Source organism: Macaca nemestrina, chromosome 1, assembly GCF_043159975.1.
Source record: "Macaca nemestrina isolate mMacNem1 chromosome 1, mMacNem.hap1, whole genome shotgun sequence".
NCBI classification, from domain to species: domain Eukaryota; kingdom Metazoa; phylum Chordata; class Mammalia; order Primates; family Cercopithecidae; genus Macaca; species Macaca nemestrina.
Window position 1 is genome coordinate 106254793 of NC_092125.1, and position 123278 is coordinate 106378070.

General features: G+C 48.3%; 6 protein-coding genes across 10 annotated transcripts in view; all 6 read left to right on the forward strand.

The window, feature by feature from the left end:
- LOC105497936 (S100 calcium binding protein A2) overlaps positions 1–4859 on the forward strand; it is a 6037-nt gene extending 1178 nt beyond the window's left edge. The window contains exons 1-3 of one of the 2 annotated variants that reach the window (XM_011769478.3): positions 1–161; positions 1481–1634; positions 4383–4859. The exon at positions 1–161 is cut by the window's left edge and continues 179 nt beyond it. In XM_011769478.3, the coding sequence (XP_011767780.1) occupies positions 1491–1634; positions 4383–4535 (297 nt within the window). In that variant the 5' untranslated portion in view covers positions 1–161; positions 1481–1490 and the 3' untranslated portion in view covers positions 4536–4859. The remainder of the gene's footprint in view (positions 162–1480; positions 1635–4382) is intronic. The other variant, XM_011769477.3, reaches the window with a different exon arrangement.
- Positions 4860–17060: 12201 nt separating this feature from the next.
- LOC105497934 (S100 calcium binding protein A3) lies at positions 17061–18396 on the forward strand. Of its 2 annotated transcripts, none has more exons than XM_011769475.3 (2): positions 17061–17380; positions 17879–18396. In XM_011769475.3, the coding sequence occupies exons 1-2, from the start codon at positions 17240–17242 to the stop codon at positions 18041–18043; spliced, it is 306 nt and encodes a 101-aa protein (XP_011767777.1). In that variant the 5' UTR covers positions 17061–17239; the 3' UTR covers positions 18044–18396. The 2 variants fall into 2 exon arrangements, 1 of the variants encoding a protein (XP_011767777.1); XR_011608929.1 differs by lacking the exon at positions 17061–17380 and adding an exon at positions 17596–17665 and having other exon boundaries at positions 17879–17969.
- A 1453-nt stretch (positions 18397–19849) lies between these two features.
- Positions 19850–22125, forward strand: LOC105497933 (S100 calcium binding protein A4). The gene is made up of 3 exons (XM_011769474.2): positions 19850–19952; positions 20939–21094; positions 21827–22125. The coding sequence occupies exons 2-3, from the start codon at positions 20954–20956 to the stop codon at positions 21989–21991; spliced, it is 306 nt and encodes a 101-aa protein (XP_011767776.1). The 5' UTR covers positions 19850–19952; positions 20939–20953; the 3' UTR covers positions 21992–22125.
- Positions 22126–23937: 1812 nt separating this feature from the next.
- LOC105497932 (S100 calcium binding protein A5) lies at positions 23938–28901 on the forward strand. 2 transcript variants are annotated; one of them, XM_011769473.2, is made up of 3 exons: positions 23938–24360; positions 25541–25692; positions 28612–28901. In XM_011769473.2, the coding sequence occupies exons 2-3, from the start codon at positions 25555–25557 to the stop codon at positions 28750–28752; spliced, it is 279 nt and encodes a 92-aa protein (XP_011767775.2). In that variant the 5' UTR covers positions 23938–24360; positions 25541–25554; the 3' UTR covers positions 28753–28901. The 2 variants fall into 2 exon arrangements, with proteins under 2 accessions (XP_011767775.2, XP_070927357.1); XM_071071256.1 differs by lacking the exon at positions 23938–24360 and adding an exon at positions 24804–25116.
- Positions 28902–29945: 1044 nt separating this feature from the next.
- On the forward strand, positions 29946–31420 carry LOC105497931 (S100 calcium binding protein A6). The gene is made up of 3 exons (XM_011769472.2): positions 29946–30058; positions 30647–30805; positions 31188–31420. Exons 2-3 carry the CDS (start codon positions 30668–30670, stop codon positions 31320–31322), a joined length of 273 nt encoding a protein of 90 aa, XP_011767774.1. The 5' UTR covers positions 29946–30058; positions 30647–30667; the 3' UTR covers positions 31323–31420.
- A 68-nt stretch (positions 31421–31488) lies between these two features.
- LOC105497929 (protein S100-A7) lies at positions 31489–101194 on the forward strand. Of its 2 annotated transcripts, none has more exons than XM_071085181.1 (5): positions 31489–32938; positions 92893–92994; positions 94679–94842; positions 99897–100054; positions 100968–101194. In XM_071085181.1, the coding sequence occupies exons 3-5, from the start codon at positions 94764–94766 to the stop codon at positions 101130–101132; spliced, it is 402 nt and encodes a 133-aa protein (XP_070941282.1). In that variant the 5' UTR covers positions 31489–32938; positions 92893–92994; positions 94679–94763; the 3' UTR covers positions 101133–101194. The 2 variants fall into 2 exon arrangements, with proteins under 2 accessions (XP_070941282.1, XP_070941280.1); XM_071085179.1 differs by having other exon boundaries at positions 94679–94808.
- The last annotated feature ends 22084 nt before the right edge of the window (positions 101195–123278 follow it).

Here is a 123278-nt window from a genome sequence, read left to right on the forward strand (position 1 = left end):
GGGAATGGCAAGAGGCCAGGGTTTGGTGGGATCAGGTTGAGGCAGGTTTGGTTTCCTTAAAAAGCCAAGTTGGGGGCCAGTGGGGCCCGCGTATAAATCCTCACCCTGGGAGCCTGGCTGCCTTGCTCTCCTTCCTGGGTCTCTCTCTGCCACCTGGTCTGGTGAGTACCTCTGTCCTGCTGAGGGCAGGGTGGGGAGGACCCCCGTGGGTCTCTGTCTCCACAGTTCTCTCATTCCAGCTTCCCTGGTGGGATCAACCTGGGCCTCTCTGGGCCTTCCCCCTTGGAAGAACCCTTTGTGAAGTGTTGACTGAAGGGTTTTTCTCCAGGTTCCTCTGTGAGGTCTCAGTGCAGCGGTTGCTCTGAGGCCCTCCTCTGGATATCCCAGTCTAGGGGCCCTTCTTTGGGGGTCTAGGCCTAGGAGCAGGAGGTGTACATGTGGGTGGTGCTACAGTAAGAATCCTGAGGTTTGTTTGTTTGTTTTTTTTTTTTTTTCCACAAAGTCCCGGCTTCTAGCAAGACTAAGGAGCAAAAGGCAGGGGTCTCAAGTGCAAGACTCTGCCTGGGTCATGGTCCCGAGCAGCAAAGCTCTGCCCCCTGCCTGGGTGAAGGCAGGGCCGGCAGGATGGGCCCAGGGCTTGCCCTGCCTCTGGCATAGCTCCTCTGGCCTCACCCTGAAACCTGCCTAACCTTTCCAGGCTGGTCTGAGTATTCTCAGAGGCCTTGCTGCTGAGTTCTGTTCCATCCTGATCCCAAGGCAATGAACATTTCATATCTTTAATTCTAATTCCAACAGGATCCTTCCTGGTGGAGAGGATGTTAAGTTGCCCCCACCCTACTCATGCCCCTCTCTGCGTAAAGGCTCAGGGGCCTTCAGGGTGAGGGGAGACACATTCCCCAGCCTCTGGGAGCTCCTAGTCTGAGAGAGGAAACGCCCCTGCCCAGGGGAGCTTCCAGTTAGATGGCAGAGAGAGACGCCTCTGGCTTCAGGAGCCCCGAGTCTGAGGAGGGAAATGACTCCTTCAGGGAGCTTCCTGCTCCTAGGTGTAGCTATGGCTCCTGCCAGACCGCACAGGAGCCCCCATCTGCCAGCTGGTGCATGTGGCCCTGCTCCCCAGCGCCTGGGCAGATGCCGTCAAAATGGGGCTCTGGTCACCCTGTCATTTCCCTTCTGGCAGACACTCAAGCGGGGAGCCCTGCCCTCAGGGGGATGGCCCAAGTGCCATCAGAGGAGGCTTCGGGCCCTGCCATTGGTGACTCCCAGACACAAGGGAAGCTTTAGCGTCTGCCCTCAGGGGACGGCGGAAGTATGGCCCCCGGCCTCAGGGAACCACAGTCTGAGGGGGACATGCTCCCTGCCTTCCCATTCAGAGAGGGGTTTTGTGAGGTGGCTTGGGGGCACAGGGCAGAAGTGGATCCTGCAGGCCGAGCTAAGGCCCCAAGAACCTCAGCAGTGTACCCATCACTTGGCACCTCTGCAGCCACAGATCCATGATGTGCAGTTCCCTGGAGCAGGCGCTGGCTGTACTGGTCACTACCTTCCACAAGTACTCCTGCCAAGAGGGCGACAAGTTCAAGCTGAGTAAGGGGGAGATGAAGGAACTTCTGCAAAAGGAGCTGCCCAGCTTTGTGGGGGTGAGTGGCACAGGCCTCTGGGGGAGGTCCTGGTGTGAGTGTGGGGGTGCAGGTTAAATCTCTCCCCCAGTTCCGGGTGCCTATCGATGCAGGTACCAGGGTGGGGCCCAGCCCTCTCTCCACTTTTGCTTCATTGCTCCACTGGAGTGGAAATGAGGCCAAGTGGGAGTGCTTTATCAATGGCTGTTTCCTGCAGCATTCCAGAGAACTGTGTGCTGTGAGGGCCTTCAGGGTGCATCTGTCTAATCCTGTTATTGGAAACTTCAGAAACCAGAGCCCAGAAGGGAAAAGTGATTGTCCCAAGATCACACAGTACTGGCACGTTCTCTCTCCCTTTTTCCTTTTTTTTTTTTTTTTGAGACGGAGTTTCACTCTTGTTGCCCAGGCTGGAGTGCAATGGCACGATCTCGGCTCACTACAACCTGTGCCTCCAGGGGTCAAGCGATTCTCCTGTCTCAGCCTCTTGAGTAACTGGGACTACAGGCGCATGCCACCACGCCCAGCTATTTTTTTTTTTTTTTTTTGAGACAGAGTCTGGCTTTGTCGCCCAGGCTGGAGTGCAGTGGCACGATCTCAGCTCACTGCAAGCTCCGCCTCCCAGATTCACGCCATTCTCCTGCCTCAGCCTCCCAAGTAGCTGGGACTACAGGTGCCCGCTACCATACCTGGCTAATTTTTTGTATTTTCAGTAGAGACGGGTTTTCATCCTGTTAGCCAGGATGGTCTCGATCTCCTGACCTTGTGATCTGCCTGCCTTGGCCTCCCAAAGTGCTGAGATTACAGGTGTGAGCCACCCTGCCTGGCCAAGTTTTGTATTTTTAGTACAGACAGAGTTTCACCATATTGGCCAGGCTGGTCTCAATCTCCTGACCTCGTGATCTACCTGCCTTGGCCTCCCAAAGTGGTTTTTGTATTTTTAGTAGAGATGGGGTTTCATCATATTGGTCAGGCTGGCCTCGAACTCCTGACCGCAGGTGATCTGCCCTCCTCGGCCTCCTAAAGTGCTGGGCTTACAGGCCTGAGCCACTGTGCCCAGACTCCTTTTTTTTTTTTTAAATGGTGGGGGGGACAAGAGCTCACTCTGTCACCCAGGCTGGATCATAGCTCACTGTAACCTCAAACTCTTGTGCTGAAGCAATCCTCCCAAGTAGTTGGGACTACAGGAGTATGCCCCCATGTCTGGCCAATTTTTATTTTTGTAGAGATGGAGTCTTGCTATGTTGTCCAGGCTGGGCTTGAACTCCTAGGTTCAAGCAATCCTCCCACCTCGGCCTCCCAAAGTATTGGAATTACAGATGTGAGCCACTGTACCTGACCTCTTTCCATTTTTATATGTCAAACTAAGAAATTATGTAGGGAGAGAAAAGCCCAGCTAAGATATACAGTCTGGAACATTTTGTGGAGAAATGCATCAACCTTCAATTTGTCCCTCACCCTCCCTATACTGACTCATTGGTGATTTCCAAAGTTAGGTGTCAGGCTTTCAACACATGAGGCAGGTCCTTCTTTCCTTTTTTTTTTGTTTTGTTTTTGTGGTTGGTTAAACTTTTCTAATTATTTTGTCTAGTATTAAAAAAGTGTTTTTCAGCCGGGCGTGGTGGCTCACACCTGTAATCCCAGCACTTTGGGAGGCCAAGGTGAGCGGATCACAAGGTCAGGAGATTGAGACCATCCTGGCTAACACGGTGAAACCCTGTCTCTACTAAAAATAAAAAAATTAGCCGGGCGTGGTGGTGGGCGCCTGTAGTCCCAGCTACTTGGGAGGCTGAGGCAGGAGAATGGTGTAAGTAAACCCACGAGGTGGAGCTTGCAGTGAGCCGAGATTGCACCACTGTACTTCAACCTGGGCAACAGAGTGAGACTCTGTCTCAAAAAAAAAAAAAAAAAAAAAAAAGTGTTTTTCAGCTGGGTGCCATGGCCCAAGCCTGTAATCCCCATACTCTGGGAGGCTAAGGCAGGAGGATCTTTTAAGCCTAGGAGTTCCACCAGTCTGGGCAACATAGCAAGACTCCATCTCTACAAAAATAAAAATTGGCCAGGCTTGGTGGCATACGCTTGTAGTCCCAGCTACTTGGGAGGATTGCGTGAGCCCAGGAGTTCGAGGTTACAGTGAGCTATAATACAGCCTGGGTGACAGAGTGAGATCACTCTGGTTGCCAAGACCAGCCTAGGCAACATAGTGAGACCTTGTCTCTACTAAAAATAAACAATTAGCTGGGCGTGGTGGCATGAGCCTGTGGTTCCAGCTACTTGGGAGGCTGACGTGGGAGGATCACTTGGGCCCAGGAGGTTGAGGCTGTAGCGAGTTGTGATTGTGCCACTGCACTCCAGCCTGGGCAACAGAGGAAGACCTTGTCTTAAAAAGTAAAGTGTTCTTCTTTTCTGAATCCATCTGGCTGGTGTTGGGGAGCAGCAACCGTCGGTTTCTGCATCAGCAGAAAGGGGTGATGATACCTACCTCGCTGGGCTCCTGTGGGATTCGAGCTGATGCACGCTCAGAGGAGCACCCAGTGTCCTCCCTGTGTCCAGGAGGAGGGCACACTGGAGATGCTCACCAATGAGTATCCGTCTCTCTCCTTACTCACTGGGCCCTCTTAGTAGCTCCCAGGGCCTCCTGCACACCATATACCCAGTTGCCCAGTGGGGAGGGAGAGCTGGGAACCAATTTGAGTGTGTGGGGGTCTGGGTGTTTGGTGGAGCTGGGGTTGGGGCTGGCTTGGTGATGAGTGTATTTCCTGTCACTTTCAGGAGAAAGTGGATGAGGAGGGGCTGAAGAAACTGATGGGCAACCTGGATGAGAACAGTGACCAGCAGGTGGACTTCCAGGAGTATGCTGTTTTCCTGGCCCTCATCACTGTCATGTGCAATGACTTCTTCCAGGGTTGCCCGGACCGACCCTGAAGCAGAACTCCTGACTCCTTGCTATGGACCTCTATGGACTCTTGATGCCTTTGAGTTTTGTATTCAATAAACTTTTTTTGTCTGTTGATAATATTTTAATTGCTCAGTGATGTTCTATAACCTGGCTGGCTCAGCTGGAGTGCTGGGAAATGAGGGCCTCCTGGATCCTGCTGCCTTCTGGGCTCTGACTCTCCTGGAAATCTCTCCAAGGCCAGAGCTGTACTTTAGGTCTCAATTTTGGGATTTCAAATACCAGCAAAAATTTGGAAATCGAGATAGGTTGCTGACTTTTATTTTGTCAAATAAAGACATTAAAAAAGGCAATTACCATCTACCATCACTATCATTTCATAAAAAGATAAAATTTCAATTCCAATAAAGGAGAAAAGGTATAAGTTCAGAATAAAGACAGACCTTAACATTTAATACTGCAAGTAATGAGTTGTACCAGGATCTGCTCAAGAGATATGAATTAGTCTAATCAACCTCACAAAGCTTTATTTAAAGGATTCCTTGTCAGACCGAGCGCGGTGGCTCACGCCTATAATCCCAGCACTTTGGGAGGCCAAGGCAGGCAGATCCCTTGAGGCCAGGAGTTTGAGACCAGTCTGGTCAACATGGTGAAACCCCGTCTCTACCAAAAAATACAAAAAATATAGCTGGGTGTGGTGGTGCATGCCTGTAGTCCCAGCTACTCTGGAGGCTGACGCAGGAGAATCGCTTGAACCTGGGAGATGGAGGTTGCAGTGAGCTGAGATCCCGCCACTGGACTCTAGCCTGGGCAACAGAGCAAGATGCTGTCCAAAAAAAAAAAAAAAAAAAAAGGATTCATTGTCAGAATACAGGCCATAGGCAGTGCTATGGTTTGAATGTGTTCCCCAAGATTCATGTGTTGGAAACTTTATCTCCAAAGCAACAGTAATTAGCAAGTGATTAGGCCATGAGGGCTCTGCTGTAATGAATGGATTCATGCTGTTATCACAGGAGCGGGTTCCTTATAGAAGGATGAGTTTGTCCCCCCACCTTTTCTTTCTCTCCCTCTCTTTGCCTTTCCACCAGGAGATGATGCAGCAAGAAGGCCTTCTCCAGGTGTTACCCCCTGCAGCTTAGACTTCCTGGCCTCCAGAATTGTGAGCCAATAAATATCTGTTTTGTTTTGAATACCAGTCTGTGGTATTCTGTTGTAGCAATACAAAACGAACCAAGACAGGCAGTATACCTGTTTTCAGAAAACAAGTGTATTGTATTCTATACAATACATTCTATATTGTATTGTATATTCTTTTTTTTTTTTTTTTTTTTTGAGATGGAGTCTCATTCTGTCGCCCAGGCTTGAGTGAAGTGGCATGATCTCTGCTCACTGCCATCTCTGCCTCCTGTGTTCAAGTGATTCTCCTGCCTCAGCCTCCTGAGTAGCTGGGATTACAGGCACATGCCACTACGCCCAGGTAATTTTATATTTTTAGTAGAGATGGGGTTTCTCTATGTTGATCAGGTGATCCGCCCGCCTCAGCCTTTCAAAGTGCTGGGATTACAGATGTGAGCCACCGCGCCCGGCCAAGAGCACAAATTTATTATCTCTCATGGTTCTGCGGGTAGACTGGGCTTAGTTGGTGGTTCTCACGTGGGGTCTTCCATGCAGTTGTGGATGGAAATCAGAGTTAGAGTAATCCGAATGTTTGAACAAACTCAACATCTACGGTAGCTTGCTTAACATGCATGACAATTGACATCAGATGTGAGCTGGGAGCTCAGCTAGAACTGTCAGCCGGAGTGCTTACCGTGCATGGCCTCTCTATGTGGCTTGGGCTTCTTAGAGCATGGCAGCAGGGTCCTGAGAGGACCAATCTCAAAGTGAGCATTGCATGAGGCCCACATGGAAGCTGGTAGGCTTAAGATTTATTTATTTTAATTTTAATTAAATTAATTAATTTATTTTTGAGACAGGGTTTCATTCTGTCACCCAGGCCCAGGTGCAGTGGCATAATAATGGCTCACTGCAGCCTCCACCTCCCAGGGTCAAGCAATCCTCCTGCCTCAGCCTCCCAAGTGGCTGGGACTACAGGTACACGCCACCATACCTGGTTAATTTTTGCATTTTTTGTAGAGACGGGTTCACCATGTTGCCAAGGCTGTTCTCGAACTCCTGGACTCAAGCGTCCCACCTGCCTTGGTCTCCCAAAGTGCTTGGAATATAGGCATAAGACACCATGCCTGGCACTTCTTAAGATTTATTTCAGAAATCCCAGGACATCATTTCTGCTGTATTCTAAGGATCAAAAAAAAAAAAAAATCATTATGTCTGGCTCAGATTAAGGGGAGGAGGAGAATTAGACATCTCTCTCTCTCTCTCTTTTTTTTTTTTTTGAGATGGAGTCTCGCTTTGTCACTCAGGTTGGAGTGCAGAGGTGTGATCTTGACTCACTGCAACCTCCACCTCCTGGGTTCAAGTGATTCTCCTGCCTCAGCCTCCTGAGTAGCTGGGATTACAGGGGTGTGTCACAAGCCTGGGTAATTTTTGTATTTTCAATAGAGACAGGGTTTCACCATGTTGGTCAGGCTGGTTTTGAACTCTTGACCTCGTGATCTGCCTACCTTGGCCTCCCAAAGTGCTGGGATTACAGGCGTGAGCCACCGCGCCCAGCTAGACATCTTTTAATGTAAAGAGCAGCATGCATAAAATTGACGGTGACCATCTTTGGAGACTAAATACCATAGTCTGTCTTCTAGCAACAGCAATTTACATCCCTCCCATATGCAAAATACACTCATCTCCTTCCCAAGACCCACAAAGTCTCATCTCATTAAGGCATCAATTTGATGTCTCTGATCTTATTATCTGAGACAGGTCCAGAGATATGAATAAGGCTTCTCATGTGCATTTCCTCCAGGACGGCTCCTCAAAAGTGGCTCCTCTTGGCCTGAAGTCCTGTGAAGAACACAGTCGATGTTCACAGGTGAGATAAAGATAGATAACTGCCATCCAGGCTTATTGGCTCACGCCTGTAATCCCAGCACTTTGGGAGCCTGAGGTGGGTAGATCACTTGAGCTCAGGATTTAGAGGCCAGCCTGGCCAAAGTGGCAAAACCCCATCTCTACTAAAAATACAAAAATTAGCTTGGCGTGGTGGCGTGCACCTGTAATCCCAGCTACTCGGGAGGCTGAGGCAGGAAAATCGCTTGAACCTGGGAGGTGGAGATTGCACTGAGCTGAGATTATACCACCACACTGTCCAGACTGGGTGACAGGGCGAGACTCTGCTTTTTTTTTTAACACTCCTATTCTTAAGGGTGTGTTGGTGTATTGGAGGCACAAATTGGTGCATTGGTCCATAGCAATTCTGAAATTGAGTCAGACACATGTCACCAGATTCTTGTCTAGGGCTCAGTTCTGCTTGGCTCTTGGTTCTTCTTGGCTCTTGGCTTCCAGGTTCTTGACTTCATTTTCTGAGTTAACTCTCTATTTTCCACAAGAAGTATCTGTGTTTATAGCTAAGTAGCTTTCTCAGCCTAGTTCTTGCCCATTTGAAGTTGAAGACTCAAAAACTTCTTTTGGTTTTAAGCCATCTTTGTCCGTTTTAGTCCAAAATGATATAATTCGTGTAAAAATATGGCCTCACTGTGCATCAACTTATAATTCACTTAATAGACAAAGCCATACCTACAAATCTTTTTAAGATTGGTCTCTCTCCAGCTTGGACTGAGAGTCAGGGTGCTGGGAGTAAATGCCCTTGAGATTCCTAAAAGCCTTCTAGTCTGAAAGAGCCTAAGAGGCACAATTCTAGAATTATTAGACGTTGTATTATTTATCTGAGAAGATCTGGGAAACTTGCCCTTAAATATTTTTGAGGTCTCATTACAAGGTCTTACCTTTGACTTACTTCATCTTTATCCTGAGATCCTTTCTATTGTCAGGGATCTGGATTTGATGTTTGCCCCAAGGGCATTTATTAGTTTGAGAGTCATTTGCTGGCTGGAAAGACTGTACTGGGCCCTCTATATTTCCTTCTAATTCTTTAAGAAGTTGAGTAGTTCCTTCGTTTTTTTTTTTTTTTTAGATGGAGTCTTACTCTGTCGCCCAGGCTGGAAGTGCAGTGGTGCAATCTTGGCCCACTGCAACCTTTGCCTCCTGGGTGAGTAGTTCCTTCTTTAGTTCAACATTTTTTTTTTTTTTTTTTTGAGACAGAGTCTCGCTCTGTTGCCAGGCTGGAGTGCAGTGGCACGACTTGGCTCACTGCAACCTCTGCCTCTCGGGTTCAAGCAGTTCTCCTGCCTCAGTTTCCCTAGTAGCTGGGACTACAGGCATGCACCACAATGCTCAGCTAATTTTTTGTATTTTTGGTAGAGATGGAGTTTCACCATGTTGGCCAGGATGGTCTTGATCTCCTGACCTTGTGGTCCGCCCACCTTGGCCTCCCAAAGTGCTGGGATTACAGGCATGAGCCACCATATCTGGCTTAGTTCAACTTTCTAGTCTCATATTTTATCATAGGCAGCCAGAAGAAGCCAACTGGTACTTTCATATTCTGCATAAAAATCTCCTTACTCATATCCATAAACTGATTAGGTACCTTTCTGTTTTCCATGTAACCACAGATAACAGTGTTGCCAGACATTCTGCTATTACCTAATAGGATCTCTTTTTTCTAGATTCCAGTAACAATTTCCTCACTGTCCTTCAAATCATTACTAATAATCTTCTAGAGACCCTTCCGGCTTTCACCCATTGCCTGTTCCCAAAGCCAGTGACACCTGTTTCAGTTTTTTTGCAATAGCAGCATCCTACTCTTGTAGGTCGTTGATGAAAGATGCAAGGAACCAGCTCATGCTAACTTTCTAAACTTTTTTCTACCACTTCCTCTATCATTACACCTAGGTTTCTATTTGGTCCATATTGCAAGATATGCCATGGTCTGACCAAATATATTGTCATTTCACAACAAAGGTCCTGACTTTCCAGCCTGACATATTGGGTCATCATATCTCACTACCTTCCTCCCTCTACTTAGCCAAGTTCACATTTTAGATTTTAGAGGTGGAGTTTCACCATATTGGTCAGGCTGGTGTCGAACTCCTGACCTCGTGATTGTCCACCTCGGCCTCCCAAAGTGCTGGGATGACAGGTGTAGCCACTGCGCCCGGCCCCTACATTTTAGATTCTTTTACTTGAGGATTCCACTTTAAAATATCAAATTCTCTACTAGTTAGGGGTTTTTTCAACTATAAGTTACAAAAAACCTAACTAATGCTAGCGGCTTCAATTGTCTTATACAAGAAGTCTGGAGTAGGATGTTCAGGTTTGATTCAGGATTCCGGAGATTCCATCTTCTGAGACCCAGTGCCTTTTCATTTTTCAGCCCTTTATTATATATAGGACATCTACTGTTTTCCTCATAGCTTGTTGTTTCATGATCACACTATGGCTGCTATACCTCCAGGCCTCACAGTCCATGTTCCAGGCTGGAAAACAGAATAAGGGTGAGGTGCAAAATGCCTTTTCCACAGGAGCCTTTGCCTTTTTATTATGATAGAAGTGTCCTCCGCTAGAGACTTCCACTTATATCTTTGGCCTTAACTGTGTCATTTGGCTAGTCTTAGCTGTAACCAAGTGTTTTTAGCTGACCATGTTGACATCTTAAAAGAAAAAAATGGGTCTTAATAATGAAGAAGGAGGGGATGGATAGTGGATGAGTAATGCACAGTGTTTTCCTGATTTTTTTTTTTTTTTGAGACAGAGTCTCATTCTGTCGCCCAGGTTGGAGTGCAGTGGTGCGATTTTGGCTCACTGTAAGCTCCGCCTCCCGGGTTCATGTGATTCTCCTGTCTCAGTCTCTAGAGTAGCTGGGACTATAGGCGAACGCCACTACATCTGGCTAATCTTTTGTATTCTCAGTAGAGATGGGGTTTCACCGTGTTAGCCAGGATGGTGTCGATCTCTTGACCTTGTGATCCACCCGCCTTGGCCTCCCAAAGTGCTGGGATTACAGACGCGAGCCCCCGCACCTGGCCTGAATTGTTTTCTTACTTCCTCGGGAAACTGATCTTTGAGAACCACTTCCAGAGTAGCTCAGATAGGGTCCCCAGAGACAGAAAAGGCCAAGTGAGAAGGCACTGGGACAACTGCTTGTTCTCACTTACGATTCTGCCTTAACTGCACATCTGGGGCTGGTGAGGCAAGGTGGGGCAGGCCCTCAGTGACAAATGGTCTCTTTTCATAGCAATAAAAAGAGAGAAGCCCACCTTCCTAATATGCTGTAGGAAAGGCAGCCAGTAACTATAGGTCAGGGAATCATGATGATGGTAATTAACATTTCTATAGCAGTTCTCAAAGTTCCTTTCATGCACACTGTCATTTCAGCCTCATGGTAACCCTGAGAGGAGCTATCATTAGGCCGTTTTTACAGATGAGGAAACTGAGAGGAAGCAGCATCTGTCATTCGTGGAGCACTCCCTCCAGCTAGGCACTCTGCTAGGCCTATTCAAGTGTCATCTCATTTAATCCTCCGGGCAATTGGGCGAGAGCTATGCTATTAGTTTCTGCATGTCACAGACTGGGAAACAGGTGGGGAGAGGTTAAATAAGGAGTAGCGTCAGGACTTGACCCATGTCTTAAGAAAGGTCCTCATCCCTGTGGACACCAGGATGGCAGTCCGGGCCTTCCTTCCCTTTCCCACAGCCATCTCCAAAGCCTGGGGCTTTGTGTAAGGTGAAGGGGACCCGGATGAGCAGCATTCAGACTCTCAGTGTCCCTATCCTGAGTCACTGGGGGAAGCAGGCCCCCTTGCTCCTGGTGGATTAGTGCAGTCTGGTTTCTTTTGGACCTTAGGCTCACAACAATTCCTGGCTTCTCTTGGGCTCAGGTGCCGGGGCTGTTTTGGCTGGTGGAGACTAGCCTCAGCTGGCTGCCCCTGGAGCTGGGCAGGTTCTGAAGGAGGCTGATTTCCTTTCCTTCTGGGCGTTTGACAAACTAACAAACACCACTTTCCCAGATGGTTCCAGCAATCTTCCCTTATCCCCTTTCCTCTCCCCAAATCTCTGTGCAGAGGCACAGAGGAGGACAGTCTAGAAATAGCTCTGTTCAAAGGTTTGTTGGGCCAGTTCTCTCCCACTTCCTCCTAGAACTGCTGCCGGAGGAGAGCCTCCGGAACACATACCTCACCCTGCATCCTGCCCTACTGTCACTTTGGCGTTTGCTTTTTTGAATTAATCCCTGGCAGCCTATTAATCCTCCAAGAAAAGAGAGAATGAAGGCAAAGGTGGGCTCTGAGACAAGGGACCGGCTGAAATAGGGCTCCCATGCCCTTGTCTTTAGGTCACTTGATGTCTCCACTGACTCACTGCTCTCATCTATGAATTGGTCACAATCAGTCACTGACTTGGCAGTCAAAAGAAGTAGTAGGTCTAAGTAGTAGGTCCACAGGCCTCTTTGATCTCAGTTCAGATCCTCTTCCTATCTCCCCAGGCTCAGTCCCCACTTCTGTAGCAAAGGACTTCCTGGCTCCACACCAGTTCCAGTCATCAAATGCCCCTTCCTACGCCTTCCCTGTATTTGGCTCAGATGATGAGAAAGGAAGCTGATCATTTTGACAAAGTTCATTGGTCCCATGGGGCTATGGAATTGGGGTGGGTTCACCCTGTCTCCCGGGGCCCAGGCCCTTTTGGCACAAGCATGTGGAATATCCAGAAGCTCAGGACACTTTATCTTGTTCCTCCATGCGGTGCAGAACCAGACACTGACCTTCAGGGAGGCGGTGCAGTTTCCAAGGGCATATGGTGATAGTGGTGATATTGGGGAGACAGAGCCAGGGAGAATAGGTGCAGGGGAGAGAGAGTCAGTGCTGTAATAAGTCCTGCCAGATCGGATAGCATCTGCTTTCACCCTTCATGTACCCACACATGCTGTCCCTACGGGAAGAGAGCTCCTTGCCCTCCAAACATGGTGCACTTCTCAGTGGTCAGCTCCACACCTGCAGCGGGGGAGCTCTGGTTGAGCGGCAAGGTCCTGGGCTCAGCCTGAGTGTGAAGAATTGAGTGTGTGGACACTGGAGGGGGTGTGGGAGGAGGATGGTCCCTCTCCAGGCCTCGGAGGGGTGGTTCATGTGGGATGGATTCGGAACCACTGCAGAAAGGGAGATTTCGGGGAGATGCTGGGGAAGAACTTCCAAACTTCCAGCAGGGCAGAGAGTCCAATCACCCCAAGAAGAGTCTGTGAAAGGAAGGGAAGTTACAGCTCTCCCCTCCACCTGCATGGAGGAGGCAGGACCAAGTGACCTGTTAGGGGAGAGGCTGGTTCTCTCCCTCCCCTCCCTGCAGCCCCCCTTGGGGTGATTCAGTGCCTGTTTGTTGAACTGGACTCAGAGGCCTCTGCCCTGACATTGTCCACAGTAACAGCAAGTAATAGAAAGCACTTTCATGTCGGATTCTCAGGGTAGGAATCTTCCAAACCCATTTTGGAGGTAAGGAAATTAAGGCTCTAACAAGGTAAAGAATGTAACATGTTTGAGGGCAGGTGGCAAGAGGAAGGTAGAACCTAGAGGTTCTTTCCATGACAGTCCGCCAGCCCCAAAGTCCTGTACCTTGACCACTCTGTCCTCCCACCCGACCCCTCAGGCCTCACCTCCCAGAGTGAGCTCCCGCCCTCCCCACAGTCTCAGTCTGAGTCTCTCCCGGGTCTCTCCCAGTGGACAAACCAAGGTGCTGCATCCCAGAGAGGTCTGCCAAGCTGAGAAACGCCAGGGGCTGGTGGATGAGGACATGGGCAAGGAGCCGGGCTGCTGGGCTCTTCCCTGACCACCCACATATTAATAAAGTGCATCGCTACCCACCATCATCTTCTTTCTCCCAGCTCTGCTTTATTTTTCTTCATAGCATTTATATCAGCAATCTATTAAGCATCTATTTTGTTATTGTCTCTTTTCCCCAAGAGACTGTCATCTCCATGAAGCAGGGACTTTTGTTTTGTTTATGGCTGTACCCCCAGTGCCTCTAAATATTTACACGGAAAATGAATGCCTGCTAGGCCTGCCACTCACTAGTTATGTGACCCTGGGCAAGTTACCCATCTCTCTCTCTCTCTCTCCGTCTTTGTTTTTTTTTTTTTTTTTTTTTTTTTTGACACAGCGTCTTGCTCTGTTGCCCAGGCTGGAGTGCAGTGGCACGATCTCAGCTCACTGCAACCTCTGTCTCCCGGGTTCAAGCAATTCTCCTGCCTCAGCATCCTGAGTAGCTGGGATTACAGGCGCCTGCCAACATGCGCAGCTAATTTTTGTATTTTTAGTAGAGATGGGGTTTCACCATGTTGGCCAGGCTAGTCTCGAACTTCTGACCTCAGGTGATCTGCTCGCCTTGGCCTCCCAAAGTGCTGTTATTATAGGCGTGAGCCACCGCACCCAGCCTCACCCATCTCTTGATTAACATTTATCAAGCCCTTGCCATGTGCTGGGCACTATTTATTCTATGAACTTTACATGTATTAGCTTATTTAAGCCCCACACAAACCTATGAGGTAGTTACTATTATCACCCTCCATCACCAACATATGAGTAAAATGAAGCCCTGAGAGCAGAGGTGGCTGCTTAAGGGAGGTGGCTGGGGGCAGAGCTGGGATATCACAGGCAGGAATAAGTGCTTGACCTAGAGCTGAATTAATTGCTGGTGCACTCTGGACCCCACTTCTGCTGAGTGACTGTCTCTTGGTCTCTGCACCCTACTCCCATATTTCCTGGCCTATAAAACAGGGCTATTCACAGCTCCACCTTTCCTTCCCTCCTTTATTGCTCACTCTTCTCCCCAACAGGGCTCAGTCTCCCAGGAGAGGATGGAACAGGCAAGACTTGGGTGCTGGGGCCGAGGGCGAGGTCAGAGGTGTCACTGGTGCTCTGGCTGCCTGCACAGGCAGGAAGGCTTCTTTGCCAGCCTGGGAGTCAGTCTCCTTCCTCTTTTCTCTCTCACGCTCTTCTAGGTTTTGGGTTCTCTTCCTATGAAACAGGGAGGAGTTTCTCAAGATCCAGTGTGAAGGAAAGAATAGAGAAGTTACGTGAAAGGTGTCTGTTTCCGGTAATGTGGTGGTCTGGGCCCACTCCAGCTAAAAGCAACAAAAAACGCTGCATAGAATTAAATCTTTTCAAAGCATTGAAGAGCCCACAAGGCAGTAAGAAATGAGTAGGCCAAAATCTAAGTCAAAGCAGAATCTGTACTGGGGTCCCCGGTGCCCTGAGGTCATTGGCCAAGCCAAGCCGAACCTGAGCTTTGATCTTGATGGTTTGGGGAGTGAGGAAGACAGAAGTGGAAGCCCAGGGCTCACCCCAGGAGGGGACACAAATGGATGACCCTTCCATGATGCTGAGACCCCAAAAGGCTACACACTCAAGCTAAAAGCCAGAGGAAATCCCATCCTGCCTCGCACAAGACCTCAAGGAAGGTTATTTTGGTGCTGAGCAGAACAGGGGAAGAAGGAAAACAGCCCTTAAGGAGCTCCAGCCTCGGGCCAGCCTTCATGTGACTCTAGCCCAAATTCATTCCCATCACCTGGGAAAGGCCAGAAAACTCAAGCTTAGATTGCTGGAAGTGCCCCTGTGCTTCAAAGACATCCCACCCGATGATTTCCCCCAGGGAAGCGAGCAGTTCACAGCCAACAGCTGTGCTCTGGTCAGGCAAGTTCAGACTTCTCATCTGTAAAGGGGAGGCTCAGCCACATGCTCTCCAAGGTCTCCCTGGAATAGAGATTTGTAGGGGTGCAACCTGAGCGAGGCAGAAATGTGTCCCCACTTGGTATTCTCGGGCCTCTGCAGAGTGAAGAGATGGGGCTGTGATGTGCTGGATAGGCCAGCCTGTCTTTTCCAACTGAACTGGAAGGACTCGGCAGGAAGCTGTCCCCAGTTCCCAACTCTGGGGGAGGGCAGAGGGGGAATGAAAGGGGAGTGGTGTCTGAGCCCAGACTGGCCTTTGATGTGTGCGTGGATAGGTGGGCAGCTGGGGCCTGTAATGGGGCTGCTGAGGGATCCCTGAGGGCATCCTCAGTGTTGACCTACTTGAGTCTCCCATAATTGCTTCCTTCCTTTCTTGGGAGGCTACAAATAGTGAGGCCCTGTCTCTAAGCTCCTACAGCTGAAACACCAGCACCAGCGGTGAGTGCCAGCTGCTTGGGTCCTGCCCTGGGTTGAGTGTCAGGGCAGTTTGGGGGACCCCCAATAGCCAACCTGACTCCTGACCCAGGGTCTGGCATTGGAAGCAGAGAGATGACCACAGGTGGGCCTGACAGGGGGAGGGAAGTCAGATATAGTGGACGCAGAGGTTTCCTTGCACAGTGAGGGGCTGTCGGGGAAGTTTGGACTGGGGGGTGTGTAGAGCTAAGGTCTGCCTTGGGGTGGGAGCACTGGGCTCAAGGTTCTGGTGTTCCCCTTGGTCAGGCCCCTCACTTGCTCCTTGCCTCCTTGCTTTACCTCTGAGGCTGCTCATTTCTCAGGATCATGGCCCTTTCCTCTCCTGGGAACCTGGACACCTTGCTCCAATCCTGGGGTGTTTACAATGAATCCAATCCTGGCAGTGCTTGACACCCCCCACTCTCCTTCCCCTATTTTCCTGCCAGCCTCGACCATGCCAGCCATTTGCTCCCAGCAGGGGCCCAGCAATGGGTAAATCTTCAGGGAGAGTGTTGGCCCTGGCTGTCCTGTGCTGCAGGACTCTCGTCCCGTGGGGGAACCGGGAGTGAGTCACTGGGCTAGCATGGAAAAAACTCTTGCCTTCCTGGCCGCCTTCGGGTTTTCCCAGGCTGGAGGCATCATCCCAGAAGGGCGGTGGAAGGGGAGAGTTGAAGTGAGGGGAGGTGAGCAATTCCAGGAAGGGCTTCCCCTCCAATAGAACAGGGTACCCCTATATAGAGCCTTCCTGTTCAAAACCCCCAGGGGTCAGGAGGGTAACCTCAGGCCAGGCGAGTCTCAGATTGGTAAACACCCGAACTGGTCAACTCTCAAGAGATCATCTGGTTCAGGCTCCTGACTAGGCCTGTGAGGTGGGATGACCCCACCTTATAGATTAGGCCTCGCCCCTGAGACCCAGAGAGACAAATGACTCACCAGGGTTGCACCGCTGGCGAGAGGGAGAGAGGATCCCATGAGTTTTTCTTTTGGATGCAGCTTCCTTGAGTTCAGGGCAGGAGGCAGGATGAGGGGAGTGGTGGTGAGGTGGTGGGGGTGCCTCTCAGACCTGCCCCTCCCTGCTAAGGCCTGGCTTCTCCAAGGGCCTGAGGGCAGAGAAACACAGGGCCAGGCTCTCCTTGTGCAAGTTCCCGCGGGAGGGAGGCTTCTAGGGCATCTCATGGGCTGGGGCAGACTGGGACCGAGCCAGCCCTGGGTGTTGGGGATAAGAAGAGGTGGCAGAGAATCTGGGAGTGCTTAAGGAGCCCCGCAGTGGGGAGTGTGGGTGGTGGGGTGGGATGCTGTCTCTTTGAGGAGTTTGCGGTGATGTTGGGGCAATGAGACCTCCACACGGGGAAGTAATAACAGGACAGCAGGGGGATAAATTAGGAGGGGCTGGTGTGGTCCGGGAGGGCTGCTCAGAGGAGGGGGAGACTGCGGGGCCTGAAGCCTGATGGAGGTTAGGATGGGTCTGGGAACAGTCTCTGAGAAACACAGAGGGCAGAGGTGAGCCGGGGGGTTGGCCTGGAACTCTGCTGTGAGTCACACCCTTGTTCTGTGACAGTAAGGATGGCCAGGCCTCTGGAGCAGGCGGTAGCTGCCATCGTGTGCACCTTCCAGGAATATGCAGGGCGCTGTGGGGACAAATACAAGCTCTGCCAGGCGGAGCTCAAGGAGCTGCTGCAAAAGGAGTTGGCCACCTGGACCCCGGTGAGCAGCTGGAGTGTCTGTCCCCTCCTCGCCCAGTGGGAGGCACTGCCTAGACTCTGCCAAGAGAGACCTGGGGACAAGCATGAGCACAGGACAGCAAGGGGAGGGGGCTGGTTTGTGAGGAGGAAGTGGGAGGGGAGAACTGACATAGCAGAAACCTCAGCTTCCTCATCTATAAAATGGGATGACAATCATCACACCTGCTGCCTTGCAGGGTTGTTGAGAGGACTGAGCGAGAGCACCATGAAGAATGCCTAACACATAGTAGGCACTCAGTAGCAAATAGTAGGTGCTCGATTAATAATCTGAGAGGGCAGTTTTGGGAGGGGATTGCAACGGGTGCATTATCAGAGCAGGGAGGTTGAAATTGGCCCTCGGAAGGGTGTAGTTTGGGGTAGGGTGGGTCCACTTGGGAGAGGAGGGAGGGAGGTGGCGTGTGAGGCTGTTCTGCCCTCCTCATCCTACTCCCCCACTCCTCCCCACCCTTCCCTTGCACAGACTGAGTTTCGGGAGTGTGACTACAACAAATTCATGAGTGTTCTGGACACCAACAAGGACTGCGAGGTGGACTTTGTGGAGTATGTGCGCTCACTTGCCTGCCTCTGTCTCTACTGCCACGAGTACTTCAAGGACTGTCCCTCAGATCCCCCCTGCTCCCAGTAGCCTCTGCTCCAGGGGGTGCGCCAGCTGTTGGGGGCTGGGCATGTCTCCCACACTCCCTCCTACCCTCTCTCCTGTACCCCTTTCAATCTGGACTTGCCCAGGTCTTCCGTGATCAGTTAACCCATTTTACCTAGGAGGCCCAGAGATGTGAGGGCTCCTTTCCCAGGATGCCCAGCAAGTGAGGGGTAGAGCCACTCTGGGCCCCAGCCTGCCTGCTGCACCCCTGCGGCCTCCCTTGTGGATGGGAGGAGGCGGGATCTGCTGTGAGGCCCTCGAGGCTCAGCAGAGCGTGCACCAATGAGGCCACGATGGGAAAGGGCCTATTTAACTCCTAATAAAAAACTGGCATCAGCTTGGTTTTGTTTGATTCTTCTCTGAGGACGCGTCTGCTGAGTTCTTTGCTCCTTTCTGGCCTTTTCTACTGCAGGAAGGCAGCTGAGGGCAGGGGCAGGGGCAGGGGCAGGGGGCTCCCCCAGGGAAGTTGCAGACCCTGCAGAAATGCAGTGGCCTCCAAGGTCCAGCAGGAGGGCGTGGGGCCAACACAGGGACCCCTGTCCTCCCTTCCTCTCTCTCTCTCTCTGGGGTCTTTGAGAGAGGACCGCCTGAGTTTCCCCTGGGACTCAGTGCTCACGGTTGGATGACCTGAGGAGGGTGGGGCCGTGGGCACAGTGGGGGTGTTTGTTCCCTGCCCCGGGCTGTGGGAGCCCAGAAAGCAGCACTAATGGGATTAGGGTGTCTGAGGTGTTTACTCCCAGCCAGGAAGTTGTGCCCTGTGTGGAGGGGGAAGGGGATAACTTGAGGCAGCCCCTATCCCTGAAGCCGCAGTCCCCTGAGGGCCTTAACCCCCTACTTCTAACCCTCACTGAGTTTGTAGCCCACCCTGAGAGGTTGGCTCGAATTCTAACTCCCCTATTTCGTGCCATTTCACCTCTAACTCTCCACCCCAACCTGGATTCTTCATTCCTGACACTCATCCCAACTTGAAATGGCCCCTCTTGATACCCTCTCCGAACCTGAGATCTATCCGTGAGCCCCCACGTGTCACTGCCACTCCATACTCCATCACCACCTCACCCAGGACCTTTCCCACTGACATTCCTGAAGGGGTCCCAGAGCCTCATTTGGGTGTGAACCTGTTCCCCTCCAGATCCCCCAGCCCCGGCCCTGAGCCTTACTTGGCATGGCAGACAGTACTGGGCATGGAGATCCCTGCCCCATTTTTGTTTTTGAGTCTTTATTTTTTTAAGAGACAAGGTCTGCTGTGTTGCCCAGGCTGGAGAGCAGTGGCTTGAGCATAGCCAACTGCAGTCTCGAACTCCTGGGCTCAAACGATCCTCCTGTTTCAGCTTCCTGACTAGCTGGGACTACAGGCTACAGCCACGCTGCCCGTCTAATTAAAAACAAATTTTGTTTTTCCTGCCTAGGCTGGTCTTGAACTCCTGGCCTCAGGCGATCCTCCCATCCCCCTCCCTAGCTTTTGTGTCACCACATTTCCAGGGCAATCTCCCATCTGTCACCCACCACCCCCTGCATCTTCTTTCCTAGCTCCCTGATGGAACTACTCCCTCCCTGTCCCCCATGCTCCAGGCACAGACTACCCCTTCCTCCACCTCTCTAAAACTCAGGCTGAGCTATGTACACTGGGTGGTGCCTATTGCATCCAGGTCCCTGCTGGTAACTGCTGGGGCTTACCCGTTACCCAAACAAGAGGCTTGGTTGCAAGGCTGGGCTGGTGGAGGGTGCTGTGGCACTTAACACATCAGCCCACAGCAGGAAGGCAGTATCCACTCTCCCCTGTCCCCTGCTATGGGCAGGGCCTGGCTGGGGTATAAATAGGTCAGACCGCTGGGCCGTCCCCATTCTTCCCCTCTCTACAACCCTCTCTCCTCAGCGCTTCTCTCTTGGTTTGGTGAGTTGTGTTGGCCTGACTGGCATGTAAGGGGTGTCAGAGGCCAGGGCTGGGGCAGGAGAAGGGGAAGCTGGTGGGGGCCAGATGTGCTAAAGAGATCCAGATGTGAGACTCTGATGTGGAACTCTGGGTAGAGTGTGTGCATGGGTGTGCATGTGTGTGGGTGTGCATGTGTGTGGGTGTGCATGTGTGTGGGTGTGCATGTGCACACACACATGTGCACGTAAGAGGGAGGAAAAAACCAACAGAAAAGCGAGCAAGTGGCTAGATTTGAGCTCTCCAGGTGCTTCCGAGATGTGGGCTTGCACATGCTGTTGCTATAGTATGTGTTGGTATGTATGTGCCCATGGGTATCTGCACTGGCTCATGTTTGCTGGGTTGCGCACTCGGGAGCAGGAAGCAAAGGAAAGGCAGAAGGCAACTGTGGGCGTTCGTCTGGTGGTGTGCCCCATGAGCCTCTGCCCTGCACGCAGCAGCCCAGCTCAAGAAGGAGCGTGGCCTCTGCACCTTCTCTTCCAACCCTTGCCTCTGCCATCTCACTTTGCCCCTCCCTACGCTGAGCACTAAGCAGCTGGTTTTTTCCGCTGCAGGCCCCTGGGCAGGCCTCCAGCAGCCGCACCCAGTGCTGGGAGGGAGAAGAATGGCCAGGGCGGGGCCTTTGTGGCTGAGCCGTGGGAGTGGATAGACTGAGCGAGGGATGGAAAAAATGCTGTTGTTGAGGCGAGGCCTGGGAGGCCCTGGGAGCTTGCTGCCTGAATCTCCAGAGCCTGCGCAGTGGGTTCTGCAAATGTTCACTGCCCAGAGCATGTGTTCCCCACTGTGCACACCCTCCCCGCCAGGTGCTGGGCCCACTGCTCTGGGCTCCCCCAGGGAGGGAGCAGAGTCTCGCCAAGTGATCCTGGAGGGATGGGAGGGGAGCCTGGCATTCTGAACACATCTCTGAGGGGTGGGGTAAATAAGAGGGTCTCTGTGCCTCCTGCTCCCAGATCCTGACTGCTGTCATGGCGTGCCCTCTGGAGAAGGCCCTGGATGTGATGGTGTCCACCTTCCACAAGTACTCGGGCAAAGAGGGTGACAAGTTCAAGCTCAACAAATCAGAGCTAAAGGAGTTGCTGACCCGGGAGCTGCCCAGCTTCTTGGGGGTGAGTGGGTAGTGCTTGAGTGTGTCCCCACGTGGGGCATTTCCCACAGAGGAGGGCAGCAGTCTTGATCTAGAGCATTAGCTACAGAGGGCATCTATCAGTGGGGTGACTGCCTGGGGTGGAAACACATTGAACACCACCGCTCACTTACTGGCCCCATATGCTGAAAGAGGGCTGAGAATGAATGTGTCAGACACTGCCAGATGCTTTGCACAACTTAACTGAAGGGAAGACTAAGCTCAGAGTGCTAAGTAACTTCCCAAGGTGGTCAGCGTACACAACTGCCATCTGGACCAGGACTGTCTGACTCTTGCCATCACGCCAACAGTGGACACTGTTTGAGTTTCTGTTTGGCTTGTAGATGTGAAGACACAGATGTGGAGATGATCACAGGCCTGCAGACATTCCCCTCAAACACTAACAATGTATATTTGTATCAAACATAATACAGTTTACATATTGCTTTCATGACTATTACTACCTCATGGGATTATTAGAGCAACCTTGGGTGAAAATGTAGTGGTTCCGTCATTTTTCCATTGCACCAGGTACTCAGACTTCCTTATCCAAGGAGTACCTTCTCCATCCTAGCTTAGCCTTGAGGGTTGGAGTTCCAAACTGGACCTCCCAAAGGAGCCTCCCTGAACTCTGGTCTGGGAGTAGAAACTGGGTCTGGTCCTGGCTCTCCCTACTGGGCTTCTGTTTTCTATCTGTAGCCTCTTCTCCCTCCAGAAAAGGACAGATGAAGCTGCATTCCAGAAGCTGATGAGCAACTTGGACAGCAACAGGGACAACGAGGTGGACTTCCAAGAGTACTGTGTCTTCCTGTCCTGCATCGCCATGATGTGTAATGAATTCTTTGAAGGCTTCCCAGATAAGCAGCCCAGGAAGAAATGAAAGCTTCTCTGATGTGGTTGGGGGTTCTGCCAGCTGGGGCCTTCCCTGTCGCCAGTGGGCACAGTGCCCCACCCTGGCTCCTTCAGACACGTGCTTGATGCTGAGCAAGTTCAATAAAGATTCTTGGAAGTTTTGAGGCTGATGGTTTGAGAGACTCTGGGGGCATGGGTTGGGGGCTGAGAGAGATGTTGTGGGGTGGTGGTGGGGAGAGCTGAAGTTTTATGGAGAGCAAACCAGTGAAGTCAGGGGAGGGATGCAGGATGACTATGAGTGTATGCACAGGCAATAAAGTTCACTCAGTGAGGTCAAAGCTGAGAAGGGGACCCCATAACCACCCCCTTGCCAAGGTTTGGAAAGCTCCAGCTGTGGGATCTCAGCCAGCCCACTTACCCCTCCCACCTCTCTCCAACCTTGCCTCTGACAGGATCTTGAACCGAGGCTGGAATTGAAGGTCACATCTGTTCCTGGCTGGGGTCTGGAATGGAGTTTGGGTGTCCTGGGAGGAAGTCAGAGGGAAAAGAATAAGACTGAGCTGCAGGGAGGAAGTACTTAGGTGACAGTGGGATGGGGAGGAGGGCTGGCACTTAGTGCTGACATTTACAGTCCAGGCTCTGTCATGCCACCCCCTTCCAGATCCCTGGCTTCAAACCACAGGGATGGATTAATCCTTTCCTGTCTGTGGTAGGATCAGGGAAGGCAATGTGGAGGGAGACCCGGCTGTTTGCAGCAGCATGAGAATACAGGCATTCTTGAATCCACCGTCTCTGCCACAAAGGTCCCTGGATGAGATCTGTTATCAGTCAGGAATCAAGCTCCTTCAGGGAAGGACAGGGGACCTCAGAAGAGATGAGTGGGGGTCAGTGGCTGGGGTGGGAGTGAGGCAAAGGGTGAGAAGGTGACCATAGTTTGGAGACAAAATTCCACATATGTGGAATTTTGATCTGATAAATGAAATTGAGATTATTTCCCCCCCACCCCAGAAAATATGAGGCATGATATTGCTTCCCCTTAAGTAGGTTCAAGGCCAGTGGTTCAAGGGTGCAGTGGTGGGCAGAGGTTAGACTTCAAGGCCCTGCCTGGCTGACACGGGGATCTTTAAGGAAGAAGTGCGTGGAGATCAGGCGCAGAGGCTGGAGGGCTTGGTCCCACTGACCTCCTCTTACGGGTCCTCTTTCCTCTCGTCACATGGGGCTTTTCTCTCAGGTTTCAGAGGAGTGGGGCAGGTGACTCAGATGTTCCCTCAGGGTTTGACTGCAGAGACTTGGGAGGAATTTCAGTTCAGGAGAAAGTCTGCTGCCTTCCCCTGTCCTCTCCATCCACCCTCCCTGGGAGCACCCTCCCTGCGGCCTCCACCTGCATCACGCTGTCCTTCAGAGATGCCTGCTGCATAGCAACCAATCCCTGCTGCCTCTGTAACCTTGCCAGTTGGGGGTGGGGTGGAGTGGGGAGCAGTGGGAAGGCCTCCCAGGCTGGGGTGGGACTGTAGCAGTGACAGGCACTACACCCTGAGCCCAGGTCTGTTCTTGGACTGGTGGTAGAAGTACGTTGTTATACTGTGGTAGAACAATGTCTGAGTGTCTCCTGGGATACAGGGAACTTCCCTGGCCCCTACTCCCTCCTTGACTGCAACCTGAGCCCGAACCCCCCTCCCCAATCCACAACCTCTACCCCAGTGCTGGGCCTTAGCCCTTCGCTGGGTGCCTTCCCTATTCCTGATTCTCAGTCCTCCATGCCAAGAGCCTCCGACAAGCCTTTCCTGCGAAGAGCAGTGAGGCCTAGAAGAAATCATTCATTTAAAAGCCCTTTAAAAACCTCTGGGTCCATATTAGCTCACGACCTTGACCATATCCTTCGCAGAAAATATCTTCCTCCACTGATCCCCATCTCAAGGGCTGTCCTCTCTGCTTCTGGAGTGGGTGGCAAGATGGGTGGGAGGGTCCTGATGCGGAGAGCTTCCTAGGACACGGGGAGATGGTGCCCTCTGTTTGGCCCATACCTCCGAAGTTTTCTTTCCAGGACAACCTGGTTTCCCTTCTTCGGCTTATTGTTCCATCAGATTTCAGATTGTGAGTTCTGATTTTTGGTCAGAAGAATAAAGTTTCTGGGATTGGGGACGTGTGTGCTATGGGAACTCAGTGTGTCCCCAGCCCTTGTTTGTAAACAAGGAAGGTGAGATTGACAGAAGGGGTTTCTCCCCAGCTCCATCCTGAGAGGCTCTGACGTGAGCATCCCCAAGTCCCCAGCCCCTTCCCATGGGCCCTTTCTCTCTCCTGGTTTCCTGGGGACAGAGAGCAGGGGAATAAAGGCAGAAGGCAGTGAGAGGGAGGCTGTGTCTGCTGCCTGGATTCTCTGGGCTCACTCCCACAGTGGTAAGTCCTTCCTTCTTATGTCCCTGTTTGTCTGCTATCTGGTGGATCACACTGGATGGTGAGGGTGACGAGCGGTGGTGACCTCCACCAAGGAGGCCTGGCCCCACAAGCGGGCATGCACTTGGGGAGGAAACGGCAGAGCCTTTGGAACTTCTTGAGAAATGGCTCTGGGGTGGAGGTGGGGGTCTGGACTAGCCAGGATGCTCCTGCAGGTGCACAGAGGACCTTGCCTTCAACTGCGGCCCCAGTTGAGTCTCCTTGAGGTGGGAGAGGCTGAGGTTTTGGGTGGTGGGAGAGGAACGATGGGTCTGGTTTAAGAATGGTAGGGAGGGCTTTGGGCTGGAGGTGAGGACAGGATTAACCTGCAGTCCTCAAGTTCTGTGGGTGTTGCCTCCTTCCTCCCTGAGGGGGAAGTGGTTTTTAGTCTGAGTCACTTGAGCTCCATCCGTCTCTTCCCTTGGTTGGGGGTGGCTGTGCCATTGGAATCCAGGCCTTTATTCAAGCGTAGCCTCTGGATCCAGGTTTTGGAATGATCCTGGAGATTTCAAGAGGCCCCCTGCTCTCCCTGCCTGCTGGCCTGTCTGTGTGTGCACTGCTCTGGGCCAGAGTCTGGAGACCAGTTGGGCCAGCTCAGCCACCTCCCTGCTGCTCCTTGTTGAGCCCTCATCTCCTAGTTCCAGCCCAGCCCCCTCTCAGCTCTGGACTCTCTCTTTGCCCTGTCCCCCACTTTAATAATGGGACACTCCTCGATATCAGGTGATTCAGGCACTGGGGGAAAGGCTGGTGACTAAGGTGGGAACTGTCTGTGGAAAACCAGTTCCTAGGCTGGAAGGGGCAGAGAGAAAATCGTGACCCTTGATCTGCTCCAGCATCTGCCACCAGGCTTTTTGAGGAGGTCGTCTTGTCATCTTTCTGCCCCAGGCCTCCTTTTCAACAACTCCCAAGCAGGAGAGTCTGCGGTCTGCTTTGGGGGCTGGCCGTTCTCCTTGTACCAGCTGCTCCAGGGTTTGCTGTGGGTCTCACTGTAACCTGTGCTGATACAGATGGGTGCTCTTGTTAGTGGATTTCGGTCTCATCTTGGGTTCCAGTCTCTTGTCTTTGAGGGAGGGGCCTCAGAGGTAGGCTAGTGCTGCTGGTGGTGACTTCCTGAGGAATGGGATCTTCCCTGCTCCCTCTGCAGAGCTGCACACTGTGATGGAGACCCCTCTGGAGAAGGCCCTGACCACTATGGTGACCACGTTTCACAAATATTCGGGGAGAGAGGGTAGCAAACTGACCCTGAGTAGGAAGGAACTCAAGGAGCTGATCAAGAAAGAGCTGTGTCTTGGGGAGGTAGGTGATTGTTCCCTCATCCTCCACCCCAAAGTCTGAGTGCTCCCTCTGGGGGACACATACCTACTCCCAGGATCCTCCAGCCTAAGCCAGGGGCAGGGTGGCCAAGGGCTACAGACAGAGACAAAGGAAGACGGTGGGGATTTGGGGCCAGCAAAACTCTAGCCCTCTGTGAAGGAGGATGCGTCAGGGTCTCACTGAGAAGGAGGAAGGGCTGAGTCTGGAGGGTTTAGAGAAGGAGATTGAGCCTTCGATGGTGCGGCTAGGCTTTCGCAGCAGTGGCAGAACCTGTGCTAGGGGTCGTGGGTGGTGAAGGGATGCAGGGTGTCCAGGTCCAGCTGTGTACAACCCAAGGGTAGGGACCCCGCCTGATTCTTCTCTGTGTGCACAGCATGGCCAGGGCTCTCCAATGGTGCTGGCTCTCCAACTGAAACTATGTTTACAAGTTACCCTATGTTGGCCGGGCGCGGTGGCTCAAGCCTGTAATCCCAGCACTTTGGGAGGCCGAGATGGGCGGATCACGAGGTCAGGAGATCGAGAGACGATCCCGGCTAACACGGTGAAACCCCGTCTCTACTAAAAAATACAAAAAAATAGCCGGGCGAGGTGGCGGGCGCCTGTAGTCCCAGCTACTCGGGAGGCTGAGGCAGGAGAATGGCGTAAACCCGGGAGGCAGAGCTTGCAGGGAGCTGAGATCCGGCCACTGCACTCCAGCCTGGGTGACAGAGCAAGACTCTGTCTCAAAAAAAAAAAAAAAAAAAAAAAAAAAAGTTACCCTATGTTAACTCGTAAACATAGGATAGCCAGGAGACAGAACTGGTTCTCACCAGATGGAGGTGGCGTGAGGGAGGTGACTGACAGAGGTGAAGGCCCAGGAGGTTATTATAATACAATATCCCTGAGGATAAATATATATATATATATAAAAATATAAATATATATACATATACATATATATATTTATTTATTTTTTTGAGACGGAGTCTTGCTCTGTCGCCCAGGCTGGAGTGCAGTGGCATGATCCTGGCTCACTGCAACCTCTGCCTCCTAGGTTCAAGTGATTCTCCTGCCTCAGCCTATTGAGTAACTGGGATTACAGGCACGCACCATCACGCCTGGCTAATTTTTGTATTTTTAGTAGAGATGGGGTTTCTCCATATTGGTCAGGCTGGTCTTGAACATCTGACCTAGTGATCCATCCGCCTCGGCCTCCCAAAGTGTTGGGATTACAGGCGTGAGCCACTGTGCCTGGCCAAGGATAAATAAGACTCTGTCACCCAGGTTAGAGTGCAGTGGTGTGCTCATGGCTCATTGTAGCCTTGAACTTTCAGGCTCAAGTGATTCTCTCACCTCAGCCTCCTGAGAAGCTAGGACTACAAGCGAGTACCACCACGATTAGATAATTTTAAAAATTTTTTGTAGAGATGGGGTCTCACTATTTTACCCAGGCTGTTCTTGAACTCCTGGTCTCTAATAATCCTATCGCCTCGTCCTCCCAAAGTGCTGAAATTACAAGTATGAGCCACTGTGCCTAGTCTTATTATTTTTACAGTTAAAAAAATCAATGCTCAAATGCATCAAATAACTTGCCTAAGGGGGCTGAACTGGAGTTCTGGGCCAGGCTGGTGAATTATCCTCCCTGTTTCCTTTAAAATTTGGCCTGGGTGCCTCTCCATCTATTACACCTTGAGCCCTGGTAGGCCCTCCCAGAAAGAAGGTCCACAGTGTGCCACATGGGCAGGGGACCAAAGCAGGTGTGGGCGTCCCCAGGCCTGATCTCTGGCTTCCGCCATGTTCCCTGCATCCTGGAGTTAATGAGGGCAAAGGGAGAGGCCACGGGTACAGTAGGGGTTAATTACAGAAGGAGAAACGCCCATGGGAGGGCCTGGCAATAACAGGAGCCCAGGCTGGGGACTAGGATCATATCACAGACAAGCAGTTTCCGCCTCCATAAGTCCCAATGTCTCCTGTGAAAACCTGTAGCTGATGGCAATGATGAGGAGACATCAGGATCTGCTTGTCTATATTTTCTTCCTGTTCCACCCAAAGGACCCTGACTCCATCGTCGTAGTGGAGCCAGGCTGGGACATCAGAGGACCAGACAAGAGTGCACAACTGGGCTCCAGGCAGGCCTCTTGCACAGCTCTCCTAGCAGCAGAGGGATGCAGTGGCTTCACAGCCCCGGTGCACTGCTCTCATTGAGAGACATTTTGTCTGGGCTTATTCTCACCTAGTCCTTAGAACGGGGAGAGAGTCACTCAGAGACTTGGATAACGCTCAGTGCCACATAATCAGCAAGGTTTTTTTTTGAGAAGGAGTTTCTTTCTTGTTGTCCAGGCTGGAGTGCAATGCGCATGATCTTGCTCAATGCAACCTCTGTCTCTCAAGTTCAAGCGATTCTCCTGCCTCAGCCTTCCAAGTAGCTGGGATTACAGGGATGCACAATCATGCCCTGCTAATTCTGTATTTTCAGTAGAGATGGGGTTTCACCGTGTTGGTCAGGCTGGTCTTGAACTCCTGATGTCAGGTGATCTACCCGCCTCGGCCTCCCAAAGTGCTAGGATTACAGGTGTGAGCCACCGCGCCTGACCCAGCAAGCTGTTTTTATCAGGTGTTAGTATAAAACCCAGATGATTGTTTATTTGGCTGGGGGACGGTGTTGCAGGGAAGGCAGGATAGGCTAGCATTCCTGCTGTCATTTATTTCCATTCAGGAGTCAGGTCCCTGACCCCCTACTTCATGCCAGGCCCTTGCCTAGGTGTGGGCAGCAGGCAGACTCTGGGGGTCGAGATGCTGACAGTGTCACTGACTCAGCTGGGGCTCACACTGAGGTTTCAGGGTGGGTATGACACCATGCAGTGGTGCGAGGGCAGGGCTGGGAGTGGGGTCTGAGTTGTCCCTCCACCTGGGTCTGTGAAGATGAAGGACAACAGCATCGATGACTTGATGAAGAGCCTGGACAAGAATAGTGACCAGGAGATCGACTTCAAGGAGTACTCGGTGTTCCTGACCACGCTGTGCATGGCCTACAACGACTTCGTCCTAGAGGACAAGAAGTGACTCGGGCTGCCCTCCGCCCTTACCCTCCACCCCTTGCTGCTGACCTTGGCTGCTCCTCTCATGGACCCTCTTTGGCCCCCTGCCCTCCTCTCCCTCCCAGATGGACCCTTCCATGGGAGGAAATAAAGTTTCCATTGCAGGTGCTGGGAGTCTGGTTTTGAAGCTGTCTTGTCTACCTTGGCCTGGGGAGAGGGGAGCACAGGAGGGGTCTCTCCTTGAGTGGGTTGAGACAGCCTCTGCCTCTGGGGTTTAGGGTCCTGGGGTTTCACTGCATTCTTCTCCTTCTTTGGTGTGGATGTCTCATTGGTCTTGTCGTGGCTTAGTTTTGCCTGCCTGGAAAACGGGGAAGTCAGGCCAGGCGGGAACTCTGCAAGGATGCAGAGGAAGCTAAGAGGGAAAGTTGCTTTGAGAGGAGGACACTGGGAGGGGTTGGGAGTGGCAGGCAGGCCTGACTTGTCCATAGCTCACCGGAGGCCACCTTGGCAGCACCTTTAGGAAGGGCAAGTCTGGCCTCCACACCAGCCCCCTCCCTCTTCTCCATTTCCCCTTCAACAGCACCCCTTTCATCTTCTCTGGGGGCCAATGCTTTCTTCTTTCCCTACCTCCTCCATCGAAATCTTTTCACAGGGGAGGGTCTGAAATAACGAATGGTGCTTACAGGGCTGGGTTCCCGCCTGCATGCACACTAACACGAAAGGTGCTGTAGTGAATGGAATTTGGGGCAGTGAGGGGAAGGCGTGGAGATGTGGTAGGAACTTGTTGCTGGTGGGGGATGGGTGCCATAGATATCCTTTAGACTACAGGTTACTTCCCCTATCTCCTTTGGGGTGACCCTGAGTATTCTCTGAGGGACACCGGAATCCTGTGAGGCGCCCTCCTTGCCCACATTGACGCTGCGCTGGCTCGAGGGTCACATTCATGGTCTGGCAGAGGGAGCAGGGGTGACCGCCGCCGTCCGCCTCCTGCTCCCTTTGCCGAGTCACGTGTCACGAAGAGCAAACTGAGCAAAGTGAGCTGCGCAGATGAGGGGAGACTCGTCGTCACCGGGCTTGCAGTGGCATCTGCTGGGCTCCCCCATCCCGTCCTAACCCGGAACAGCCCCGGGCAGGAGGCGTGGAAAGTCGAGGGGAGAAACTGCGAATGTGTGTTGTGTAAGCCAAGGCGCAGGGTGGGGCGCGGGCGGGACTTGGGCGGGTGGGGTGGGCTTGGCCGAGCCTCCGGGGCATCGACCGCTATAAGGCCAGCCGGACTGCGACACAGCCCATCCCCTCGACCGCTCCCGTCGCACTTGGCCGCCTCCCTACCGGTGAGTTCTCGCCAGGAGCCCTGGGTACTTCCCAGGGCCAGCCGTCCTCACGCTGGGGCTCCAGCCATCCCCTGCCCCGTCCAGCTGCTGGATCCAGACTGGGGCGGTCTGTGGCGCTCCCCCGCTGGAGGGATAGTCAGAAGCAGCAGTGCTGTGCCAGGCAGGCCTTGGGCTAAGGGATCCCAATGGGGTGTGCTCTTTTGGGGTGCGGAAGGGAGTGCCCTGGGTGTGTCATTGCCACCACGTGTGGCCCTGTGAGGCTGTGCTTAAGCTGCCTGTGCAGCCTCTATCCCCTTCCCCTGCCCAGCCATACTCCCTAACTTCTGGATCCCCTGAAGGACAGTTCTCAGCTGTGCCCAAAGCTACTGTTCCTATAGGCTTCTTAGAATCCTTAAGCTACCTCTCCTGCCTTGACCCAAGTCTTCTCTCTCCTTCCCCTTCAAGTCCTGGGCTGTCTCCTGATGCCATTGTGTGTGGCCTGAGACTGAGTGGTTCCAGAGGGGTCGGGGCTAGTGCAGGCAGCATTATTGGGTGGTGTGGGTGAGAAGTCCTTGCTCCCATGGCACTGACAAGGCCCTCTGCTGCCAGCTCCAAGTCCAGCCCTCAGCCATGGCATGCCCCCTGGATCAGGCCATCGGCCTCCTTGTGGCCATCTTCCACAAGTACTCCGGCAGGGAGGGTGACAAGCACACCCTGAGCAAGAAGGAGCTGAAGGAGCTGATCCAGAAGGAGCTCACCATTGGCTCGGTGAGTGGCCTCCTCTGCAGGACCCCTTTTCCCACCCTTGTCCTTTGGAAGCAGGATTAGGGGAGGGAGAGGTGCCAGGTGCATCTGACTCACATTTACCCACATTCTGAGGCCCTGGTCCACATGTCTTACTGAGCTGTAGACCCACTCTCCCAGAGGGTAGGGGATGCTCCCAGCCTGATATCCATCGCTCCAAATGAGGGCCAGTAACTGAGGAGTAGCTGAGGAGAAATAATGCCAAAGTGAAACTCAAGGTGGACATAGGTCCTTGGTGATGAGGGAGCACAGATCCGCTTGCAGAGAGGCTGCCTGGGAGGGGGAAGCGGAAGAATCCAAGATTGTCATCACCACTGAGTCTGGATTTCACATTCTAACACGTTAGAAGCTGCAGGATGCTGAAATTGCAAGGCTGATGGAAGACTTGGACCGGAACAAGGACCAGGAGGTGAACTTCCAGGAGTATGTCACCTTCCTGGGGGCCTTGGCTTTGATCTACAATGAAGCCCTCAAGGGCTGAAAATAAATAGGGAAGATGGAGTCACCCTCTGGGGGTCCTCTCTGAGTCAAATCGAGTGGTGGGTAATTGTACAATAAATTTTTTTTTGGTCAAATTTACCCTTGTGTCCTGGTTTCCGAATTATTTCTGTTCCTCCTTGACTTAGTAGGGCACCAACCATCGGAAGATTTGCTCATAGTCAACCTCTGAAAATGACTCATTGACTCGCCAGGCCAGGGGACCCACCCTGACAAGGCTCCCTCTAGCACATAAGGTGCCTTTATGTGAATGAGGAGAGATGCCCCTCTTGGCAATGCCATCCTAAGGAAAGCCTCAAGTGGTTTCCAGTAGAGAGTGTCCTGGGATGAGCTTGGAGATGGAAATGGTCCCTGGGCTGGGATGTGATGGGGTTTGGGGGCCTGGAAGTGGGGCAGAGATAGTCCCAGAGGCTCCCAGATGAGTTTTGCTCTGGGTGTGGCAAGAAGGGCCCTGGGGTGGGGCAAGTCCCCTTTCTCACCACAGTGCAGGGGGCAGATAGGACACATCTGAGATGCCTGAGGCTTGGCTGGGGGAGTTTCCTAGACCAGTGAGGACGCTGTGTGACTGAGTCTACTGCGGCTGCGCAGGTCCCAGGTGGAGTTGGGGAGGCACACTCTAGGAGTGTGTCCCTGCATTCAGGGATGAGGGCCTTTTTGTTGGAATGGTGGTCTGAGGAGCTGGCAGCTGCACCAACACGTGAACCAGGGGGTGCTCAGTAATGGGGCGGGGTGTCTCTGCAGCCTCAGCATAATGACTCATTCGGCACTTCCACGGGATCCCAGCCTGGATCTCAGCCCCATCAGAGAAGATGACTAATTGAATTATTGTCCATCGTCTGCATTAGTGTTTTCAGGCAGGAGGGAAGAGGGTAAGGAGGGTAAATGCTGTTTCCGGATGATGCCACATCATTCAGCCTCTCTAGGCCTAGTCCGAGCTGGGCAAGTCCACCTCTAGCTCCTGGGGAAGAGATCTTGACTTTAGATGGAGACCACATCCTTCCGTCCCTCTCACCTCCCCCTCTTCCCTTGGGGGTCCAACTTTGTGGAATTAAGTTGTCTTCTGAATCCACTGGGTGGGGATTGGTAAACAGCTGGGAGCCGCACCTTCTTGGAGCCCCTCCTTCTCTATTGCCTCCCCTGTCCTGCAGGGAGAAGTCGAGCTGTTGGCTGCAAGAGACCGGGGACCGAATTCCCTCTCTGCACAGCCGTGCCCAAGCCTTGGCTCTATTCAGCTCCCTCTGGAAAAGTACGCACTCCCCAACCCCTCCCGCGCCCCGCTAGGTTCCCGCCCTACGCCCCTTTCCTCCCCCTTTCTTCCAGTTCCTCGCCGCCTATCTTCCAGTGGCGGACAACTTGGGGCTCGGAGCGAGCGCCCTCCTGTGAGCAGAGAGCAGCAGGCAGCGGGGACAGTCGGGTTGGTTTTCTTGAGCCTCTGGCAGGGGCCTGCCGTGGGTCTGTGGCCTGGCAGTCACCGAGTCCTTAGGAAGAGGAAGACAGAATAGGGCGCCCCGGGAACGTCAGGGTAGGTGATCCTTTGGCTCCCGGCAATCAGCCCTAGAATTAAGCAACTTAGCTTCACAATCGACACACCTACCACAAGTAAGTCCATGAGGGAAAGGCAGTCCCTTTGTAAAGACAAATGGAATCTGAACCTGAACCCTGCGCCTCCCCTCCCCCACCTGCAACTCTTCTGCAAGGCTGGAAGACCTTCGTACAAATAAATGCTGCCTGCGGAGAGGGAAGAGGAAGCCCGCTGCTGCGGGGAGGGGATGCTCAGGCAAGGCAGTCCGCCGGGCGTTCCTGGGGAGCTCTGGTGGGTGGGTAGGCCACCGGTGCAGGGGAATCAACACAGGTGCACGGTCCACCTGCTAAGTAAACAGGCGTGTCCTTTCGTTTCTGCTTCTCCACAGTGGTGGAGGGGAACGGGAACATGGATTTCAAGAATAAGACAAAAAACAAAACAAACAGCAAATCTTTAGGGGTATAATTTTTAAGTTTTTTTTTTTTTTGGCAGGGGAGGGGAGGGAAGCAGTATTTACAATGGAATATGGTAGGTGCAGCAGTCAAATGGTGGAATTGGGTGTGGAGAGGTGCACAGACTGGACATTTTATTGCTCCAACCAACTTAAAGTTGGAATTGAATCCTTTTAGCTCACTGTTGAGTATGGTGTGGGCTTATAGGATGGGGAAAAGTTAGGATGTGAGCTGAGGGCTTCATGAGAGGTCACTTTGCTTTTCTGAAGGTTGAGCAGTGGGAGTGGCTCTACATCTCTCCACTTCCTTCAGCTGAGGTCAGCCCATTACTGACATTAATCCTACAATCTAACCACCCTAACTCCGGTGAAGCTGCAGCAGCAGCACCACAGACCATCTCTGTAAGCTGGGGCGGGCCCCAGGTAAGGGGGTTTAGGACTGAGTTACAGGAAGTGGCTCTCTGTTTTTTGCCAAGCAAATAGGAAATTGTCAAGAATAATGCCACCATCTTTGTATAAGACCACACTTGTATAGCAACTTTGTTTTCATGAGGTGCCTATCACAGCCATTGCCTCTGGTCATCTTCAGAAGATTTATGTATAGTATGTATTATTTTATTTTAATAGAGACTGTTTCTCTCTGTTGCCCAGGATAGAGTGCAGTGACACTATCATAGCTCACTGCAGCCTCCAATTCCTGGGCTCCAGTGTTCCTCTCACCTCAGCCTCCCGAGTAGCTAGGACTACAGGTGTGCACCAACATGTCTGGCTAATTTATTTTTTGTGGAGATGAGGTCCTGCTGTTTTGCTCAAGCTGGGCTTGAATTCCTGACCTCAAGTGATCCTCCCCGCTTGGCCTAAGTGCTGGGATTAAGGTGTGAGCCATGTGAGCCGCTGTGCTCAGCTTGTATAGTATATATTATTAACCCCACTGGACAAGTGAAAGAGTGAGCTACAGGGAAGCCATTGCCTCTACCCAGGTCAGACTGTAAGTTAAGAGGGAACTGTGAGCAGAGCTGAGTTCTCCTGATTCCAGGCCAGCTCGTTAGTGCCTGTCTCATGATATTCTTTAACCATTTCTTCCTTATCTTTTTCTCTTAAATGTTTTAATTAGATATTGGGAATATATAAAACTGTTTATAGACTACATCTAAGATATAAGAACAATGACACAAAACCCACCCAGTTTAACAAGTGAAAATTACCATTACCTTCTAATTCCCTAACTTGTCTTCCCTATCCCATTTTCTTCCCTCTCAGTGGAACCGCTATCTGGTAATACTATTTGTCATTTCCTTTCTTAATAATTTTTACCACACGTATTTTCATCTCTAAAAAATATATGGGTTTACATTATTGTGAGTTTTATGTAAATGGAATAATATCATGTGCATTGTTCTGTTATTGGCTGTTTTTCACTCAACATTATGTTTGAGATTTATCCAAGTTGCTCCAGTTTGCTAGATTTCACTGCTATGCAAGAGTTCATCATATGACTACAACATTATTTATCCTGGCCGTTGCTGATTATCATTTTGGGTTATTTCTATTTTTCCCATTACAAACAGTGCTTCTGTGACCATTTCTGTAGATATCTCCCAGGATTCGTGCCAGAGGTTTGTACCTATGTGTGGAATTGCTGGAGGTTTGTACCTATGTGTGGAATTGCTGGAGGTTTGTACTTATGTGTGGAATTGCTGGAGGTTTGTACTTATGTGTGGAATTGCTGGAGGTTTGTACCTATGTGTGGAATTGCTGGAGGTTTGTACCTATGTGTGGAGTTGCTGGTGTGTAGAGTACTCACGCTTTCAGTTCTACTAGAAAATGCCACCTTGTTTTTCAAAGTTATTGTATTAATTTGCACTCATACCAGCTTTGCATGTTCCATTTACTCCACATCCTTATTTTTTGTTGGGCTAATTTTTTTTGGTGCCTAGTATGAAATGTTAACCGATTTTTAAAATTTGTATTTCCCGGATTACTGACGATTCTGAGCATTTTTTTTTTTTTTAAAGTAGAGACAGGGTTTCACCATGTTAGCCAGGATAGTCTCAATCTCCTGACCTCATGATTCGCCTGCCTCGGCCTCCCAAAGTGCTGGGATTATAGGCGTGAGTCACTGCGCCCGGCCAAGCATCTTTTAATATATTTATTGGCCATAAGTTTCTGGTCAAGATTTTTTCTCTTGTCCTTATATATGTTGCAATTGTCATCTAGTTTGTGGCTTGTTTTTTTACTCTCTTTAAGGACTGAAAAATAGGAAGGTATTAATTTACTTTTTTCTTTTTTTTTGAGACAGGGTCTTGCTCTGTTGCCCATGCTGGAGTACAGTGGTGCAATCTTGGCTCACTGCAACTTCCACCTCCCAGGGTCAAGCAATCCTCCCACCTCAGCCTCCTGAGTTGCTGGGACTATAGGTGTGTATCACCATGCCTGCCTAATTTTTTTGTAGCGATGAGGTCTCACTATGTTGCCCAGGCTGGTCTCAAAATCCTGGGCTCAAGTGATGCTCACACCTCAACCTCCCAAAGTGTTGGGCTTGCAGGTGTGAGCCACCCTGCCCCACCTAGATTTTTTAAATATCTTTGAATAACATGTTATCATTTTCAGCATGCATGTACTTAATTGTACAATTTATTGACATTGTTGCAAATGCCATTTTTTTTTGTTTATGGAAAGGCCAACCTCTGTAACTTTTTTTTTATATTTTATTTTTAATTATTATTATTTTTAAAAAGAGATGAGATCTCACTGTGCTGTCCAGGCTAGTCTTGAACTCTTGGGCTCAAGCAATCCTTTCACCTCAGCCTCCCAAAGTGCTGGGATTACAGGCATGAGCCACCATGCCTGGCTTATAAAATATTTAAAGAGATTTATTCTGAGCCACATGTGAAGACCATGACCCATGACACAGGTTTAGGAGGTCCTGAGACCATGTGACCAAGGTGGTTGGGTTATAGCTTGATTTTATACATTTTAGGGTGACAGAAGTTACAGGCAGACATCAACACATTAAGGTATACACTGATTTGGTCTGGAAAGATAGGACATCTCAAAGTGAAGACTTACAGGTCATACGTGAATTCAAAGAATTTCTGATTGGCAATTGATTGAAAAAGTTAAATTATTACCTGAAGACCTGGAATCAATAGAAAGGAGGGTCTGGGTTAAGATAAAGGATTGTGGAGACCAAAGTTCTTATTATGTAGATGAAGTTTCATAGGTGGCCACCCTTAGAGACACTAGATGGCAAATATTTCCTATTCAGATGTTTAAAAGATGCTAGACTCTCAGCTAATCTCTTCTATGTTTTTCATGTGCAACATGATTTTTTATTGATGCCTAATAGTTGTACATATTTATGGGGTACATGTGGTATTTTGAAACAAGTACACAATAATATGTAATGATCAAATCAGAGTAATTAGGTATCCATCACCTCAAGCATTTACCATTTCTTTGTGTTGGGAACATTCCATATCTTTTTTTCTAGCTGTTTTGAAATTTGTTATAAATTCTTGTTAACTAAAGTTCCCTTGCTGTGTTATGGAACACTGGAACTGACTCCTTCTGTTTAACTGTATTTTTGTACCTATTAACCAACTTCTCTTCATCCTCCCCTCTCCTCTACCCTTCCCAGCGAGTGGGAATCACCATCCTACTCTCTGCCTTTATGAGATTTACTTTTTTAGCTCGCAGATATGAGGGAGAACATTTGATGTTTGTATTTCTGTATCATGCTGCAAGTGAGATGACTTCATTCTTTTTTTGTGAATGACTAGTATCCCATCGTGTATATATACTGCATTTCCTTTATTCATTCATCCATTAATGGACACTTAGGCTGATTCCATATCTTGACTATTGTAAATAGTGCTGTAATAAACATGAGGATGTAGATATCCCTTTGATATACTGATTTTCTTTCCTTTTGATATGTTACCAGCAGTGGGATTGCTGAGTCGTATGACAGATCTATTTTCACTTTATTGAGGAACCTCCATACTGTTCTCCATTGTGGCTGTACTAATTTACATTCCCACCAAGAATAGATTCGTGTTCTCCCTTCTGCACATCCTTGCCAGCATCTGTTATTTTCCGTCTTTTTGATAATAGACATTTTGTTGATACCCCATTTTAACTGAGATGAGATATCTCATTATTGTTTAGATTTGCATTTTTCTGATGATTAGTGATGCTGAACATTTTTTCATATACTTCTTGGCCATTTGTATGTCTTTAAAAATTTTTAAACAATTTTATTGAGGTATATATATATTATATATATGTTATATATATATTATATATATGTTATATATATATTATATATATATGTTATATATATATATAATATATGAAATTTTTTTTTTTAGATGGATTCTCACTTTGTCACCCAGGCTGCAGTGCAGTGGCCTGATCGCAGCTCATTGCAACCTCCAACCTGCTGGGTTCAGGTGATTTTCCTGCCTCAGCTTCCCAGGTAGCTGGGATTACAGGTGCCCGTCACCATCCCTGGCTAATTTTTGTATTTTTAGTAGAGACAGGGTTTCGCCATGTTGGCCAGGCTGGTCTTAAATTCCTGACTTCAAGTGATCTGCCTGCCTCGGCCTCCCAAAGTGTTGGGATTACAGGTGTGAGCCTTTTAGCCACTGCATGGTGTGGTGGCAGCACCCTACCACCCTTGTTTATTTCCCATTAGGGGGAGCCTTAGCACCCCAGGCCTACATGGTTTGGGACAAATTTTCCCCCCTTCACAACTCACCAGTTAAGGTGAGATCTTTTCAGCTGGAGAAGAGAGCCCCTTTAGCTCACGGCCATCAGGGGTTAAGATTCCTTCCCAGGGGCCCTTTGGCTTCCAGGGCAGTCCTGTTTCCACTGGCTGAGCTTGTGGCAGAGGGGCCGAGCCATACAGGGCTTTTTCCCATTTATTTTATTGGGGCACTTGGTCTTTTATCGACCTGGCCTTCCGCACTGATGACAATTACTTGGAAGAGTGCTTTTAGGGTGAAACATGGAGGGGGCCGAGGGCTTGTGAAGCAGCCAGCAGTTGAGTCTGCCTCTTGTCTCTGCATTTTTCTTTCTCTTTTTAGTCCTGTTGTCCTTATTCTGCTCTCAATTATAAAAGACTGAAGAGGTTAATTTGAGGATTTCCTGCATAGCGGCCATGCTGTATTACACAAGAAAACCCAGATGTTTCTTTTTCGAGAGTTTGGGGCTTGAATTTGCCCCAATACTTTAGGATGCAGCCTAGAGGTGAGTCTGAAGGAACAGACGGGGTTTGTCCCATGGTGGGCCTGGGAAACATGTGCTTGGGGGCGGGACTCTTTGGGGGGCATACACGTTCTCTCAGGGTGTCCCGCCGAGATGAAAAAGGGTTCCACTGTGTCTGCTGAGGGACTTGGGGGCGCACTTTCTAAAGGGGCGTCCCACCTATTAGAAAAGGCTGCTTGGCTGCTTCCTTGTACCTGCATTGGCCATCCCATATAAGGCCAATCCAGGTACAAGGAAAACAGGTGAAGGGAGAGCTCTGCCTGTGCTAGCCCAGCAGAGGGGGCAGGTAGGGGAACACTCATTGTTCCAAGGCTGTCTGAGATCACCTGATTTAGCAACATCTGGGACAGGATGCCTGGCTGACTCCACAGGAGAATTTAGAGTAAGAAAGAGAGGGTCTGAGTCACCCAAAGCGTGTGTGAATTTGCTCTGAACGAGCTTCCATGGCCAGTTGCATCACACATAGGTATTAGGAACTTCCAACCAGAAAATACAGGAGAGAGCCTTCTTCCCTTCTGGGCAAGGTGGCCAGCCCCATTCACCCTCTGGCCTTCAGGCAACACTGGAGAGTGGCCCCGGCTAGTTGCCATCAATTGCCAGAGGGATACTAGAAGCCAGCTGTTGGAGAGACCAAAAAGATAACATAAACTTAGGCCTCTCACCGTAAGACACTTCCACATGGACACCATTTAGTTCCACCAAAGTGTGGCTCCAGCCGGAGACCTATAGTTGTTTTCATGCTTAGATGCTGTCCACCAAAGGTCCCCAGTTGGGAAAGAGAAAGAGGGAAGAGCATTCCCCATAAAGAGAAAGAGTCCCCGGGCCGGGCGCGGTGGCTCACGCCTGTAATCCCAGCACTTTGGGAGGCCGAGGCGGGCGGATCACAAGGTCAGGAGATCGAGACCACGGTGAAACCCCGTCTCTACTAAAAATACAAAAAATTAGCCGGGCGCGGTTGTGGGTGCCTGTAGTCCCAGCTACTCGGGAGGCTGAGGCAGGAGAATGGCGTGAACCCGGGAGGCGGAGCTTGCAGTGAGCCGAGATCGCGCCACTGCACTCCAGCCTGGGCGACAGAGCGAGACTCCGTCTCAAACAAACAAACAAACAAAAAAAAAAAAAAAAAAAAAAAAAAAAAGAGAAAGAGTCCCCCTACGGGCAATTAAAATGTCACAGATTAGCAACAACTCTCTGGGGCTGGTATTGTGTAGACGGCAAAATAATTTACCAAGATGGTTGTATGAAAAGAAAGGCAGATTTGTTACAGAAGTATGAATATGTTGCAAAAGAACCACCGGCAGAGTCAGCGAGAGAGGAGCTGACTGCAAGGAAACAAAGGCTTGCTGGGGATTTTATAGGATAGCTCTTTGCTCTGTACTGATGTTTACATCGGCACAGCGGTACTGACAATGCCAAGGTTGCAGTGAGCTAACTTCCAATTTCTATCAGCTGAGGGTCTGGTGATAGTTGTGATAGAGGCAGGAGACAGCCAAATGTCTAGGCAGATAGGGAAGGGTCCTTGGAGAACTTCCAACCTGCCCAGGTTATTGTGCACAGGGGCTTGCCTAAACATGTGCATGACGAAAAATTCCATCCCTTAACACATGCACAGTAAGGGAAATAAATCAGTGTGGAGTGGCTCAGACTAAGGGCCCGCATGCACACTGAAAGGTGGGGGTGGAGCCACCGGGAATTCATACCTTATGCAAGGGAAGGAGGCTGACTCTTCAGCGCATATGTGGGAGCCCTGGTATTCAATTGTGAGGTGGAAACCTGTTTGCAGGACCCCTCTATTTGCTGAGAGCTTTCCTTTTGCTCAATAAATTTCACCCTCCTCATCCTTCAATGTGTCCGTATGGCTAATGTTTCTTGGTTGTAACACAAGAACCTGGATTTAGCTGAATTAAGGAGCAAAATCCTGTATCAGTTGGGCACAGGAAGATGGTGAGTTATTTGTACATGAGGGCTATGAGTCCTGGATCATGAAGAAAGGCCCACTTAGAGCTTGTCTGTTTTCTCTTTTTGCTTTCCCCTGGTCCCACCAGCCTGACTCCTTTTTCCTATTTGGACTCCACACCTCTGACAGCGCCATCCTTCAATCCCTTGTGCACAATGACCTGGGCAGGTTGAAGGAGATTTGGAACTGCTGCCTGCTGGAAAACAATGGCAGAGGTAGCTGCAGACCAACTTATTAACCTCCTGCCCAGCAAGGAGTAATAGGATCAGGGACCTGCTTAAAAAAGCAATCTGGCTACATTTTTGTAGAGCAGCTGTGGTATGCTGCAGGTCCGCTCCAGCCCCCAGTTGCCTCAGACTCCTCAAAGCCCAAAGGCAAGAGTGGCTAAAGCAGCCAAACAGCAAAGATGGTGGCTTATCCCTTCCTCTGTGAGGTCCATCCAGGGAGGTTTGAAACCTCTTTTGGCTGGAAAACACTGCTCAGGGTTACTGGAGGTCCACATGAATAAGCAGTCTGGTCGCCTCTCTGTAGAACTGCTGTGCTGTGCTGGGGGAAAAAAAATCTCAGAAAACCAAGAATAGGGAGAACTAACTTCCTTCCTTCCTTCCTTCCTTCCTTCCTTCCTTCCTTCCTTCCTTCCTTCCTTCCTTCCTTCCTTCCTTCCCTTCTCTCCTTCTTTCCTCCTCCTCCTCCTCCTCCTCCTCCTCCTCCTCCTCCTCCTCCTCCTTCTTCTTCTTCTTCTTCTTCCTCCAATAGAGACAAGATTTTGCCATGTTGCCCAGGCTGATCTCTCTCTCTCTCTCTCTCTTTTTGAGATGGAGCCTTACTCTGTCCCCAGACTGGAGTGCAGTGGCACGATCTCTGCTCACTGCAGCCTCCACCTCCCAGGTTTGAGCTTCTCCTACTTCAGCCTCCTGAGTAGCTGAGATTACAGGCATGCGCCACCACACCTGGCTAATTTATCTATTTTTGGTAGAGATGGGGTTTTGCCATGTTGGCCACACTGGTCTAGAACTCCTGACCTCAGGTGATCCTCCCGCCTCAGCCTCCCAAAGTGCTGGAATTACAGGTGTGAGTCACCACGCCTGGCCCGATTCATTTATTTTTAGACTTTTGTCTTTTCTAATATATAACTTTAAGACTATACACTTCATCTAAGTACTATTTTAGTTACCCAATAAGTTTTATATTGTCTTATAAATGTACATAATATGCAACCAGCTAGAGTTACTAAACTATATATATATATATATATATATATATATATATATATATATATATATATATATATTTCTTCTTCTTCTTTTTTTGAGACAGAGTCTCGCTTTGTCACCCAGGCTAGAGTGCAGTGTCATGATCTTGGCTCACTGCAACTGCCTTCTCCTGGGTTCAAGCTATTCTCTAGTCTCAGCCTCCCGAGTAGCTGGGACTACAGGCATGCACCACTACGCCCAGCTAATTTTTGTATTTTTAGTAGAGACGGGGTTTTGCCATGTTGGTCAGGCTGGTCTTGAACTCCTGACTTTAGGTGATCCACCTGCCTTGGCCTCCCAAAGTGCTGGGATTACAGGTGTGAGCCACCAGGCCCAGCCTAAACAATATATATATATATAGGTTAGTTCTACACGTGCTATATTAACCAGATTTTATTTGGTTATATTTACATGATATATATTTTTTCATTCTTCTCCTTTCAATCTTTTGTATTCTTTTGCTTTAGATTTGTTTTTACGTAAATAGCACATACGGATTTAAAAAACCTGACCAGATGATTTCTTTTTTTTAAACTGGAATAATTAATTCATTCATATGTATTTATGTTACTGATATGTTTGTTCTTATTCCTACCATCTATTTTGTGTTCTTGGTTTCTTTTTCTTTCTTTTTTTTTTGAGACAGGGTCTTGCTCTGTTGCCCAGACCGGAGTGCAGTGGTGCGATCTTGGCTCACTGCAACCTCCACCTCCCGGGTTCGAGTGATTCTCCCACCTCAGCCTCCCGAGTAGCTGGGATTACAGGCATCTGCCACCATACCCTGCTAATTTTTGTACTTTTAGTAGAGACGGGGTTTCACTATGTTGGCCAGCTGGTCTTGAATTCCTGACCTCAAGGGATCTGCCCGCCTCGGCCTCCCGAAGTGCTGGGATTACAGGTGTGAACCACCTTACCTGACTGAGTTTTCCGCATTTTTAAGGTTTCCTTTTCTTATCTTTATTGATTGATCAAAGTGTAGTTTTTCAAATTTTCATTATGATTTCTTATCTTCCCATGAATATTTCTTAGAAGTGTATTTTTAAACTTTCACACATGTGCCTTTTTCCTAGTTATCCTTTTGTTACTGAGTTTTAATTACATTGTGTTTTGATAGCAGGGGATTTATTGTATAATTTTAAGAAATATGTTCAGACTTCTCTGTTTTGCTCTAGCATGTAGTCAATTTTCATAAAAGTTGTATGGGTGCTTCAGAAGAATGCATATTCTGTAGTCATGTTTTCTTTTTTTCTTTTTTTTTTTCTTTCTTTTTTTTTTTTTTTTTTTGAGACGGAGTCTCGCTCTGTCGCCCAGGCTGGAGTGCAGTGGCGCAATCTCGGCTCACTGCAAGCTCCGCCTCCCGGGTTCACGCCATTCTCCTGCCTCAGCCTCCCGAGTAGCTGGGACTACAGGCGCCCGCCCCTGCGCCCGGCTAATTTTTTCTATTTTTAGTAGAGACGGGGTTTCACCATGGTCTCGATCTCCTGACCTTGTGATCCGCCCACCTCGGCCTCCCAAAGTGCTGCGATTACAGGCGTGAGCCACCACGCCCGGCCTCTTTTTTTTTTTTTTTTTTTTGAGACGGAGTCTCGCTCTGTCACCCAGGCTGGAGTGCAGTGGCCGGATCTCAGCTCACTGCAAGCTCCGCCTCCCGGGTTCACGCCATTCTCCTGCCTCAGCCTCCTGAGTAGCTGGGACTACAGGCGCACGCCACCTCACCCGGCTAGTTTTTTGTATTTTTTAGTAGAGACAGGGTTTCACCGTGTTAGCCAGGATGGTCTCGATCTCCTGACCTCGTGATCCGCCCGTCTCGGCCTCCCAAAGTGCTGGGATTACAGGCTTGAGCCACCGCGCCCGGCCCGGCCTCTTTTTTTCTTATTGAGGTTCTTTTTTTTCTGCTTGATCTCTCAATTACTGAAAGAAACATGTTGAAATATCCCACTAAGACTGTGATTTTATAAATTTCTTTTAATAATTCTATCATTTAAAAATATTTTTTGAGGCTATAATAATAGATACAAACAAGTTTGGAATCGTTATGTGTTCTGAAATGTTTGTAGTAATAGGTAGTGATTATTTTTCTCTAATAATGCTCTGTATATGTTATATATATATATATATATATATATATATATATATATATATATATATTTTTTTTTTTTTTTTTTGGAGACAGAGTTTCACTCTGTTGCCCAAGCTGGAGTGCAGTGGTATGATCTCAGCTCACTGCAACCTCTACCTCCCGGATTCAAGCGATTCTCCTGCCTCAGCCTCCCCAGTACCTAGGAGTACAGGCTCCCACCACCGTCCCTGGCTAATTTTTGTATTTTCAGTAGAGATGGGGTTTCTTCATGTTGGCCAGGCTGATCTTGAACTCCAGACCTTAGCTGATCCACCTGCCTTGGCCTCCCAAAGTGCTGGGATTACAGACTGTGAGCCACTGCACCCAGCCTAGGTGAGGCTTTTTAAAATCTCAGCTTTATGCAGGGGTGAAGGGATAACAATAAACTTCCTGCCTAGAGATCTTGGGCTTTGTCTTCTGTTTTATCACCCTGGGAGGCTATGACAATAAAAACTCAATTTACCAAGATTGGCAAATGCTTTCAAGGCAAAACCCAATTTCAAAGCTATTCTAATTTTCCTGGATTTCTGTTATTATTAGATTTGGCCTCTGAATATTTCTTACTAAATTGTTTCGCTGATGCACTTTTAAAAGGTTTTCGTATTTTATGTGGCATTTTGAGATGTTTCTAGTTGGCCAAGGTACCTATCCTGTCATTATTTATTGTCTTATTCAATACATGTGTACTCAGAGAGTGCCTTCTGTGTGGCAGGAGCTATCCTTATTGCTGGGGCTGCCGTGGTGGTTGAGATCCATGCTCTGCCCTAAGGGAACTGCCTGCCCACAGCAATTCAGGAGTCATTTCAGTTTACTTAAGATACTTGGTTTTAATGGATTTAGTAGCTGCGATAAGGTATCTCACAAAAATACATAGCCCGACTGCTTTGTTCAGGAGTGAAGCTGTGGAATTGAAGAAGTCTGATATACCAGAGCTGGGTGGGATGTTAGAGATGGTCTAGTCCATAGGGTTAAGGCTGTGCTCCCTGGAGTTACCCTAGGCAGAGCTGCTGAGAACAGCCCTCCAATCTGTGTCCTGCACAAAAAGCTCCTGCTAGGGGAATCGGTGGGGGCTGAAATTCAGCCTGTGCTGAGCTTTCTAAGCCACCACCTTGGTACCTGGCTACCTCTGCCTGGAGGATGAGACACCTTTTTCTCATTTGTACAAAGGCAGAACGTAGATTAACAGGCCCAGGGATGTTATTTAGCTAAGAGAGTAAGGGGGATGCCTGTGACCAGGGCTCTGGGATCTCTTCCTAGACTCTTTTGGCTTGGACACTCACTTTTACCTATTATATGTGTGGTTTCTTCAGTGAGAGGAATATATCTTGGACCCCAAAATCACTAAACTAAAAGGAAAAATTAAGCTAGGAACTGTTCAGGGCAAACCTGCCTCCCATTCTGCTCAAAGTCACCCCTCTGCTCACTGAGATAAATGCGTATCTGATTGCCTCCTTTGGAGAGGCTAATCAGAAACTCAAAAGAATGCAACCTTTGTCTCTTATCTACCTGTGACCTGGAAGCCCCCTTCTCGCTTCAAGCTGTCCCACCTTTCCAGACCTAACCAATGTTCATTTTAAATATATTGACTGATGTCTCATGTCTCCCTAAAATGTGTAAAACCAAGCTGTGCCCTGACCACCTTGGGCACATGTCATCAGGGCCTGTCATGAGGCTGTGTCCTCAATCTTGGCAAAATAAACTTTCTCTCTCTTTCTTCTTTCTTTCTTTCTTTCTTTCTTTCTTTCTTTCTTTCTTTCTTTCTTTCTTTCTTTCTTTCTTTCTTTCTTTCTTTCTTTCTTTCTTTCTCTCTTTCTTTCTCTCTTTCTTAGTTTCTTTCTTTCTCTCTCTCTTTCTTAGTTTCTTTCCTTCTCTTTTTTCTCAGGCTGGAGTGCAGTGGCGCGATCTCTGCTTACTGCAACCTCCGCCTCCCAGGTTTAAGCAATTCTCCTGTCTCAGCTTCCTGAGTAGCTGGGATTACAGGTGTGCGCCACCATGCCTGGCTAAGTTTTGTATTTTTAGTAGAGACGGGGTTTCATCATGTTGGTCAGGCTGGCCTCAAACTGCTGACCTCGTGTTCTGCCCCCCTTAGCCTCCCAAAGTGCTGGGATTACAGGCGTGAGCCACTGCGCCTGGCACTGGCAAAATAAACTTTCTAAATTAACTGAGACCTGTCTCAAATTTTGGAGGTTCACACTTCCAAAAACTTATTTTAAAAACTAATACAAGGTTTTTGATGCTTTTAAAAAGATCAATAATAATATGGCTTCTCCTTCATCCATCTAGCATCAGTGCTGGAATCCCAAAGAGGGAAAGTAATTTGGTGGCTTAATTCAGTGAGGATCACAGATAGTCGAAGGAATCTAGCTATGGGTTGCGGGGATGATGAGGAGAGTAGTCCAGCCTGGCAGGGAGATGGGGAGGCGTCGGTATTCTGGCTGGAGATGCAGCTCAGGGTAAAGTGGAGGAGGAGGTGAAAGGGGTCTCCAGACATCATCCTGTAGGCCAGTGGCTTCCTTCCAACTTGTCTATTGATGGTTTATTTTTTTTTCTTTGAGATGTGGTCTTGCTCTGTTGCCCAGACTGGAGTGCAGTGATGCTATCATGTGTCACTGCAACCTCAAGTTCCTGGGTCAAAGGATCCTCCTGCCTCAGCTTCCCGAGTAGCTGGGACTACAAGTGCGTGCTGCCACACTTGGTTAATTTTTAAAATTTTTTGTTAAAACAAAGTTTCACTATGTTGTCTGGGCTACAGAGTTTCACTAGGTTGCCTGGGCTGGTCTCAAACTCATCGCCTCAAACAATCAGCCTGCTTCTGCCTCCCAAAGTGCTGGGATTGCAGGTGTGAGCCACCGTTTCTGGCCCGATGCTTATTTTTGTCTATTTATTTTTCTCAACGAAAATACTTCCCCCTCTTATTATATCAATAAACTTAATGATGGTAAAGAATTCGAAAAATATTTTAAAATGTAAAGAAAAAGAAGTCACCTGAAGTCCTATCTCTGTGAAATAACGATTGGTTTGATTATATCCTTGTATGCATCTATTTTTAGATATATGATTTTTCATATATGGGATCATATAATACATGGTGATTTATGGGTGATATTTAAATTTATTTTTATTTTTTATTGTAGTAAAAGACTTATCATATAAAATGTACCATCTTAACCATCTCTAAGTGTACAGTTCAGCGGTGTTAAGTACATTCACAGTGTTGTGCAACACAGCCTCCAGAACTCTTTTCATCTTAAGGAACTGAAACTCTACCCCCATGAAACAATAGCACCTCATTTCCCCCTCTCTCCAGCCCCCGGCCACCACCATTCCACTTCCTGTCTCTATGAACTTAGCTGCATTAGATACCTCATATAAGTGGAATCATACAGTATTTGTCTTTTTCTCCTCAAGGCTCATCCATATTGTAGCATGTGACAGGGTTTCAGGGTTTCCTTCCTTTTGAAGGCAGAGATATTTTTAGAGGGCACTGTTTCTTTTTATCTTTTCTTTTCTTTCTTTCTGTGTGTTTTTTTTTTTTTTTTGAGACGGAGTCTTGCTCTGTCGCCCAGGCTGCAATGCAGTGGCATGATCTTGGCTCACTGCAACCTCTGCCTCCTGGGTTCAAGTGATTCTCCTGCCCCAGCCTTCCGAATAACTGAGATTATGGGCGCCCACCACCAGGCCCAGCTAATTTTTGTATTTTTGGTAGAGACGGAGTTTTACCATGTTAGCCAGGCTGGTCTCAAACTCCTGGCCTCAGACAATCAGCCCGCCTCAGCCTCCCAAAATGCTGGGATTACAGGCGTGAGTCATCCACCTGGCCCTTTTTTTTTTTTTAAATTTATTTATTATTATTATACTTTAAGTTGTAGGGTACATGTGCATAACGTGCAGGTTTGTTACATATGTATACTTGTGCCATGTTGGTGTGCTGCACACCTGGCCCTTTTGAAGTGTAAATCTCTAGGGAGATAGTACTCTATCTAGTCTTCAGGCACTGGTTTAACCTGGGGATTTACAGGTGGTGAGCATTTAATCTCTCTTCTGAAGATAAGAGAAGTTTTACCATCCTTTTGGATCATGCAGTTAACTACACAAAGGGCTATAAATCTTAATTCTCAAGGTATGTGAAGAATTTTGGGAGGTCAGGTAGGGCTTTTACTGGAACATTGAGAATTCACTGAAATGGACTGTTTTATTTCCCTACACTCAAATAATCAACGTTAATAGATTATAACACATTCTTTCATAGCTTTCTTTATGATCATGTCACTATACATAAATTTAGTTTCACATATAAGAGTTTTTTTCTTTGTTTTGTTTTTTTGTTTTTTGTTTTTGAGACAAGGTTTCTCTCTGTTGCCCAGGCTGGAGTGCAGTGGCGTGATCTCAGTTCACTGCAACCTCCACCTCCCAGGTTCAAGCAATTCTCCTGCCTCAGCCCCCGAGTAGCTGGGATTACAGGCACCCACCACCACACCCAGCTAATTTTTGTGTTTTTTGTAGAGACAGGGTTTCACCATGTTGGCCAGGCTGGTCTTGAACTCCTGATCTCAGGTGATCCGCCCACCTTGGCCTCCCAAAGTGCTGGGATTACATATGTGAGCCACCGCACCCGGCCTAAGAGATATTTTTATATAATGTAATTGCATTATAAAAATGGGATAATGATGTATGCTTTCTGCATTTTATTTCTTCTTTGTTTATCATGAACATTTCTTCAAGTCAACTGATAGAGATAGATCTAAATCATTCTATTTATTTATTTATTTATTTATTTATTTATTTTATTATTATTATTTTTTTTAGACAGAGTCTCGCTCTGTCACCCAGGCTGGAGTGCAGTGGTGCAATCTCGGCTCACTGCAAACTCCGTCCCCCAGGTTCACACCATTCTCCTGCCTCAGCCTCCCATGTAGCTGGAACTACAGGCGCCCACCACCACGCCCGGCTAATTTTTTTTGTACTTTTTTTGGTAGAGATGGGGTTTTACGGTGTTAGCCAGGATGGTCTCCATCTCCTGACCTCATGATCCGCCCGTCTCGGCCTCCCAAAGTGCTGGGATTACAGGAGTGAGCCACAGCGCCTGGCCTGATGCTTTTATTTCTATGGCAGATTCCCAGGAGTGAAACTGCTGGGTTGCAGGGCATATGTATATTTAATTTAAATAGCTATTGCTACATTGTTTTCCAAAACAGCAATAGCAATTCACACTTCACATTAGTAGTAAATGAGAGCAGCCTTTCCCGGCATCCCTAACGGCCTTAGGCACTATCACTTTAGTTTTGGCCCCACTAATAATAGGATACTAGTAGGAACTTTGAGAGCTCTAGTGGATCTTCAGAGGCAACTTAAGGGCTTCCTCATGAGGGAGTGGTGGCTCACGTGGGTGAGACTCCTGGTCCCTTACCCCATTTCTGCCAGAGCTCTGTATTTTTCATATATCAGGCTTTCTCATAAGGTTTTTTTTTTTTTTTTTTTTTTTTTTTTTTTTTTTTTTTTTTTTTTTGAGACGGAGTCTCGCTCTGTAGCCCGGGCTGGAGTGCAGTGGCCGGATCTCAGCTCACTGCAAGCTCCGCCTCCCAGGTTTACGCCATTCTCCTGCCTCAGCCTCCCGAGTAGCTGGGACTACAGGCGCCCGCCACCTCGCCCGGCTAGATTTTTGTATTTTTTAGTAGAGACGGGGTTTCATGGTGTTCGCCAGGATGGTCTCGATCTCCTGACCTCGTGATCCACCCGTCTCGGCCTCCCAAAGTGCTGGGATTACAGGCTTGAGCCACCGCGCCCGGCCATAAGGTTTTATTTTAAAGAAGGGTTCTAGGAATAAAGGGATGTTTGAAAGCCTCATCTCTAAGCAGTGAAGTGGTGAAGGTTGAACAGAGTGGTGATACGATGAAAACCTGGACTTTAAGGAGACCTGAAGCCTGGAGAAGGGGTCCTGGAGTGGAGACAGAGCACCCCGCCGGGAGGCTGGTGCCCTGGGTGAAAGAATGAGGATGTGACCTGGGGTGGAGTGGGGTAGCAGGAAGAGGGCAGACGTGTGCCCAAGGATGAACATGCAGGGTTTGTTGGCTATAGGGTAACGGTGGGAAGGAGGTAGGACAGAGCTTAGAGAGGGGGTCTGGGATGCCTAGGTATGGCTCCTGGGTTGTCAGGATGCCAGTGATGACACGCCTGGAGACAGCTCCAGCTATCCTGACACCTAGGGACCTAGTCCAGGTGGTGAGCAGGGACAGACCAAGTGGAGCCTGAAGAGGAAGCTAGGAGGCGGGAGCTGTTTTGCCCCACCCCATTATAGGCAGTGCCTAGGGGGAGGGAGTCAGGGAGGGGCTCACTGCTGGAGCTCCTCTTGCTTCATACCAGGAAGGGTGTGGCAGGAGAGCAGGGAGCAGACAAGGAGAAACCTGGTGAGCCAATGGCCATTGCTCAGTGGGCTGTCCAAGGAGATCCTTTCTCTGTCCTCTGAGCACACAGCTTCCCTGCCTGTGTCCTCCCTGAGTCCGGGGGACAGCAGCCCAGCCCTCTGTCCAGAAGAATGAGGGAGGCTGGGGAGGGCCCCAGGGGACCCCTTTCCAGTCCTCCTCCACAGGAAGGAAGAGCCACAGCATCAGAAAGCCCTTCTCCTCCCTCCAGGCTCAGTTTAGGGTTTTCAGCTAGGAAGAATCCTACACAGATGCCCCCCTCAATGAACGCCTCTTCCCTGGCCTCGTCTTATGGCCTGTGGTGCCTGCTCCTCCTCTGGGAGCTCTGCGCCTCGCATAGGAAGCTGCAACCTTTAGTACCCTGGCACTGAATAGTGCGGATGCAGCTTTCCTGAGCCAGGCTGCGTGGCTCTGAAGGCTTCAGGTGGCGGTGCAGTCCTACACCCAGGAGAGGGGAGGGATGGGCCCTCCAGTTCTGATCATTCTCTGCAGTGTGCGAAGCCTGAGACTGAGTTCCTCATGGGTTACCTAGGGCCTTATGACTACCACAGGCCTCAGCACTTTTGCTTCTGTGGGCGCTTTCCTTCATAGAAAACTGTTAAAAATAACATTTCATGACTGCATTGGTATAAAGACAAATACAAGCCAAGATGAATTCACTATGACAGATTCATTATTATTATGTTCAAATTCCTCTGCTTGTAAAAGAAACGAAAATTAATCATTTTGTTGGGCCTCAGGGCTATACCTCCAGTGCCTAATGGGCGCCCATCCTGCCTGGGGGCCAGCACACCTCACAGGGCAGGTGGGTGCAGAGGAAAGGAGGTGGAGGTGTTTCTTTTTTTTAGACGGAGTCTCGCTCTGTCACCAGGCTGGACTGCAGCGGTGTGATCTCGGCTCACTGCAACCTCCGCCTCCCGGGTTCAAGCGATTTTCCTGCCTCAGCCTCCCAAGTAGCTGGGACTACAAGCGCGCGCTACCACGCCTGGCTAATTTTTGTATTTTTAGTAGAGATGGGGTTTCACCATATTGGCCAGGATGGTCTCGATCTCTTGACCTTGTGATCTGCCCGCCTCGGCCTCCCAAAGTGCTGGGATTACAGGTGTGAGCCACTGCACCCGGCCTGAGGTGTTTCTTCTTAAGGAAAAATAGCCTACACTTTCTTCCTTTTTAAAAAATATTTTATTGAGATATAATTCACATACTGTAAAACTGACCCTTTAGAAGTGTACAGTTTAGTGTTTTTAAATGTATCCAGAATTGTATAACCATCATCGCTGTCTACTGTCAGCATATTCTTATCACCCCCAAAGAAATCTATTACCCCTTATCACCCACTTCTCTTTTTTTTTTTTTTTTGAGACGGAGTCTCGCTCTGCCGCCCAGGCTGGAGTGCAGTGGCCGGATCTCAGCTCACTGCAAGCTCCGCCTCCCGGGTTTACGCCATTCTCCGGCCTCAGCCTCCCGAGTAGCTGGGACTACAGGCACCCGCCACCACGCCCGGCTAGTTTTTTGTTTTTTTTTTTTGTATTTTTAGTAGAGACGGGGTTTCACTGTGTTAGCCAGGATGGTCTCGATCTCCTGACCTCGTGATCCGCCCGTCTCGGCCTCCCAAAGTGCTGGGATTACAGGCTTGAGCCACCGCGCCTGGCCGATCACCCACTTCTCATTCCTCCCTCCTCCTGGGAGGGAGGTGACAGAGAGAGACCCTATCTCAGTGCCGGCAATCCTGGCATTATTGTGGCTCTCAACTCCCTCTGAGCTTCTTTACTTTACAAGGGTCTCTCCATTAGCTCTGTGCAGTTCTGTCTGAAGCACTGAATTATTTGGCTCAAGCTCCAAATAGCTTCTTTCCAATTCCCACATTTCTCTCTCCCTGAGCAAAGGAGGGTACAGGAGATCTCACTTATCTCTTGCCGTCCTGGAAAATCCAGCTGTCCAATCAACTGGGCCGGGATCTAGAACATAGCTCACTATGCATGTGGCATGTTGTCATACCTCTACAACAGCACCTGATCATAACCACCTGTTTACTTGTCTTTCTGCACCTGAACCTGTGTGTCTGTGTGGGAACCTCCCCTGGCACAGTGATCCACGCAGGCTCAGTAGTAGGGGTGCAGTCGAGCATAATGGTTAGAGCTCAGATTTTGGAATAAGGTGGAATCAGGTTCAAATCCTCCCTGTGCCATTGCTAGCGATGTGACCATGGGCAAGCTACTTAACCACTCTGATCCTTAATTTTGTCATCTTTAAGTGAAGATACACTGGCTGGGCTTGGTGGCTCAAACCTGTAAATCTCAGCACTTTGGGAGGCTGAGCTGGGAGGATTGCTTGAGCCCAGGAGGTCAAGATCAGCCTAGGGAACATAGTAAGATCCCGTCTTTACAAAAAATTAAAAAAAAAAAATAGCTGGGTGTGGTGGCACGCAACTGTGGTCCCAGCTACTCCAGAGGCTGAGGTGGGAAGATTGCTCGGCCTACAAGTTAGGGACTGCAGTGAGCTGTGATTGCACCACTGCACTCCAGTCGGGGTGACAGAGACACCCTGTCTCAAAAAAAAAAAAAAAAAAAAAAAAACCAAAAACCAAAAAAACCCGACAACACAACAAAGATTCCATCTAGACTGTAGACTTTGCAAGGGCAGAGCCCCGTCAGTCTTGTCACTCATATCCTAAAACCTGACCTCAACAATGAAAAAAAAAAATTTTTGCCACAGGGACTGTGGGTAGGGAGGGGTGGAACAAGAGAATGTAAAATTCAGTTTGTCACCATGTGAGGTTATTATTTTGAAGAAAACAGTAAGAAAAACAATAAGAGTCAAGTCAGCTGAGCCAAGCACAGTGGAGAAATGAACCCATTGCTCCTGGGACCATCTGTTCATCTTGAACACCTGGGGATGAGGGAACAGTCAGGGAGGAGGGAGGCTGTCTGGGACACTTCTAGGAGGATCTGGGCAAAGGGAGAAGTGATGGAGCTGGGGTGGAGCTCATCCGCCCCAGCTGGGTGGGAGGGCCGTAATGGAGCGAAAGGCGCCGGTGAAGCCTGCCGCCTGGTGGAAGACGTGAGTATTCCTGGACAAGAGGCTGGTGGTTGGGGTGCGAGCAGATGTGCCCACTGTGGTGGGCAGTTGGCTTGGCCTTCCCTGAGAGAAGGGAAGTCTATTGCATGGGGCAATAAACTTAGAAAATTTGAAAAGACGCCATGACAGGTACAAAAATAACACAAAAAATTCAAAATTCTACCATCCTAACAGCGATTTCCAGTCGGGTTTTCATGTTATCTTCCCGTGCCTCTGGCTTGTGCATTGTTATACTCATGGAGAGTGTACCATTTGTCATTCTACTGCTTTTGTTTGACCCAGCGACATGAATCTGCCCCTCCCACCATATGCATTAGAGGCAGCTCCTCTCTGCCACCCCACTAGGCGTCCCAGGTTCCCTTTCATTGTATAGTTATCCTAGGGATGCAATGGAAAACTATTCTCCTAGTGTGCATGTGTTGTCTGTATTAGGGTGTCGACTGCCACTGGACGGCACTGCTCACTGGGCTGGCAGCTGGTGGGTGCTTGGAGCAGAGAAAGAAGTTTCTACTCACAGGAAGGCTTGAGCAGGGACTAGCTGGGACCTCAGGTGCTGACAGTGAGAAGGCTGAGGGGTCAGCCATGAGGGCTAGTTCTACCCTGTCTCCTGGGAACCTACCAAGGCCCTTTGCCTGGTTCCTTCTCTTGCTCTTGCCCTGTGGCCAGCACCCCTGACAACAAATGCCATGCTCTGGCAATTCTCCAAGTCTGGCTCGTCCCCTGTCCTCCACTGCAGACTCCCCTTCCTTCTGTACTTTTCTGGCTCCTCCAGAATACACCCCCCGCCGACCCCGCTGGCTTCATCCCTCCATTCCAGAAACCCTGTCCTAACTCCAGCTTTGATTAGTAGCAACACTGGTGTATGTGTCTGCTTTTGCACAAGCACCATGCTGTTTTGGTTAAAGTTGGTTAACCAAGCTTTAGCGGTTGCTCACTACCTGGGTGATGGGACAATTAGCATACCCCAAACATCAGCATCACACAATATACCCTCGTAACAAACCTGCACATGTACCCTCTGAATCTCAAATAAAAGTGGAAAGTAAACATGCCACCTCATAGCAACAGAAAAACTGGTTGAGATTGGGAGGGCTCATTCCTAGCCGTTGTTTTATGGGAGAAAAATGTCAATACCTGTATCTTGGTATTTGCTTCACACATTAAATACTGGGGTGAATACCTGTTTTATATGTAACAGTTTTCAAAATGTATTGCATTAAGAAGCACTGGAACTATGTATTTAATGTATTTTGAAAAAAATTAGAAAAACACTACAAAATATCAAATACAACACAAAAATTTCAAATCTCCAGCCAAGCAAAAGGCCCCAAGTGCCTGCTCTCAGTCTCTTAGGTGAGGGAAGAGACTTACTAATAGTCTGCCCTGAGGAAACCACTCCCCGGAATGGGTCCAAACACCTCCCTTTCCCCCCAAAATAGGCATTTCTATTTTCCTACCAATTTTCCTAGGAAGGCATAATTACCATTGTGATGACAACACACAGACCCTTCCTGCTGATGTTCAGCGTGTGCTGATGTCCCTTACTTCTGGACATTCTGGGTGTCCTTTCCTCCCCCTAGTTACAGATTGCTTGTGCAAATACGTTAATAAATTCCGCTTGTAGCTGTGAAATTATTAAGAGTGTGAGTTGTTACAGATCGTTCTGTGGCTGGAGCTCAGCGCTGGACTCTGTTTCATGTTTTGAACAGTGCCCTTTGTGTGCAGCTCAGAGCCACAGTGTTAGTTTAGGAACATACAACTCTACCATGCAATGCGTGATCAGGAAACGGTTGAATTTGGTGAGTAACAACTCTGTCAGAGGCCAGGCCCTGTGGCTCACGCCTGGAATCCTAGCACTTTGGGAGGCTGAGGCGGGAGGATAACTTGGGCCCAGGAGTCTGAGACCGGCTTGGGCGATATAGTGAGACTTTGTCTCTACAAATAATTAAAAAATTAGCCTGGTGAGGGATTTTGCTCCAGTGGTCCCAGCAACTCAGGAGGTTGAGGTGAGAGGATCTCTTGAGTCCCAGAGGTCGAGGTTGCTGTGATCATGAGACTGCACTCCAGCCTGGGTGACAGAGTGATACCCTGTTTCTAAAAAACAAAACAAAACAAGACAAAACAAACAAAACAAACAAGAAACAACTTTAAAATGTTTAGAAGAAAATATAGAAAAAGATCGTTATGACCTTGGGGGTGGTGAAGGTTTCCTTAAGCAAGAAGAAAGAACATAGCCCAGAAAACGCTTTACTGCATTTAAATTTAAAATTTACGTTGATCAAAAAGCACCATTAAAAATACAGAGCTAGACCCTGCCTCAAACAACAACAAATAGGCAAACAAAAAACTTTCCAAGAAACTGAGAAGAATCTTAAAAAAAAAAAAAAAAAAAAAAAATCTGTGGGTGTGGGTGTGTGTCAATCTCCCCAGCCTCCTGCCTCAAATTTAGGAATAACAATCAGACTTCCCCGCACCTTTTTTCTTGATTCTCCCATTTGAGGTCAGGGCCTGGGCCTGGGAATGAGGGAGCCCACAGGGTCAGGCTGACCCGGACCCTGGACGCTGGCATCTACCCTTCATGTGGCAGGAGACCGGGCCAGCCCGGGGCTGCCACTACCGGTCCTTTGGCTCCCCCTGCCGACCATCCAGTCTCCACTCGGCGTGGTCTTGCCTGCGGAGAGGCCTGAGGGGGTCAAGCAGAGTGCTGGAATTGCCAAGGGAGAAACCGATGGCCAGACGTTTGACTGGAAGAGAAGCCAGACCCCTCTGCTCTTCTTTAGGGTCAAATCTCCAGTCACATTGCCCCAGTGATGGGCAGCCCTGCCCTGTAAGGAAAAGGCTGAGCTGGACTTCTCAGTCCCAGTTTGTCTTCCATACTGCTGTTACATTTGCCTTTTTGGGCTGGGTATGGTGGTTCACACCTGTAATCCCAGCACTTTGGGAGTCTGAAGAGGGTGGATCACTTGAGGTTAAGAGTTCGAGACCAGCCTGGGCAACATGGCAAAATCCTGTCTTTACTAAAAATACAAAAATTAGCCGGGTGTGATGATGTATGCCTGTAATCCCAGCTACTTGGGAGGCTGAGGCAGGAGAATTGCTTGAACCTGGGAGGTAGAGGTTGCAGTGAGCCAAGATCATGCCACTGCACTCCAGCCTGGGGGACAGAGTGAGACTCACTCTCAAAAAACACCAATCAACCACACAACAACAACAACAAAAAGAAAACATTTGCCTTTTTGGCTAACAAAACTGGTCTGTAGCTTAAAATCCTATATTGGCTTCCTATAATGCCCATAGAACAAGTTCTGATTCCTTAGGCTTGCACCCAAGGCCCTTCTCAATTTTTCCTCAGTCTTTTCTTCTGTTCATTTTTTCAGCAATTTGCCCCCTTCCCTAAGCCTGGGTCTGTGCCTTGGACAGAGATATTTTTAGAGACAAAAGAAACCTTTGCTCCAGTTAGGTGTAGAGAAGCCTGGAGTTATGACAACATGTGAGTGCGAGGTGTTATTTGGCCTGATGGCTCAGGCAGAGGAATAACAGATTATGATCTGTTTGAAAGTTTAAACTGGAAACAAAATGCACCATAGCATAATAAAGCCAGTATTAATATTTTACAAAGAGGATGTTGAAGTTGTATTAATAGGGGGATGTGCTTCCTTTGTGTAGAAATACTGATTATTGTGGTGAGTGGTGTTTGCCAAGCACCAAAGTGAGGATAAAACATCCACTAGCCCCATTTCTATGGTGCCAAATGCAGCGGCCTGCCTGCAGTTTTGCTAAGGACACCCCCTGCTGGCAGAAAGAGGGAGCGTGGCACACATGCCAGACACTCGCCCTGGTCTCCTGATCTTGCCATGCCCTTCTGCACCTCCATGATCTGTTCATGCAATTTCTTCTGTCTCTTGGTATCCTCCTCCACCCCCAGGCTTCCATACCTAGCTCAAATGGGACCTTCTTGGTGACAACTCAGGTTCCTGTGCTTCTCTCCTATTGTACCCAATATTCTCCTCTACAGTTGTCCTTAATACACCCTAGTGAAAGGATCAGTGTACAAGCCTGGCCCCCTCCACTTCCCCTTTCTTCTACTTCCCACCTCCTGTTATCCAGACCGAAGGCTACTCGGAGTGAGGGACAATGTCATCCTCATCTTCATTTAGCACAAACAGTTGCCACATGGTGGGTACTCAGTAAATCTTTGCTGGCGGATGAACACACTTCCACATGGTGGAGGGTTGTGGAATAAGGGCAGAGGAGAGTTCCTGTGAAAGGTGTTTTTATGTTGTATTCTGACCCACACAAACCTTGGAAGATGAGTTCAGCTCTGAGGCAAAGAGGTGAATTGAATATTTGAGATCAGGCCCAACAGACAGGTTTCAGACTGCAGGTGCTAGGCAGAGGGTGTCCGCCAGTCATGATCGCAGGAAGGCAGTGAGGGCTCAGTCCTGCTGAGGAAGCCAGGGTGCTGGTTCACTGCTGTGTCCCTCACACCCAGCTCCATGCGTGGAGCACAGCATGTGCTTGCTAATCACTACCAACTTGTTGAGTGCTCAGGACATGGTGGCGTGCAATTGGAAACAAAACTCAATTCTCTTCAAATGCGCTCCAGTGAACCCACATTCTTATTCTTTTTTTTTCCTGGATGCAAACTTGGCAGGTCCCATAGCTTTTCTAGTCAATCTTAGGCCTCAATTTTCTTTTCTTTTGTTTTTTTGTTGAGACGGAGTCTCACTCTGTCACCCAGGCTGGAGTGCAGTGGCGTGATCTCGGCCCACTGCAACCTCCACCTCCTGGGTTCAAGCGATTCTCCTGCCTTAGCCTCCTGAGTAGCTGGGACTATAGGTGCGTGCCATCATGCCTGGCTCATTTTCTTTTCTTTTTTTTGTATTTTTAGTAGAGACAGGGTTTCACCATGTTAGCCAGGATGGTCTCGATCTCCTGACCTCGTGATCCACCCCCCTCTGCCTCCCAAAGTGCTGGGATTACAGGCCTGAGCCACCACACCAGGCCAGGCCTCAATTATCAGGCTGTGAAAAGTCTGGCCTGAAGTTCAATCTCTTGTTCTCAAAGGCCCTCTCTTGTCTGGACTGGCGCTTGCCCTGCAGCGGGGAAGGGCAAGTGAGTAGATTCTTCACTGTCTCCCCTCTGTCCTTTCAGCTCTCCTTCCCCACACCGTGTGTCCTCTGGCTCTTCTAAGTGGGGGAAGTGGGAGGAGAGGCAGTGGTCACAAAGGTCTTCTCACTGGCATGTTTACAATCTGGCTTTCGTGGCCTCCTTGGGTGGTGGATATTTGAATGCTGACCCCTGGGGCGGCCTTCCCAACTCATGATCTCCTGATGTAGATGCTGCCTTCTTCAGGCAGCCTCCCGGCCCCTGCCCCTGGCTTCCAGGAGAAGTCTCCACACAGACTCCTAGAGGGGTGGCCCTGTCCTATAGGCAGGCTCCCTTTGTGGGGATCCCTATGTGGTCACAGGACCCCAGCATTGCTCCAACATCAGTTGGCTTCAGCCTCACTCCTTCAGCCTCACGCCTCTTACAGACGCCCTCCTCATCTGCTTTGGGGCAGGCAGCCTCTTGCCTTTGGACTTTCATAGGTGTGAGTCCGGAAGCATTTCCGGTATCCTCCAATTCTACAGGACACAGCCCATGCCCTTTGAGGGGATCTCTTACAGCTCTTCTCACTTGGTTGAAGGGGGAAGGAGGCAGCTTGCCCTTCTCCATGGAGGTGGGGGTGGGCAGCACGTGGCGCCCTCCCCCTCCCTGAGCAGCCCCAGCCTTTCCTTTCCTTGAGGTGAGGGGTAGATAAGTCACTGAACTGTGTTTTTGATTCACCTCCTACCTAGAAATTTCTCCATAGGTGGTCAAAAGCCTCTCTTAAGAATATATAGAAACTCAACGCCCTTTGTCCTCAGCTTTGAGACCACCATAAAAAAGGAGCGGGTGACAAAGTTCTATTTTAGCATTCCGTTACATAAGGGTTTGTAGAATGAATTGTGAACAACCGGACTTAGAACAACGGGGCCTGGGGGTGAGGTCTGCTTCCAGGAGGGCTTCTGGGTGGGAAATGGGGCTGTGGGAGTGGAAGGGAGGGGTGGCAGGGGGCAGCAGGGGAGCCGGCTCCAAACCCCCAGGCAGACGTCTGCTTGAATCTTGGCTTTCTTTTTTCTTGGTTATGTGTTCTTGGGAAAGTCACTTGTTCTCTCACATTTGCCTCATCTCTAAAATCGGGACTATTACAGTCAGGATTAAAGAGATAATGTCTGCAGGACACGCTTCACTCTGGTAGTGTCATTTTTGTTATTCCTATTCCTTGGGTGTGTGTGGGGGGGTCTGTGCCAGCAGGAAGGGAGTAGGTGGGGTGCAGGCTTCTTGGCTCTGCTGGAAGCACAAGGAGGAGGATGGGTAGGAGGAGGGAGACATGGGGGGAGGGATTCAGTGCAGAGGTGAAGCCAGTTTCTGGCCCCTGGGTGGAGTGGCTGCTGTGGGAGAAAGCCGTCCCCACTGAGTGTGTCCTCACCCTGTGCCTCACCGACAGCCTTCTCATTCCGTGACTGTGTGGGAGACCCAACTCAGCCTCGGGCCTGGCCTCTGCAGAGTGGCCGTCGTGGGCAGGGTCCTGTGCCCTCTGAGCCTTCTGGGTTTCTTTCTTCCCCCTTCCCCTCTTCAGGGCCAGCTGCTGCTCTCTGGCTGACCTGTCACAGGGATCTGGGCCTTGACCCAGGCAGCTGACTCATGTGCTCTTTGGATTCTCTGGCAAAAAATGTCGCAGCCTCCCCCATCCTGGTCTTGGAAATGAAAACTCTTGTTCAAAGAGCTGGTGAAGATAGTCAGCTGCACACAGCTGTTGGGTCAACTAGGACCAGGTGGCAGGTGTGAAAAGGCTCAGTAAGTTCAGAGCGTCCTGCAAAGGGCCGTGGAAGCTAGCTGGTCTTTGGTGTCATTCCTGCATTCATTTTCACCAACACAGGTCTGACTACCGTCTCTTCCTGTTTCTGATAACCTCATTCCTAGCGGAACTTTCTCTCTCCATTTTTAGTGGTTCTGGTGGTGCTCCCAATCATGCTGCCTCACTCCTACCTGTCACAGCACAGGCCTGGCTGATCCGAGAGCCCTGTCCCCTGATGCCTGGCACCCTGACCATGCCTACCCTGCTCAGCCCCTGTAGTCCTATGACAGAGGAAGCAACTGAGAGGTGGTGACTGATTGCCCGTGCGGACCCAGGTGTCATGTGGCTGTGCATACAGGGGTGATGTAGCAAGAAGGGTTTTGTAGTTGAGAAAAAATTGAATTTGGAAGCTAGAAGTTGGGTCCGGGTGATGTGGTTTCCTAAAGACAGTTTAGAGACCATGTGATATGGTTTGGCTGTGCCCCCACCCAAGTCTCAACTTGAATTGTATCTCCCAGAATTCCCATGTATTGTGGGAGGGACCCAGAGGGAGGTAATTGAATCATGGGGGCTGGTCTTTTCTGTGCTAGTCTCATGATAGTGAACAAGTCTCACGAGATCTGATAGGTTTATTAGGGGTTTCCACTTTTGTTTCTTCCTCATTTTTCTCTTGCTGCTGCCATGTAGGAAGTACCTTAGTCCTGCCAAGATTCTGAGGCCTTCCCAGCCATGTGCAACTGTAAGTCCAATTAAACCTCTTTTTCTTGCCATTCTTGGGCATGTCTTTGTCAGCAGCATGAAAACGGACTAATGCACCATGTCAGGTAGCTGTGCTGGAGTTTCAGTAAGACAAAGTTGAGTACATGAGGGGAAATTGGGGGGCCTGTTCAGCAAAGATCCCCCAGGCTGACATTCTCCAGAAAGTTCTGAGGAAATGGCGTTCTCTGGGTCTTTTGCAACAAATACCAACTTCACACAAATGAGGCATCGGAGGGCTCTTTTCTCCAAGCCTCAAATCCAGCTTCTGTGATGACGTCACTCAGGCCACAATAATTATTGAAGAGGTGGGCATGTGACCTAAATTGGGCCAATCAGGGCCCTTCCTGGGGGAAGGATGTGATGGAAAGAATGTCCTCTCTCCTTTGGATTGCTACCAGTGAATGACCAAAGCTGTCTGTCTCACAAAGAAGCCCTCCTAGCATGGAGAGTACAAGATCTCCCAAGAAAGAGAGATGGAGCATCAATGGCATCTAGAAGCCAAGTAACATTATTTGAGTCTTGGCATTTACCCCTGTGTCATCCAGTGCTGTGAGCTCTTTTCTCTTATTTTCCTTTTTTAGAGACAGGGTCTTGCTGTATTGCCTAGGCTGAAGTACAGTGCCTATCCATATGTGAGATCATAGCACACTGCAGTCTTGAACTCCTGGGCTCAGGTGATCTCCCAGCTCAGTCTCCTGAGAAGCCGGGACTACAGGTATGCATCACTGCACCCAGCTTCTCTTTTCTTTTCTTCTTTCTTTCTTTCTTTCTTTCTTTCTTTCTTTCTTTCTTTCTTTCTTTCTTTCTTTCTTTCTTTCTTTCTTTCTTTCTTTCCTTCTTTCTTTCTTTCTTTCTTTCTTTCTTTCTTTCTTTCTTTCTTTCTTTCTTTCTTTCTTTCTTTCTTTCTTTCTTTCTTTCCTTTCTTTCTCTCTCTCTCTTTCTTTCTTTTCCCTCCTTCTTTCCTTCCTTCCTTCCTTCCTTCCTTCCTTCCTTCCTTCCTTCCTTCCTTCCTTCCTTCCTTCTTTCCTTCCTTCCTTCCTTCTTCTTTCTTCCTCTCTCTCTCTCTTTCTTTTTTTTTTTTTTTTTTGATGGAGTCTCACTGTGTTGCCCACGAGGGAGTAGTGCGATCTCAGCTCACTGCAACCTCCGCCTCCCAGGTTCAAGTGATTCTCCTGTCTTAGCCTCCTGAGTAGCTGGGATTACAGGCCTGCACCACCAGGCCTGGCTAATTTTTGTATTTTTAGTAGAGATGGGGTTTCACCATGTTGGCCAGGCTGGTCTTGAAGTCCTGACCTCAGGAGATCCACCCACCTCGGCCTCCCAAAGTGCTGGGATTACAAGTGTGAGCCACCGCACCTGGTCAGTTTCTCTTTTTCTCTGAAGTGAGTCTTAGTAGAGGAGTTTTTCCCCTCAAAATATCCTAAGACATCCCTTCAGGAGCCCCCACGTTGACACTATGTCATAGCAACATGTACCCTTGGTGACTCTCCCCTGTCTCACTGTTTGAGTCACTGTCCTCTGCCCACACTTGTACCACTGCTCTCCACCAACACACACACAACTGGGGAAATGGAAAGATTAATACTGTATTAAGGTCATCTTTCCCACTTGGCCCTGTAAATGACTCTGGGAGGTAGGTGGGTTGGGCAGGTTGGGTTTACCCCTATTTTGCAGGTAAGAAAACAGAGGCTCAGGGAAGTGAAGAGCTGTGCCCACGCCTCAGGGATGTGCCAGGGTTGAGACGGAAACCCAGGTGATCTGGTGCCAGGCTGTGATGCAGTGCCACTGTGAGGCAGTGTGGCACTGCAGAAAGCAGCAGGGAGTTAGACTTTGACTTAGAAAGAGCAGCTAACTTCTTTGAGACTTAGTTTCATCAGCTGAAAAACTAGTGGTTTAGTCTGTTTTCTGTTGCTTCAGGATACCTGAAACTGGATAATTTATAAAGAAAAGGAATTTATTTCTTACAGTTCTGGAGACTGAGAAGTCCAAGGTCAAGGGGCTGCATCTGGTGAGGGCCTTCTTGCTGGTGGGGACTCCCCGCAGAGTCCTGAGGCAGCACAGAGCATCAGGTGGTGTTGGGGCTGAGTGTGCTGGCTCAGGTCTCTCTTCCTCCTCTTATAAAGCCACCAATCCCACTCCCATGATCACCCACTAATCCGTTAATCCATTTATCCATGAAGGGATTAGTGGATTCGTGGGACCAGGGACCTCACGACCCAATCACCTCGTACAGGCCTTATCTCCCAGTACTTCCACACTGAGGTTTACATTTCAACATGAGCTTTAGAGGGGCCAAATATTCAAGCCACAGCAATGGGATGCAATTATCTATCCTATAAAGCTACCTTGAGTCTCAAAAGAGAGCATCCAATTTAAAAGGTACCTGGCCCACAGAGCGTGACACCATCACATTCTTGTGAAATGGCTCCTGAAAGGTAAGGAGTAAGGCAAAATGTCTACACTACCCTACCCAGCCCGACAAACAGCAAACACAAGGAAATACAAATACCCTGGGTCAGTGCTCTGCACTCTGTTCTCTCTTAGACTAGTTCCTCTGCAGCCTGTGAAAGTGTGGGAGGACACCTGGTAACTGAGCAGTAATTTCCACACTTGAGTGGGCGCTGGGATCACCAGAGGGCTTGTTAGAACACAGATCTCTGGGTCCTTATCCCAGAGGTCCTAACACAAGCAGGTCTGTGGTGGCCTGAGACTGTATTTCTAGAAAGATCCCAGGTGCTGTTGTTGCTGCCGTTCTGGGGACCACATTTTGAGAACTGCTGTCCTACAGGGTCTGCTCCTGTAAGGGTCCAGAGACAGGGTGTGGGGATCCCCTTGTGTTTTCTCTCCCAACCGGGCTTCACTGAGTGGTTTCTGGAGCCCACTCTGCATCCAGGCAGCTGGACCAGCATCACTGGCAGCTTTAGAGAACATGGTTAGTGAAGAACCAGAAAAAGCAGGTGTCACATTTTTGGTGTTTGAATTTTATTTTATTTTATATTTATTTATTTATTTATTTACTTATTTAATTTTTTCGATGGAGTCTCACTCTCTCACCCAGGCTGGAGCGCGGTGGCGCGATCTCGGCTCACTGCAACCTCTGCCTCCCGGGTTCAAGCAATTCTTCTGCCTCAGCCTACTGAGTAGCTGGGATTACAGGCACGCGCCACCACACCCAGCTAATCTTTGTATTTTTAGTAGAGATGGGGTTTCACCATGTTGGCCAGGCTGGTCTCAACCTCCTGACCTCACGATCTGCCTGCCTCGGCCTCCCAAAGTGCTGGGATTATAGGTGTGAGTGACTGCGCCCGTCCTGGTGCTTGCATTTTAAAAAGCCAGGGTAGAGATGCCAGATAATAAAGATTTGGAAGCATATGTAAGCCTTCCCTAAGCCTCCTATTGTGGCCCCGGCCAGTCCATATGGGACAACTGGTGGGGGTAGGAGCTGAGAGCACTGGGCTTGCAGAACAGCTCTAGCGCTGAGATGGCCCCTCCTAGCGCTGATCAGTGCCAGCAGGAGGAACACAGGGCCTGGACACTTCACTGAGCCTCCCATTCCACCCACCAAAGGCCCACACGGGTGGTGGGGCCTGGAAACCGAGGAAGGCAGTGGTACATGGAAGGGGTAGTCTTCCATCCCCTCCCCCAATATGGGCAAGAAGGAGGTTCCTGGCTACACAAGGTTACTACCAAACACACAACAGATTGTAGGGCTTATTTTATTTTATATTTTAATTTGATTTTAGTGTTTGCCTTCCTATCTGTCTGTCACTATAAGGAAGCCAGAGCCCTGAGCTCTTCCCTGCTCTTCCCAATCTTTCTGTATCTAACAAGAGAATAAAGGATCATCAGGCAGAAAGTAGACGTAAGAGAGAAGAAAGAGAAGACCAGGAGTGGTGCATGGCACACTCATTGTAACAATAAGAGTAAGGCCGGGCGCGGTGGCTCAAGCCTGTAATCCCAGCACTTTGGGAGGCCGAGACGGGCGGATCACGAGGTCAGGAGATCGAGACCATCCTGGCTAACACGGTGAAACCCCGTCTCTACTAAAAAATACAAAAAACTAGCCGGGCGCGGTGGCGGGCGCCTGTAGTCCCAACTACTTGGGAGGCTGAGGCAGGAGAATGGCGTGAACCCGGGAGGCGGAGCTTGCAGTGAGCTGAGATCCGGCCACTGCACTCCAGCCTGGGCGGCAGAGCGAGACTCCGTCTCAAAAAAACAAACAAACAAACAAACAAACAAAAAAAACCAATAAGAGTAGCTCTTAACAGTGTCCATCAACATTGCTGGATGTCAGTCACAACAGGCATGGACAACAGATAAACAACCACAACAAATCTCAACTTTCTCTAGAGCTGTAGCACCTACTGCATAGATTTTGTGTAGACCAAAAGGGCTTGCTGCAACCCAGGCAAAAATGTATGAAAACACAGATATGCCTAGACACTCTCAGGCAAAAGTAGTGAATCACAAGGAAAATAAAAAGATTGCCTATAAAAGAGCAATTCAAGTGAATCTCATATTTCTTAGAAGTTACAAGTGAGCAAAATCTTCAGTTTTTGAGGAAAGAAAAGGTTGTGCTTCAGAATTGCATAAATCTAATGAAGCAGCTAGCCATCTGTTAGGACACCAGAAAAATACCTCTAGATGTACAAAGGTCCCTAATATTCTCTTCTTGAAGTAAAGAATCATATTCTCTCTCTCTCTTTTTTTTTTTTTGGTTTGAGACAGAGTCTTGCTCTGTCGCCCAGGCTCCATTGCAGTGGCGTGATCTCGACTCACTGCAAGCTCTGCCTCCCGGGTTCCCACCATTCTCCTGCCTCAGCCTCTAGAGCAGCTGGGACTACAGGTGCCTGCCACCTCGCCCGGCTAATTTTTGTATTTTTAGTAGAAACACGGTTTCACCATGTTAGCCAGGATGGTCTGGATCTCCTGACCTCGTGATCCACCCGCCTCGGCCTCCCAAAGTGCTGGGATTACAGGTGTGAGCCACCATGCCCGGCCTCATATTCTCTTCTTTTTTTTTTTTTTTTTTTTTTTTGAGACGGAGTCTCGCTCTGTCACCCAGGCTGGAGTGCAGTGGCCGGATCTCAGCTCACTGCAAGCTCCGCCTCCCAGGTTTACGCCATTCTCCTGCCTCAGCCTCCCGAGTAGCTGGGACTACAGGCGCCCACCACCTCACCCGGCTAGTTTTTTGTATTTTTTAGTAGACACGGGGTTTCACCGTGTTAGCCAGGCTGTCATATTCTCTTCTTGAAGTAAATTACTTGAAGAAGTATTATCCCTGACCAAAAGATGAATAAAATTTTTAAGAATTCTGGAATGGTGACTTAGAATTCTTAATGGTAAACCAATAAAACTGGTTAAACATACTGTTAGATCTAAATAATTGAAATATAATAATAAAATTTACTGTAACCTTAAAAAATAATTATTTCAAGAAAAAATAAAATGAAAACACAACAATTAATTAGCAACAATCAGGCTGGGTCCTGTGGCTCACACCTGTAATTCCAGAACTTTGGGAGGCAGAGGCGGTCGGATCACCTGAGGTCAGGAGTTCAAGACCAGTCTGGCCAACATGGTGAAACCGTGTCTCTACTAAAATCTGGGTGTGGTGGTGGGCACCTGTAATTCCAGCTACTCGGGAGGCAGAGGCAGGAGAATCGCTTGAACTCGGGAAATGGAGGTTGCAGTGAGCCGAGATTGTACCATGCATTTCAGCCTGGGCGACAGAACAAGACTCCCTCCCAAAAAAGAAAAAAAAAAAAAAAAAAGAGCAACAAGCAGAGTTTAAGTCACAAGTCATATTGCTGGACACCAGTAAGTAGCAAATAGATTGAGAAAGAGTAAAAGTGTATTAATTTCCTCCTTTTGCATGAGGAGAATAAAAGGATATACATTTATTCTTAATTTTCAAGATCAGAATAATATTTGTGAAAATGTTTTTGAAAATCTTTAAAATACATGCAGGGAAAATGAAGAGTAAAATATGTTTTCCAAATAACCGGAGAGCATCTGATAAAACAAAATAGGACACATACAGTGAAAACAGAAAGCAAAGAAAAGGGTGAGGAAGTATGAAAAAGAAAAAACAGGCTGGGTGCAGTGGCTCACACCCGTAATCCCAGCACTTTGGGAGGCCGAGGCAGGAGGATTGCTTGAGGCCAGGAGTTCAAGACCAGCCTGGCCAACATAGGGAGACTCCGTCTGTACAAAAAATAAAAAATTAGCTGGGTATGGTGGTGCGTGCCTATAGTTCCAGCTACTCAGAAGGCTGAAGCAGGAGGATCTCTCGAGCCCATGAGTCCCAAGCTGCAGTGCACTATGCCAATTAATTGGGTGTCCATGCTAAGTTTGACATCAATATGGTGACCTCCTGGGAACAGGGGACAGCCAGGTTGCCTGAGGAAGGGTGAACTGGCCCAGGTCGGAAATGCAGCAGGTCAAAACTCCTTGCTGATCAGTATTGGGATCACTCCTGCGAATAGCTACGGCACTCTAGCCTGGGCAACAGAGCAAGACCCGGGCTCTTAAGAAAAAGGAAAAAAAGAGAAAAGAATATCCATTATGCTCTGTTAACTTATATACAGGTAAGTTATATACTGTTACACATTGAATGATGCAAAATTGTTTGTACAGTACAATTCCAGTTTTGTGTAAAAATGATAACTATTTCTCTAAACTTATATGACAGCATTTCTCGTATTGCTTTCTGTAGAACACCACTGTCTGTGAGATGTTTGTGGATCATCGTTCCAGAAAAAGGGATCCGGTAAAACAAGGCTAGGAAAATCTAAGCAAAACCATATAAAACCATTTCATTTTGTCAAGTCTTCTCAGTGCCTTATTGGATATTTTTTTCTATTTTGGCCACCCAACTCCTGGCCCCATCCTCCATGTATGGACTTCCTCGTCTCATCAGGCAGTGTCCATCTCCTATGGCCGAAGTGGATGATCCCAGTTCCTTACCTTTTCTCTTTCCTGATGGCTTCACCAGTCAGATAGATGTGCCTGTCTGGGAGTTGGAGCTGCGCTGGTTACCCCCAGAAGCAGGGGTGGACGGGAACACTTCCTGGCAGGGGCCAGCCACGTTTCTCAGTGCCCGTGCCATTCAGTGTTCAGAGTGGCTATGCCAAGGTCCTCATCAAGCTGTTTCAGTGGTGTGATTTTGGCATTTCTCTTTGCGTAATTTTCTTTTGTTCTTGCTCACCTTCTAAACCCTAGTTCTCCAGTCTTCTTGAAGCTAGAATTATTTCAGTTATTTTTAGAATACTAGAATCTAGTGTTATTTAAGGAAAATTTTGTTCTGCTCAAATCAGTTTGAGGCAGTTTCTGCTGCTCGCATTTCTGAATATTGACTGATGCATTATTATGCTAATGTGTACTGTGAATTTCTAAAAGGGAGAAAATTTCCAAAGTTATTTGTCTGTGCTTTTTCCCTTTTCTTTTCTGAAAACTTATTAATCTCCTGTGAAATTAGTATGCTGTGAAACATAAACTTATGGCTCTGAAAACGTCTGGGAGGAAATACAACAAATGAAGCATAAAGGGTATTTCATTCCCAATAACGGTTAAGGACTTGTGTTTGTGTCTCCCTTCAGAGATCCCATTAAAGGGGGACTATAGACCCATCGCAGCAGAGATAATATAAGGTGGATCAGACAGTGGGTAGGAGACTTAAACATTTCCCCAAGCTGGAAAGGCAAAGGAGGTGTGCTGGTGGATAAAACAGAGTGGAGGAAGCCTCAGAACAGAATATGATGCCTGCAAAGGCCTGGGGAGGAGGTGGGGCTGACCTACACTTGGGCACCCCAGAGAGATTTAGGGATGAGTTGACCATAGAGGGTGGAAGTGAGAAGGGACAGGCTATGCTAGGGTTAACTGAAAGTCTGTCCAGGCACCAGCTAGGGCAGTCAAACCCTTTTCCTCTCTTTCTTATCTGCTTGCAGAGCAATAGCTGCCTAGGTCCTGCTCTTCTTTAAAAAAATGAACACATACTCTGGCTCTTTTGCCTTGGCCCCCCAGAATAAAGCCTTCTCAGTACCAGCATAAACAGCTGGTTCCTGTCAATTCACCCTCAAGTGAAGCTTGACAGGCCATAAATGGTTTTTTTTTTTTGTTTTTTTTTTTTGAGTCAGGATTTCACTCTGTCACCCAGGCTAGAGTGCAGTGGTGTGATCATAGCTCACTATAGCCTCAAGCTCCTGGATTCAAGCAATCCTCCTGTCTTAGCTTCCCAAGTAGTTGGGACTACAGACCTGTGCTAACATACCTGGCCAATTAAAAAAATTATTTTATAGAGATGGAGTCTTGCTCTGTTGCCCAGGCTGGTCTTGAACTCCCAGCCTCAAGCAATCCCGCTGCCTTGGCCTCCCAAAATGCTGGAATTACAGATTTGAGCCACTGTGACTGTCCCATAAATGGTACTTCTAAGCAACCTTCTTATGCAGAGGAGAAACCAGTTGGGAAAATAGATACACATTCACAATAGCACAGTAAACCCTGCATCAGTGTAAGAGCTATTTAGAAAAACTAACTTTACTTTTTATTCTTAATAAAAAGTTATTTTTATATAGGAAATAATAGCATAATCTAGGTAGCTTAACAGCAGAAATGTACTTCTCATAGCTCCTGATGCTCCAAATCCAAGATCAAGGTGCCAGCAGATTCAGTGTCTGGTCAGAGTCGGCTCCCTGGTTCGTAGATGGCAGTCTTTTCACTGTGTCCTCAGAGTGGAAGGAGTAAAGGGACTCGCTGCAGTGTCTTTATAAGGACACCAATCCCATTCATGAGGGTTTTACCTTCATGACCTAATCACCTCCCAGAGACCGCACCTACAAATACTATCATATTGGGGATTAGTTTTCAATATATGAATATTGGGGGCACAAACATTCAGTCTATAGCAAAAAGAAAAAAAGTTTTATTGACATGCTAGTAATATTATTCTGCAAGAGACAAGAGGTTGTAACTCTGGATCATTACAGAAAGAAGGTGTCATCTTAGCTTTGCAGTAAACAATAATAATGTTTCATAATAATGTAAACACTACTTTCCAGTTTTTGATTATTTTTAACAGAGCTATAAACAAAGCCCCGGTGAAACCTCGTCTCTACTAAAAAGTACAAAAAAACTACCCGGGTGAGGTGGCGGGCGCCTGTAATCCCAGCTACTCGGGAGGCTGAGGCAGGAGAATGGCGTAAACCCAGGAGGCGGAGCTTGCAGTGAGCTGAGATCCGGCCACTGCACTCCCGCCTGGGCGACAGAGCGAGACTCCGTCTCAAAAAAAACCAAAAAAACAAAAAAAACAAAACAAAACAAAAAAAACACACGAAGCCCAAAGACTTAATTATGATTCCAGAACAGAATGTCAGTGTTTTACATGACAGTGTTTACATGACACGTAAACTTGTAACTGACAGAAGGTGAGAGGAGGAAGGTGAGGAGGGAGGTTGGAGGGAAACGGGGAGACACACATATCCTCTTCTAGTGTGGGGAGTTCAGAGGCACTGTCTGAAAACAAAGGGAGGCTTAGACTTATTATTAAAAGTTACAAAGGTAGTCAAGAGAAGAACTAAAATTATAATATAACTATCAAAACTGCGGAGGAGAATAGAGCAGAGTTGGGAAGTAGAACAAAAGAGAGTTACATCCCTATCTTCCATTGTAGGCATTCCGCAGATAATGTCTAAAGACAATGCATTAAGTAATAGAAACATAAGCCACATTATTAGAGTGATGGGAGTACACCAAATAAGTGAACGAGAAATTGTTAAAATGATTGATTCTTTTGAGAAGAGGGACTGCAGGTAGGACAGGGAATACTAATTTTATTATTTTTATTTTTAATTATTATTATTATTTTTTATTTTACTTTAAGTTCTGGGATACATGTGCAGAGTGTGCAGGTTTGTTACATAAGTATAACATAGGTATACCTGTGCCATGGTGGTTTGCTGCACCTATCAACCTGTCATCTAGGTTTTAAGCCCCACATGCATTAGGTATTTGTCCTAAAGCTCTCCCTCCCCTTGTCCCCTACCCCCCGACAGGCCCGGGTGTGTGATGTTCCCCTCCCTGTGTCCATGTGTTCTCATTGTTGGACTCCCATTTATGAGTGAGAACATGCAGTGTTTGGTTTTCTGTTCCTGTGTTAGTTTGCTGAGAACAATGGCTTCCAGCTTCATCCATGTCCCTGCAAAGGACATGAACTCATTCTTTTTTATGGCTGCATAGTGGGAATACTAATTTCTTATTATAAACTTTTTTGAACTATTTGACTTTAAAAAAGCTATGTACATGCATTAATTAGATAAAAATATAAAAATAATGGAAGATGCATTATAACATAAAATAATAATTTGGAACATAATGGATAGTTCTTATTTTCTAATTTACATGCTTTTGTATAGTCCACATTTTCTGTAATGAAGATGGATTTTTATCATTAATAAATAAAAATAAGATAAGAAAAAGAAAAATTAACAATGACTTCTTAGTTCTCAGACCGTCAACTCTAAGAGGGCAAGAATCCTGTCTGTCTTGTTTATCTTTGTCTTTCCGGTGCCTAGGGCAGCCTGGCCCCGGCAGGTGCTAAGTGGATTGAATGTAGGAAGATAGACCCTGGGAGAGAAACATTTGGGGGCAAGGGAGGCAGAGGTGGGCTTCACCTCATCCGAGTTGGCTGGAGTCTTGGCCCGTCCCTGGTGGTCTCTCAGAGCTTCCCTGCTCCAGAGTGCTCTGAGGCTTGGATCCTCTGAGCTGGGTTTGAGGCCTTAGTTCTTGCTGAAGATTCCTTGTGTCCACATCTGCCTTGGCCTGTGCTGTCTCGTCCCTGTTGTTGTCTGGGGAGCCCAGAGGTTGTAGGATGAGGTGATGGGGTGAGTGTGGGCTGAGGCACAGGCCACTGGGGTAATACCTGCCATGGATCCTGGGGACGGATGAGGTCACAGCCTGCTGTTCTGAGAGGCGGGTGGGGAAGCCAGGCCAGCAGGCAGAGAACCTTATGTGTTCTGCATTTTAAGGATGGGATTAATCTCTGGGAAAAATCCAACATACCTTGGGAGTGGATTCTCTTTGTCTCAGGGCAATTCAGAGCAGGTGTGACCCCAGGCAAATGTCCCCTGGGGCCAGCGTGTCCTCCCCAGCTGGGTGTTCACCTACCATGCTAGCCCTTGCTTGTTGTTGCTTCGCTCCAGTAGCTTTCCCTCAGCTGGCCCGAGGGACTCAGAACGACAGCCTGTGGCCCTAACCACAGAGTGACCTCTAGGGAGCTCCCATTTCGGGGGAAAACCACCCGCGACCACAGGAGCTGCCGGTCTCACGGTAAGGATGAGGCATCATGTAGCTTCTCCCTGCGTGGGTCAGAGTGACCCTAACACTGATCCCCTCTCTTTCTCCTGCAGTCTGGTGGCAGGAAGTCAATGATGTGTCCTCTGGCCTCCTGGGAGCAGTGGTTGGGTGAGGGGTGACACCAGTAGTCTTATTTTAGAAAGTGGGTGGGACCGGGGGAGGGTCTCGGAGTAGACCTAGGCCATTGCCAAGATTGGCCAGCAGGGGGCGAAGTAGACCTTAGCAGGAGAGGGCAGGCAGAGGAAGGAGGGAAAAGGGAGGAGATGGTTTGATGGAAAGGGCTCTCAGAAGGAAGGTGAGGAGGAGCTTGGTGGGAGCTGGGAAGGTGCCACCCTGCTTCATACCTTGGCTTTGGCAGGGGAGGTCTGCATGGTCTTCATGAGGAGAGAGAAAATAATTACAGAGACACTGGAATGGTTGAGCTGCAGAATTTACCAAACCAGAGACCTCTTATGTCTAGGTTCTCATTATATGAAATAACAATCCTCTATTTATAATCCACTTTAAACCAAGTATTCTACTTTTTTTTTTTTTTTTGCAATCAAAAGGCTCCCAAGTATTGCAAATTGCCTCTTCCAAGACTAATTATGGAGGAACACTCAATCTCCAGCTCTTCTCTTTGTTGCTGAAATCAGACATCATCCACGCCAGGGCTCTGCTCGCCAGAAGCTCAGCCTCGCCTTACCCGCCTAGGGGTGGGGGGGGGGGGTTGACTTTTCCTTCACCTCCATGCCCCTTAGTGGCACTTGGTTTTGAGGAAGACGCTCCTCCTCTGGTGCGTTCTGAATTTTCTCTAACCTCAGGAAAATCTAGTGGCTTTCCTTTTTAGATGGAAATGATTCTTCCCTGAGAATCTCCCTTCCTAATATTTAACAACATCATCTACATTCATGAATGCTTTGATGCTTTTCATCTGTATTGTTTTGTGTTGGGTGGAAATTGAGGTAAGGGTTGAATTTTGCATGTGGCTCAAGGTATAGGCCAGATATTTCATGCATGAATACAGGCTCCATAGGCAGAAATGAGCCCCAGAATATACAGACTCCTGTAATTTGTGGGAATCTTGGCGAGGGCTTTGGACATATGTGGGGGGTGCAGGGTGGAATCAGGGCAGGGTGATGGTAGTTATGAACAGAGAGGCTCCTGCTGACATGTAGGTATCAAATGCAGTTCAGAATTTTTAATTTATAGATGCCAGTAGAGAAGACTATATAAAGATTTATATTTTGGAGGTAGATGTAGAAAAGCTTGAAGTGGCCAGAGATAGTGTCTGTGGTGCAGATAGCAGAGATGATACCCTAAGACTTGTGAACAGCAGTCACCAAAAGCTGCCCTTTGTTGTTAAAGATGTTAGCTGTGGTTTATGAGATGTGCTGCTTTGGATGATGGAAGATTAGGCCTGTGTTGGTGTGGTAATGGAAAACACGTTGTTCCACAAATAAAGTCTTTGTGAACACATCCTTCTTTGATTCAGAATTGAGGCAGGCAGAGCCTGCTCCCATGGGCTGAGAATTTGCAAGCCGGGGTGGCCTTATATCACCCATGTGCTCTGGGGCCATGACCTCAAGAGTAGAGTCCTGGTTTTTGTTACACGAAACAAACATTTATGGTAGCTAAATGATGACGACTGTGTAATTACAAGGCTGGGTAAAGTGATGGAGGAAATACAATCTCAAGCATTTGTGGAAGGAAGAGGGCAGCAGGGTTGCTGCGGTTAGGGAGGCTTCACAGAGCAAGCAGGACTTGACAGGACTTGATCTGGGCTCGGAAGGTGGCCACGGTGAGACCTGTCAGACCGGAGCAGACAGTGCTACAGCTGCGGGGAAGGAACATGCCTGGGGTGGGCTGTGGAGGGCCTCACACACAAGGGTGGGAGGGGTTATAATTGGTATGCTGATTTAATAGAGAGGAGGAAGTCACAGAAGGAAGAGGTCACATACCTGGATATTTAGAAAATAGTAGAGGGGGCTGGGCGTGGTGGCTTCCGCCTGTAATCCCAGCACTTTAGGCCGAGGTGGGCAGATCACTTGAGGTCAAGAGTTCCAGACAAGCCTGGCCAACATGGTGAAATCCCATCTCTACTAAAAATACAAAAATTAGCTGGGTGTGGTGGCGGGAGCCTGTAATCCCAGCTGCTGAGGAGGATAAGGCAGGAGAATTGCTTGAACCTGGTGAGCAGAGGTTGCAGTGAGTTGAGATGGCACCACTGCACTCCAGCCTGGGTGACAGAGTGAAACTCCATTTCAAAAGAAAAAAAAAAAAAGAAAAATTAAAAAAAAGAAAATGGTAGAGGTGTCACACCAAGCTGCATCAGTGGAAAAAGGGAAAAAGCCAAGTGGAGTAACTCAAGTGTCATCTTTCTCCACCTTCTCACCCCCAAACTTCCCATGGGGGTTTCATTATCTGACTCCATGCTCCATTTTCCATATATTTGCTCAATCCCTTCTTTTCCTAGTGAGACAAGCAGGAGGCAGGAGTTCAGCCCAAGTGGACCCCTTGGCCAGAGGGTGTCTGGTTGGGACTTATGGATTACGTCCAATTTCTGGGTGGCATCAAAGAGGGTAGCTGGAGACTGAGTGTCCCTTCATTATTCTTGGAATCGGAAATTCCAAGAATAGTGGAATAGGAATTCCAAGAATATTGAATATTATTCTTGGAATAGGAATAGTCTTAGAAAAGGAAATTTGTGCCATTTGAGATCCTTCCAGTTGCAAATAAATAAAACAACTGTTTAAAGTGAATTATAACTAGAGGTTTATTTTCTCATATAATGAGAAATCTAGAGATAAGAGATCCCTGCAGCTCAACCATTCCAGTTGCTCTGTAATTCTTTTCTCTCTTCTTGAGAAGCAATAAGCACAGCTCCTTCCATGACAACATCCAAAGTAAATAGGGGTGGGCGCAGTGGCTCATGCCTGTAATCCTAGCACTTTGGGAGGCCAAGGCAGGTGGATTGCTTAAGATCAGGAGTTCGAGACCAGTCTGACCAACATGGTGAGGTCCTGTCTCTACTAAAAATACAAAAAATTAGCTGGGCGTGTTGGTGCATGCCTGTAGTCCTAGCTACTCAGGGGGCTGAGGCAGGAGAATCACTTGAACTCGGGAGGGGGAGGTTGCAGTGAGCCGAGATGGTGCCACTGCACTCCAGCCTGGGCAACAGAGCAAGACTCTGTCTCAAAAAAACAAAAACAAAAAACAAACAAACAAAAAAAAACACCAAACCGAAACAAAAACAAAGTAAATAGGGAGTGCAGGGAATTTTTTTTTTCTCCCAAAACTTTTTTTTTTTTTGTTTCGGAGAAAGGCAGAAAATCTTTCTCATAAACTCTCCAGACGACATCTTCATATCACCAGCCAGAACTAGGTCCCGTCTAGGCCACTTAGCTGCACAGGAGGCTTGGAGAACAAGTCTTTGACATTGTCGGCCTTGGTTGCGGAAGGTGTGGTCTGCCAGCAAGAAGGAAGGAGAGGGGACTGGTGGATGGTTGGTGACCAGCAGTGACTGCTGCAAGCCCAAGGAATAGAGGGGTGGCAGAATTACTACAGAGGAAGAGCAAGAAGACCAAGTCCTTGGGGCTTGCAGGGGAGAGAGGAGTCAAGCTCTTGGGTTTAAGAATGCCTGTGTGCTGGGTTCAAGGTGCACTGTAGACTGAATGCTTTGGCTTTGTGTGAGGGACTCCCCACGGCACCTGTGCTAGAGTTTACTTAGACGGCGAGACCAAAGCCACCTCAGTCTCTGTTTTTCCTCCTGCAGTTTCAACCACGAGGATTCACCTTGAATCCACAGGGTGGAGGCTGACATTGTCTCCTGGGCAACATATTTCTTCTTCCTCTATGAGGAAAACCTCCCCAGAGGCCGGACACTCCTGGGAGTGGGTAGAAATGAAGACCCAGGAAGGGAGAGAGACCGGAACTCATCTCTTTCTCTTGAACTTCCAGGTCTGAACTCCCTGCCTTAGCAGTGGGGGGAGAGGGCTGCAGAAGGTCAATGGCAGACGTCTGCCTGATGGGGAAGAAGCAGCCCCAGCTTGGGGAGTTCCCGTCTTTGTGAGGGGCAGTGCTCTGACCAGGCTAGGCTGGAATCAGGGGCTGACTGTGAGGGGCTTTGTGGGTGGGGACGCTTGGCAGAGGGGAGGGATCAGGAGTGCTGAGTGTTGGGGGAGGGGGAGGGCTGGGAAGGGATTCAATGAAAGACTTATGGGCCCCTGGGTCAGAGATGGGGTTCTTCAGACATGCTTAGGGGTGATGGTGGGGTTTCCTGGACCTCCCACCCCAAGAAAACTGAGGAGGCTTCAGTGCCTCCCTCTCCTATCTTGTGTGTCACACTCTGTGGCTTGCCAACCATGACTGTCGGCGGATTGCATAGGTGTTTCCTCTGTCAGAAGTCAGTGGAGTCCTCCATTTCTTCAAAGAAGGCATGAGTGCCTGCCTTAGGGATCTGGAGCTCTGAGTTAAGTCTCCTTCAGTTCTTCACCAGCCCTGCGGCTTGGGCAAGCCACTTCACCTCTCCCAGTCTTGTTTTCGTCATCTATGAAACAGCAGCACTGTGGGGACAGATTGACTGCTGTGTGATCACAGCTCAGTCTCTGTTAGCCTCTGTTAGCTCTGTGTCTTCAGACAAATTAACTTCTTTGGTTTGCTTGCAGAGGTTTTGTCTAGAGTTTTCAATCATTCACTTCCAGATGAGTTTTGCACTTACTTTTGCCAGGTGCAGGGTCTAACAGCAGCAGCAGCAACAGTGAAAAATCGAAGCAAAAGGGACAATGTCTCATTTCATCATTAGGAGGGATTCACATTACATCGTGAGGTTGGCTGGGGCTCAAATGAAGTCACCATTCTGATTGCTGTCATAAAAACTAAATGGGATAAAGAGGGTTTTGTAATCTGCGAAGGCTACCAGGACAGACGTAGGCATGAATCAATCCCTGGGAAGGAAGCCCAGATGGTGGCTTTTCAGACTTGACAACAGGGGGCGGCTCCCGCCCTCAGGGTGGGACTCTTGGATGGGCCTTGTCCAGCTCCAGGACCAGGTAGACCTGGAGGGGCTTTTCCTCCCAGGGAAAGGAAGTGGCATGCATCCAGAGTTCCCAAAGTGGCGATTCCATTTAACCTGCTCAGTGTTTGACTCTCTCATCCTCCTGGTTGAGACTGGAGGAATGATGGTGGGTGAGGAATTCGGGAAAGCCACTTTCATCCCTCCTTTTGCAGTGAGGTTGGCCCAATCCCACTTGTCCAGGAGTGTTCTGTACCTCCCCACCTCGGGGCTCAGGAGGAAAAGGCCACTATATGGCTTTAATTTTAGGATTGAGATAGAACTTTAATAAATTTGAAGGTTCAGTGTTAGAGCCTTTAAGTTTTGCAGTTTCACGGCAGTGGTTGAATGTTCCCATTCGTGCCCTTGAATTCTCTGATTGTGATTCGTACTGTTGTCCCCACCACTCCACTGCCACTACCACTGCCACCGCCACCGCCACTCCACTGCCACCGCCACCGCCACTCCACTGCCACTGCCACTGCCACTTTTGATATTGTAGGGTCACAGCTCACAAGGTGGGTAGCATAAGACGTAAAAATAAACAGGTTTAAACTAGGTGTCAGAGTCCAGCAATTAAGGGCAAGGATTCTAGAGCCAGACTGCCTGAGTTCAAATCCAGGTGTGACCATTTACTGCCTGTGTGATCTTGGGCAAATTATGTAATCCTATAGTGCCTCAGCTTTCACATCTGTAAAGTGGAGGTGATAATAATAGTTCCTAACTCTTAAATGTGTTGTAATGTGTTGACATTCATAGATATAAAGTCCCCCTTTTTTTTGAGATGGAGTCTCACTCTATTGCCCAGGCTGGAGTGCAGTGGTGTGATCTTGATTCACTGCAACCTCCGCCTCCGGGTTCAAGCGATTCTCCTGCCTCAGCCTTCCAAGTAGCTGGGATTACAGGTGCCCGCCACTGTGCCTGGGTAATTTTTTGTATTTTTAGTAGAGATGGGGTTTCACCATGTTGGCCAAGTTGGTCTCGAACTCCTGACCTCAGGTGATCCGCCCACCTCAGCCTCCCAAAGTGCTGGGATTACAGGCATGAGCCATCGCGCCCAGCCTGAATATTTTTTATTCCATTTTACAAGCAGAGAAACTGAGGTTCAGAGATGTAACTTGTCACATCCACATAGCTAGGAAGTAGAGGAACCAGGTTCAAACCTGTGATTTTTGGCCCCCAAGGCTAGTGCTATTCACCACGGGTTCGTACACAGCAGCCTCCACAACGGGGTTTTTTTTTTTTTTTTTTTTTTTTTAGCACAAGGGCAATGTCTCACATATCTTTCCAGCACACACAGGCCTTGTCTCATGAGCCTGGCACTTGGCACATGTGATTTTAATATGATAAAGACTCTGGTATGTCTGGCCTTCCTTCCAGGGTGTGCCCACTTTCCAGAGCTTTCTAATTTGTGTTTTTCATACCGTGTTCAAGCCCTTGTATGAGGAAGCCAGCCCTGTCTGGATTTCCTTCCTGGTGACTCCAGGGCAAGTAGTAGTGCAGGAGACTCAGGGAGGAGGGTCCTGGAGGGGAGTGCCATCTACCCAGACAGATGTCAGCTTGGTCTCTCACTCCCAGTCATTAGCTCAGATGCTCTTGGTGTTCTGAGTGGTTAGCACTTGGATAAGGGCAAAGACCCTCATTTTTTTTTTTCTTGGTATTAAAAAGTTCAAAAAAGTCGATATATCATGGCTGACTCTGCGCATGCTGCCTGTGAGCTAGCCCTGCTCTGCAAGGAGCAGTGCTGGTCATTAAAGATTGCTGTCTGACACTACCGGCTCACCAAAGAATTAAACAAGATTGATATATCCTGGTTGTATATATTTTTAGGGTACATGTAACATTTTGATACATGTATATAAAGTGTAATGATCAAATCAGGGTAACTGGAGTATTCATAACCTCAAATACTTATCTTTTGTGTTAGAAACAGTACAGTTCTTCTTTTCTAGCTATTTTCACATTTACAATAAATTATTGTTAATATAATTTCCCTGTTGTATTATCTAGTACTATCAAATACTAGAACTTAGTATCTAGAACTTGTCAAACCACTAGAACTTATCAAATACTAGAACTTATTCCTTCTATGTAACTGTATTCTGTATTCCTTCTATATAACCCTTTATATATTTCTTTTCATTCCCCTCTACCTCTCCCCTTCCCAGTAATTGAATTCCCAATTTCTTTTTATTCACTTCTCCCTCTCCCCTTCCCAGGCTCCTGTAAGACCCACATTCTTTAGATGATATTTACTTGCTTCTTCCTCCATTTCAGAGACAGAGAAGAAGACAATGGCCTCAATAAGATATACACAAGATGATCTTCTAGGCAGTAAAACCAGTGACCATGGCAAAGAGGACTTGACTGGACTTGTGTTTCATGCAATGCAAGAAAAACAGGCAGAGCAAAAGAGAATCCACACTCCCCCACGTCCCCTGCAATATAACAAATAACACAAGGAATGCCTGATTACCCACCAGCTTAAGATAGAAACCATCACCAAAGACCTAAATGTAAGAGCAAAAACTATAAAACTCTTAAAAAACAGGGGAAAAGCTTAACAATGTTAGATTTGGCAATAAGTTCTTGGATAATGGTGGCAGGGTTGCTTGAGCCTGGTAGGCAGAGATTCCAGTGAGCTGAGATCCCACCACTGCAAAAAAAAAAAAAAAAAAAAAAAAGAAAGAAAAAGAGAAAAAGAAACAGAAACAGGGTCCCACTCTGCTGCCCAGGCTGGAGTGCAGTGGCAGGATCATGACTCACCATAGCTTCAGCCTCCTGGGCTCAGGTGATCCTCCCACCTCAGCTTCCCAAGTAACCGGGACCTCAGGTGCATACCACCACACCTGGCTAAATTTATTTATTTATTTTGCAGAGATGGAATCTCACTATGTTGCCCAGGCTGGTTTCAAACTCCTGGGCTTAAATGATTCTCCTACCTCAACTTCTCAAAATGCTAGAATGCCTGGTCCATTTTAAAGTTTTTTTTTCTTTTTTTTTGAGACCGAGTTCCGCTCTTGTCGCCCAGGCTGGAGCCCAATGGCCCGCTCTCGCTTCACTGCCACATCCGCCTCCCAGGTTTCAAGCTATTCTGCCGTCTCAGCCTCCCAAGTAGCTGGGATTACAGGCATGTGCCACTACGCCAGACTAATTTTTGTATTTCTAGTAGAGAGTTGGTTTCACCATGTTGGCCAGGCTGGTCTTGAATTCCTGACCTCTGCCTCCCTCCACCTCCCAAAGTGCTGGAATTACAGGCATGAGCTACCGTGCCCGGCCTAAAGTTTTTTTTTTTAAATTAAGTTTTGAACTCCTTTTTTTTTTTCATATTATGTGATGTAGAATGAAATCTAAATCTGTTTTTTATTTATATGGATAATTAATTATCCCAGTATCACTTACTGACTCGGCTGTCATTTCCCACTGCTTTGCAATCTCCCCACCCGCTGGCTCAGTGCCTCACTCAATGCCCACCTGTCTCACAGTTCATGTTTCCATTTATGTATGGGCCTAATTCTGGGATGTCTGCTTTGTTCTGATTTTCTAGCTCTATGCCTTCACTTCCATGTCTTGGTGTTCACCGCTTTACCATAAGTCTTCTGTCTGGTAGGCCACATCCACCATCTTGTTCATCTTCAAAATTATCTAGGCTCTTCCAGATACATTTTATAACTGGTGTATTTTGCTGGGTTGATTCCTAGATATTTCAATGGTTTGTTCTATAACAAATGGTGTTGTTAACTTTTTTACTAACTGTTGCTACTATATAGGACTACAATTGACTTGTGTAGACCTAAACATTGCAGGTGCTGCGCTTGTGTCTGCTGAATTTGAAGGAGGCAGATCGTGGAGCTGCTAAGTGCCTCTGCTCTCCGAGGTGGCAAGGCAATGGCTGGATGAATGGAAGTCTGAGTGGCTGCTTTTGGCTAGGAATGGCAATGTGAGGAAGGACAAAGAGGACAGGAAGAATGATGTAGCAGTGAGGGAACTGGAAAGGGAACTGGATGAGAGAGCTGAAGAGATTTTTGTGTTGAGGCAGAAGGTTTAGGGAGAGGAAATGTCTCTGGTGAAAATTTCTGGGAAGATTTCTGTACAGTGCTTTGGTTAAATCCTGTGGTTGAGTCCTTTAAAAAATCCTACAGTTACCTCTGTAGTCAGATTTGTAAATCCTTTGACTGTGACTACACACAAATCTATGCCAAGTTGATGAGGTGAGGTGGCAGGGTGGTGGAGGGGAGAGTCCCAGTACGTTAATTGGATTAGACCTGGCACTGAGTAGCTCACCAGTGATTGTTAACTGAATGATCACATCCGCATTAGCTCTTGCGTGGGTGCCAGAGACAGTCCTGCAGGGCGCTGCACTTAGTGGACGGGGTTTGGTAGACCTTGGCTTGGAAAATGGGGAGCTGGCTTACCTCTTCCTTTCCAGACCATTTTAAAATATCCAGAAGTAGCCTGTAATTGGGTAATGTGAGGCAGTGTATGCAAGGTCAGCACGCAGGAAGGCCTAAACATATAATGAATCCTATTCTCTCCCTTGTGCTTCCTTGAGAGTCACTGCAGAGGAAACCAGAAGGATGGCTTTGGAGGAGGCTTGCTGTTTCAGGCATGATCTCTCTGGACCCACAGCAGATCTCACTGAGGCCACGGCTGCTGTCGGTTCCACCAGAGCCTTGGGAGTTGGAACTCAGGTCCAGCCCCACATCGGAAGCCAGGTGGAACCCCTTTTAATTTCCGGCTTGGCAGCATTTTAAAGCTGTGCCCTCCTTTCCAACCCTCAATCCCTGAGGGGCTAGGATGGAGGCACACCATCGTCTCCTTCCCTCTGCATGCTCAAGATCCCCTGGGCTGGAAAGAGGTGGGGAGGCCCGCATGGGGGCGCCCAGCCTTCATAGGGAGACTGAGGCTTGGCCTTGAATAAGCTGCCAGCTGAGCAGGGACACAGTCCTTCTTTTAGGGACCACCCAGGTGAGGGGAGAAAGCTCTGGCCCTCAGAGGGGATCTAGTTTCAGAGGAAAACACAGCCTCTGCTGAGAAGGAAGTTAAGGATTTTGCGATAGAAAGATCACCCTGGATTATTGGGATGGACCTAAGATAGCTACAGAGGTCCCTGCCAGGGAAAGAGGGAGCAGGGAGAGTCAGAGAAGGGAGTGTGATGGCACAAGCAAAGGTCAGAGTGATGTGGTTGCTGGCTGGGGAGTCACAGTTAAGAGATTGTCACTGAGTACCCCCATTTTCTAAGAGATGGTTTAATTTTTTAAAAATTTATTTTCTCTTCTTCTTACCTCCTGCTCCCCACTTCTGATTTAGCCCTTTAGAAACTCAGATATAGCCTTTTAACTCTCCCTTTCACCAGACGCTCCCTGCAGGGCAAGATGCAACCCCTTTGAATAGAACCTCTTGGAATGGGACTCCATGGAAACAACCTGGCCAGCAGATCTGGGGTGTTGCTCGAGGCAGCAGCTCTCTGAGATGGGAGTGGTGTGGGAGCTGAGTCAGGGGAAGAGCTCCCCAAGGGGGCAGAGTTTGGGATGGGGAGAGGGGGATCAACAAGATGCAGATGGCTTGAGCAAGGCCTGGGTGGGAGATGGAATGCAGAGGGGAGAGAGGCTGAGACGGAACTGTACAGCGGCAGATTGCTCCAAGGTGAACTTAAGCAGTAAGATCACAAAATTTGCTTTGCATTGGTGCCAGCATCCATGGGCTAACCCTTCACCAGAACCCATCCCAATTAGGGCTGTGCCTATGGCAAGGCAGGTGTAGCCAAGTGCCTGGGCTGACAGCGGGGGTGTGGAGGGTGAGGTTCCTAATTCCCAGAATGAGGAGGGTTTTAAGAAATGCCTAGGCCTGGCGGTGGTTCCCCTGGAGTCTTCCTTCCGTATAGCAGAGCTGAGGAAGAGGCAAGGCAGCCCCTTGGAAAATTCTTTCCAAATCTGGTGTATCTTTCCTAGCACCTTGCTCCCAGCAGGGTGCCAACTGATCACCACCAAATGCCAGCAGATAATAAAGGGCTGTTCACATTTTAATGACTTAGTTAATTCAGCAGAAAACCACTTGGATCTTAGTGTGGGGCAGACCCTGTGCTGGCTGCCAGGGATGCAGCTGTGAAGAAACAGGAGAGACTCTTCTATAGACACCCTGTCCATTTGGTTCTCCCGAGGAGTCCTTATTGCAGGGCACATGGCCCTATCTGGGGGTTCAGAAAAGGTCTTACTGCTAGATACCTAAAGCACGAGTTAGCTGGGTAGAAGGGAAGGCAAACGGGCATGTGGAACAGCATGGGGCTGTAAGGGCGGAGCTGGAAGCAGCCAGAGCAGATGGAGCAGTGGGCAGGGAGGAGAGGCTGGAGCCTGGCAGGCAGGGGCCAGAAGCCCTGGGCTTTGAGTGGCAGGGGATTTGTGCTTTACTGAGACAGAAAGGGGAAGCCTCACCTGCTTTTCTATGCAGGAGAGTGGCAGGATGATCAGTTAGCCGCGGTTTGCTTGGAATGTTCGACCTGAAGGTTTTAGCACTGAAAGTCCTGTGTCTGGGAAACCCCTTAGTCCCAGCAAACCAAGATGCACTTGATTGATTAGATTAATGTTTTAAAAACGTCACTCTGAGGGAAGAATGTATACTGGGATTGGAAAGGGGAAGAGAGGATAAGGGAGAACATTTAGCAGGCTGGGAAAGAGGAGTAGTACAAATAATAATATGATCTAATATTTATTGAAAGTTTACTATGACCTCGGGTGATCCGCTCGCCTTGGCCTCCTAAAGTCCTAGGATTACAGGTGTGAGCCACTGCGCCTGGCCAGGAAGAAATTTTAAAAGGAATTTTCAGAAAAAAAAAGATCTTGGAAATTTAAAAATAGGTTTGCTTCTGGGTTTCCCCCTATTGGCAGAAATAAACATTCAATATAAGTGTTAAAAGATAAAGTTCAACAGAAAGTAGAATTAAAAAAATATAGAGGCTGGGCACGGTGGCTCACACCTGTAATCCCAGCACTTTGGGAGGCTGAGGAGGGCGAATCACTTGAAGTCAGAAGTTCGAGACCAGCCTGACCAACATAGTGAAACCCCATCTCTACTAAAAATACAATTAGCTGGGTGTGGTGGCATCCACCTGCAATCCCAGCTACTTGGGAGGCTGAGGCAGGAGAATCATTTGAACCCGGAGGCAGAGTTTGTAGTGAGCTGAGATCGTGTCACCACTCTCCAGACTCAGTGACAGAGGGAGACTCCACCTCAAAAAAAAATATGGAAACTAGGACAGAAAAGAAATGAATATTACAGAATCAAGTCCTGGAGTGAAGAGTGAACCAAGACAATGGAGACAAAGAAATTATCAAAGGCATGATAAAAGAAAACTGTTTTCACATAAAAGAATCCCTTTATTGCCTAGCACAATGGATAAAAAAAAAAAGATTCTTAGCAAGGCACGTAATTATGAAATTTTAGAACACTGTGACAAAAAACAGATTCTTTCCAGCTGGATGAAACAGAATACAGTTCCAGAAACTAGAGGAAAATCATGTGATGTCTCTAAACTTCTGAAGGAAGGTAATTTGTAATCTAGATTTCTATGCCTATTTACAGTCTAGGTTTCTATACCCAGACAAACTTTCAATTATAAGAGTAGCGAAAGTATTTCCAGACGTGCAAGGTCTTAACGTTACTTCCTAAGAACTCTTTCTCAGGATGTTATTGGAGGATGTGCTCTTCCGAAACAGGGGATTAAGCCAAGACAGAGGAAGGCATAAGGTCCAGGCAATAGATGATGCCACACGGGAGAAAGGCAAAAGGAAATCCTAGGATGAGGCAGCAGCTATGAGCCAAGAAGATGGTTCTGTGGCATATCTAGAGAGAAATCAGTCCAAACTGGAGTAGAATCATGGGGAACTCCAGGAGAGACGTCTCCAAGTAATAAAAAGGTTATAGATCATCTAACGTATTTAACTGAATTGAAAGGAAATTTACTATGTGGTGGGGAGTTTGGGGAGGGTTAATGATAGGAAAAGAGAAAACTAAACAAATGAAAAAAGTATCAATTATTAACTTCTTAGAAAATTAAAAAGTTGCACAAGAAAGAAAATATACTCAAAGCAGACTGCATGTTAATCTGTGAATAGTACTTACATGATCATAATACTCTGTACCCTAATTCTGTTCTAACCAAAAACAATCATGTAACTATACTGGAGGAATTTTGCAGGGAGGGGAAGTGTGTGCATATTTGTGTGTATATGTATTGCCAAAGAACCAAATTTTTATTTTCCATTGTAGGACGTCATTAGCTAGTATATAAAAAAGAAAAAAAATCATCAAATAACAATAGAAATCAATTATTCAGAAATACAGAGGTAAATACAGGAAGAAACATGTAAAGGGGAGGAAAGTGGTTGCCTCAGGGGTGGGGACTTGAGGGTGGGGAGAACTCAGGTGAGGAGCACTGATTAGCCTTGGAGAACTGTTTGACTTTACAATTATGTACATATATGACTTGATTAAAATCAATTCTGGAGGGACCCATGGGTCTGGGAAAAACTTAGGAGATGGGAGAGGAGTGGGGTGGCACTAGGCTTGGAGAGGCAGGGCTGGGGCTGGGAACTGGGCTGGAGCTAAAGGATACACAAGAACTGCAGGAGGAGGGAGTGGGGAGTGGGGAGCTTTCGCTCACAGTAGCCAACCTAAAAATCACTCACACAAATGTATCAGGAGGGGTCTAGAACTGTGCTTGCCACATAATAGGTGCTTAGTAAATATTGGTTGGGTAAATGAACAAATGATTGCATCCTCACAGATGCTACAGAATCCTCTCCAGTTAGATTGGCATACCCTTGTCTTCTCTATCTGAATAGATTTGCCTAGAGAGGAGATCTATTCATTAAGTAGTGTTTTATTTAAAACTTACTATGTTCCAGGAACCATTCCAGAGATTGAGGATACAGCAATGAACAAAACAGGTAGAAATCCCTGCCCATGTGGCGTTATGTTTTCAAGGAAGAAGCTGGCAATTACCAGGCACATACACACATTTGACATTGTTCCAAAACACATTATGATATTAACTCGCTTAATCTGCACAACATCTTGGGAAGATACTATTAATTTTCCTGATTTACAGATGATGAAACAGAGTCACAGAGAGGGTAAGTAACTTTCTTAAGATCACACAGCTAATAAACATGTGGCTGGAGCTGAACTGGGACAGTTGGGCTCCAGAGCGAAGGCTCTCTTGACCACCGTGCTATGCTGCTTTTGCAAGCTCACTCTCCTTCCCAAAAGGGAGAATGGGGGGAGTTTCTAAAGACAAACCAGCCATAGACTCTGCTCTGCCATGGCTTGCATCAGGGAGAGGGCCTGTCCACCAAATGGTGGAAGAAAAGTGAGAATGGCTGGGCAGGGAGGGGGAATTGCTGGGCCTGTCCGCTGGTCACTCGAGAGTCTCTGGGGGCCTGAATCCATGGCAGGGAGACACAGATGTGCACACACCTCTTGCTACAAATCAAACACTGACCTTTGGCCCTGCTTCTCCACAGTGCTGGGGGAAATGAGTGTATGCATTAAAAAAAAAAAAAAGCCAATCTTAGGCAGGATTTGTATTGATAAAAATTTGTCTTTTTGGATGAGGGCGAGAAGTCAATGGCAGATGTTGGTATCAGCAGTATTTCCAGGGTAGAGTTTGGTGTGGGGACAAGCATACCTTATTATTTTTATTGTTTTTACCTCCAGCTGCTTTAAGGTTTGAGATGAATGCCTGGAGCTCATGCTGATGAGTGGGCTGGACTAGGGAGGAGGAAGGGGCTCAGACTGGAGCCAGGGACTCTGTTTCCCCTCTGCTGAGAACCATCTAGGAAGTCAAGTTCACCTGAAGGCTGAGCTCTCGCCTCAGGGACACTTGGGAGCCAGGGCGCCTCCTTCCCATTGTGCAGTTGACATTCAGTTTTAAATCTGGTGGCTGTCACACCCTGTGAAGCTGAAACTGCAGTGCCACCACCCACTTCTATAAACTGAGGTGTGCCTGGTGAGAGATGTGGGCTTCTAAGTCGCAGGATTTAGCTCAGTGTCTCCTGCCAGCAAACCTGAATCTGTCAACAATCATAACACAAATCCCCCTACATTGACGTAGCACTTCCTACCTTTCCCTGGGCTTTCACATCTATTATCTCTGTGAAGTAGTAATTCCTTTCTCCTCTGACAGATGAGAAGACACAGACTTCTCAGACAAAGGAAATACAGGTTTTGCCCAGGGTCACACAGGGAGTTAGAACCTTGCACTCTTGGCTTGGGAGGCCTTGTGTTAGCTCCAGCCCCACCCCTCCATGCCCGGGGCCTTTACTGCACCTTGCAGACACGTTCTCTGGGAGCTCCTGCTGTGGCTGCCCTGGGAGCCTCCTGCCTAGCTGGTGGAGGAGGCTTCTGCAGAGCGTGATTCCAGGGCCATGAGATGCCAAGGAGAGAGAGCTAAGAAAGTGCTGTGGTGTTCTGGAGTGCAGGGAGAATTCTACTTTCTTGAACTAGTCAAGGAAGGCTTCACAGAGGAGGTGACTTTTGAGTAGGGCCTTGAAGAAGGGTTAGGAATTTTCTAGGCAGAGAAGATATGAAAGGGGATGCCAGACTGAGGGTGTGGTGTAGGCAAAACCATGGACAAAATCAGCAAGAGCATGAGGGCTGGATAAAGGGGTTGTGGGCCCTGACACTTTTTGGGGGGACTTCCTTTCAGAAAAAGACTTAATTGATGGTCAAGGACTCAGTCTTCTCGGAAATGAAGATTTGGGTTATACCATTAGGAAAATCATTAAGATCTGTCAAGGTGATAACGAAGGGTGAGGAGAATTTAGAGTGCATAGAAGAAGAGGGAGAGGAGTGCCAGCTACATCTCTGAGACCAGCTACAGTGATGCACGGTAATTCACTCACTAGTCTCTGTCTTCTGAGTTATGCTTTAGGGAAAGAGTCCCATGGTAACCATGGAGGAGCTCTTCCCTAGCCAATGTGGAAAAGCAGATCTGTGATGGACAAGAAGTGGACTACAGAGGTTATAAAAATATGCCTGCTACAGGGCTCTCCTGCTACAGGTAGCAGAGTGGATTGACAATCCCAGCAGCTGCCCCTCTAAGTCCACCAAAACTTTTGCACTTGGGCCACACTTCCTGTTGGGCTTCTCTCAGGCAATGACTGAGCGTGGCAGGAATACCAAGGTGGGCCTGTTACTGAAAGATGTGGGGGTCCTCCATGGATGACTGGCTTGGGGACTCCCCACACGCATGACCAACCCTTTCTTGGAACTATGCTGTAGTCTGAGACTCTTCCTACCCAATTCTCCTTCCTCTTGGGTCTCTTCTCAGGTGTCAGGTTTGTATTGAAGTCTGAAGACTTTCCCTGACTTCTCTTGCTATCTTCTTCCTCCCCAGTCATCCCTTCACAGATGTTTCCTCCAATGACATTTTTGCATGCCTAATCTTGGCCTCTTCTTGGAGGATCCAAACTAATCCCAAGTGGCATATATATATAGTTGCCATTATTTGGTCAAAAACTGGGATTTGAGGGACAAGAAAAAGGTCCTATACCTTTAAGTATCTCACCTCCAGCTTGTTACTGAAATTCCCCTATTAGACTATTTCTTTTGGATTGGGGTCACAGTGAACCACTCACTCTCATTTTCCAGTGTTATTCTATTCAGCATTGGCTTTTCCATGTCTGGTGTCATCGGAGTCAAGTGATTGCTAAGATAAATTGCCCAAAGTCCTGGCTCACCACTTCCAACTCCCACCTGCTTTGCCTCTCATGAATGGCCTCTCACGGCCATTCCAGTTGTATCCTTTGTGCGTCCCAGAGACTTCAATCTTCATTGAGAAGATTCAAAGACAAGTCTTCTCTTTCCCTTCCCTCAGCTAAGACCTGTGATTAGCAAGTGCTTGCCTTTAGGGAAGTGCTTTCTAGCTTCTACTTCTACTTCTAACAGCTTGCCATCTGCAGGCGCTCCAGGTATGCTGGGCAGGCTAATGGAGAGGAAGGACCTGGGACAAATAGAAATGAAATGTTCAGGTTAAGATAAAAGATTGTGGAGACCAATATTCTTTTGAAGTCTCATGGAAGTTGCCCTTAGAAACAGTAGTTGACAAAATATTTCATATTCAGACCCTTTAAAAGGTGCTAGACTCTCAGTTAATCTATTCAGAATTGTAGGGGCCTGGAAGGAAAAGGTCTAGCTGTGTTAATAGAGATTTTTTACACATGTGAATTTTCCCCCACAAAGGACAAAGTTTGCAGGGCCATTTCAACATGTGACAAAGAAACATATTTTTGGGGTAAAATATTTTGATTTTCTTTCTTGCCTTGTAATGTTATACGGGAGTCAGGATGGAAAGTAAGTCATGATATACAGGGTTAAATAAAACCCATCTGATGAGAATTTATGGTTTGTAGGGCTTGTCTCCCCAGATCCCTTAGATAGGAATTTGGGCAAGATTAAAAAAAAAATCAGAATTGAGTCTTCAGAAGTTTACCCACAATTGACCCTTGAAGCACTCCCGACCCCAAGTCTGCTCCCACCAAGGGTTTTAGACAACTCAAGGATTGGAAAGACCTCAAGAAGGATAATATTCAATTGTTAGCTAAGAGGGCAGTGGCGTGGAGGTGAAGAGAATCAAGCAATTATCTTAAAAATTAAAGAAATGTAGTATGGTACTCAAGACAATGAACCAGGTTATACTGATTAAATATTGAGGCTCCTTTTGGGATTTTTGCAGTACTCACTAGCCTATTTATACTTTCTTCTTTACAGACCTTTTTAATCTTTCTTTTTCTTTTTCTTTTTCTTTTTTTTTTTGAGATGGAGTCTCACTCTGTCTCCCTGGCTGGCGTGCAATGGCGCGATCTCAGCTCACTGCAACCTCCACCTCCTGGGTTCAAGTGATTCTCCTGCTTCAGCCTCCCAAGTGGCTGGGATTACAGGTGCCCGCCACCATGCCCAGCTAATTTTTGTGTTTTTAGTAGAGACAGGGTTTTGCCATGTTGGCCAGGCTGGTCTCAAACTCCTGACCTCAGGTGATCCACACGCCTCAGCCTGTGTCATGGGCCATGGCCACTCATATTTGGCTCAGAATAAATAACAGGGATCCACCCTTGGGGAGAGCAGGAGAAGGGCCCCATGGTTAGAGGAAAGAGCTGGAACAGAGGTGCTCAGGGGGAGCCTGTCTGGGCTGATGGAGGGGCAGAAAGAAGGGCTGGAGTGGTGTAAATGGAGTTCAGAGAGACAGGAGATGAGGTATGAGGGGCAGGCAGAGGACAAGCAAAATTTGAACTTTAAGCAGGATGGGAAACCACTGAAAGGTTTTTAGTAAGGGATACGCCATGTTCATGGACTGAAACACTCTGCTATTGTAAAGCTGTCAGTTCTCCCAAACACAACCTATAGATTCAGTGCAATCCCAATTCCAAAGTCCTTGCTGGAATTGACGAGTTAACTCTAAAAAGTATACGGAAAGGCCAAGAATACCCAGGACAATCATGAAAAAGATGGAAGGATCTACAGTACTAGACGTGAAGATTTATCACAATAGCTCTGGTAACAGATACTGCCGGGCTGGTTCAAGGACAGTCAAATAGATCAACAGAACTAAACAGAGGCCTGAGAAAAAGACACACACGTGTAGTATATTTATTCTGTGACAAAAGTGGCACTGCTGAGCACGAGCTTTTCGATACATTTTATGGGATCAATTGGGTGCTCATTCTCATGAAACTAGACCTCACAAGCAGACAAAACGACAATTCCAAGTGGATTGTAGGTCTAACTGTGGAAAGCAAAGTTATAAAGCCTCAATAGCATATGCAAAGATATTCAAGACCTCAGTCTTGAAGATTTACTTCTATATTTTCTTCTAAGAGTTTGTTTTAGCTCTTATGTGTAGGGCTGTGACCCATTTTGAGTTAATTTGTGTGTACGAAGGAAGGAAGGGGTATGGCTTCATTATTTTGCATGTGGCTGCCCACTTGTCTCAGCACCATTTGTTGAAGACTATTCTTTCTCCATTGAATGGGCTTGGCGGGCTTGTTGAAAATCAATTGGCTGTGAACGTGAAGGCGGAGAACACTTTCTTACGAACTCTTAGCTTCACCTATGTAAAGATATCTTCTCTCTGTTCTGCCTTCTCTCAAAATCTGACATGACTCTTGCTCAAAACAAGCTTTGTTTCCTGAGTTCTGTGGCCTTGTCTCATGTGGAACAATCACGTCCCATTAACCCACTCCCCAAGCCCACTCCACGTCCACCCTGTGGGCCACGGCCTTGCCCTTTCCCAGCTGCTTTATCATCTGCTTTTTCAATGAGGGCTATTTTTAAAACATTTCCCCAATTCTTAAATATTTTTTGAGCGATTGATTCTAGATAGCTACATTATATGGAATTCCTGAACCATTCTGGCTCACAACACTTCTGACACCAAATTTGTGGGGGTTGTATTTCTTTTTTTTTAAATCTCCACACCAACTAGCTCTCCAACTCTCTGAACACCAACAGGATATCCTGCAACTCCATTCTGACCCTAACTACCCAGAGTTAGCACAGACCCCACAAGGTGAAGGCTCAGCCCCACAACACTGGCCCCACTTCAGATGCCAATCGCAGCACCTGACCTCCCATACTTCTGACTGACTGGCTAAAATTGGAGGTTCCTAAAAAACCCTCCTCAGGTTGGATAATCTGCTACAAGAGTTCACAGGACTCAAGGAGGCACTTTACCCATGATTACTGGTTTGTTACAAAGAATACAACTTAGGAAAAGCCACGTGGAAGAGACACCGAGGGTATGAGGGGCAGCACGGAGCTCCCAGGCCCACCCAGGCGCCCACCCTTCCGGCACCCCACCCGCTCAGCAGTCCGACAGCTCTCTGAGCCCCATTGTTTGGGGTTTCTATGGCAGTCACTTTATTTCGGCATGGTTGATTAAACAATTGGCCACTGGTGATTGAAGTCCTTCCCCAGCAGCTCTCTGGAGGCCCAGCCTGGGGCTGAAAGCTCCCGCCCTCCAATCACATGGTTGCTTCCTCTGGCAACCAGCCCCATCCTGAAGCTGTCTAGGGGTCCACGAAGAGTCACTTCATTAGCACACACTCAGTATGGCTGGAAGGGGATTGTTATGAGTAACAAAAGATGCTCCCTCACCCCTGTCATTCAGGAGATTCCAGAGGTTTCAGACGCTCAGCGTCAGGAACAGGGACAAAGACCAAATGTCCATTTCGTATCATCACAGGGATTCCATGTGTACAGGCATCAAGATTTACTTAACCCACCATTACTAAAAATTCAATTATCTTAATTTGTTCCCTACCAACTCGATTAACAATTGCATCCCCAGTATATGATTTTGTGAAGTGCCCTCTGGTAGGCATTGGAGAGAGAAAAGAATACAAATTAATTAAGAAAAGCCCTCTGCCTTTCAGAAGCTTTTGGTGAAAATCTCTTTTTTTTAAAGGTGCAAGATTGGTGCCCGACGTGGCACTCACAACTCGAGGAAGGGCAGAAACCGCGAAGGACCCAGCTACGTGATACTGCCTCCCTCAGCAACCAGGGCGAGGTGGGTGCTCGGTAGCGCCACCATGTGGAAGTTTGGGAAACAGAAAACCAAGTCTGCGCTCAGGGCCAGAGTTTCATCCTGGGCCTCTGACTGGGGCCAACTGTAACAGGAACAGCCCTGACTGTAAGTCAAAATTGTAAAGTCCCCCTTGGCCAGAGAACCTTCCTGCAGTGGCCTCCACTGCTTTCTCCAGCTTGCCAGTTTTAACCTACAGGGCCCAGCCTCTTAAGCTTGGGTGAGGTGAGGAATGATCATGGCCAACGTGAAATTTGGTTGAACAGATACATTTCTCGGGGTACGCATGGGTCACTTCCCAGCACTGTCTGTGTGTGTGGCCTCCGAAAAAGCAACCTCCTTTATCAGGCAACAGAATTCACACTAAATCCTCCCAGCAAACCCATTCTAGACGGGATGGTGGGTGTTAGTCCAAACTGCACCATTTTGTAAGCCCCCTGCCATTTTGCGGAGCCTCGTCAGAGTGAAACATTCCATGTGGATTCGGGCCTGACCACAAGGCACAAGAGCACCCGTATCATACCCTGCCGGGCAAAGGCCCAACTGAGGGAACATCCCTATCGTATCCTGCAGGGCAAAGGTCCAAAGAACAGCCTATCACATCCGCGGGAAAAAGGTCCAAACCACCCGATCGTAGGAACATCTTATCAATATCCTCCCGGCGAGCAAGCCATACTGCCCAGACCCCCACCTAGACCTATAAATTACCCCAGCCTGTAAGCGGCAGGGCGTCTGGCATTAAGCTGGTCCCCCACCTCCTCAGGTCTTGTGCTGGACAGAAAACCTGCCTTGCCATAGAGCCCCCGACTCTCTCTGTGTCTTTCTTTAACCCTTGCCTTCCCTTCAAAACCTAACAGTGGGACCACAGGCTCTGGGCTGCAGCTGGGTGTCCTCTTCCTCCAGTGTGGATGGATCCTCCAGTGTGGGTGGCTCACAGCAGAACTGAGTCCGAATAATCTCTTCTGAACACCATGGAACTCTCTCTGTCCCGCTCTCCCAACTGCTGCTCGAGTCTAGAGATGCAGCCGGCCAACACCACCCAGAAGGACCCCAAACAGAACAGCTGGCTGTCTCGGAACATTCCTGTGGCTCCCTCTGCCCTGTCCCTCTCACCGTGGCTCCTGGAAGTGCTCTATGGCCTATTGAAAGGGCGCCCCGACAAAATTCCCCTGGCTCCCCCACCTGAAAAGTGATTTCCCCTGTTCTGAATTCCCACACACTTTATCTGAACCTTTCTGAAGACACCTGCCTCACTTGCTAGTTCGGCCAATGTTTATGGAGTTCTCTGCACTGGAGGCTGGGGGCACAATATAAGACAGGGCCAGGTGGCAGCAAACATAGTGTATGTGCAGCCAGGGCTGTCACTGAGATGCACAGGGACATGGGGATGATGGCTCTGCCTGGAGAAGGCTTCACAGAGAAAGTGACCACTGAACTGCCTGGGGACCTGGGGCTTCCTGGCTCTGTCCCGCTCCACTCTCTCAACACCCAGTGGTTTATTGGAGTTCTCTCCTGGGACCAGAGCATTGCTCAAAGCACGGTCCACATCCATTCCATCTCCCTGCCACCCCAACATCCGCACACCCAGAACAGAGTCAGCACTCATAGCATAAGTGAATGGATAAAATACAGCAAAAAGAACAAATTGTTTTCTGTCCTCTTTCCTCAGCAACTTGAGATCTTCAATAGATCCAGAAGGATGTTGCCCCTACCTCAGACTGGGGAGAGGGGAGCTCCCCCAAAAGAAGGAAGAGATGAAGATATCAACCAGCCAGATTCCTGTTCAGGACCAGCCTGTTGTGAGCTCTCCTGGGGATCAGCAGTGGCTGGGAGGTTGGATGTGTGATGGGGCGGGGCAGGTTTATGGAGAGTGTTTGTTCCAGACATGACACAGGGGAAGGGCTCACAGGGTTCAACCTGATCAGCAAGTGCAAAAGATAAGGCCCCTATTAAAGCTAATTTGCTGAGATTTTCATTTTAGCAAAAACAAATGATCAGTTTTTTGGATGTCTCAAGTATGTTTGAAATTTATGTGTATTCTCTATGGTTGGGCACGAATTTATGAATGTATGTGTGTGTAAATAAATTTAAGTGTGTTGTTCAAATAGTTTATATCAGGAATCATCAAATTATGGTCTTCAAGCCAGATACAGCTAGCCACCTATTTCTGGAGGTTAGTGTTTATTGGACACATCTGCGGGGCCTTGTGTCCGGGGCTGCTTCTGGGCTGTAGCAGTATCTGCCGGTCCTGCTCTGTACTATTACTGGTGTTTTGTTATCTGACGACTCTGTTGAGTTTCTGGGCAGAATCTGCCAAAACCTGCCAAGTGATATAAGTTTGTCAGTTTCCATTAATTTCTTTCAGTGTTTGCTTTATATTATTCAAAATTATGTTCTTGTGTGTATAAGGATAGGACTATTATTGCTGGGCCTGGTAGCTCACACCTGTAATCCCAGCACTTTGGGAGACCGAGGCAGGTGGATCAACTGAGGTCAGAAGTTCGAGACTAGCCTGGCCAACATGATGACACTCCCTGTCTTTACCAAAAATACAAAAATTAGCTGGATGTGGTGGCGTGGGCCTGTAATCCCAGCTACTCTGGAGGCTGAGGCAGGAGAATCCTTGAACCCAGGAGGAGGAGGTTGCAGTGAGCCAAGATGATACCATAGCACTCTAGCCTGGGTAACAAGAGTGAAAATCTGTCTCAAAAAAAAAAAAAAAAAAAAAAGAAAGAAAAAAAGGATAAGACTATTATCTTGGTCACTTGCACACTAATCTATAAGAAATATTCTTCTTTTTCATTTAATCCATTTTCTTAGAATTCTTTGTTGTCTTGTATTAATATTGTTTTCCCTCATTCCTTTTGTATTGCTTTTCCTCTGGTCCTTTTTTCTAAACAGTGATGATACATAACTCAAAATGAATCATAGACCTAAATGCAAAACACAATATTGCAAAATTCCTAGATGGTAGCATAAGAGGAAATTTGATCATCTTGGTTTTGGTGATGACTTTTTAGATGCAACACCAAGGCACAATCCATAAAAAAAGAATTTGTAAGCTGGACTTCTTGAAAATTAAACATTTCTGCTTTGTGAAAGATATTGTCAAGAGAATGAAAAGACAAGCTAAAGACTGGGAGAAAATGTTTACAAAAGAAATATCAGACAAAGGAGTGTTATCCAAAACATACAAAGAACTCTTAAAACTCAACAATAAGAACACAAACCAACCAATTAGAAAATGAGCCAAAGACCTGAACAGACATCTCATCAAAGAAGACACAGCAGATGACAAATAAGCATATCAGAAGATGCTCCACATCGTAAGTCCTCAAGAAAATGCAAATTAAAACAACAATGAGATACCAGTAAACACTTATGAGAATGGCCAAAATCTGGAACACTGAGAACACCAAATGCTGAAGAAGGATGTGGAGCAACTGGAACTCTCATTCATTGACAGCAGGAACACAAAATAATACAGCCACTTTGGAAGACAGTTTGGTGCTTTCTTAAAAAACTAAACATACTCTTACCATAGGATCCAGAAATCACACTCCTTGGGATTTACCCAAAAGAATTGCAAACTTATGTCCACACAAAAACCTGCATACAAATGTATATGAATATATCGCACAGTGGTGAAGTCCAGGTTTTTAATGTAGCCATCCTAAATAGCAAGCATTGTACCCACCAAGAAATGTCTCATCCTTCACCCACCACCTGACCTCCTGCAATTCGCAGTCTCCAGTGTCTATGATTCTACTCTCTACCTCCATCTGTATGCGTGATGTAGCTCCCACTCACACGTGAAGGTGCACAGTATTTGACTTTCTGTTTCTGAGTAATTTCACTTAAAATAATAGCCTCCAGTTCCATCCATGTTGCTGTGAAAGGCATGATTTCATTCTTTATTCATAGCTGAGTAGTATTCCACTGTGTGTGTGTGTGTCTGTGTGTGTGTATCTTTTGCCACTAAAAGTAATATTGCCATCATATGGGGAAGTGGGAGAGGGAGAAACAGGCCCCCCTGGTTACGTAAGTACTGATGGAGAAGGAACTTGAAGAAATATGATGGGTGGAGAAAATAGGTCCCACCTAGGGAGACATCACATCAGCTCTATGGAGCCCCAGAGTGCTTAAGGGGCTGGCACTAAATGAACCTGGAGCTCTCTTGTACCTTAAAAGGAACATTGGAAGGGGTTAGCAGAAAATGTCCATGTCAGTGATTCATCATCTCCCTTTCCTCACCATGCCCCAGGGACTCCCATGCCTTCCCAATCCTCTTGCCCCTACCTGGGTCAGCCTTTCCACAGCAGGGTAGGGCACATTACAGCCAAAGGCACAGCTCCCAACTCCTACACAGGCTGTTTTGCATAGGAGGAGGAAAAACGCTGAAGACTTTCTGGGAAGTTAGTGCCATGGGGCAGGAAAGAACTTTTCCCACTCCCTGCCTCTAGGCTCATTCCACGGGGGGTCACTCCACCACCCAACCTAGATAGTGGGACCCTGACCCCAGTCCCCCCACCTGAGTCCAGGGCTTCTGTGAGGGGCTGACCAATGGTTAGCAATGAAGTAACCTTGCTTCCCTCACTGGACTCTGAGTTCCCATAGGGCAGCCCCTGATGTGACCCAAGACCTATAGCACAGGGCACACGAGTAAGGATTTGATTTTGCCTCTTCTGTGTTCGTATGATTTGCTATGTTTACCAGCTGAGTAAACTTGGGAACATCTCAACTTCTCCTTTCCTAAAATAGAGATTGCAGCACCTGCCTCTTAGGACTATGAGGGTTGAGGAGGATGCAGGAGCAGCAGGTATCTTGATGTATGGACATTAGAATGCTCAGTACGTGGTGGGGTCGTAGAACACGCTGTCACAACAATTGTGTGGAAGGATTGAGAGAGGGAACAAACAAGACCATGCTACCTTCAGGAGTCTGAAACTCCATCCTCTTTGGGTCCAGAGGCCCAGTGCTCTTTTCTCCCATTTCCTGACTTGCTACTACACATGCACTGGCTGCCTTACCCTCAAATCAAGGTTGAGCCAGGGAAGTCCCCAGGTGAGGTCTCTGGGGTGGGGTGGGACCTGGTGACCTGGCTCCCTGGTCAGAAACCCTGAGCATAGCCTCCTGGGTGTGTCCCACCCACCTGATGTAGGGCAAGGCTCCAAGAAACAGATGACAGAGGTGGCCCGAGGCCTCCCAGCCCCTGGGAAGAGCCAGGCTGAGCCTTATAAAGGGACTGCTCTTTTTCCAAACACACACATCTCACTCATCCTGCTCCTCGTGTCGCTTCCCAGCTCTGGTAAGTCTCACCTACGTCTTTGCGTTTTCTAGAAGTGCCCAGTGCCCAGTCTGCTGTGCTGCCTCTAGGAAGGGAAAGGGCTGTGGACGAAGACTCAGGAGCCTGGGTCTAGGCCAGCTCTGCCATTAGCTGGGCTGTGTGACCTTCACTTGACACCAAAGCCCACATCTGTAAAACCAGGTGGCTGAACTAGACCTGTCCGTTGCTCCTTTGGGATCTCCTGAGACAACTCCTGTGGAAATGTCCCCAGTGGGACCTGAGCACAGGACCTTCCCTGTCTTCTTCCTCCCTGGATTCATCCGCCTGTTGGGGTCCCAGCTGTTGAATCCCCTCCCTAGCTCTGCCCCCACAGAGGGTGGAGGGCTAAGGATCCCCTGTGAATGCTTTGGAGGCTCTCCAAACCCCAAGGCCTGGGACCCCGACACAGCATAGCCCTGGCCAGATGGCTTGCCCTTACCTGGGTAAGGTATTGAGCAGCCAAAGCTCCCTCACTCCCTACCACAACCTGCAAATTCTCAGGCACCCTCTGGGCACAGGGCTTGGCGTCTAGCCTTGGCCTCAGAATCAAAAAAGCTTTGGGTGGCTCCTCTTAGTCAGTTGCCAGCATGGAGCTTTCTCCTGCGTTGAGAGGAGTTGGGGGTTTATTGTCAGACACCCACACACGTTAGCCAAGGTCCTTTTCTGGTTCTTTGGAAAGTGTGGGAAGTGGGAGCTGCACTGTCCTATTTTTCAGGCTTGGGGTGCAGGCCAGCCCAGACTGACCACCGGCTGGACAATTTGCTTTGGGAAGTCAGACCTTCTTATTTAAACAGGGTCAAGCCTTGGTGATTCCGAGGGTGCAGATAATTCCCAAGAGCAGACATGAAGCGACAACCACCTCACTCCCATCCCATCCAGCAGCTTAAGAACCAAGGGGTTATGTCTGTTCCTTGTAACAGAGGCCATTCCCGTTTCTCATTCCCAGGGGAATGCAGGAAGGGCCCCCCTGTGCTCGGGACAGGGCTGTGTTTCCTGTTCACACTCACGTCCATCCTCACATGTGCACCTGGAGCCTGCATACACCATGTCATGCAGGGCTTGCACTTGAGTCAAGGTGGGGCCCATGGTGTCTGGTTCCTGAAGCAGCCCAGGAGGGTCAGAGACCAGATCACCAAGGATATTGTCCTGCCCCCGTGACTCTCACCCCAGCTGTGAAGCTGGAGGAGATGGATTTGGTGCTGTTTTAAGAGTGGGGTCTGCCATGTGCTGGCCGAGACTGGAGGGGTCCCAGCTCAGTTCTTCCATGTGTTGCTGGGCCTCCGACTCTCCCTGCTTCTCCCTCTCCAAAGCTCTGCCCACAGCTGGACTTCCGCCATCCACCTGCATCTCCTCTTGGCCCTGGCCAGGGTGGGCCAGGTGTCAGACTTGGTCCTACCCTCTCATTTTTGAGCAACTTATCCCATCACATTTTTAAAAATCGAGTTCCTTCTGTTCCATCTTAGGGCTGTTTTTCCTCTGTCCTCAGCCCTCCTTCAACACCCCCACATAGAGACCCTAACTTAAATGAAGGGAAAAAAATGATTGTCTTTATTTCCTGAAGCCTTTCTGAAAGCCAAGATGAGCAACACTCAAGCTGAGACGTCCATAATAGGCATGATCGACATGTTTCACAAATACACCAGACGTGATGACAAGATTGACAAGCCAAGCCTGCTGACGATGATGAAGGAGAACTTCCCCAACTTCCTCAGTGCCTGTGTGAGTCGGAGTTTAGCTTCTCAATGTTGGTTGGACGCTGGCATGGCTGAGGATATATTTTACTATGTGTCTTTGGACGGGTCACCCTCATCCTCTGATTAAAACATTTCCCATTTGCAAATTTATTGCTTGGATCATATGGGAATCTAAGGATGATAGGCAAAAAAGTATGAAAATGGGAAAGAGTTATACAGATATAAATGAGGTTATGAGATGGTCAGCAAAGTGTGCAGCTTGAGGGCGGTGCACAGTCCCCTCCCAGTGCTCACTGACCCCCTCTCTGTGAGACTAAACTGACATGCTCAGGTCCTGCTTCCCTAAGGCCCCACATCAACATCCTTGAGATCAATGAGAAAGAACTAGAAGTTCCATTGCTAGTAGAAATCAATAGCCCTCTTTGCAATAAACAAGACTCATTAGCAAATCTGAAAAAAACTGTGGGCTACTAGGTACCAAAGGGTCTAGATGACCAAAAGCAGGGAACCCAGAAGACGTGTTTGGTGGAAAAAGAGAAGAAAGGAGAGGAGGTCAGAGAAAGAAGAGAACAAAGCATGAGGGCCAATTTGGGGGCCCTGGTGTAGAACTAAGGTAGCCAGTGCTCTTAAAGGTTGGGGACAGGTGAGAGTGAGGCTGGGACAGGGGACTGCTCTCCCCAAGGTCACTAAACAGAGCGCCTCGGGACAGGACCTGCCTCCCATCTGAGGTTTGAGACAAAAAGTCTCCCTAGAGAACTCCAGGGATAACATTCACATCCTCACCCCAACTTCACCCACTCGCCCGGCACTCCCAGCCCCGCCATGACACCTGTGCAGATCTAGGCATTTGTCTCTGTCTCTGCCTCCTCCTCTCCACTCCCAGCCCAAAACTCGTTTGTGATTGAATTTTTCTTGTTTGTACGTTTTTCTCTTCACAGGACAAAAAGGGCATACATTACCTGACCAATGTCTTTGAGAGAAAGGACAAGAATGAGGATAAGAAGATTGATTTTTCTGAGTTTCTGTCCTTGCTGGGAGACATAGCCACAGACTACCACAAGCAAAGCCACGGAGGGGCGCCCTGTTCCGGGGGAAGCCAGTGATCCAGCCCCACCCAGGGGCCTCCAGAGACCCCAGGAACAATAAAGTGTCTCCTCCCACCAGACACTTGCCTTATTTCCTTCTTCTCTTTGGTGACCTACATTGTCAAAACTGCCAATTCCAGGCTAACTTTGTTGGAGAATCCCCACCACCCCCATCCAGTGGGTCACCCAGGAGTAATGTCCCACCACCAATGTTCTCCCTGTGGCCTCCAGCAGCACTGAACTGCCTCTCACACAGGTCCTGGCATCGGCCTCTGCCCCACTCCCTAAATGCAGCCACCACAGCAGGTTACAGGTGGAAGCTGGTAGAAGGCCTCTGCGAGGTCACAGCAATGCCCCTCCTTGTCAAGGCATGGACCAGGTCATTCGGATGTATTTAGATACTGCACTCAGAAGGAGCTGGCATCTCTCAGTGTGCTCCTGCCCTCCTGCTCCCACCCCAGCTGTTCTCCAGGGCTTGGGGAAACAGAAACCACTCACATAGGGATTCCTGGGTGGGATCAGGCTCAGGGCCCATGTGACTAGGAATGGGAGGCTCAGTAGTTCCCTGAGGATGGGCTCCCTTGTCCTGTGGTCTGGGCTTCAGGGGCTGTGTCCTCTCCCTGTGCTGTGTGCTTGTGTGCATGTGCCTATGTGGGTGGCCCTGTGGAAGTGAGAGGGAGTCACCTTGAAGCTGAGCTGTCCTCCATGATGGTTTGCTAAATGCCAGGAGTGGATTTCTGGTGATGAATGAATATTCCAGATTTTGAGGAGCTCAAAGTAGTTCCGGAGTCCAAATAAGGAGTCTGGCCAGAATAAGGGAGCACCATGGAAATGCCCTAAGGACTGACACAGAGAGCTCATGCTGATTGTGATGAGAAAGTGCAGCGCCTCTATCTGGCGGGTAATGAGTAGTTTGTTATTGGTAGTCTAGTCCAGGCCAGTCACTGTACTATGGGCTGAGGATGCAGAAACAAGCAGGACACAGTGCTGTCCTAGCAGAGCACTGGCGGGTCTCTCCATACAGGCCACAACACAGGGCTAATGTTCACCCAGTGCCACTTCCAGGCCATGTTCTGTGCAGCCGCTCTTAGTATTCCTCCTTCTCTCTTACCACCCTGGTCAGTCTGCTGCTAACCTGTCAGTCAGGCAAACATTTTTCTTGGAGGAATCAGGCAACCATCTCAAAAATTCTCTTTCTATCCAACCAGCAGAAGTGTGTAGGATGGGTTATTTGCTCTTGTGAATGACTGCTGCACTCCACACTCACACCTCTGTTCACAGACCAGCATCTCCTCTCCTCATCAGGAATCTTCCTTCCTGAACATACTCTGCACCTCACCAGCATTCAGGACTGATCTGCAGTTTTCACCTCCAAATCCCAATGTCTGACCATTAGGTTTCTTCTCTCTCCTTCTCCCCCTTTCTCATTCTTATTCCACCTGTTCTTGGAACTCACAGAGACCTGCAGTCCCTGGGATTCCATTTTCTCTTCCCAGTCTCCTGCTGCCTTCTCTACGCAGCCTGCCCCCCTTCATCCACCCCAGAATTGCTCTCTTTCCTCTCTTAGCTCTGTTGCCCACTTTCCTTGGGCCACACCTTCCCTGCAGATCTCCAGCCTAGAACCATCTTCCCCATTTTCCTCCTCTCTCCTCCACCAGGACTGCTGGTCACTGCCCAGAACCGTCATGCCAGGGTCCCAAGGGTGGGTGCCTGACTTCCTGTCTGCCCAGCACTCTCTGAATCCCTCCTGTTCACCCAGCCGCTGTTATTCCAAGTATGCGCAACACACCGCCCATCAGTATATCTCAGTATTTCATGCCTCTATACCAATCTTTCAAATGCTGCCTCTGCCAGAAATGTCTTTTAATACTTCATCTGTCTCATTCACATTACATTTCAAGATTGAGCTTTTTGTCAATGTCTCTTAGACATTTAGAGGGTGAACCACCATCCCTTCCCCCCAAATTAATGATCTCTGCCTCATTTGCGCCTCCCTCACTCTGACCCCGCTCCTACCATAGTGGCTGCATTACCTCAGATTCCCCTCGTGTCTTTCCATCCAAACTTGGAATCATGGGTGGAAAACACTGTTACCTCAGATCTCCTGGTTACCCAGCACATAGCAGTACTGGATCCCAGCTCATAATAAGTACTCTACATTATTTTTTATTATAAAATACTTTTGTGCAAATTCTGGTCAATACCACTTCATGTAAACAGCAGTGCAAAATCTAAAAACTTCCAGCTTGGGAGGCAGCCTGTGCAGCTTAGGAGAGGACTCCAGAATGTGGAACCCAGAATCTGGAACTAGGCCAAAAAGAATAATGCAAATGACTGAAGAGCTTGACTCAAGCCTTGATCTCCGAAAAGAAGAGAGGGTCTCCCTGGGGTGGAATTGCTGGACCTTCAAGTCCATTTCTAAAGTCCAGAAGGCAACCGGCCATCCCTAATGTCGGCCTGCCTTCCCTTTATATTTATTTATTTATTTATTTATTATTATACTTTAAGTTCTAGGGTACATGTGCACAGCGTGCAGGTTTGTTACATATGTATACATGTGCCAAGTTGGTATGCTGCACTCATTAATTCATCATTTACATTCGGTATATCTCCTAATGCTATCCCTTCCCCCTACCCCAACCCCACGACAGGCCCCGGTGTGTGATGTTCCCCTTCCTGTGTCCAAGTGTTCTCATTGTTCAGTTCCCACCTATGATTGAGAACATGTGGTGTTTGGTTTTCTGTTCTTGCGATAGTTTGCTGAGAATGATGGTTTCCAGCTGCATCCATGTCCCTACAAAGGACATTAACTCATCCTTTTTTTTTTTTTTTTTTTTTTTTTTTTTTTTTTTTTTGAGACGGAGTCTTGCTCTGTCGCCCGGGCTGGAGTGCAGTGGCCGGATCTCAGCTCACTGCAAGCTCCGCCTCCCGGGTTCCCGCCATTCTCCTGCCTCAGCCTCCCGAGTAGCTGGGACTACAGGCGCCCGCCACCTCGCCCGGCTAGTTTTTTGTATTTTTTAGTAGAGACGGGGTTTCACTGTGTTAGCCAGGATGGTCTCGATCTCCTGACCTCGTGATCCGCCCGTCTCGGCCTCCCAAAGTGCTGGGATTACAGGCTTGAGCCACCGCGCCCGGCCAACTCATCCTTTTTTATGGCTGCATAGTATTCCATGGTGTATATGTGCCACATTTTCTTAATCCAGTCTGTCACTGATGGAGTTTTGGGTTGGTTCCAAGTCTTTGCTATTGTGAATAGTGCCGCAATAAACATACATGTGCATGTGTCTTTATAGCAGCATGATTTATAATCCTTTGGGTGTATACCCAGTAATGGGATGGCTGGGTCAAATGGTATTTCTAGTTCCAGATCCTTGAGGAATCGCCACACTGTCTTGCACAATGGTTGAACTAGTTTACAGTCCCACCAACAGCGTAAAACTGTTCCTATTTCTCCACATCCTCTCCAGTAGCTGTTGTTTCCTGACTTTTTAAAGACTGCCATTCTAACTGGTGTGAGATGGTATCTCATTTGTGGTTTTGATTTGCATTTCTCTGATGGCCAGTTATGATGAGCATTTTTTCATGTGTCTGTTGGCTGCATAAAGGTCTTCTTTTGAGAAGTGTCTGTTCATATCCTTTGCCCACTTTTTGATGGGGTTTTTTGTTTTTTTCTTGTAAATTTGATTGAGTTCTTTGTGGGTTCTGGATATTAGCCCTTTGTCAGATGAGTAGATTGCAAAAATATTCTCCCATTCTGTAGGTTGCCTGTTCACTCTGATGGTAGTTTCTTTTGCTGTGCACAAGCTCTTTGGTTTAATTAGATCCCATTTGTCAATTTTGGCTTTTGTTGCCATTACTTTTGGTGTTTTAGACGTGAAGTCCTTGCCCATGTCTTTGTCATGAATGGTATTGCCTAGGTTTTCTTCTTGGGTTTTTGTGGTTTTAGGTCTAACATTTAAGTCTCTAATCCATCTTGAATTAATTTTTGTAAAAGGTGTAAGGGAAGGATCCAGTTTCAGCTTTCTACATATGGCTAGCCAGTTTTCCCAGCACCATTTGTTAAATAGGGAATCCTTTCCCCATTTCTTGTTTTTGTCGGGTTTGTCAAAGATCAGATGTTTGTAGATGTGTGGTATTATTTCCGAGGGCTCTGTTCTGTTCCATTGGTCTATATCTCTGTTTTGGTACCAGTACCATGCTGTTTTGGTTCCTGTAACCTTGTAGTATAGTTTGAAGTCAGGTAGTGTGATACCTCCAGCTTTGTTCTTTTGGCTTAGGATTGTCTTGGCAATGCAGGTTCTTTTTTGGTTCCATATGAACTTTAAAGTAGTTTTTTTTCAAATTCTGTGAAGAAAGTCATTGGTAGCTTAATGGGGATGGCATTGAATCTGTAAATTACCTTGGGCAGTATGGCTATTTTCATGATATTGATTCTTCCTATCCATGAGCATGGAATGTTCTTCCATTTGTTTGTGTCCTCTTTTATTTTGTTGAGCAGTGGTTTGTAGTTCTCCTTGAAGAGGTCCTTCACATCTCTTGTAAGTTGAATTCCTAGGTATTTTATTCTATTTGAAGCAATTGTGAATGGGAGTTCACTCATGATTTGGCTCTCTGTTTTTCTGTTATTGGTGTATAAGAATGCTTGTGATTTTTGCCCATTGATTTTGTATCCTGAGACTTTGCTGAAGTTGCTTATCAGCTTAAGGAGATTTTGGGCTGAGATGATGGGGTCTTCTAAATATAGACATGTCATCTGCAAACAGGGACAATTTGACTTCCTCTTTTCCTAACTGAATACCCTTTATTTCTTTCTCCTGCCTGATTGCCCTGGCCAGAACTTCCAACACTATGTTGAATAGGAGTGGTGAGAGAGGGCATCCCTGTCTTGTGCCTGTTTTCAAAGGGAATGCTTCCAGTTTTTGCCCATTCAGTATGATATTGATTGTGGGTTTGTCATAAATAGCTCTTATTATTTTGAGATACATTCCATCTATACCGAATTTATTGAGAGTTTTTAGCATGAAGGGCTATTGAATTTTGTCAAAGGTCTTTTCTGCATCTATTGAGATAACCATGTGGTTTTGTCTTTGGTTCTGTTTATATGCTGGATTGCGTTTATTGATTTGCGTATGTTGAACCAGCCTTGCATCCCAGGGATGAAGCCCTCTTGATCATGGTGTATAAGCTTTTTGATGTGCTGCTGGATTCGGTTTGCCATTATTTTATTGAGGATTTCTGACTCATTGATCTGTCTAATGTTGACAGTGGGGTGTTAAAGTCTCCCATTATTATTGTGTGGGAGTCTTAATCTCTTTGTACATCTCTAAGGACTTGCTTTATGAATCTGGGTGCTCGTGTATTGGGAGCATATATACTTAGGATAGTTAGCTCTTCTTGTTGAATTGATCCCTTTGCCATTATGTAATAGCCTTCTTTGTCTCATTTGATCTTTGTTGGTTTAAAGTCTGTTTTATCAGAGAGTAGGATTGCAACCCCTGCCTTTTTTTGTTTTCCATTTGCTTGGTAGATCTTCCTCCATCCCTTTATTTTGAGCCTATGTGTGTCTCTGCACGTGAGATGGATCTCCTGAATATAGCACACTGATGGGTCTTGACTGTTTATCCAATTTGCCAGTCTGTGTCTTTTAATTGGAGCATTTAGCCCATTTACATTTAAGGTTAATATTGTTATGTGTGAATTTGATCCTTTCTTTATGATGTTAGCTGGTTATTTTGCTCATTAGTTGGTGCAGTTTCTTCCTAGCATCAATGGTCTTTACATTTTGGCATATTTTTGCAGTGGCTGGTACCAGTTGTTCCTTTCCATGTTTAGTGCTTCCTTCAGGGTCTCTTGTAGGGCAGGCCTGGTGGTGACAAACTGTCTCAGTATTTGCTTGTCTGTAAAGGATTTTATTTCTCCTTCACTTATGAAACAGTTTGGCTGGATATGAAATTCTGGGTTGAAAATTCTTTCCCTTAAGAATGTTGAATATTGGCCCCCACTCTCTTCTGGCTTGTAGTTTCTGCTGAGAGATCCACTGTTAGTCTGATGGGCTTCCCTTTGTGGGTAACCTGACCTTTCTCTCTGATTGCCCTTAACACTTTTTCCTTCATTTCAACTTCGGTGAATCTGACAGTTATGTGTCATGGAGTTTCTCTTCTTGAGGAGTATCTTTGTGGCGTTCTCTGTATTTCCTGAATTAGAATGTTGTCCTGCCTTTCTAGGTTGGGGATATTCTCCTGCATAATATCCTGCAGAGTGTTTTCCAACTTGGTTCCATTCTCCCCGTCACTTTCATGTACAACAGTTGGATGTAGATTTGGTCTTTCCACATAGTCCCATATTTCTTGAAGGCTTTGTTTGTTTGTTTTTACTTTTTTCTCTAAACTTCTCTTCTTGCTTCATTTCATTTATTTGATCTTCAATCACTGATACCCTTTCTTCCAGTTGATCGAATCGGTTGTTGAAGCTTGTGCATTTGTCACGTATTTTTGTGCCATGGTTTTCAGCTCTATCAGGTCATTTAAGGACTTCTCTACATTGGTTATTCTAGTTAGCCATTTGTCTAATCTTTTTTCAAGGTTTTTAGCTGCTTTGTGATGTGTTCGAACTTCCTCCTTTAGCTTGGAGAAGTTTGATCATCTGAAGCTCAGGAAGTCAAGGCTGCATCATTGATCTATGATGGCACCACTGCATTCTATCCTGGGAGACAGAGCAAGACTCTGTCTCAAAAAAAAAAAAAAAAAAAAAAAAAAAAAAAAAAAAAAAAAGATGGCCAGGCACAGTGGCTCATGACTGTAATCCCAGCACTTTGGGAGGTCGAGGTGGGTGGATCACTTGAGGCCAGAAGTTCAAGACCAGCCTGGCCAACATGGTGAAACCCCGCCTCTCAAAATACAAAAATTAGCAGGAGGTGATGGCTCACACCTGTAATTCCAACTACCTGGGAGGCTGAGGCATGAGAATCTCTTGAACCAGGGAGATGGAGGTTGCAGTGAGCTAAGGTTGAGCCACTGCACTCCAGCCTAGGTGACAGAGGGAAACTCCCATCAAAAAGAAAAAAAAAAGAAGAAAGAAAGGAGGATAATCCCGTGACATGAGGCTCAAAGATGGAGGAATTTACAGAGGTGTAAGGAATAATGGGGAAATGGTCTAAACATGACCCTGGTGATTAAGATGAATGCTGACTCTGCTGCCTGGCCCGAAGGGTTTGGAGGACTTAAAACTGGGAAGAAATAGCAACACCCTGTGGAGAGGCCACAAGAAGATGGGCATCTTGTAGGGAGGAACAACCATTGCATCATTTTCATTTCCACATCTTCATTGCCTGGCAGAGTACAAGGCTCAGAGACAAGCATCACTAACTGTCTCCTCCCTGCCCTTCATCTGATGCTCCTTATCCAACAATGACCACCCCAAAAGCATGGACCTGAATCAGCTGGACTCGTAGCCAGTTCCATGTGTTTTGGAAGGATTTCCCCACTGACCCAAGACTGACTCTTTTGCCTTTGCATCCCCAGTGCCCAGCCAGATGCTGGCATTCAGCAAACCACATGTCAGAGAGAGACAACAATATCCGCTCACACTGATCCCAACAAGCAGACACAGGAGCAAGGCCAGAGCTGCAGGGGCCAGGCCAGAAGACAGGGGTCTAGTGCTCATGCCACTGCTGCTCCTTTCTACTCATGAGAGTGGTGCAGAGAGCAAGTGCGCATCTGGCCTCTGGCAAAGCCCCAGGCAAGGGTTCCAGTTTACACCCCGATCTAGGGTCGCCAAGCTAGGCACGATGCGTGCTACCAGGTGTGTGAGCACAGGTGAATCTCAAACCCCAACAACCAAAAAAGAAGAATGACCCAGTCAGGACTCAGGGCACTGCGGGGAGCATTCTGGAAGCAGACATCTGCTAGGGAGCACTTCTGCATCTAGTGGAGCATCTACAAAGCAGTTAACGAATAACTTCCTGTTCTGTCTAAGATACACACAGCCAAGGAAAAGGAGGAAGTATCTTGTGGGAGTAGATGCTTTATTGTTCATGGGAGTCTTCAGAGGCCCCTGGGTGGGGCGGGATGACTGGCTCCCCCCGAAACAAGGCACCGCTCCATGCATTATCTTGTGGTAGTCTATGGCTACATCCCCCAGCAAGGAAAGAAACTCAGAATAATTAATCTTCTTATCCTTATTCTCATCTTTTTTCTCAAAGGCAGTGGACAAGTAATCTGTGTCGCTTTTTTCCTGCATGGAGAGAAACACACAAGAAAGAAAAATGAGATTTGAATTGGAAAAAGAAGAAAGAGGCATCCTGTGGTGTGAACATGGCAAGCGGGTAAGTGGGACAGGGGTGGGTGGAAGACAGAGAGCAGCAATGCTGGGTTGTTCCTGAGGAGTTCTCCATTGAGTGACTCCATGAGGAAAACACAGGGATTGGTGTCAGGCTCCGCCAGGAACCACACTGGTAAAAAGTGAGGGGCCTTCATCAGCCACAGACCCGCAGACCCACCCACCTACCCACCCGTATAGGCGCTGTCTCCATTCTCCCCAGGGGCCCAGCACAGGCTGACCGCCTTCCTTCTCTTACATGTCGACTCTTCTCCCATTCCATTTCTTTCCCATTCCAACTGTTAAGTGCCAGGTTCCCTTTCTTTAGGACACAGTGCTCTATTCTCTCTGTTATGTTTTGCTAATAAGAGTGATGCATTCAAACAGTGAAATAAAACCCAGTATATGAATGAGCTCTGCCAAATGTAAAGGGTGGTGCTCATGTTATCAATATTCTGATTTCCATTGAGTTTCATCTTGACAAGGCTCCACTTGAACCCAGAGAAGTGACTCTCACAGAGGGATGAGGTTATGTTGGGCAGAAGAAATAAATGGCCAGAATATGTGTGCAACCTCTCCAGGTCACACGGCACGGGGCCCAGTGGCAGGACAGGAGCCCAGCATGTCTGATTCTCAGCTCCAGTGTCCATCCCCTGAATGGTTAGTCTCTCCACGGGGCTGCTCCTGCCTAGGGCTGGGACAGATGGATCAGTGAGGCATATCAGGCTCAGAATTACCCAATAAAAATAGTGAATTCAGCTCCCAGACATGACTCCTCAGACACGTCACAACACACGGGACCTCTCCAAGAATCACTACTTCATTGCCCTGCATAAATATGAATGCTCTCCCAGGACAGGGCAGGCAGAGTCCCCACCCACACAGCCACGGAGGAAGTTGGGGAAATTCTCCCTCATCAAGTTCACCAGACCTGGCACGTCAATCGTACCATCATCTCCACTGTATTGGTGAAACATCGCAACTATGTCCAACATGACTTTCTCATGTGGAGGGATGCTCATCTTTGCTTTCAAAAAGCCTTCAGGAAATAAAAACAAGGATTTTTTTTCCTTCTCTAGTGAATGACTGATATTAAGAAGATGAGAAGGGGTTTAGGAGCAAATGAGGACAAGGCTAAGGTGGACCAGAGAAACCTGTGTTTCTCTGTGTGGTGGGATAAATTGCTTCCAAAGAGGAGGGTAGGGCCATACCTGGGATCTAGGCTCACACAGACCAGGGAGCAACAGGAGAAGAGGAGACAAGCAGAAGCCCAGCTGTGGGCAGTGCTTGTGAGAGGGAGAAGCAGGGAGATACAGGGGCCAACAACACGTGGAAGAACTAAACCCTGAGCAGGGACCCCCAGCCACAGTCAGCACATAGCAGATCCCACTCCTCAAACAGCACCAAATCCATCTCGTCCAGCTTCACAGCCGGGGTGAGAGTCACGGGGGCAGGACAATGGCCTTGGTGATCTGGTCTCCAACCCTTCTGGGCTGCTTCAGGAACCAGACACCATGGGCCCCACCTTGACTCAAGTGCAAGCCCTGCATGACACGGTGCATGCAGGCTCCGGGTGCACATGTGAGCACGGACATGAGTGTGAGCAGGAAACACAGCCCTGTCCCGAGCACAGGGGGCCCTTCCTAGACCCTCACAGGAATGTGAAAGAGGCACGGGTGACCACAGCTAGCCTCTGTTAAAAAGAACAGAAATAACTCCTGGTTCTTAAGCTGCCGGATGGGGTGGGAGTGAGGTGGGGGTCACTTCATGTCTGCTCTTGGGAATTATCTGCACCCTCTGAATCACCAAGGCTGGACATTATTTAAATAAAAAGTTCTGACTTCCCAAAGCAGATCCTCCAGCCAATACTCAGTCTGGGCTGGCCTGCACCCCCAGGCAGAAAAATAGGAGAGTGCAGTTCCCACTTCCTGCACTTTCCAAAGAACCAGAAAATGACCTTTGCTCATGCCTGTGGGCATCTGACAGTAAACCCCCATCACCTTCCAATGCAAGAGAAAGCTGTGTGCTGGCAACTCACTAAGAGGCGCCCTCTAAAGCCTTTTTGAATCTGAGGCCAAGGCCAGGGGCTGAGCCCCATGCCCAGAGGGTGACTGAGAATTTGCAGGTTGTAATAGGCAGTGAGGGAGCTTTGGTTGCTCAATACCTTACCCAGGTAGGGGCAGATCATCTCACCAGGGCTATGATGTGTGGAGGTTCCAGGCCTGGGGCTTCAAGGAGCCTCCAAGGCATTCTCAGGGGACTTTAGCCCTCTGTGGGGGCAGACTTGGGGAGGGGATTCAGTACCCCAGACCCCAACAGGAGGATGAATCCAGGGAGGAGGAAGACAGGGAAGGTCCTGTGCTCAGGTCCCACTGGGGACATTTCCACAGGAGTTGTCGCAGGAGATCCCAAAGGAGCAATGGACAGGTCTGGTCCAGCCACCTGCTTGTACAGATGTGGGCTCTCGGGCGCGAGTGAAGGTCACTCAACCCGGCTGGTGGCAGAGCTGGGCCTACACCCAGGCTCCTGCGTAGTCATCCACAGTCCTCTTTCCTCCTACAGGAGAAAGTGAATGGCAGGCCAGACACTGGGCACTGCTAGAAAAGGCAGAGAGGTAGGTGAGACTTATCGGAGCTGGGAAGCGTCATGAGGAGAAGGATGAGTGACATTTGTGTGTTTGGACAAAGAGCAGTCTCTATAAGGCTCAGCCTGGCTCTTCCCAGGGGCTGGGAGGCCTAGAGCCACCTCTCCCATCTGTTTTTTGGAGCTTTGCCCTACATCAGATGGTTGGGACACACCCAGGAGACTATGCTTAGGGTTTCTGGCCAGAATCTCAGGTCACCAGGTCCTACACCACCCCCAGAGATGTCACCTGAAGCCTTCTCTGTTCCAACCTAATCCAGGTCTGGGGCAGCCAGTGGATGTGTCAGATTAGGACAGGGAATGGGAGAGAGAACACTAGGACTCTGGATCAGAAAAGGATGGAATTTCAGATCCCTGCTGTACATGAGTTTCTCTTTAGTCCTCACAACACTCTGAGGTAGGTGCTGCTATCCCCAATTTAGGAAAGAGGGAATTGAGATGTTAAGATTAAAGAAACATCCCAAGTTTACTCAGCTAGGTCCCCTCAGCCATTCTGAGCTGAGTCATAGACCCATTCATTCAATCTACATTTAATGAGAGGTGAAGCACTCGCTCCTCTTTATGTTGAAGATATAACAGTGCATTTTTTAAAAAAGGGGTGGGGGACTCAGCTCACCTCAGGATGCTCACATTTTAGAAGATAAGAAGAAACGAGGCTGAGCAGGATGACTCATGACTGTGGTCCCAGCTACTTGTGAGGCTGAGGCAGGAGGATCACTTGAGCCCAGGAGTTTAAGGTTACCGTGAGCTATGATCATGCCACTGCACTCCAGCCTCAGGGAACGAATGACACCCTGTCTCAGAAAGAAAGAAGGAAAGCAAGAAAGAACAAAGAATAAAGAAAGAAAGAAGAAAGAGAGAAAGGAAAGAAAGAAAAGAAAGAAAGAAAGAAAACATAGAAAAAGAATAAAATAGAACCTGTAGCTGCTAAAAAATGTACAGTGAGGCTGTGTCGGCCCTAAGAAGAGAGCAGAAACTTCAGGGAGGAGAGGCCGACACAGGAAAACCCAGCTGGAGGTGGTGCCTGAGTGAAGGCTGACACCTGATCACCAGCCAAAGGAAGTGAAAACCGACCCAGATCCCAGCCATGAACAAACGCTCAAGGGCAGAAAAACACATCATATCAGGACCGAGACAACTGTAACTAAAAAAGAAAATAAAATCATAAAAATTTAAAACCCACGGTTCGTGCCTGGGTATGAGGAGAAGGATGCATGAGGCCAGCACTGACTGTGGCCAGCTCAGTACTCAGGCCCTTTTCAGAGCTCACTGTTCCCCAGTTTTGCTTCAGTGTTTATACTGTCCAGGGCCAGGAGGTGAGTCCCGCATGGTCTGAGCCACTCCTGACAGTTCTCTTCCTGCTCTGCCTGCCCCGATGGCAACTAAGACTGACCGTGTGTCCCACTCAGTTCCGGCCACAGAAACGGAGTTCTGCTGGGTGGGACGCCTGGAAACTGCTTTCCTGGCTGAAGGGGACTGGGGCTGTTGGGGACAGGGGCAGCTGGCCTTGCCCTGTGCTCCTCCCCTGCTCCCATGGCAGGGACTGTGGTGCTGGGCACAGAGCAGGCTATCAGATAGTGTCAGCTCTCATCAAGTCCCTGTACACGCCCTGCATGTCACACGAGTCCTCCTCTGGCTCCTAGCCAAGAACAATAGCATTCATCTGGCCTTCACCCTGTCCTCTGCTCTGTCACCTGCTCCACCCAAGCATTCTTATGGTCCCCCAGCCTGACGGTTCCTGCCTCAGCTTCGGTGTGGAGCATCTTTCTCCTGTCCCAGAACTGAGCAGGAGGCCAGACACTAAGAGGTGCTCAGGCCGTGAGAGGAGAGAATGAAGCCAAGGGAGAGGAACCCAATCGCGAGGGAGCGGCTGACCCGCCCTCCACCCATCAGGACACAGCTCCAGGGACTGCCTCATAGTACAGAGGGGTGGTTCTCTCTTATCCTCTCACTTTCTAGGAGGACAAACAGCACAGGTGACCCTTAAATCCGGGGCACGTGTCTGACACCCTCTGGGTGGCCCCACCTCGGTATAAAGAACCATCCTATGGTAGAAGAGTCCTAGATCACTTATCCCATGGCTTATGGAGACACTTGAGAGGGTCAACTACAGCAGGAAGCTGCTGGGTCTCTGGTCCTCACTTCTTTTCGGTGTTAAGCACATTCCTGGAGCTGGGAGAAGAAAACACCTGCAAGTTACCCTCCCTCTCCAGGGGAAGGAGGATGGTGCAGCGGCCCATCCTCTGTTCAAGCCCAGGTTGGCTGTCTGTGGGCTGGAGAGTAGTGGTGGATCCCAAGTGTCAGCAGGATGCCTGGGTCATAGAAGCTCAGGACCTCAATAAAGCCTCGACAGGAGGAAACACAGACGGGCTAGCCCCATGCAGAGCAAAACTGGCAAGGGAGCATATCAAGAACTGGCTCTTCTCTTAAAGCTCACCTAACACCTAAAAGGAGAGAGATTCCTGTAGTGAGCAGTGCTCTGACATCCCAGGGCCCTGTGGCTTTGTCTATGGCTCCCCCCAGAGATACTGTCACCTGTATGTCCCCAGACTGCAGACTCAGAGAGTCTTCAAATGTCAGAGCTAAGTGTGATAGGAGATCATCCAATCCTGACCCTCATTGCACATGTGGAGATGCTGAGGCCCAGAGAGGGGTGTGTCTCGTCCAAGGTCACACAGCTCAGGGTGGCACAGCTTGGTCTAGACCTGACTCCCAGCCCGTGACTCTTCCTCATTCCCTATTACAACCTGCAAATTCTCAGTCACCCTCTGGGCACGGGGCTCAGCCCCTGGCCTTGGCCTCAGATTCAAAAAGGCTTTAGAGGGCGCCTCTTAGTGAGTTGCCAGCACACAGCTTTCTCTTGCATTGGAAGGTGATGGGGGTTTACTGTCAGATGCCCACAGGCATGAGCAAAGGTCATTTTCTGGTTCTTTGGAAAGTGCAGGAAATGGGAACTGCACTGTCCTATGTTTCTGCCTGGGGTTACAGGCCAGCCCAGACTGAGTATTGGCTGGAGGATCTGCTTTGGGAAGTCAGAACTTTTTATTTAAATAATGTCCAGCCTTGGTGATTCAGAGGGTGCAGATAATTCCCAAGAGCAGACATGAAGTGACCCCCACCTCACTCCCACCCCATCCGGCAGCTTAAGAACCAGGAGTTATTTCTGTTCTTTTTAACAGAGGCTAGCTGTGGTCACCCATGCCTCTTTCACATTCCTGTGAGGGTCTAGGAAGGGCCCCCTGTGCTCGGGACAGGGCTGTGTTTCCTGCTCACACTCATGTCCGTGCTCACATGTGCACCCGGAGCCTGCATGCACCGTGTCATGCAGGGCTTGCACTTGAGTCAAGGTGGGGCCCATGGTGTCTGGTTCCTGAAGCAGCCCAGAAGGGTCGGAGACCAGATCACCAAGGCCATTGTCCTGCCCCCGTGACTCTCACCCCGGCTGTGAGGCTGGACGAGATGGATTTGGTGCTGTTTGAGGAGTGTGATCTGCCATGTGCTGACTGTGGCTGGGGGTCCCTGCTCAGGGTTTAGTTCTTCCACGTGTTGTTGGCCCCTGTATCTCCCTGCTTCTCCCTCTCGCAAGCACTGCCCACAGCTGGGCTTCTGCTTGTCTCCTCTTCTCCTGCTGCTCCCTGGTCTGTGTGAGCCTAGATCCCAGGTATGGCCCTACCCTCCTCTTTGGAAGCAATTTATCCCACCACACAGAGAAACACAGGTTTCTCTGGTCCACCTTAGCCTTGTCCTCATTTGCTCCTAAACCCTTTCTCATCTTCTTAATATCAGTCATTCACTAGAGAAGGAAAAAAATCCTTGTTTTTATTTCCTGAAGGCTTTTTGAAAGCAAAGATGAGCATCCCTCCACGTGAGAAAGTCATGTTGGACATAGTTGCGATGTTTCCCCAATACAGTGGAGATGATGGTACGATTGACGTGCCAGGTCTGGTGAACTTGATGAGGGAGAATTTCCTCAACTTCCTCAGTGGCTGTGTGGGTGGGGACTCTGCCTGCCCTGTCCTGGGAGAGCATTCATATTTATGCAGGGCAATGAAGTAGTGATTCTTGGAGAGGTCCCGTGTGTTGTGACGTGTCTGAGGAGTCATGTCTGGGAGCTGAATTCACTATTTTTATTGGGTAATTCTGAGCCTGATATGCCTCACTGATCCATCTATCCCAGCCCTAGGCAGGAGCAGCCCCGTGGAGAGACTAACCATTCAGGGGATGGACACTGGAGCTGAGAATCAGACATGCTGGACTCCTGTCCCACCATTGGGCCCCGTGCCGTGTGACCTGGAGAGGTTGCACACATATTCTGGCCATTTATTTCTTCTGCCCAATGTAACCTCATCCCTCTGTGAGAATCACTTTTCTGGGTTCAAGTGGAGCCTTGTCAAGATGAAACTCAATGGAAATCAGAATATTGATAACATGAGCACCACCCTTTACATTTGGCAGAGCTCATTCATATACTGGGTTTTATTTCACTGTTTGAATGCATCACTCTTATTAGCAAAACGTAACAGAGAGAATAGAGCACTGCGTCCTAAAGAAAGGGAACCTGGCACTTAACAGTTGGAATGGGAAAGAAATGGAATGGGAGAAGAGTCGACATGTAAGAGAAGGAAGGCGGTCAGCCTGTGCTGGGCCCCTGGGGAGAATGGAGACAGCGCCTGTACAGGCGGGTAGGTGGGTGGGTCTGCGGGTCTGTGGCTGATGAAGGCCCCTCACTTTTTACCAGTGTGGTTCCTGGCGGAGCCTGACACCAATCCCTGTGTTTTCCTCATGGAGTCACTCAATGGAGAACTCCTCAGGAACAACCCAGCATTGCTGCTCTCTGTCTTCCACCCACCCCTGTCCCACTTACCCGCTTGCCATGTTCACACCACAGGATGCCTCTTTCTTCTTTTTCCAATTCAAATCTCATTTTTCTTTCTTGTGTGTTTCTCTCCATGCAGGAAAAAAGCGACACAGATTACTTGTCCACGGCCTTTGAGAAAAAAGATGAGTATAAGGATAAGAAGATTAATTATTCTGAGTTTCTTTCCTTGCTGGGGGATGTAGCCATAGACTACCACAAGGTAATGCATGGAGCGGTGCTTTGTTTCGGGGGGAGCCAGTCATCCCGCCCCACCCAGGGGCCTCTGGAGACCCCCATGAACAATAAAGCATCTACTCCCACAAGATACTTCCTCCTTTTCCTTGGCTGTGTGTATCTTAGACAGAACAGGAAGTTATTCGTTAACTGCTTTGTAGATGCTCCACTAGATGCAGAAGTGCTCCCTAGCAGATGTCTGCTTCCAGAATGCTCCCCGCAGTGCCCTGAGTCCTGACTGGGTCATTCTTCTTTTTTGGTTGTTGGGGTTTGAGATTCACCTGTGCTCACACACCTGGGAGCATGCATCCTGCCTAGCTTGGCGACCCTAGATCGGGGTGTAAACTGGAACCCTTGCCTGGGGCCTTGCCAGAGGCCAGATGCGCACTTGCTCTCTGCACCACTCTCATGAGTAGAAAGGAGCAGCAGTGGCATGAGCACTAGACCCCTGTCCTCTGGCCTGGCCCCTGCAGCTCTGGCCTTGCTCCTGTGTCTGCTTGTTGGGATCAGTGTGAGCGGATATTGTTGTCTCTCTCTGACATGTGGTTTGCTGAATGCCAGCTTCTGGCTGGGCACTGGGGATGCAAAGGCAAAAGAGTCAGTCTTGAGTCAGTGGGGAAATCCTTCCAAAACACATGGAACTGGCTACGAGTCCAGCTGATTCAGGTCCATGCTTTTGGGGTGGTCATTGTTGGATAAGGAGCATCAGATGAAGGGCAGGGAGGAGACAGTTAGTGATGCTTGTCTCTGAGCCTTGTACTCTGCCAGGCAATGAAAATGCAGAAATGAAAATGTTGCAGTGGCTGGTCCTCCCCACAAGATGCCCACCTTCTTGTGGCCTCTCCACTGGGTGTTGCTATTTCTTACCAGTTTTAAGTCCTCCAAACCCTTCGGGCCAGGCAGCAGGGTCAGCATTCATCTTAATCACCAGGGTCATGTTTAGACCATTTCCCCATTATTCCTTACACCTCTGTAAATTCCTCCATCTTTGAGCCTCATGTCATGGGATTATCCTCCTTTCTTTTTTCTTTTTTTTTTCTTTTTGATGGGAGTCTCCCTCTGTCACCTAGGCTGGAGTGCAGTGGCTCAACCGTAGCTCACTGCAACCTCCATCTCCCTGGTTCAAGCGATTCTCATGCCTGAGCCTCCCAGGTAGTTGGAATTACAGGTGTGAGCCATCACCTCCTGCTAATTTTTGTATTTTGAGAGGCGGGGTTTCACCATGTTGGCCAGGCTGGTCTTGAACTTCTGGCCTCAAGTGATCCACCCACCTCGACCTCCCAAAGTGCTGGGATTACAGTCATGAGCCACCGTGCCCAGCCTATCCTTTTTTTTTTTTTTTCTGCGACAGGGTCTTGCTCTGTCTGCCAGGATAGAATGCAGTGGTGCCATCATAGATCAATGATGCAGCCTTGACTTCCTGAGCTCAAGATCCTCCTGCCTCAGCCTTCCTAATAGCTAGGACTACAGGTGCAGGACACTACATCTGGCTATTTTTAAAATAGCCAGAGATGGGTCTTGCTAGGTTGCCCAGGCTGGTCTCAAACTCCTGGCTTTAAGCAATCCTGCCTCAGCCTCCCAAAGTGCTGGAACTACAGATGTGAACCACTGTACCCGGCCCCCTCCATTACAAAATGTTTTTTTAAGTAGATGTGATCTTTCACTGTCACCCAGACTGGAATGCAGTGATGTGATCATAGCTCACTGCAGACTCAATCCTCTGGCCTCATCTTCCCAAGTAACTGGGACCATGGGGCTTGTGACCTTGCCTGGTTTATCCTCCTTTCTTATCAGATTCTTGCATTCTCCTCACTCTTGATACTTGGCTGACATCACCCTTTCTATTTTACCAGGGGAACTTATTTGGGGTAAGTTCACAGTCAGATTTCCTAGAAGTAGAGACTAAGATGGGGATTCCCGTGCAAGTGATATGGTTTATCAGGGAATGCTCTCAGGAGAAACCTGGGAGGATGTGGGGGTGAGAGCATGTTCAGGGAAAAAGCTCATCGGAGACAGGAGCTTGGCCTCAGTCTAGCTTTCTTCTCATCCCACAGGGAGGTCTGCAGCCTGAATGGAGTTGCCCCACTTGGAGGCAAAGAAGCCCACCTTGTGTACCCCTGCACCATTTGTCACTGGCTACGGGCCACCCCCAGGGAGAGACAGAGCCTTTTAGGCATTTCTGGGCTGGGAGCTCCATTGGATCAGGGGCTGCTCTTAGGAGAAGGGTGCAGTCTTGCCCTGTTAGTGGCCAACACTGACAGATGCTGGTGACGGGCACATGGATCAGGTAACAGGGATGAGGGTGGGCATCACAGCATCTACTACAGTCCACAGCTTGTGCCCACTCAGATCCATTTGGTTCTCACGTCAGATTCATTCTATCCAGTGATTGTTTCTCAATTCTAGTTGATTTTGATTTCTGGGTAATTTTGCAAGAGAAGAGTTGGGGCTACTACAGGCCGTCCTGCTGCAGTTGTTTTACAGGTCACAACTAATGCACATCCTCTCCCCCCTCTATGATTTATTATAGATTTCCCTCCGGGTGGCTGGCACCTCTGCTGGTCTAGGTGGCTTGCCTGGGGGGGTGACGCAGACTCTCATCCCTGAGGGATGCATGCTCCTGGTTCCTATGCCCTTATCAGATCTTGGTTGCTGTATTTACCCATTTACTGTTAAAACTATATGTAGGGATAATAATTGATATCCCCAGGGGATCACCTGAGTCTCAGAAAAATTCTCCTTATTCCATTATGTAGAAGCAGTCTTACATGGTGATCACAATCAATTACCCTTCCTGTGTTACGTCTTTTTGGGGGCAATTGGGGTCCTGGCACGAGGAGCCTAACTGATTAAGCAGAGGAATTGGCCATAGGCACCTTAGGTGAAGGTGAGGAAATCGCTGTTATATGCACTTGCTGTGGTATGACAATGTCTCTCTATGGGGACCAGGTTTCTCTTTCTATTGATGGGTTTGGGGTCGAGAACTGGCTCAGGTGTGGAGAGTGGACAAGAGATGGTACTTTTCTATCTGGTGACTGATCTCAGCCTTCTGCTCATCCATTCTTGCTTCTTTTTATTGATTATATTAAGTTGTACCCTGTTGGCTGTTTTAGAGTTAGAGGAAGCACAGTCCACAAGACAGCCGTCACTGTTGACACCAATTACAAGTTCAGGGGTCTCTAGCAGTACCCTCTGTTTTGATAGTTTTCCAGAAGAACTTGCAGCACTCACTGAACGTGGTTATACTCAAAGTTGTGGATTACAAGGAGAAGACACAGACTACAATATATCAGAAAGAGACACATGGGGCAGAGTCCAGGAAAGCTCCAAGCGGGAGCATCCAGTCATCCTCTCCCCCTGCAGTCATGGGCAGTGCTGCTCCTGGCAACAGCCTGTGGCTTTGCCAACCAGGGAACCTTGTCTGAGCTTTGGTGACCAGAGTTTTTATGAGGACCGTTTGGTACACTGCCTGTATGACTGACCTCAGTCTCCAGCCCTCCAGAGGTTAAGCTGATAACATGTGACTCAAAGTCTCCACCGTCAATCACATTGTTGGGCTTTCTGGAGTGGTTCTAAACTCCAGGAAAACAAGGACACTCTTCTTAAGGATGATATTTTCAGGGCTTAGACATGACCTGCAGAAGCCCAGGGCAGAGGCCAGACCTCTCTGTGGGCAAGGCTAAATTCCTTCTGAAAGAGATGCCTGTGTATCTTGTTCCTAGGAGCACCATGCTCTTTAGCCGTCTGTGTAGATCCCTGCGGGACACACTCCCCCACGGCCAGCCTAATCTTGCTGCCTGGTATGTTGTGAGGCCACCTTGCTTCTAATGGTTAAGTTCTGTCACCTCCCTCTACTGCTGTAGGACCCTGTCACCCTCACTTAAGCCAGGGTACTTAGTTCAGTATTAGCATCTCCAATGGCCAACCCCTGCCTTCAGAGGACACAGGAGGAACCAGGAAAGTATGTCTCAGAAGAGACCCCGAGGGTGCTGGATCAAGAAGAGTGCATTATAAAGGTGGTGGGGGAGCGTGTTGCTGATATGGGAGCACTCCCTCATGACACAGGATTTCATATGATTTTATGGATGAAAGAAGAGAGGCCTGGGGTGTGCCTACTGCTGGCCACATGGTTTGTTAGGAGCAAGTTGCCTGTTTCTCATTTCGATGCACCTGTCACCTCCTTGTCAGGCTTTCTCTTGCTAGTTTTAATTTGCTGCTCCACCTGACCTGGCTCCAATTAACCTTATCGGCCCTAAGTCTCTCAAAACTGCCATTTCCAGAAGCCATTATCATCAGCAAACTAACACAGGAACAGAAACCCAAGCACTGCAAGTTCTCACGTGTAAGTGGGAGCTGAACAATGAGAACATGATGACACAGGGAGGGGAACAAAACACACTGGGACCTGTCGCTGTGGCGAGGGGAGGAAGAGCATCAAGATACATAATTAATGCAAGTGGGGCTTAATACCTAGGTGATGGGTTGATCGGTGCAGCAAACCACCATGGTACATGTTTACCTATGTAACAAACCTACACATCCTACACATGTGTCCCGGAACTTAAAAAAAACATAAAATTAAATTAAAAAAGAAAAGAAGATCACTATTGTTTAAAAAAAATCCAACAAAAACAAAACTGCCATCTCCTTGTATTTATATATTACCGTTGTCTCCATTATCTCTTGTGAACCTCAGGAGAATTCCGTGAAATGAGTTCTTTTCATCCTTCAGTAGATAAGTCAGCTCTACAGAAGGAGGTAAGGGCCTCACCCGCCGCCACCTAGACTAGAATTCAGTGCTGCTAACTCCTGGGCTGGTGCCTGAGCCCCAGTTGCTCTCTCTCATCACGTGTTCTTCCAAGCGGGCCCCCGTGGCACACTGTGCAAACCACCGTCTTAGACAGACTCCCTGCAGGGATCAGGCTGGAACCAACCCCATCAGTTGGGCGAGCATTTGTGCTCATGTCTCAGGTAAGGCCTCAGCTCTCCATACTAACTGAAGGGAGCCACACCTGGGTAGGTAGCACTAGAGAGGCTGGCTAACCCTCAGATCTGTCTTCTGCACACACAGTTTCATCCTGGGACTCTCAGGTGATGGTAGAAAACTCGGCATTTCTGAGACAGGCAAGGGGCTTCTGCCCTTTCTGCTCAAGATGAAACCGTCTTCCAGGTACCCTCTCCTGCACCTGCTCTGGGGAAAGGTGGTGCAACTAATACCTCATTATGCTACTTTCTTGAATATAGACAGAATAACACTAGTAAGTATATTTAGTAAATACCACTTGTTTATTACCCCCCCAAGTCCTTCACATATATTAGCTTGTTTAATTTTCACAACAACCTGGGAGGAATCTACTCTCTTTGTCACTCCTTTTACTGATGAGGACACTGACACACAGAGATAATAAGTTTTGTGGTAGCCTGTGTCCGGAACCCATGCTTTTAACCCGAGGGCTTTGAAGGTGATTCGGGATCATGGCCTCACCTCCACTCCTTCCCCAACTCCTCTGCTTTTTTTTTTTTTTTTTTTTTTTTTTGAGACGGAGTCTCGCTCTGTCACCCAGGCTGGAGTGCAGTGGCCGGGTCTCAGCTCACTGCAAGCTCCGCCTCCCGGGTTCACGCCATTCTCCTGCCTCAGCCTCCGGAGTAGCTGGGACTACAGGCGCCCGCCACCTCGCCCGGCTAGTTTTTTGTATTTTTAGTAGAGACGGGGTTTCACCATGTTAGCCAGGATGGTCTCGATCTCCTGACCTTGTGATCCGCCCGTCTCGGCCTCCCAAAGTGCTGGGATTACAGGCTTGAGCCACCGCGCCCGGCCCTCTGCTTTTTTTATAGTTTAGCATCTCTGACTCCTGCATATAATTTTGTCTGTAGAAAATATCTTGGAATAAACACATTTGAAAACTCTGCAGAAAGAGGGGCTGGCTGGAGGAGGGTAGATGGGAAGCCGTGCAGAGGATACAGTTCCAAGGCACCAGTGTAGATGTATTCAGTGCCCGTGAGTGTATGTGTGTGTGTGTGCAGATGCACGTGTTCGTGTGTGTGCACGCATGTGCTGAGGGGCAGTCGAGAGAATAGCAGAGCCGGAGATCCCTGATGTCAGGAAGGCCCCT

Bases quoted from the DNA above. Each gene is read 5' to 3' on its own strand.
- LOC105497932 (XM_071071256.1), top strand. From the start codon at position 25,095: ATGGGACACTCCTCGATATCAG. The intron at 25,117-25,540 runs GTGATTCAGGCA...CTCCCTCTGCAG, and splicing joins GGGACACTCCTCGATATCAG to AGCTGCACACTGTGATGGAG. The intron at 25,693-28,611 runs GTAGGTGATTGT...GGGTCTGTGAAG, and splicing joins AAGAGCTGTGTCTTGGGGAG to ATGAAGGACAACAGCATCGA.
- LOC105497931 (XM_011769472.2), top strand. From the start codon at position 30,668: ATGGCATGCCCCCTGGATCAGGCCATCGGCCTCCTTGTGGCCATCTTC. The intron at 30,806-31,187 runs GTGAGTGGCCTC...CTAACACGTTAG, and splicing joins AGGAGCTCACCATTGGCTCG to AAGCTGCAGGATGCTGAAAT.
- LOC105497929 (XM_071085179.1), top strand. From the start codon at position 94,709: ATGTTGCCCCTACCTCAGACTGGGGAGAGGGGAGCTCCCCCAAAAGAA. The intron at 94,809-99,896 runs GTGAGCTCTCCT...TATTTCCTGAAG, and splicing joins CTGTTCAGGACCAGCCTGTT to CCTTTCTGAAAGCCAAGATG. The intron at 100,055-100,967 runs GTGAGTCGGAGT...TTCTCTTCACAG, and splicing joins CCAACTTCCTCAGTGCCTGT to GACAAAAAGGGCATACATTA.
- LOC105497934 (XM_011769475.3), top strand. From the start codon at position 17,240: ATGGCCAGGCCTCTGGAGCAGGCGGTAGCTGCCATCGTGTGCACCTTC. The intron at 17,381-17,878 runs GTGAGCAGCTGG...TCCCTTGCACAG, and splicing joins AGTTGGCCACCTGGACCCCG to ACTGAGTTTCGGGAGTGTGA.
- LOC105497933 (XM_011769474.2), top strand. From the start codon at position 20,954: ATGGCGTGCCCTCTGGAGAAGGCCCTGGATGTGATGGTGTCCACCTTC. The intron at 21,095-21,826 runs GTGAGTGGGTAG...TTCTCCCTCCAG, and splicing joins AGCTGCCCAGCTTCTTGGGG to AAAAGGACAGATGAAGCTGC.